Source organism: Enoplosus armatus, chromosome 4, assembly GCF_043641665.1.
Source record: "Enoplosus armatus isolate fEnoArm2 chromosome 4, fEnoArm2.hap1, whole genome shotgun sequence".
Lineage (NCBI taxonomy): Eukaryota > Metazoa > Chordata > Actinopteri > Centrarchiformes > Enoplosidae > Enoplosus > Enoplosus armatus.
This window is the reverse complement of record NC_092183.1, coordinates 4,627,728-4,744,134: the sequence shown is the minus strand read 5'-3', so window position 1 is coordinate 4,744,134 and position 116,407 is coordinate 4,627,728. Positions and strand designations below refer to the sequence as shown.

Sequence of the window (116,407 nt, the reverse complement as noted above, 5' to 3'; positions counted from 1 at the left end):
TGTAGGGCACGAGGGGGGGGGGGGGGGGGAGGTGAAGTTGACTGTGTCCTGACCGTGCCACAGTTTGTCGTCAGGGAGGGTGCAGCAGGGTGGCTGGTGGAGGAGCTGCTGCCGCTGCTGCTGACATTGTGTCGACATTTTGGTAGTTTGTTTGTTTTGGCCGACAGTTTTATGCTTGTTTGCTGGATGTTACACAATGCAGCATCCATGTTATGTGCTGGTTTGAATGAAATGCTTCGCAGTTATTGTTGGTAGTAATGATATTTGCCGAAGTGGTTTTGGGCATCCCTTCCTGGACACTAACAAATCAATCAACAGCAAATGAATCAACACTTAGATCTTAGATTAACAGTTTCACTAATAAGCAAAAAATGTCACAGATGGTTTCTGGTTCCAGTTTCACAAAACTGAGGATTTATTTGCTTGTTATTATATTTTTATCGCTTTGAATTGAACATGTAAAAGATTGTTGGGACAAAAGATGAATTATAAAGATACCATCTTGGTGTCTGGGAGCTTGTCATGGACGTTTTGTCTTTTACGGACTTTGACATTTTACAGACTAAGAGACTAGCAGGGAAAGCTAGCAGAGACTATAATAGATTAATCATACATTAAAATAACCATTAGTTGCAGCTGACTAATTATTTAACTGCAGGTTCTGTCTCTATTGTGGACTTTGAAGCAGTGACAGAGCCGCAAATTGTTCCTGTACCCTTTAAGAATATGTCAGATTATTACTCTGACTGTTCTACACTCACAATAGGCTGTTAACTGTATGTGTCACCGCTAGTTAATACACACTGGTGAAAACCTTTTGACATTTCTTTAATGGACTACATTTACAAAGGGTATTATATTTTTACACATTGCCAGATGGTGTGAATGTCTGCAGATGAACTGTGAGGCTTGATGTCGTGTTAGACTGTGGGTGTCCACTCCTATGTCCTCTCCTGGCCTGATGAAGCTCCCTTTTTTTTTCCCCGTCCAAAACAGGTCTGAGTGTTGTGATTATGTTATGAGGCTCTGAGAGACACCACAGGTCCCGGGGGAGACATGGGATCAGACAGACCCAGCCATCCCATCCCCACTGCCCTCAACACAACCGGCCGCCACCTCTGTTGGCAAGACTGGCGTGTTATTCCAGGAAGTTGACAATACCCCCCACCCCATAGAGAGGGAGGTTGAAGCCCAGTGCTGGGGAGGGGAAAGTGTTGGTGGAGGCCGCAGTGGGGAGGGGTGTTGGAGGAGGTCGGAGGGGTCGGCTGAATTAAAGGCCCGGGGAGGTGGGCGGGATGCTTCTTCACTGGGGTGAATAAGTTCGTGGCGAGCGGACGGTCAGTGAGAGATGCCACTGAGTTACCCCTCGGTCACCCATGATGTGTTTCAGGCTGCACACTAACCTCCACACACGCCTGTGCTCAAACAGTGAGATCCATAAACACATGCACAGCGCAGGGGAAGCAGGTGGGTGCGAGGACTGGCGCCGTGCCCGGGTTTTTTTTTTTTTTTTTCTCCTCTTCTACATTTTGTGTGCATGTGAAATAGGTGCCAGCTCTTCCTCCAAAATTCATAAAAGAAACCTATGAACAACAGATCTGTCTGGTTAATCATTTAACCAGCCTCCACAAAGAACATCTTGTAAAAACTGTCTGTGGCTGGCACACGCTTCAGACAACAAGGCAGCTTTGATTGTTACGACAGAAACTCATCCTCCGTGTGACCTGAATGCCATCGCATAAAGTGCTGGAGCTCGGTTCTGAGCGATTGACTGGTCTTGAGATTTCTAAAAAGATGTTTTAGAGTTGACGTTTCAAGGACATGCATGCAAGGGTCTATATCTGCATCCGTATAGATCAGCTTAGCTCAGGGACCGTTCTCCTCTCCAATCCGCCTACTTGCCTTTGATGTTTTGAGCTCCTGGTGTGTTGTAGCACTTGTTGTAATGCACAGCACATTCAGCAGGATTTTGTACCCTACGAGCATCATTTTTCCTCAAGTTCACGAGGCTCTCCTGGACGGTGGCGTGAAAAGCAAGAGAGAAGCGTAATCTTTTCAGTTTCAAAGTTGATTAAAGCAGAACAAACAAACTTGTAGATTATTACTTTTTGTATTTGACCAAACTTACTTTTCATGTTGAAGAAGAAGAAGTGCACGCGAGGATAGAATTTGTAAAAACGCACACACATACACAGCTGTGCCGGGGGGGGAAAAAGCTCTTTCATGCAAGGGCGATATAGCATGGTGAGGGCAGGGGAGGGTGACTGTTTTGGAGTTGGGGACGGATGAGGGGGTAATGGGGGTCTGTAACCAGGGCCACCAATAATTTAGAGGGAGAGAGGAAAAGGGGGTGTGGCAAGGGGAGGTGGGGGGCAGAAGAAGGGGTTGTTGTATGATCAAAGGCTCAGCGAATTGTGTCACAGACAGACGGAGAAGAATGGCGTTGGATGGTGTGACTTGCATTTTGATTTCCTTTGAGAGCGGGGGGTCGGGGGTGGTGGTGGGAGTTTTTAGAAGTAGGTCCCTGTTTTGATCCCATTACCAACTGTTATCAGGTCACTTGTTCTTGGAGGGGACAACCGTAAAGGACCGGGTGTGACAGAGTTGAAATAAAGTTTTGTGATTTATGTTTTTTCTTTCCGCAAAACCGGATCTTTTCTAATATAAAAGATATATATAATATATCAGTGTTGTGTCTGTCAAGTATTTGCAAAGTTTCAATGTGCTTTGCAGTTGCCTTTTGTATTTATATTAAAGTGTATAAAATGTTTCCAAAAAACATGAAATAGTGCCATGCAAACACTCAGCAACAAATATTATAAACTCAACTTAGAAATGAAACAGAAGAAGTCACGACTTAAGGAATAATAATCAGTCTTCATATTAAACTAAATATGTTATAGTACTAAGAAGATGGTGTCACATTAAAAAGCATCTCATGTGAGCAAGAACTTTCTCTACAGGTGGTTTTGCAGAAAGGGGTGGTGGTTGGCAGGGGGTGTGGCCAGCTTGAGTGACAGGTGGAGTTCAAATCCCCGCCAGGATTTCATTGAGAGTGTGGCCTCTGTAACGGGATATTCATGTGAAAGGCTGCCTCCCCCAGGGGCAGCACAGGCAGGGCAGAACAAGAGCCGCCCCCTTGTGGCACTTCGGGGGCGCCGGATGCCCTTCACCCAAAACCCTGGGTATGGAGGAGCGGAGCTAAGTGGAGCAAAGTGGAGCAACGGGGTGTTTCCAGTGGGCTGAGCTTGTGTGATTTGGGGCCTAGCAGGGAAAGCTAGCAGTTGGAACACAAGAGGGCACAGTCTCTGTCATTTTGTGTGTGTGTGTGTGTGAAGGCACGTTTGCATATGTGCTCGTTACTCCTTTTGTGTGCACGGCCAGTAGCTGTGACCCACTTCACTGGATCACCCTCTCGCATCCCAACCAAGCTCCTTTTCCTTCTGCTCCCCATCCCCACATCCATCAACGCCTACGTCAACATCTGACAAAAAAGAAAAATCCCTGTGGTGGAGATAATGGTGCAATGGCCAGCCTCTAAAATAACAACATGGTCCACAACAACAACACTGCCCCATTTGGAGTGCAAGAGCCCCCGCACAATGGCCCAGTGTTCAGGACCCAGGGGCGCAGGCGGGGCTCCCCACTGCCATCCAAGCTGTTAGCCAAGCAGGAGAGGGGTCATAATCACACAGCAAGCAGCGCTCCACTTCCTGGTCCTCCTTTTAGGATGACTGAGACACAGATTGAGCCTCTCTTTAGATCCCCTCCCCAACGGTCTGCTTACAGGGTATCTCAGCTGAAATTCAAAATGTTACCTCACTTGACTGGGATTCCTCGGAGAATAGTTACGTTTTGTAGAATGATGATATGTGGGAGGGGCAGGTCGGGATAAGCAGGCTGAATGGAAACCTGACTAGCTGACGCTGTTTTATCTTTGTCTTCCCCTTCAATTTTGGTGTCGTCCAAAGGCTGAGAGGGAGAGCGCGCTCTGAAATTATCATACCAAATGTGTATGTAATGTATAGCTGTGCTACCCCTCTGCTCCTGCCAGCCCTAGGCTAATACCTACCTTCCAAACAGTCACACAGAGCACGGTGGCTCTCTGCTCACCTATGTTTACAAGGCAAAAAGCAGCTTTGAAGAAATGTGCAGTGAGTCTGTGAAATGCAGGCGGACAAGGTAACTGCATGCTGTGGATTTGTGAAAAGGTGTCTTGCGTCAGAGTAGCTTTGATTCATGATGACCTCCACTTTCTTCTCTTTAGAGAACGATCCATTTTGTTTTCCAAGGAAAAATATTGTGATGGAAAATTGGAGTTTTAATCTTTCGTGTTTCGTCATACTCACATTTGTCTGTGTGTGGGAGGCCTGAGGATGAGGAGGAGGAGGAGGATGAGGAGGAGGATTCAAGCAGTCTTTCTTCTAAAGGTGCAATTCAGAATCTAAGAGAAAGTGTGTGTCTGCTAGTGTATGTGTCTTCAGTCTTAAATGTTCTTCCATCTTAGATTAGGTTTTAAGGGCTTGTGATTTCTCCATTTCAGCATCAGCTGTTCGTACCTGTTACTCCACTATTAAAACTGATGCCAGTCTCTTCATCTGATTTCATCCCCAGAAAGAAAAGATCCTCCATAACGGCACACGTTGTCCACATTCCTTCCCTATGACTCTTGCATAGTCCACCTGATTTGCATTTGACCCCCTTACTCTCAGCTAAGTCTTCCCCAAAAATCCTTTAGGTCAGGGGCTTGACCCCTCTGCCTTGTGGCACTGAAGTGACGAGGCGCCTTCTGAATATCTCTCCAATTGGCCTGCTGCACGACTAACCTGCTCCCAATGTGATGAAGTGGGGTTCAAAGGTCAGGGGTCACCAGAGGGAGAAGGGTATCTCGGGTCATCAGCAGTGGCCCGGGGGCCAGAGTGGCCAAGGGCTCGGCGCCACAGCGCTGGCTGATTGGGGTGCTGTGGTCATTGGGTTAATAGGATAAGTGGCCTGCAGGTCAGTTTGGCCCAGTTCTAATGCTAATACAGGAGCTTGTCTTTGCACTGTTGCCAGGGTGGGGAACGGATCCAGGATTTTGGGACTCCATTTGGTTACAGTTTTAATCCAACCTTGTTTGAGCAGATCATTATTTAGTCGCAGTGAATAGCTGACAGCCGTAGTTGTCCTCTACTTTTTGCTTTTGTTTAGTTTTTTTGGTTTGTGTGTTTCACGTCTTTTTTTTTTTTATTGCACCGTTCAGTTCAACTGATGGCCTGCTGAGATTGTTGCCGTTATCTGGTAACTTCCCTCATGATACAGACGCCTCTTGGGAGTGCATACTAGCACATATGCAAGATTGATGATTAGATAACAGTCTCCAGCGGTCTCTTTTGGGTTTTATAAATTGTCATTCTTTGACAACCCGTCTTACACTTCACCATCTTCTCACAGTCGAGACAACTCAAGCTAAGTAACGGAAATGCTTTGAGATAAATGCTTCTGTTAGTTTGCAATTAAGGACGCTGCCACCTCTCTTTCTTTTTTGGGCTCAGTGAGTGAGTCAGTGTTTGTAATGTCTGCCATCCTTTAGCTTTAATCTTCTCTAAAGACATCGTCTAGGCGCTTGTTCTGCTAGAGCTTTTTTGGCACCGAGAACTGGGCCAATTTACTGGCCTTAAGTGTAATGAGAGGACAGCTCGAGATACTCCGATAACCACTGATCAGACTGTGTGCGCGTTGGTGTGAAATGTCTGCATCCAGTTTTTAACTAAATAAGAGAAGATAAAATGGATCCAGTCATTGTGCATGGAGCGCCATTAGTCATTTGCAGCAGTAAGAGTGGAAGTAGACTCGTTCTTTATGCAGAAATTCAGTTAGAATCTGCCTCATCAGCGGATACATGCAAGCACATAAATCCCCGTTTTGCGTATCTGCTGCTATTCTTTGAGGTCTGGTAGAAGGCTGCACTGTATGTTTAGATCCTGCATGATTTTGTCCGCACACAGCGAATACTTCAGAGACGTTTAATGCTCTTAAGCTCTTATGTTTCATCGTGGAAAATAGGTGACAAGTGGATTATAAATTGTTGTACTCCTTCAAACGAGGGGGCGGGGGAGCAAATCTTTAAGCCAGTGATGCCAGGACCCTCTGTGGGGCAGCTTTGCATGTTCTCTTTAAACACTGCACATGCTAGTTTTTTTGTTTTTGGCTTCATGTTGAACTCGAGACACAAATTACATGTCTTTTCAAAAGTTTTATCCGGTTTTTGTTGCATCAGTTGAAATGTTTACACTGAAGTTTACATGACAAGGTTGCCCAAGGCTCGCCTTTGAGATTAACAGTAACTCTGTACCTTTTTGATGTAAATACTTATCTATCCCTTCTGTCTTCTTTGCAGATGCATCCTTTGGGACTATGTAATAATAATGATGAAGAGGACCTATATGAGTATGGCTGGGTCGGAGTGGTGAAGCTGGAGCAACCAGAGCTGGACCCCAGTTGTCTCACTGTGCTGGGAAAGGTAAAGAACTGGTTGTTTTACGCATACAAGTTTCTGTGTAGTGTCAGTATATCAGTGACTGCATTTGCCCACATGACTTGCACAGGTCATTTTATTTGCCGCCGATGTACAAGAATTAATCTCCAGAAAGAAAAGTGATAAAACAACAGCTTAAACTCTTTACAAGAGAAATAGACCATCACTTTGCATTCACGTGAAAAGGTATACAATGTGTATTCAGCATGACGTGCATTACAGTGCCACTGTAGGTGAGTTGACTCATGCAATGTAATGAAAAACCATCTTAGCTTTGTCATAAACATATTGCAGTTAGGACATTTTTACACCGTTTTAAGGCTGTTATTTTAGGTGTAGCGTACTGCTTGATTCATTCCATATTGGAAGATTGTCTCGGCCATATTCAGGGTAAAAATACTGATGTCGGAACACCAAGAGTTTAATATTTTTGACAGCCTCTGTCTACAGCCAATTTCCACACACTTTGGTACTCTGAAAGAAAGATAATTGGATTACTATTTGCTTGTAAACACAATCTTTGAAAATCTTAAGGGTACAGATCAAAATAGACAACAGCGCTATCAGGAGTATTGAATGTTTGGGCACGAGATTTTTGGCTCCACGAGCAGAAACAGCATGGTGGTTTGTGTATATAGACGGTCCCCTTTGCTACACTCAAGTTAGGAAAAGTGTTTCCAGTTTATCAATTTGTCTTTGATCTCTTGTAGCCATAGAGACAATTCACAGAAGGATGATTTTGTTGTATTTTGTTTCTTACTTCCCATTGCTTGGAGAATGAGGGTGAACTGAATCCCTCCCTTGTCCCCCCCATCCTCCCTCCCTCCTCCAGTGCTCCCAGACCCCTCTGGAGTCCTCCGAGTGGTATTTTATCATGCTTTAATTAAGTGTTCCTCTTAATGGAATGTACCAACATTCCCCGGAGGATGGGGGTGGGGGGGCTGGCTATAGTCTCATTTATCCTGTGCATGCCCGGTGACAGAAAGAGAGCAGCCATTCATAATTTAAGGAGCCCTTGTGCCGTATAGACATGCTAATGGTGCACTTTCTTTGGTGATGGTTGCTGCTACCTCGCCGATGCATACTTGCGCCGAGACCTGAAAGCTGACCTAATGTTCAGCACTCAAACTCCTCTTCGACTGTGGCTAAGAATATGTCACTGTCACGGTTGGCTTCACTCGCTAGTAAAAAGTCTTCATTGAGGTGATGCATCCATGTTTGAGGAGCAGTTAACAGTTCCAGAGGGAATCCAAGGAAACTGGTAACTTGTTTAAATTGTTGTTTACCCCTAGGACGGTAAGACTGACATGGTTTCAGTCTGTAAGAGAAGAAGTGATGTCACTTAAGCCAGCGTTGGTTGGGGCTACAAGTTTGAAGTGAAAAAATATTTAAATATGGGGGTGTGGAGTTAGGAAGAAGTGAGGTTACTGGACCCACTCCTCATCTCTGCTTGAAGGCTTAGAGGCTTGAGGCAACATTAGCTGCTTGTAACGTAAGACACTCGAATCTCTGACTGAGTCCGACAATGTTGAAGTGACTGCAATGCTAAATCAGTGGAGTACTCCTTTAAGTAATCGTACCAATATATGAACCTGATCTGTCTAGTTACAGGCATTTAACACCGGCACATACCTTTTGATAGGATGCTAAGTCAGATTGAGAACCAGGTTGTCAGTTTTGATCAGTTGTTACGAGATTACCGTTTTATATGGGACTGTCGCAGAGAGACCAGAAAGTTTGGAGAGATGGGGTGGACGGGCCAGATTCAGATCCAGAATCTAGTGGCTACATGGCATGTGCCTTAGCCAACTGAGCCACGAGGACACCCGAGTACCAGAAACCCACACCTTCCGCTCATTGGAACCAGTCAAAGCATAGTGCTAATGAGCTGGCCATTTTTATACATTCTGGGTTTGGTGTTTTGCTAAGAGACACCAGTGAGGATGGCAGGAACCTTCGTCTGTGACCTTTTGGCCTCCAGCCAGCCTCCCTAACCTCTAGACCACTCTGTTTCCTCTGTTTTTATTCAGCCAGGACTATAATTAGAGAAGGGAAAGCCCATTGTTGCATCTTGACAAACCCTCGCCCGGGGCCCGAACACAGCTGGGTGCTTTGCGTTGGCACCGCCGCTTTTGCCAGACCAGACAGCGCAGTGTTTACCCCCTGCCAGTCCGCTTACTCTGCCCAGCCAGCCAGCCAAGCCACCGTGCCCGGCCCCAGTCCGGATACTATGCCCACTCTTACACACTCACCCGCCTGGTCTGGCCTCATGCTCGGCAGCCCCCGCTCCCCTCCCGCCCTACCCGACTGGCCCCTGACTGAACCCAAGAGCCCACTCCACTTTGCTGCCACTTTGCCACCAACAGTGTTGGGGTCTCGTCTGGTCCGTTTAGATTCCATTCAATTACAGAATCCCAGTGAACGCAAAACACAGAACGAAATTGTAGGACAAAAAATGCTGTTTGGGCCAATCCATGTCTAAATATAGAGCGTCTGTGAACACAAGGCCCCCAGCTGTGCTCAGGAGCTGGTCAACATGTAGCAACGGGCATTCCCTCCTCCATTTAGACTTGGCTGAATACATGGGAGGGGCTTTCCTTTTATTTTAAGTGTCCAGGCCTAATTGGCTGATGCATTTCATCCAGATAGCGTTTAAAGCAAAACACGAAGAAGCATTTCTAGACGAAAAGGGATGACCTCACACTGTCCCAAGACTTTCCACAGTAGGAAGATTTCGAAGATGTGTAGATTCGCTGTCCAAGTTCCTGCAGCTCTTTCTATAACGTCAGAGCGGCTGAAGCTACGCTGAGCACCCAGCTGTTAATGTTTGCTCCTGTACAGTCTCTTTTTGGGTTTAGACTTTTGTCTTTTGAATATTTCCTTACTTAGAGCTTTTTGGTTTGAGCTTTAAAGAAGTTCTACGGAGGACATGCCTTTTTAATGCGGCTGTTGTCAATATTGTATTAATGTAATTTTAGCTTTTGCTAAATTATTCAGCTTAGTGACTCAAAGATTTCAGACTGCTCCAACTGTCGCAGGGAGATGCTCTGAGCTAAGCAAATATTAGCAGCAGAGGAAGAGGAGGAAAGGAGGTCGGTCATGCCGGCCTCTGAAGTCCATGTGCAAACCTTACCAAAGTGCTGGTGTGTCATATATATGTACACAGTTTTTTCCTGCACTTCCTGCCTGGTTCCTGTGAGAGCTGCAGGGCCGTTAAACCCCTGACTTCTGTGTGCCACAGCAGTAGCCCCTCCCCCAAAAGCAGGAAAACCATGAGCAAATCGGTTCCTACTGTAGCTAACTGTGTTTGAGACACTCTTTGAAGTGGTTTAGTTGTCTTGAGTTATGGTGTCATATGAGGATGACGCTGCAAGGTGCCCTGGTGCTACTAGAACACAGTTGCAAGTAGTTGCTTCTCTTAAGTTACAGTTTATCAAGGCTCTGCTTTCTTTGAGGTGTTTGTAAATGTCGTAAATCATGCTTACAGCTCTGCACACATGTATCCTTTCTCAAGCTGAACTATTTATGTCAGTCAATAAAATACTGTAGGTTGTCATTTCCTTCCTGGTGCCTGACTTTCTCCGATCTGGCCTCCCTCCCTTCTTCTCTACACTGTCTTTCACACACATACACTGCGATTTTTGGCAGCTCCTCTGGAACATGAAATCATGCCACTGGCTTTCATTGGTGGCCCGGGCCGGTTGGGGTCTTTGTCGCTGTTCCAGTGAGATATCTCTTCTTTCAAGTACCGCGGTGTCAGTCCAATGGCCTCACAGGGCCTTAGCCGGCTTTTCCCCTTTCATCCTCCACGGGCTCTCATGACATCAGCCCCCTACCCGGGCAACCGGGGGAGGAAAGGCAGAGAAGTGGAGTGGTGGTGGATAGAACGAGGAGTGGGAGTTGGAAGACAGAGGGAAGGGAAAGAGGTTGGGGGTTTGGCTTCTCAAGCAGATGACGAAGGCAACTGTGTCTGGTTTGGTAAGTGGGTGGCTGGGACTTGTGTCTGGCTTGGTACAAGTTTTTTTTTTTTTTTTTTTTTTTTTGCACACACATAAGCAGAAAAATGCGCCCCATCCTCCCACACAGCCCTGCAGCTTGTGTAAAGCAAGCTCCTTGGCTGGCATAGCATGTAAAACTCCCTGGTATGTGCTTGTTGTGTGTGGCCTGGCGCTGCCCTTAACCAGCTCGTCTCTGAACCACGATCAGTTCCACCTTAAACACCAGCCAAAGACAACATTTCATCGCAGCAGAGCGCAACTGGCCCGAGACCGGCCGCTACAAAGCACTTAAAAATAACTGGAGCAACAAGAAAAGTATCAAGGTCTTTATTGACATATCCTCCCAGAAATAAAGCTAGCTGCTTTAAAGTTTTTGCCAGAGGCACACAACCATAAAAAGTGTATCCTGTGTGGGAAGCTCTGTCTTTGACACACATACAAACACAATCCCAAAACCACAGTTGCCATGGAACAATGTGAGGGGGCAGAGGAGTGTGTCTCTGTCTTTTTCTACCGTGGCCCTCACGTTGGCACTATAAGACAGCAGGCCAGAGCAAACAGCTGCTGCGTCTTAGTGCTAAGTGGCTTTTGGACTCTAACCGTGTCTGGCATCTCGGCCAGAGCTGCAGAGAGGGTGGAGAGTGTGTGTGTGTGTGTGTGTGTGTGAGAGAGAGAGAGAGAGGAATGATGGGGATATAGAAAGCACACGAGTGCTACAAGGACGGTGAGTGTGTACGTCTTGAAGAAGAGAGAGACCTGCATTAAAAGAAAGAAATGGCAACAGACAGATGAGTGTGATATTGCGGGCAACTGGCTCCGAGCCTGCGGCCAGGTTAGCTGTCCTACACACTCAGGTGTGTGCTAGAGGTCTTCCCGAGGCCACGGCAATGCCAGTAGGGTGTCAAGCCGCAGAGCTTGTTGTAAAGAAGCTTCAATGCTGGATTGAACTGGCTGCATTTTGGCCTTGTTTTCGGACCACTTCTAATACAAGATGCTGGCCTTCATGGACAGGAATACTGTCTGATCAGTGGGTGTATTTGCTCGTATTTGTGCGCACATTAGCTCATCCACTGTTTATCGGTCTGGATAAGAACTAGAAGGCTGGCAGATCGGCTTGTGTTTTGATGCAGACGGCTGAATGACTCACGGTGTCTCTCTCATCACTTTCTTCTCACTCCTTTTCCTTTTTCATGCCTTTTCCGTCTCTCTGCAAAGACCTTAGTGAGGCGACGAGAGCCTCGATAACAGAAAGAAAGAAAGAAAATTGCTGTAGTTTTACACTCTGCAGTCTCCAGAGTGTTTTGTTAAATTGCAGTGAAGCCACAATAGTGATTGATTTACAACAGCGGCTTTTGTCCGATACAGATGAAGCTTTTTCTTTTCTCAGAGTTTTTAAAAGAAATCTGTTCATAACGGAGCCATTAAGATGCAGGATATTGATAAGACAATTTCTCCCTATGATTGTGCTAAAAATGCTAGGGATGCTTCCTTTCAGTTGAGTGCGGCAAATTGAAAGTCAATTTTGGGTTGTTTGAATCAAGGCGGCGAACACTGGCCGCTGTACCATGAAGTATAATTGAGGCTAATGTTGTAGTAACTTCATAAACTTCTCTGCGTTGTCAGATAGAGCAAGTTGAAGGAGTTTTCACAGAACTTTTACTTCAGGTCCATTCCTATAGGAATGTGCTTTCCTGCCATTGAAATATATGTTTTTGTCAAATTCAGGGGTTCTAGAAAATATTCCCAAGAGTGTTTCCCTCTTTTTGTTTTTACCACTAAAGCATTTGAAAAGTTTGAGGCGCTTCCAGCTCTCAGAGATTTCATATGATTTTTAAATTGCATCCACACAGTCAATCACAGAGCACTCAATACAGTGCCAAATATTGCATTCACAACTTTTTTTTGGTGGTGAAAAAAGTTACAGGACTGAAACAAACTTGCAGTTAAGGGGTAAAATGCGCCAGCTAACTCTTTAGCTTCCTCTCCACCTGCCCCTTGCCCTGAACAAACACTTTCAAACACAGCAGCATGGAGGGAGGGATAGAAAGAGAAATTGAAAAAGAGAGGAGGAGGAGGAGTAGCAGGGAGAGAAGAAGAAAAAAAAAAAAGGGAGAAAAAAGCTTGTGAAGCACGGAGAACTCAGGGGCCTGCCTCTTGGGCTCTCCTTTCATGTTTGTGTACGCCTCAACTTGCTGATATTATCTTGGCCGCTCTTCCTGGCGGGGTGTCGGGAGAGGTTTCCACTGTGGCCAGGCAGGGGCCTCGCTCTCTCTCTCTCTCTCTCTCTCTGGCTCTCTCTCTCCCACCTTCCCACTTCAACCCCCCCTCCAAAAAAAGTCCCTCTCCTAAATCACCGCTTCACCACGTTTCACGGCGCTTGGAGGCGCCCGGGATCCCACTGCGCTCGTTTCCATGGTCACTGGGAAGCTCCTTGTGTCATGTGGCTCAAAGTGAGCCGTCCCTGGGCCGAATTACCCAGCTTTCAATGGGAGGCCAAATGACCATTATTAGACTTCACAGCTCAGGCCCCTATTTAAAGAGAGAAGAAAGGAGCCCTGGGGACTTAAGATGAGAGAGGGATGGAGGGAGAGAGAGATAGGGTGAAGGAAGAAAGTGGAGAAAGAGAGGGAAGAGAAGAAAGTAGACTTAGCACCACTGTGGAGTTCTTTTTAATTTTTCCCCACCCTTAACATAGATTTTTGTTCTTAATCACAATTGGTATTTGAAAGTCAGACGCCAGCCACAACTAAAGCTCTCCTGTCTGTCAAACGGCACCCGGAGAAGACGGGGCGGCGCTGGATCAAAAGATGAGCCGTGGAAAAAGTAAATCTTAGAAAAGATAGGACCAGACATCCACCCACGTCAACCAAAGCCCTGTCTTTTCTCTCTTCATCTCTGTCTAAGCCTGTTGCTTTGTAGGGAATGTGCTTGTGTGCGTGAGAATCCTCGTGTCCTGCGCCCCGCTGTGTATGTCAGGGCCATGTTGTCTTTAAGGCTCGGGCCCACGGCCTGGCACGGAAGCTGGAAACTGAAGCCCCCTGGTCCCCACACAGCTAATCTGATGCCTCTTCCCACTATAGATGATTCCTCTACCGGAGGGTTAGCGGGGGTGAAAATGTCATCCTGCTCTTGTGGTTTAAACTTTCTTTTATGCTCCGCCAGGGAGGCAAGGTTGGGCCCAGCACAAGGAGATGGAGAAGAAGTGGTGTGTGTGTGTGTGTGTGTGTGTGTGTGTGTGTGTGTGTGTGTGTGTGTGAGGGCGACATTGGAGCTGCCCGTGCTCTGAGACAGTGAGGTAATGGAAGAAGAGAAAGAGAAACATGGAGATAGAGAGGGGGTGAAGAATGGCAACACACCTGGCAGAAACAGGGAGAGACATTAACATCGTTTATTGGAGTCCAATATAACGATAAAAATGTGATTAGTCATCTGGACGGCAGCTGTCCAGGGTTAAGTTTCTTTTTACTTCTTTACGTGACAGAAATGTTTATTAAAGTAGTACAGCACCTTTTACCCAGAGGTAAAATCTAGTCATGAGAAAAAAGATTAGAATAAGCTTTGAGGTTTTAAAGCATTGTCCTACATTACTTAAAGGGGAACTCGATTTTACCCATCAAAGTTCGTCTACGGGTCTTGGGAAGTACTACTAGATATGTGAAAAAAGTAGTAAAAAGCCGTTTGTGTCTCCAGAGAGAGCTGTGTGAAGTTGGGGCTGAAGAATTTGAAGAAGTTTGAAAATGAAAAGAAATCTGGAGATGTGGAGTTAGAAAGAAGTGAGCTCACCAAACCTCTGTAGCCTGCCCCTCGTCTACATTAGCCACTACTAATGTAACGCACGGGTTGCATTGTGGGTAATGTAGGCACCAGGTTTTGACAAGGGAGAAGAATGCGTGGAATAAATAATTTTCTTTTTTAACTGTCCAAACTGCGATGCTAAATCTGTCCTCTTTTAATGCGGTACATACCTTTTTTTTCTTAGACTACTACTTTTGCTCCACGCTCATTCTGTCATCAGAAGGCAAAGAATTTGCTGTCCCCTTTTCAACTTTGTCACAGTCTGTCGGTGTCTGAAGAAAGTTCCTCCTCCTTTCAAAGAGATCATGTACCCAGTCAGCGTCTTCTTCAGCACTTTCTGAGATGAAATGAGCAACCAAAGGTTCAGTCGGTCTCCTCTGCTGGCCCACTGCTAGGAAGACTGCACAGCGGGAGACGAGAGGCAGAGTGGGGGGTTATAGGGCCGAGGTCTGACCTGCTCTGCCTTGTTTGCCCAGGGAAAGAAGACAGCAGGCAGCAGCAACACCCCTCCACCAGCAGCAGGACGGAGTATTACAAGAGAGAGAAGCAGCAACAGCAACTTCTCTTTCATGCAAGCAGGGACATGGTCTCCTAAAGCAGCTTCAAGGCAGAGAGAGATTAGAGGAAAACTGTATGACTACAGACGAATTAAGGGAAGGAGAGAAGCGGCCGTGTCGGGACGCCTGAACTCGACTGAAATCTCTACATTTGGATTATAGAGCATGTTCACACTAAAGCATCCTGGGTAGAGGGAAGCACAAATACTGCTGTGTTGCAGTTTTGTTTTGTCAGATTCAGAAATGTGGGTTCAAGCACTTATGGCTTTCTTCACAGGAGGCGTTTCAGCTGCGTATATATGCGTATACAGTGGGTGTATATATATACACGCCCGTGACCTACACTCAGTACTGTGCCTGAATGATCCTGTGTGGACACAGACGGGACAGGACTGAAGTTGCTGCTCCTGTTTGCTTTAACTACACAGCCTGTGTAGGCATTGTGTAGTGTATACATGCAGTCTATCCCTGAAATGTTCAGGAACTTTTCCTGCATGGGGTCACATGTGAGTGGGAGCAGGGATCGATATTCAGGGAAATCTGTACCGGCAATTTCCCACCTCAAGACCCGGTAACATTAACATATTTGAATCCACAACTTGTTTAACGTGGCCTTGCCTATGCTTTTGCATGTGATACGTTGAATATCAAATTCATTACGAGACCGGACAAAAACAGCCCCTCGCTCGCCATGTTCCTGAAAATAATAAGGGACGTCTTCCGCTGCGTACACCTACATCTGGCCTTGCCCCATCTTCTTCTTCTTTCGTTGAGTTTTATGGCAGTTGGCATCCATAAGTGGGTTAGGGTTACTACATTACTGCCATCTGCTGGACTGTCCCTTGCCCCGTCTATTTCGGCGACGTCATGGCATGTGTGAAAATGCGCAAGACGGAAATGTTCTGTGGCTGCATGTGTGAACAGTGAAAATCACTAGTGGTGCCTGAAAGCTTATCCCAGTAACTTAGTGGGAGCTATGTGTGAAAGAGGCTTTAGTTGTCAGCTAGCTCTACCGAGTTGGAGATAAAAGCATGTGTGCCACAGAGGAAAAAAACTGAAACTCCCAGTAAAATATTAAAAATATAGCAGACTGTAGGATTCAAAATAACACAGCGTTGGTTTGATTCTCTCTCAAACCGCTCCATCACTTAAACCCGTCTGACGTACTGTTTTCATATCCAAGACTGTCAGCAGAGGCGTCTATATCCTCGAAAGTTGAATAAAAATACTTAACATTTGATCTATTATGTGCCAGGAGACTTCCAGCAGGCAGGCATAAATCTAGCCTTGCACTTGTCTTTGCTTGCTCCCGACTTTATCGACTTCTCTCCCTCCGTCTGACAGCTCCCGTCTCCTGAAGAATATGGTGATTCAGAATTTTAATACCAAGAAAAGTTTCTTCTACCTTCGGGTGCTCCTTTGAGAGCTGAGAGGCAAAAAAATGTAATATCAAAATTTCTTCCTTAACACAAGTTATCTCCTACCTAGTGTATGAAAAATCCGACATGCATGCGTTAGTATTGCTTAACTTAGTCCTGCCCTTTGTGACAGATTAAAACTTTAATATTCCCAGAGAAAACATCAAGGGCTTTTTGACTGATCACTACAGATAATCTAATTGATACATTTCTAACCAAGATTTCCCGTCGCTTTCATCCAAACAACGCCTGTTTAGACACCAGGAGGAGAAGAAGCACTTAAAAAGTAGTATTCTTGTCCCTAGCCGGAAAGCTTGTTTATTTTCCTGTGAATCACAAAGGGCCAGAGCCCAAAACCGGTAAGAAAACAACATGGGAGGGACAGAGAGGAAAAGTGGAGGAAATTTAATTAGCGGTTGTCCATTTCTCTGGCCCCAGCGTTTGGTCTCGGCAGGGCAGAGCAGCGGGCAGGAGGAGAGAAGACTGAAAGGCTTCTTGATAAGCAGCGGGCCTGAGTATCGTGTTTGTGTAAGTGTGTGGAGAGAGACAGGAAGTGCGGCCTGCGGTGTACAACAAGCAAGACAAACATGTATATTTAGAAAGAAAGATGTTTAGGTGCTCAGTTATTTCACAGGAGAACCTCGAGTCCAGCGCATGAGCCTCATGCAGCATTTATTATTTATCATATCATCACAACGCACGGAAGAAAAATTAATGCGTTTCATTTTTATCACCAAATTTCATGCTGGAACAGGACGAGGAAGGTTGAAAGGACGGACGAATTCGACTCGGAGCTTGATGAAACTTCTAAAAGAGTCTGTTATTTCATAAAAACCACAAAGTTTCCTCAGAAATCCTTCTTCATGGCCACATGATGACAAGCGTTTAAATGTTTCCAAACAATTATCTCTTTGTTTTGTAACCCTGATGAAGACTTTCTTTTTTCTTTTTTTTTGTACCAAAAATAGTGTTGGTGTTGTTTCAAAAACAGACTCAGTACTCAAATTCAAAAAAAAATTTCTCCAGGAAATCTCAACATATTTTGCTATAAAACATTTTTTATTTAACAAAACAAAGCCACAGTAGTAGTAGTGTATGCACTTCCCAATCTTGTATCCGGTTCATTGGCAAGAAGGCAATAACAGTATCAAGAGAAAGGCACCCGGGCAACAAATTGATGGATTTATTATTTTTTATCATATCACTACGTTTAGAGCATTTGATGAAGTATTTGATCACATCTTATCAATTGAATGTAACGGATATCTTCAAGTTTACAACAGAATACCTCCCCCCACGCCATAACTCAATACATGGACCATTTTGATCACATGTTAAGTATTATCCAATGAAGTGCCAATGTCATATCATTGTAGCTATACTCATACTACACTGAGCATCAATGCATCAGTTCAGTTTGCCCTTTTCTCAATACTATTTAACAAAATAAGTTGTCGTAAGCGGCTCTTTTGTGAAGGACCTCGCCTAAATGAAACACAGTTTAAAATTGGGGAAAATATGAATTAACTCTGGAACAATCTCATCAAAGATTGAGATAAGAAGAGTATGAACTTCATCAGGTCTTCGGTGGAAACCTTCGGTACTTGACGGTTTTCAATGCGTGGTACATTTGGCACTAATAGAGATTTGAGGTTTGATGCGCAGCCTTCTATGTGAACATTGATCGATGATGGACTGTATATGCCATGAGTTTGCAGTTTAAGCCCTTTTCTGTGTTTTCGCAGAAGTTTGCAGAAGTAAATATCAGGGTCAGGATTCAGTGCAGTGCAGGAAGAGGATAAAAGGGAGTTTCAAAGAGAGACACTATATATGGATCTTCTGATGAGGTAGAGTGCTCTCTCTCTCTCTCTCTCTCTCTCTCTCGACTCTTTAATGGCGCCGGCTCTTTGCCAAGTACCACTGGCAGGCCCCCTCAGAGGTGCCCCCTCTCACACACACACACACACACATTTTGATAGCACAATTCACTTGTATAATTCTGGTTATGCAATGGTGAGTGAATGGCCACCCCACATTGTGCGCTGAGGCAGAGACAGAAATGGGGGGGGGGGGGTTACTGGTTGGGAAAGATGAGGTGAAGAAGAGGAAAAGAATAATCGGAGAAGGAAAACAAAGTAGGCAGATTTGTCAGAAATACATGGAGAGATTGAGAGATGTTTAGCTTCAAAGGGACGTTGATTTGGTGGATGATGATGATGATGATGCTACTGCAGGAGCATCATTGTAGAAAACCACAGGCTCTTTCTCTGATGTGTTGTTTTTGTCCCCCAGAGAGCTCTGGTTTACCACCTTTTTTAAAAGATGCTTTTCACACCCATCCAGAAGATGGCGTCTCGGTGAAAAACCTCTCCCATCTCAAGGACATAGACTCAAAGGGACCACGCTACGGGCTTCTCGTCTTCTCGTCTTCTTCTGCGTTTGTTCCACAACTCTGTCTCAGATTTAACAGGGTTTTTTTAACCAGTCGAAAAAAAGAGACTTCACCCATGGGAACTGATTTGTCCCTCAGGGGATGGCGACACGGTGAGACAGATAGTCATTACATCCTGTATCTGTGTGTGTGTGTGTGTGTGTGTGTGCATGATGTACACCACAGAGGCAGGGTCGGGGATCAGTGTACCTGGGGCGGGCCTTGTTCTTGTCTGATGGTGAGGTCATTACATCTGCCCCAAATCACTCTCTGTCTGTCTCTCTCTGGACTGGTGTGCAGTTTACCCACAAACCCCTCTGTTTCCCCATATTGAGTCACCGTCGGCCCATCTGTGAACACACCACAGACACCAAAACTAAACTCATTTTTAGTATATACCTGAGAAATATAAACACGTCTTTCTACAGAAGCAGAAACAAAAACAAGTCAAACATGTTAAATGTATGAGGCAGCAGTATGAGAACCTTGACTAAATAAAAAAGCCTAAAATTGACACATAAAGAAGCTTACTAATGTGACCGCTGACAGTTTTTGAATACAGTTTTCAGTACAAATAGTCTGCAGTCTGCAGTGTGTAACAGAGGCCACCATTTTCATTCACAACTTGTTACAAGGACACTTGTCAACGGTGTCTTGCTTGTTACTTAAGGACTTTGATATTCAGACAGGGTGGAAAAAAGGGAAGATAAATTGTAATAATGCAGTATTAGAATATCCATGTTGACAGACTAGCAGTGACAGGAGCAGCAGCAGCAAACTGAATTAGAGAAAAGAGCTATTTTTATGTGGTAATGTCTCCTGCATTGTTGATTCACGTTATCATAAAATAATAATAATAATCGTCTCACTTTGTCTTCTCACTCATCAGCCTCATTTAGCTCGTTGTCTTTGGTTTACGGCCCACACATTTACTGTCAGTCTCAGCTGCTCTCGCTGCGTCTGTCTCCACGGACGAAGTTAGCAAGTTAGCATCTACCTGATTTACAGTAGCAGCTACAGAGACACATGCTTCCCTCAGGAGTCGGAGACCAAAACAGAGCTGAAAGGAGAAAATAGTCCGCTGTTAGCTGCTAGCTGCTAGCTGCTAACACGGTGGCCATACCAACTTTATGAGCCTGTGATTTGTGGTGGTCCTGTATCTGTTAGCCTGTTCTGATGTTCTTTCTTGAATGCAGCTTTAAGCTAAAGATGACCGTCTCCTCGAACAAATTCTGTCTCTTGAACTGAACTTGGATCAGCACTGTTACTCGATGAACAGTTCTGCGTCCACGTCCTGACCTAACGTCTCATCTGCGGTTTGATATTAATGGCAGTCGCTGAGCTCATTGAGAGCTTCAAGTGATTCTTTCCCCTGAGTGTTTACGCTAAGTAAACTGTCCGTTTAAATGAAGCCGGCCGAACGGAGAGGAGCTGGAGGAGGCTTGCCGGCCCCTGTCCTCCGCCGGTGTGACACACAAGTGGATTTTTATGTGCTTCGTAAACATTTTTATGCAGCCCCAGAAATGGTGCCTCAGATGTCCCGGGACTCGTGTAAAATGCTCCTGCCGGGGGCTTAACAGCCTTCAAATTAATATTAAACAGGAATATGGGAGAGTTCAAAAGTTTGGGAAGGTGCAGGGAGAAAATGAACAATGACTTGCAGTCACCAGAGAGTGTTTGTACTTATTTTTACCTCTTTTTAATCTGCAATTTCAGGGTGAAATTTCATGGCCGTGAGTCAAAACCTTAAATATGAGTGGAAGGGGATTCATGACGATAAGTTATTGGCAGGATTAAGCTCCACAAGGTTATTTGAGGATAGTGTTTACGTGGGAACAGGAAGGTCCTTATTTGCAGGTGTCGTGACACAGCAGATAGCAGATCCAGCACGGCGGGAGTGTCACGCCGGTTGATTACATGTCACGCAGCCAACACGATTATGTCAAGTATCTGTAAACATAATAAAATGTTAAGACAGATTAACAGTCTGTCAGTGAGGTGTTAACATCAAACCGGAGGAGATCAGGAAGATGGTGAGTAATGTGCTTCGTGAACAGGGGGGAATGACTAAATCCTGTTGTCAACAAGTACAATATGTACAGGAGAGTAAACCAGGGAGAGGTGCTTCAGACATTCTGCACGAGCTTCCAATCAGATGACGCCACAGCCACGTTGAAAACTTTATTTTATTTTAGCTGAATGTAAATAACGTCTTGGCACACGTGTCTGCTGTGAGAGGGAGTGAGGAAGAGGGGGGAGTGACCACATATAAGAAAATCCATGGGAGAAAAGTATGCCTTTATCTTTTAATAAACCGTAAAGCCAGGAGGCAACATGAAATTACAGCATAATAGCAGTGGAGAGTCTTCTGAAGACTTAATTGCCTTAATTATAGCAGTAGAGAGAGAGAGGTTAGGGTGATGTGATAGAGGAACTCGTGCGTGAGCCAGATGTTGCAGGTGTAATCCAGGTGTGTATGTTTGCATGTGAGCACATAACCTCCTGTTTCACATGCTTATTTACACATATGTGTGTGTGCGTGCGCACATATTGCACATGCATTGTTTTGTAACTGTGTGTTAATATGAGAATCCTCGGTCCACGTGAATGATGAAGTGAGCGCTACGCTGAGAAGAGCCTCTTTCCAGACGAGTGAAACTGTCTCTCCCTCAGATCTTACAAGCTGGCAGGCTTACTTAGGGATGCTAAACATAGCTTTCGTTTTCCTCTGTGTCTAGACTGGCTTCTCAGTACTTTCTGCTGCGGTTTTTTGTTCACTCGGGGAAGATTGTACCCTAATTCTCATACCTCTGAGCCAGCGGGAAGTTTGTTTAGCCAGCAGTATTGTGAAGTACCTGTGAAGCCCCTCCACCCCCCCACCCCCACCCCCAGCGCGCAGTTCAGGTTGACAGTTTAGCTGATTTTTGAACATGGATGACTGATCAAGCACTCATGTCGGCGACCAGAGATCATGTTTCAGCTTTGAGAAAAATTAGCAGTGCAAGGGGGAGACGGTTCTTGATTACTTGCCTTCTTCCTAATCGCCCGCCCCTCCTATTTGTCTCTGTCTTGTACTTTTGAGTTATTGTCAGAGGAATGTTGTAGAAAGTTCAAATCTTTATAAACTGCTGCTGGCCAAACACATCTTTGTGCTCTAATGGCTGAAAAAGGAACAATGGCAATTGTTGTGACAACAATTTTTGAACATGGATGACTAATCAAGCACAACGGATGGGGACCAGTGATCATGTTTCAGCTGTGAGAAAAATATTATCATTGCACTTTTTGTAAAACTTCTCAAGTTTTTGATTACCTGTCTTCTTCGTATTCGTCTCCAGTGGTGGAAGAAGCACTCGGATCCTTTTCCTGAGTAGAAGTACAAGAATGCGGAAATACTCCATGTAAAAGTAAAAGTACTATCAGCAAAATGTACATAAAGTATCAAACGTACTTATTCTGCTGTGAGTGATGTATTGTTATAAATGATATTATGAGATAGAAGGTGCATGAATTCACATGTGGCATTTTATTGTTGTCGCTGGTTGAGGAGGAGCTAGTTTCTACTACTTTCATATTAAGTTTAGTAGCTTAGTCCAGTGGTTAGAGATAAATCTGTGTAGAAAATAACAAAAAAACAAAGTTCTGCTACAAAATTCACTTTTTGGACATTTCTCAAACCTTTGCGTTTTTGTGAAATATTTTATTATTTGAATTTTTTGACCCTAAACAAGTTGTGAGAAGTTTAGTGCGGAAATGTCTCTTTGGTGCCCTAATTAGACACTTTATTTTTTCATATTTCATACTTCATCACATATCTTATCATGTTTTTCTTTCTTAATCTGTAAAGTAACCAGTAACCACAGCTGTCAGGTAGATTTAGTGGAGTAAAAAGGACTATATTAGTGTGGCATAAAATGGAAATACTCAAAGACAAAGTACGTCAAAATTGCTCAGTACCACTACAGGAAGTGTGCTTAGTTACTTTCCACCACTGTTCGTCTGTATAAAGCTCAAATCTTATAAAGCTCAACTCCTCTTTGCAATCTAATGGCTGAAAAAGGACCATTTGAACTTCCTTAACAATTCCTCTGAGTTGGTTCTTTATTGCAGCATTCATCCTTGAAATATTGGATTCCTAAAACGATAACGTCTTTTGTGTCTTGAGCTCATCTTTTAATCACGAATGAGAAGATCAAAATGTCGCCTCGCATCGACTTCACCCCGATGAGCTTAACGAAGAGGACGCTCTTGAACTTCCTGTTCGATCCCCACGAAGGTGGTATGAATGAAAGCTTACGTTTCCAGCGTGTTATTCATCTTTTTGTTGAAATGTTTTGCAGCAGAGGACTGAATGCTGTCTCACATTGCTTGCACAATATCTCCTTACGCGGGAGCTCTGCCACTTGAAATTCTATCGCCGGTTTGAGTCAGTGAAGTAAACAGCGTTTCCTCACTGAAGTGTTTAGTTTTTAGCAACAACAGTCACCAAGCAAGAAGCATTCATCCTTCCTTTGGTGTCCGAGGTTGTAGTCTTTGAAAGGGTTGGGAAGGAGATGTGTCATGTACTTTAAGAGAGCCAGTTTGCCTGTGGGTGCATTTTTGTTGTCGTCAGGCAAGTCCCTGCACTGCAGTGCAGGCCTGCCCGAGTGGAGATTCTTTAGGAGGGAGATCTCTTTCTTCTCAAAGCGTCTTACCAAGAGCTATTAATTATTAACTGGGAGAGCTAACATCAAAGGAGCAGACTTGTGCTGAATTAAATGGGGGCTGGAGCCTGGCAGTGTGGAGCTGAGAGAAAAACTGGGTGAGAGGGAAAAGCCGAGCGAGATTCTCGCTTTTGAACTTTCCAAGTACAAAAAGTGAAAGAAGACAGAAAAGAGAGCGATGTTAGTTTATGTAAAGGAGGCAGGACGAAAGAGAAAGTTGGAAGAGCTCGCGTTTGTAGCGCGTCGCTGTTTTTATGTTTCAGTGTTTGACAAGGCTTTCGTACACTGCCTGGAAAGATCGAATCAGTTTGCAGGGTTAATTAGTCTTTAATAGACTATGAAAGGCAGATTCATAAACATCTTATCTGTGGATTAAACCAAGGGGAAATCTAATTGAGACGTAGCTCAAACACTTCAGAGTCATGATGTGTTTACATTTTCCTGAAGCTGATACACTCAGAGTTGTGTTCACAGAGTGTGGTACATATGCTGCCCCTTATATTAAAGGCCTTTTGTTAGTTTGGCTCTATTTTCCTCCTGCCGTGACTTGTCCATGCAGCAGTAGTCCCACCAAAGGATTCTGCAGTGAAGAAGAACCAGGCTGGCCCACGCACGTGTGTTGCCAGTTCTAATATATTCTATATATTCTAATATGTTTTATATTTAGTGTCATTATTGACTCAGTTATTGATTCTGGAGAATGCAAATACCTCCGGTTCTCTTTCTTGCTTTGGAGGAAAAAGAAGTAGACTGCTTTAAACAATAGAAGGCTGCCATGTCTATAGAGTAGACACGTTGGTAAAGTTGAATCCAAACTTACATTAGCTACGCATGCTACTTCTTGGAAAGCTATATTTAATCATTAACCTCTTTCTAAAGACTCTTAGTACACACAGGGAGTTGCAAATAATGTAACAACCCCGTGGAAAAGGAAATCTAAGATAATATGGATCATATTAGATGCTTCTTAGCTTCATCAGCTGCACAAGAGTTTAGGAAATCAACGCTTTGATGTTTAAAGCAGCAGGAAATAACTAACAGGGGTGCAAAGATTTGTGCCCGAACTGCAGGTGAATGAGTCAGAAACCTCACAACAGTCTTTTAAAATCCTGCCAAACAAACTGCTTCTACAAAGAGGAATAGTGGTTACGTGAAGTGCTGAAATGATTAGGACAAATTAAAGGAAAAACTTGAATAATAAGTAGAGAAACATAAAGGAATCCAGATGCTTTCATAAAGCAGTCGTATGCTGCTGCCGTCACACTCGCCAGACCCAACAGGGGAAACTTTTTGAGCTAACAAAGTCTGGACTGACGCGTTCATCAAAACACCAAATGAGGTTAAAATGCTTGTTCATCCCTCCAGTCGAGTTCCTCAGACTTGGAGAAGGAGCAGTGAAGCTGTTCTGTGGTCTAATGGTGGACCGACACCCTACTAAGACCTTCTCTGTATATATATATATATCACAGATTAATAAGTGTTGGCGCCGGTGGCTCGGTCAGTTGAAAGTGCCGTCTTCTTTCCTCTGTGGGCGAAAGATGCAGAAACGTAAGTGTTGTCATATCAGAAATCAATATGATGTGTTGTGAAAAGAGCGCCTCCCCCGCACATACCGCCTCTCCCCGTCTCGCTGTCCCCTGTAAGTGCCTGCTGACTGCAGCGGTGACACAGAGTGCAGCCACTCTGCAGCAGAGTCACAGCGCTGTACATTGTCACTTTGATCTTCACCCCCCTCTTCCCTCCAGTTATGAAGAGCGCTGGCAAGTACCCAAGGGCACTTGATAATACCAGGATATGATCCCAGTCGCGCTATTTTAGATCATGTAGTGCAGACATCAAAACGTTGTCTAAATAGGGCGCCGTGAATCAAGCGGGGTGAGAACGGGTTGTAGGGGAAAACAGGAGTTAAGATAAAGGAGCTTTTTTTTTTTTTTTTTCTCCCTTTCCAGACGAGGGGAAACCAATTTGGATTCTGCGAGGAGATACTTGGGGTTCTGCAGATCCAAGCATTTCCTTTATCTCTTGCCTTTAGCAGAAGTCTTCAAAAGACCTCTGTGCTGTGACTTTCCCTTCTCTCAGATGAAAGCAGCTCACATTTTTAGCAGTTGGAAATCCTTGATAACTTTTATTCAACTTTTTTTCTGAGCGTGTACAGCAGAATTCAATTCACATTCAGCTCCATGTCATGCAGAGTTGCATGACATGGAGCTACGCGTGCATTAGATCCCGACGGTGGGATGAAACTGTCTTGGTTTCCGTCACATTATTAGCATAATGTTGTGCAGATTCACTCAGAATGACATCATGAGGACTTCATGGAGACATAGACCACATGTGCATCCTAACAAACGTTATCAGTGGCTTGTTTACTTCTCGTCTCTTTTCTTTCTCATTTGCTCATTCCAGATGATCTGCACGGGGTCACACTTGGGCAGAGTACTCCCTCTAGTGGCCTGAATTTGACTGTGAAAACGTAATCTTAGGAAGTTGAGAGTGCAGTTGTCGATGTGACGAGACATTCCCTGCCTTATTCTGTGCGCTGTTGTTGATTATACAGTATACTAATGATTGCTTTGTTCTGCGTTTGCAGGCGAAGAGAGCAGTGCAGCGGGGAGCCACGGCCGTCATCTTCGACGTGTCGGAGAATCCAGATGCCATCGACCAGGTTTGTACACACCTAAAATTACCCAGGCGTTCACACACTCACGTTTCAACACCACTGAAACGCTCTAATCTGTCTCGGTGTTCACTTCTGAAGAAAGCTCAGCAGCGTGCCCTGCCCTTCTGACTGGCAGTGTGTGTGTGTGTGTGTGTTCTGTTTGTCCAAACAATGATCTTTCTATCTTTAGTTCTGTTCAAAAGCATGTGGATCAGCCTCGCTCATTCAAGCATTCTGGGCCTTTTTGAGCTCTCTAACTTGTGTTTTGGAGGAGTGCGCTGCGCTCCGAGAGGACTGAAAATGGATATCCAGGTTCAGCTTTCACTAGACCATGACCAAACTCTGTTGAGCTCATAATTGCACAGGTAGCGCACATTACCTCATCCCCTGAGACTATGGATCTGTCTTTGAGTGCACATTTGGGTGAGCACACATTAGGCTACAGTAAGAACAAGGTGTATTTCTTGCCTCACACACCCAGACACTCGCATTCCTCCTTCTTTCTTGCTCCTGTGCGTCTGCTGTTAAGAGGTATAATACACGAGATACTCCTCTGAGCGCCTTTGTCGCAAGAATTCTCCTGTGGTATTCATCCTCGCCACACCAGGCCTGGACTTGCAGGTTTTTTTGTTTTTTTTTTCTCCCTCCCTCCTCTGCCGCTGGGTCGTAAAGCGTAGCTGAGAGATAAAAGGGATTGCGCGGAGACCACATGAAAGGCAGCGCCGGGCGGCTGTGTTAAATTCCCCCGAGAGGCTTTTCCAGTCAGAGCGGCCCGATCAGCAGAGACAGGACCCACAAGGCCGAGGGGCAGGGAGGAGGAGCTTAAGGAGAATTAAGGTCCCGAGGCCAAAATTAGGAGAGAAGCATTATGAAGTTAATGTACTTGACCTCCTTTTTATCTCAATTAATGCTGTGTGTGAGGCCAAGCGCTGCTCGCGGCTGAAACACAAGAGTTAAGTTTGTGTTTAACTTTCTTTAAACAGTAAAACATTTTAAAAAAGTTTATTGTAGGACTTATAGGTACACTTTTTTTTTAATGGTGTATTGTTTGTCCGAGGCCAAGGTGGAGCCTTGGCGGAGTCATTTCCCAAAGCGGGAGCAACTCACCAGATTCAAGCGAGACATCAAAAGTTTCAGAGTCTATACTTTTTAAACCAGAACATACAGTATTTCACTGGGGAACATGACGACAGCCGAAGAAATAGAAATGCGAATATCCTCGGTATTTCCCTTGGGCTTTTTAAATTACAGATTCCAACCAGCAGACGAGAGGGGAGAGTAAAGGAGGATGTCAACCGACTTGAAAGCCAGAACATACTATTCATTGACTACCCCCCCCCCCCCGCTCCCTCTGGGAAACTGCAACCACAGTTTCCATGTCTTGAGCCTATAGGTCATTTTCCCTAGTTGCTAGAAGAAGAGCTCATGCCTTTTTACATTCAGACAGTTCACTCGCATCAGGACAGAAGTCCACAAACCTTTTGCTTAATGTGAAGCGATGTCTGCTCGTGACCCCTCGTCACACGTTGCATTTCTCAGTTGGAGGCAGTTAAACCACGGAGTGATGTTCACACTGTTTCATTTGCAACATCAACTTGCTCTCTCAGTCCTGTGTATAATTACCACTGCATGATTGACACCATCGCGTTTTGGATGAAAGTGTTCAGCCTTTGATACCCAGATGAAGGCAGCGCGTTGGTGTCAACCATGCAGTATTAAAAACTTTTTATTATAACCAGAACCGCATTTGATTTTTCTTTCTCGTTTGCATTTGTTGTCGCCCTTGACTCCAACTCTATTCATTGAGTGTGACTTTAGAATGAAAAATGTTTAACCTTTTGTCTTTTTTGCCTTACATTTGAATACTTAAAGCTTTAAGAGGTAAAACTGTCTATATCTATATTTCACAAGAAAGAATCAGAAAATATATATATACACTTATCCTTTCAGTCATCTCACGACTGCTCAGGTTGATCTTGTGAGGTTGGGTACCACTGCATTACGTTGTGATTTTGACCATAACGTAGTAGGATTCAATTGATCTGACCTTTTGAAAACTGATCTGTGCTTGAAGCTTGAATCCTACATTTCCCATAATGCCACAGAAGACCTTTCCACAGGCTGGCTCCTCATGACGAGTAAACTGAACTTCATGCGTAAAATCAGAGAGACACTTTAACGAAAGGCCATTATTGACCAGATGAATAAGTTTAATATTGTTTTATGTATCACTTCATCTGTGTTTGATGCATTCTCCTCTCTCCTCTCCTTCAGCTCAACCAGGTCGCGGAGGATCCTCTGAAGCGGCCGGTGGTTTACGTGAAGGGCAATGACGCTGTCAAGTTGATGAACATCGTCAACAAGCAGAAAGTGGCTCGCGCTCGGATACAACACAGACCACCGAGGGTAAGAGCTCATGCCAAAACCCCAAAACCACTCAGTGTAGATGACGTGCGTGTGTGTGTGTGTGTGTGTGAGACTAATCTAAGGCACATGTGAGGAACACGAGGAAGAGGTGAACATGTTTGTGAGGCCCACGCACCAAACAGTTTGTAGACGTGAAGACAAACGAAAAAATTCCAGCTGTGAAATCGGACCCTCTCCCTTTCTTCTCTGCTCTCCGCTGCCCCGGGGGCCGAGGACTTTTTCGCAGCACTGTGAGAGATTAATATCAGCCGTTCAAAGAGCTGTTTGTTTGCTTGGAATATTTGATAAGAGCCCAGCACACTTTGAGGTCAAATAACTTGACATAATGAAAGCCCGAGAGAAAGGACTGTCTGATGAGAGACATTTTTCTGACGAAGAATAAAACACTCTGGCCATTCTCAGTGAGCCTTAAACAGGACCTTTATTGATACAGAATTTATTGGAAATGATCAGAAGTTAGTCGACGTCTACCGATAAAGAAAAAGGGAAGATGTTAAATCTGCTCTTTTTCTCGTCTTGAACTCTTGTTTTCATCATCAGTTAATCTGCTGCTTATTTTCTTGATTAATTGTTTAGTTTGTGAAATGTCAAAAAGTCGTGAAAAAAAAAATGCTCGTAAAGTTCTTCCGTTACCCAAAGCGGTGTATTTAAATTGCTTGTTTTTTTTTTTCCAACCAACAGCCCAAAACCCAAAGATATTCAACTTACAATGACATAAAACAGAGAAAAACAGCAAATCCTCACATTTGGGAAACTGGAGCCGCATAATGTTTGACATGTGTGCTTGAAAAATGACTAAAACGATTAATCAACCACCAACTACTCGGTTTACTCAGCAGAATGCTCTCATTCTTGTGAGAGATGTAGCGCTTACCTGAGTTAATTACTGACACACCGTCACCAACTGACACAATGAGAACAAAACGATTCTGAGATGGAAATGAATTGACTTGCATGAATAATCAACCGTGTATTTATTCTAGAAAGCATCGCCGGATTATGTGTGAAGGTCCCATTTTTCCTTTTATTTGCATAATGAGGAGTCGGATGAGTCACATCATTGAGTGCTCTGGTCCGCTGAGCTGCTAACAAACCTATAATCAAATATCCTCAACCGTCGCTGAATGGAAACGATAAATGCTTGGGTTTTAGAGTAACCCCTTTAACCAGCTGCATGTGAAGATAATTTGACAAATTTGTGTTTCTGTTGCCCTCCTTTTCCACAGCAGCCCACGGAATATTTTGACATGGGCATCTTCCTGGCCTTCTTCGTCGTCGTGTCGCTGGTTTGCCTCATTCTGCTCATCAAGATCAAACTCAAACAAAGGAGAAGCCAGGTTAGTGCCTGAATACACACCCATCACCACTAGAACTAGAAGAGTAAAGGACAAACACACTTTGTTATCTCAGTGTGAGTCACAGAGGACCAAACTTTTGTTATGTGTGCCTCTTACACAACGCCATGCCTTGATTTTCCCGTCAACACGACTTCACTTGGAGTCGCAGGCGTTGAGTCAGGCGACAGTAGCACTGCTGTTGATTGACTCCTCTCGTGTGTTGACAAAAGGCCCTCGGTGGAGGCTTACGTCGGGCGCATGAATCAGGATAAGCATTTAATTAACGCTGATGAGAGGATGGCTGCTGGAGCAGAAAACCTGTAGAGGCACCCGTTAAGACAGGTGTAATCCTGCCAGCACACGTGTGTGTGGGTGTATAATGGGTGTGTGTGTGTGTGTGTGTGTGCGTGTCACAGCAGCGGATGACTTGGTCGTGACTTCCTTTGGTGGTTAATTAACAACTCACACCGGGGGCAACTTTGTCACATTTAACAACCTTTCCTTCCCGAAATGTGAAAAATTAATGAACTGCTTGTGGAGTAAATATTGTTTCTACAGTATTAACATTTTCTATCCTGTTTGAGTTTGCCCTCACAAGACTGCAGTTAATTACACACTGAAAATACAGATTTTAATGTCCTCATGTTTGTCAACCCTGTCATGAGAATGACTTTCATACCAAAGTTCATCGCTCTCTTGCAGACCAGGGTGTCTACATGTCCTTAAAAAGTCTACAGTTATCTAGTTGTGAGGCAACATAGAAGAAACACTCTCCGGAGACCCTAGTTTAATTCACCCTGAGCATAAATAACTTTTTACGCAAGTGATGCACCAGCAATTCAGCCAGTGACTGCTATAAATCCCAACGTCTGCTACACGTGTGAATCATTTAGTTTAATCCGAATAAGTAGTTCTGTATGTGTCAACTTATCAGTCACCATTTTTTAATAAGCAACATTTTTAAGGCAACATGAAGCAAATTAGAGATGAAAAGAGACCAGAGAGTCGGAGCCAGAGAGAGTTGCTAATGCATCAGTCAAACATTGCAAAATGATGTACTGTGTCAAGGGGAACAGTCTCAAATCATGGCAACATCAGCGCTCTCACATTAACATCAGCAAAGAGGAACACAGTTCAAAAGAAGACACTTGCCAACACTGACGTGTATACATTTAACAGGATGTTTGCTTAGAAACATCATCACTGAGTTCAAGTCTTGTGACAGTTTCTAATGTCTTACTTAAGCTCCCATTCTGCAAGAGCTTTAAAGGGGTCTTTTCAAAAGTTGAATGTGGCTCATCAATCATGCAGCTGTTCCCGCTGACCCCGTCCCACCTTCCTCCCCACCACAGAGCTCCATGAACAGAATGGCCATCCAAGCCTTGGAGAAGATGGAGACAAGAAAGTTCAAGGCCAAAGGAAAGGGCCAGCGCGAGAGCAGCTGTGGAGCCTCTGATTCACTGAGCAGCAGCTCCACCTCCGACTGCGCCATCTGTCTGGAGAAGTACATCGATGGGGAGGTAAGAAAAGACCCTTAAAGTTTGAATTCATGACTTTAGATATGAAAACGATAAAGCCATAAACTGTGGCCTGCTGTTACGCTGCAGCTCTTGCATACAAAGGTAGACTTTTCTTGTTCTGATGGTCATACGTATGCACACTATTTTGAAATCAACTTTCAGGTCAGTCCACATGTATTGGTAGCTAATTGTGTGAAGTATCATTGCTATGCTTACCCATATTACATCAGTCGGGCTCATTGAGATTTTATGAGGAAAAAAAAGGATTTTTTTATTTTTAATCTACAATATTTGTTAAAAATTATCATTATAAAGACAAAATAAGAAAAAGTCGTGATACAAATGGGTGACCAGGGGAGCACTTTGAGTAACAATTTATCTGACACATGAAAGTTCAACACAGACACAGAAGTAACGTGCATCATCTCGTGCTGGCGAATGCTTGCCATCCAAAGTGACTTGTCGTGTACAGTGTGTGCAAAAGTGGACGATGTGGGAGCCAAACCTCTTGTCTCTGGCAGTGTTAGTGTGGTCATCTACCCACTGAGCTTGTTTTCTTTTCATTACATATTCTGTAGACATGAAACATAATGCAGTTTTGTGGACAATAGAATGGAAGTTCCCCTGATGTGCTCGGGGACCGCAGTGCTGCGATCTTTGGTGACGTTCTTTCCGGCGCCTTTTTAGATGTTTAGTTCAGCCTTTCAGAGCACCTGGAGAGATAACGGTACCCAGAGTGCATTGGCTTGTGATTATGCTTCCTGTTTTCCCAGTGTGGCCTTCTTTAATCCTTAAAAGGAGTCATTGTCAAAATATGCATCCTAATCTTGGACTTACTGTAACAGCATTGCTCATCCTCAACACGGACGCTGGAGGGACAAACCCCAAAGCCCAGGGGTACATAGTTGGTGTATGTGTTTTTTTTTGTTGTTTCTTTTGTGGTTATGTGTCTCTTCGGTAAGGAGGAGAAGAAAACACAACAAAGCATGGCGCCAGGATTGCACAGAGGAAGTGGCGATATAAAAGGCTGAATGGCATCAAAGCCGTTTTTGAGCAGTGAACCAAGCAACAAAAGCTTGGGTGGAAAAGAGCCCAAAGATGAGTCACATTAAGCCATAGAGTAAAGTATTTATGGCAGCGAAAGAGCTCTCACTGGAAAAGAATAGTATAATTCATATTCAGAGTGCTCCTGCTTTTGTGTCTTGCAATTCCTCCATGCCAATTCTCCATCTGAATACAAAGTGTTGCACTCTTATCATATCAATCCTCAAGTGGAAGCCTCTTGTTTGTTTTGTTCCAGAAAGTGGTGACATTGAGCATCAAAGTTGTGTTTGTACTGTGGTGTGGCATCTAGTTAAGAGGTTTGTTTGTGGCATGATGTAAAGTCGCCTCCTCCGAGTTAAAACCCCCGATTAGACTCATAACCATCGCCACAGTTGACAGTTCTGTGTAGATTTGCTGCCACCTTCTGGACATTCACCGGCTCTCACCCACACATTTATTCACCCTCTGAGAAATTAAACCCTGCTGCAGTTTGTCATGTACATAATTTAAGTGGCAACTTTCTTTTGTTGCCTTGAAAATGTACTTAAAAAACAACTTAAAATAACTGACGACCTCTATTTAAGTTGACCCATTCCACTAATTCACCTACGTGACGTTCAGCTACCTGTGTAATTGTGATTTACAGTAGTTTACGCCTGAATTGGTGGTGCAAGCCCTGAAAAATAGCTGAACCTTATCACAAAAAAACAATGCAGGGCTACTGTGCTGCATTTGGTGTTTCAAAGAAATGAACAGACTCTTCTTAACGCCTTCATATTAAATATATACAAGTCCATTACGGTGCTACCAGGCAGAATCACAGATCCTTGTATTCACAAATAAGTAAGGTGAGCACAAGTCTTGAATTAAATGAACAGCAGTTCACTTTGGACATTTCACTCACACCCCAGTGTGCACGCTGGACTGTTGCCATTAATTTAATTAAAGAAAAATGCTGGAAGGAACCCTTTTGAGTGCTTGCCCTACTTGTTTGGGTATCAGATGTTTTTGTTCTCCTGCTGTAAGGAGACATTGTGGACCTCTTTTTTAATGTTTTTAATTAAGTTATATAGCCACAAATTACCAATATTAATTGGAAACACTTTTAAAGGTTCTAATATGATAATCAATGTAATTAAAAAAACAACAACAGGGCTCAATAGTTTGATATGTGCATCTTATTCTATTAGCTGTGACTGTATTTGCTGCTATTTGTACAGATGACAGTACAGGTCATGTCTGACTATTAAATCTTGTATTTTCCCTCCACAGGAGCTGCGAGTGATCCCCTGTGCTCACAGATTTCATAAGAAATGTGTCGACCCCTGGCTGCTTCAGCATCACACCTGTCCCCACTGTAGACACAACATCATCGGTGAGTTGGTGCACAACCTCTCTGATTTCGCTTTGATGTTGAGATGAAATGCTCCTTGTCAGCAGCAGAAACACTTATTTCATTGAAGGAAGGGATTATGAGAGATTCTAAATGTTACATTATTTCTTTGCACAGAGCAAAAGAAGGGAAATCCAGGACCAGCATGCATGGACCCTGGAAACCCAGTTCACGGTCGCCAGCGGGTGGTGCTGCCAGTCCATTATCCCGGCAGGGTGCACCGTGCTGGCCAGGTGACAGCCTACCCAACCAGAACCAGCATGGACCCCCACGGCAACCCCATCACGGTGCTCACTGTGGACCAGCACCCGGATCCTCAAGGTCTGTACCCACCCCAATCAACATCTGCCTTTCTCCGGAGCTACCACCCCACCCTTCATCTGGACCACTCACTCAACCCCCACCACTGCGGATTAGAGCACCGAGGACCCCCCGCCTACCCAGCACAGCCGCACCATGCTGCTTTTAAACGACCCAAGTTCCATGGTCGCAACTTTTCCAGAGCAGCCTGCTTCTCGCAGTACGAGACTATGTACCAGCACTACTATTTTCAGGGGTTGACTTTCCCTCAACAGCCTGAGGGCGGCCAGGGTCCTGCTATGGCAGGGCAGCTTGGTGGCGGAGGAGGGGCCCACAAGGGCCACCACAGCAGGGCCTTTCAGCAGGGGCTGTTATACCCCACAGTGGTACACATGGCACCTGCCTCTTCTTCAAGGATAGGCGATACCGGCAGCACTTCTGGCCTGAGCTGTTACCACGGCCACCGCTCAGTGTGCAGCGGTTACCTTGCTGACTGCCCTGGTAGTGACAGCAGCAGCAGCAGCTCAGGCCAGTGCCACTGTTCCTCCAGTGACTCCATGTTGGACTGTACTGAGGTCAGCAACCAGGGGGTGTACGGTAGCTGCTCTACCTTCCGCAGCTCGCTGAGCAGTGACTACGATCCTTACGTCTACCGGAGTAAGAGCCCGTGTAGGGGCTCCACGGGGGAAGCAGGGGCCGCGGCTTGCACCGCAGTTCCTGCCGAGGACTCATCATCCCCTGCTCCCTTGGGACATGACTGCCTCCAGCTCCCTCCTGGAGCTTCGGGATATAACTCGGGGGACCACCTCTCCAACTGTAGTTTGGAGCCCAACTACAGCAGTCGCTCATCACTGGAACCCAGGGAGAACAGCAACACTAGCACTACCTCAGCCGGGGCTCCAGAGGCTACCGGAGCAGACAGGGGAAAAGGAGCGCAGGAGGAGTCAGGGGAGTTTGGTGCTGCAGCTTGTAGTTGCTGCTTTGAGGTGCTTCCTCCAAACGTGGAGTGCAAAGGGCAGGACTCGGACCAAGCTGGGCATCCGGCTACAGGACGCTTTCACAGGGGGGTGGACTTTCAGAACTCGACCCCCAAGAACTACTTTGCGCCTGAGCACATGTGCCCTTCCTCAGAGCAGGTGAGCTACGAAGGGCTGCCTTGCTGCTTCTACAAAGAGATGAAGGTCCACAGGGCCACAGCAGGGCGTTACACCGAGGACTACGCTGTCAATGTGCAGTATGCCCATGCAGACTCGGATGCCTGCTCTGGACAGGGCTGCTGCGAACTCAACCAGAGAATACCCATAATTCCTGAGGACACAGATTGTGAATTGGGCACAGGGGCAGAGACCCAGACCAGTTTATTGCCCATCAGTATCACAGTGGAGGCAGAGGTGCGGACAGGGGAGCGACATGAGCCCAGGGAGGGGTACTTCACCTCAGGACAGTATAGAGGTCAGCCATACCCTCAGGAGGAGGAGACCAGGGCTTTGTTCCACTCTCAGCCCACTGCATTGGGAAGCAGTACTTCAACAAATGATGGAGGTCTGAGTGTATGAACTTGAGCCCAGAGAGAAGGGTCGAAAGTATGTATTTGGTACCGTATCAGTCAGTCAGTCAATCATTGAAACCCTCAGCTGCCTTGTTCTAACCTTGCTCTCTGAGCGCTGAATGTTATCATCTTAGATTGTGTGGATTTCTACTGAAATGGCCCGTCATTTCTAGACATACAGAGTATCAAGTTCATTCCTGTGGCCACAAAACGTCTCAGCACCAAACTATGTTACCATAGCACTGAGACAAAGTGATACTACAAATATGGATGGCGGTTGTTAACTAAAACTAGAAGTAGGTTGGTACTGGCACCTATTTGCAGACTGTCTGCTGCCATCAAGGGTTAGGCCCCTTCAGAGCTATAAGTAATCCGGGTCCATGTCTTGTGAGATTTTTTTTCAGATTTTGTCAAGAAGAAGATATCTAGACTCCACCTTTTTGTGCAAGATCTAGGAATCTGAGATTTTTCCTTTACAAAAAAAGAAAGTACACTCTTAATTCACAAACATCTGCATCTACATGTATATGTGCACACATGAACACTGACTGCCTATAAAGCTTCAACCACCAACTCAAATAGGTTGTACGGACATAGCTATACCAAAACAGAAAGACATGATTGTTTTTTTGTTGTTGTTGTTGTTTTGTTTTGTTTTTTTAAACTTTTTTCAAGAGCAGGGAAATGGGTCTTTCTAAGTGTCTGTGACCCACACATTTCTCTGAGGAGAAGAAGCTATATATTACAGAAAAATGCATAGAAATGTGAATGCAAGGCTGACACTGGTCTCTATTCAATTTAATACAGAATTTGTTTTATGCATTGCATTTCTGTCCAGTAGTGGCCTACCTGTATGAGATGTGCCAGAGCAACATGAAAGCCTTACGCTGGTAAGCTATTTGTAGCAATATCTAAAGACACTGCACCACTTTTAGTCGAACTCCAAACTAGAGTGACAGTGTCTCGGGGTCAGTAGATTTCTTCAAAAGTAGAGTGTAGCACTCTACCTCTTGTTTGGAAGCCCTTAAAAGTGTATTTTTGCTGTCACTTACCCAATTTCCTCAATGAGGCATGCTCTAGTAAATATCTATAAAAACGGTTCTAGCATGTATCAAAAGGCCAAAGGAAAGTAGCTGGAAAAGACTCATATTTCATAAGGGTTCCTTATTGTACTGTGACTTTTTTTTTTTTTTTTTTTTAAACGATGCAGTTATACATACCACAGTATCCGTTTGAATCATATCGTGCCATGCATAATACATACTCGCGATATCAATGCTTGTCATTCATGCCTTTCTGTTTGTCCTGCAGACTGTTTTTATACTGTTTCTATGAAATATACACATTCTCTACACAGAGGAAAACCTTCTGAAATAACCCTATTTATAAGTTAACCCAGTGCTGTAATCAAGTGAGAATCTAATCTTGCCTTTTGCATAGAGATATGTACCTACTGCAAATATAACATTTTGGGGTACTTGAGTCACTATTTAATTTTTTTTTTTTTTGTTATTATTTCTAGCACTTAAGAAGATTAAAATGTGTACAAAAATTAATATTTTTTAATTTTTTAAGAATATAATTATTTTCTGTCATTACCATTACAAATGTTTAAAAAAGGCTAGAAATCAATCTGTGTATATTTCTGTACCTGTATAGCAAACACATTTCATAAATGGAAATATGTTCTCTGAATATTTATTTACTAATATATTTATCTTTAAGCCATGTCTTATGTTCAGAGTGTATGAACGTTTGAGTTATTTGGTTGCTTTTTATTTTGAGAAAAATCACTAACATGAGACTTTGTATATACATGGTAATTGCACACAAGACGATTAAATCTTCTCTGACCAAAAAACTGATTTTAAAACTTTAGTACCATACAGTTTTGTAATTAAAGTGTACAAAGATCTGTAAAATATACAGTTTTATTCAAGTAAGTCATATTGTTGTGTCCTCTTTTCCATTATCTGCTTTCCACATTGAGATTTTTACCTTTTTAAATTTAGCAGTGGTAGTAATTGTGTCATCATTAGTAGTAGTAATGAGTTTGCCTTCCGTAGCTTTGAGAATAATTCATTCAGAGACTGAGATCAACTTTTGCAAGTTTTATTATTCTTTGCCAAAACACAGTTGTTACAAAAAAATATTCAAATGTTTTAACTCACTCGCCAGTTGTCTTAACACTGATACAGGTGTTAAGTACAGTTTTCAGTACAGTTTAATCAACAGGAAAAAGAAATACAGTCAATAAATATGCCCACTGTCCTGTCATTGTGCAGCTCTGGGGCAGAAAAGCCTAAAGCACTGAGCCAGTCTTTTTAGAGGAGGTGTCTGGAGAGCATCTCACAGCTTGAAACCGGAGTGAAGAGCCACAACTCCGCCAGTGAGGTTGTAGTACTGCACACAGTAGAAACCCGCGTCCTCGATCATCCGTTTAAACTCCTCCTGCAGAAGAAAAAGAGCAAAAGGAAATGACTCAACACTGAATCCACAAAGTGACACTACTGCACATAGTCAGCATCAAATAACTGGAGAAATGTAAGCTCAGTTTAGGAACACACAGTGGCAAATAGTTCAGAAAGAACTAGTTAATCCATAGATTAATCGGCTAAATATTTGATTGATTAATTATGTAATTTATCACGTAAAAAAATGGTTCCAGTTCTAAAACTGCAAATCAGTTAGAAATATCTGCTGGTAAGACAAATCGATTATTGGAAAAAACAGTCGATAGAATAAATAAGTTAGTCGTTAGTTTAAGTCTCAGTAGCAAAAGTTATAATAAAACATCTGTGAAAGTAAAAGCGCTCAATAAAGGAAAACTATGACGAGAAAAAACATCGGAACTCCTTAAATGATAATAATAAGATCTAAGAAAAGGGAAATAAAAAAATATTTAAATGGAAAGATTATAGAAATAGTGAGACAGAAATATAACAATCAAATTTTTTCTCACCTGGTCCGGGAACTTGCGGATGCTTTCTACCAGATACTGGTACGACTTCCAGTCTCCCGCAATCACCTCTCCCAAAACTGGGATCATCTGGAAACTGTATGCGTCATAAAGCCTGAAAAATGGAACGGGACACAAGTTAACAGGCAGAAATATGCTTTCTCAGAGCCGTTTTCCGCAAATCTTTCACACATGAACTGAAGTCTGTGTTTGTAACGTGCTCTTACACAACAAAGGATTGTTGATGAGTGCTTATTTTTCATCAAGTCAAACCTTCAATCACATAATGTAAAAACATCTGCCCTGACTATTGGCCCTCCGTGGCACAAGCTTGGCCACGCATGCTCTCTATAGTACGACACAGCCAGCTCACATAGAACAGGAGATCTGCTGCACAGCTTCGAGGTACAAAACCAGAAGAGGGCAGTGTTCACCCAAACCTCACGAAGCAAATTTGCAGATTATGGAAGGACACAAAAGCCATTCAGATAACAAAAAGAAATATATCACTAAATATCTTTCAACATCAGCGTTTAGTAAATCTGAGGAGGAGCATTTGTGGGAAATGTTTCAATTCAGCAGGATCTCCTTTCAGGACAATTAAGTGAATTGCTTTTCAGTAGGTAACGAAAAATGTACCACATCTAACAAAAATAATAATCACTGCTCCTGGATGATATGGTGAGGATTAAAAACTCAAACTTGTTCTGTTACATATTCGTTTTCCCACAGATTTCCCTGGTTTCTACAACAGCTTGAATAAACTCTGCACAGCTTGTCCACGAGCACACAACAACCTCCAGGAGCAAAACAAGCTGCAGCTGTTCAAATGTGTTGTTGGATTTGTCGATGGCAGTAATAAATCTACGGAGACCGAGATTCAGAAGGTTGATTCACATTCACACCGAGTCATCGCTCCTCCTCACCTTGCCAACACGGGATTTGTCACTTTGCTGAACTCTAAGCACATGAACCTGCCACCAGGCTTCAGGACCCGCAGAGCCTCCTGCAGTGCCTAAAAGAGAAGGAATCAGTGCACACGTGATAAATCAAACGACACGAAATAATGAATTAATCATTTAAGTCATTTATCAAGCAAAATATGTGTTGGTTACAGCTTCATAAATGAGAGGATTTGCTGCTTTTTCATGTTCAATGTCCTTGTACATTCAGTATCATTGGATTTAGGACAATTTGCAGACATCACCTTGGACTTTGCAAAAAGTGTGATGGCGTTTTTTCATTTTTCACACTTTATGCACCGGAAAATGAATCAGTTAAACACCTGAGAACACCTTTAAATACCTGATCTATATGGGTGACGTTTCGAATGCCAAAGGCGATGGTATAAATATCAAACTGGTCATCATCAAAGGGCAGCTCCTCTGCGTCCCCCACCACCCACGACAGACCTGATACACATCGACACACACACACAGACACTCGAGTCAAAAATGACAAACTGTCTACTTGTATCTTGATTTCAAAGACCGACTTGGCTTCCTACTGCTGTTGATGCAGTTTGTAAACAGCTTTACACCAACAGCTCTGTTTCGTAATCCAGCAACAACAGTTATTATGTACTCTGTTCAGGTCGTGCATGGCTGCACAGAAATCTCACACACTTATAATTAAATTGTTCTGTATCTGCACTTCAAGTCTGTGTGCTGTCCTCGGGAGTGGGATTTGAATGTTTGGAGCTGAATGTCTGCACAAATGTAATTTATATTCACGCATAAAATGATCTAAGAATGTTGACAAAAAGCCAAATCACAGCAGTAGAGTTCTCAGTGACAAAGAGTTCAAGTAAAGCTTATTTACATTTAAATGTTATGGGCTCCGTTTCCCCCAACTTATTACCGTCTTCTCCAGTCTGACTGGTGTCAGGGTGTCACTCTGATGTTTACATCATAGAGCTCGTTTTTATGACAAACTGACCACATTACCAAATGCTTCTTCCCACATCGACGACAGATATCTTTTTCAACATTGGCGTTTCATTACTGACACCGAAACAATACTTTTTTTCACAAGTTTTTTTTACAAAACCGTTTTTTACATTTAACAAAATAAGCTTATTTTCTTCTGAAAATCAGCCTCAGTGTTATTTTGTCTCCATACGAAACAGTTTCATGAGAACTTTGGCCAAATAATTTACGGTCTAAAATTAGCAAAATTATGATTTAAATCTGAATGTGTCTGATCAAAGACAAACTAAACAAGACCAAGACAATGCCAGCTTTCAACACTGGACAGTTTTCTATACTCTGTGTTTTTACGGACACATTTCGGTGAGTTCTCACAAAGGGTTTGAGGTTTGATACGCAGCCCTGCAGACAAACTGGATAAGATATTTAAATGCTACAGTATCTCAGTTTCTTTCAGAACAACTCAACCAAAATATCTGGCTTTCTTAAAGCAAGGATACGGGTTTAACCAGGCTCCGGTAACAATAGGGTCTTTATATGCACAGTAACGTGAATGGGATATCCCAAAAACCTGATCTGTGTACATGTAAACATGCTCACTAAAACCTCCCAGTTGAGGGAAAACGCAGGGATCCGATGTCTGGCTCGAGGACACTTGAAGCAGTTGTAGAGTCAAAAACTTACCAGCACTGACGCCCATGCTGTCGGCTTTCTGCTTGCCCACTTTCAGCATCTCCTTGTTGATGTCACAGACCACGGCCCTGGACTCCTGGGAACCGTCCTCGTCCTCTGTGGAGTAGTTGTTGGAAATGTCCTGCCACGAAGGCGTCTGCATGGACCGCACTGCCCTCCGTTTCTGCCGCTCCTGCTGATAACGAACGTATTCCAGGAAACGGAAGGCAATGTCACCTGCAGGGGAGGGTCATCACAAACAAAACACAAGTGTGACACCGGTGGGGGTTTCAGTTTGATGGGTTTATGAGGAGGTGACACACAAACTGCTTTACCTGTTCCGCCTGCCACATCCAGGAGTCGTGTCCCGGGCTGAGGGTGCATGACGTGCAGCAGCATGTCCTTCCACACCCGATGAATCCCCAGACTCATGGCATCGTTCATAATGTCGTACTTCTGCGCCACATTCTCAAACACCTTATACACTGAAAAAGCAAAGAGCAAGAGAGAGCGTCTGTCTCACTGGGAGCTGTTTATAGTGTATTTCACTTTATTTGAACATACTCAGATATTCTACAGATATTCGATTTCCATAAATTTAAGATGCTTTTATGTTTTGTGTGACGTTTTGTCAGTTTTATAAAAATGTTATTTTGTTTTTTAGTTTCATGTCAATAAAGATGGTGTTGAGACGCGTTCAGTTCACTGCACCCCTCTCTGTACCAGATTGCCCTTCATGTTCATACATGCATAATCTGTGTTGTAATACTGTAAAGCACTACAAAACCTTTATTTAGTAATCTATATAAAATGTAGTAGTATAAATGTCATATCTACATGGTCAAATAAAATAACTACTACACTTAATTTGTGCATGTTTTATAGAGGTAATGGTCTAAAGTACAGGAAATCATTTTATATTCCAACCATTAAATTATGACACGCACCACTTTGAAGAGGGAATGTGTCTGCATGTTCATGACTATAACAAAATGCTACACGTTCAGCAAATATCCAATAACCAACACACACACAAGGAAACAACAGATATCTGAAATTCCAGAAGACATCAGTCTGATAATAATACCCAAAATATGCTGCATGCATATTGTAGCCCCAACACACTTTTTTTTCTTCCTACAGATTCGGTTAAAAAAAAGTCAAATTATACTCCATTGCTTATCCATGAAAACAACACTGCTTGTACAATATGGTTTAAAACGTTATACTAATCACTGCCTACCACTTTTAAATTCGGCATACATAGAAAATACCAAACACCACCAAGTTTGGTAGAATTCCCACCTAAATACACATTGCAAAGAGAAAAGAATCCCATTTAAGACGTTTAGAGGTTTTATTGAACAGATGTGTCACTTCATGGATCAATTGTATGCCGAATTGTCACGCAAATCCTCACGATTCCAAAAACATCTCATATCCCTTCACTCAATGCGTGTTCATTTACCGAGAGGCAACGAACTTATAAAACATCAAGATTTCTGAACGAAGTTTGTTAGCGTATTCCGCTCGCACGTCAGAACTGAAGGCACCTGAGAAGAGCTATGCTGTAACTCACCTCTCCTCGCCTTCTCCGTCTCTGGAACCGTTTCGAAACCAAAATGTGTACTTCTGTCTCCGGCTTCATCGCTAAAACAACGGCACGACGACGGTTCCCGACAGCAACCGGACCGACCAGAAACTCCAGCAGCGGCAACGTTAATATTTCCATGAGAGAGACGGATCACCCTCCGGACCAACAGTCTCATGGACGCCGCCATGTTGTCTGATTATTCAACAATGCGACACTTTGTCGTCATTCACAGGCGACGGCAACATTTGTTTCAAATACTTTTCAGATACTTTTCAGGAGGGGTTGTACAATATTATTTGTAATTTCCTACCGAAAACATTGACTATCAAATACATTTTAAACACAGCCACAATAGAAAAAACACTGAATATGCTGCTTTTTAGTTATGTTCTGTATATTTTGGTAAATCCTACCTTCCTGAAGGTTATAATGTTTAGTTTTTTATTGATACTGTTAAATTAACTCTATGGTCGTTTTTTCATTACAGTTTGTAATACTTTATTGTTTTATACTTTTAAAAAATGACTATGTTATGTTTTTGTCCATGTGTAGACTTTTTGAAACGTGTTTTATACTTTTATACTATAGGATATCATTGGACTAAAAGCACACAATTCATTTACTCTGACATGTAGTATCATAACAGTAATAGACGTAGATGTATTACCTGAGTCAGATCATCATCATGTTAACTGTTATTCTTATAGCCAATTGGATAATCGTTAATTAAAAAATTACTTTTTTTTTGATTGATTGATACATATATTTTAAAGAATTTCAAACAATGGTGGAAATTCTCACATTTTTTTTCAGAACCCAAATATATTGATTATGTTACATTTATTTTTTTGCACAAATACATACATTTGGGGAGCAATTTGGGGTTCAGTGCTTTACTCAAGGGAACTCTGACATGTGGACAGCAGGCTCAGGGGATTCAAATCACCAACTGTACAATTAATACAACCAGCTCCACCACCTGAGCTACAGTTTATCCAGTGTACAATAATATAAACCAGAGGAAAAACTGCAAATCCTCTAGATCTAAATGATTCTTGATTATTTTCAGCCAGGGGTGAAAGAGTAGTGTATATAAACAGCTTTCAGCAACATAAAGCTACAATAATAGATGGAAAATCTTAAGAATTAAACAGGCCAATGCATGTACTGAAAACCACTGAAGGGCATGAGAGCACTTTAATTGCACCAGGGTCATAGACAATATTGCAGAGCGAGGCGGATCAAAACAGACAAGTTCGTGCACAGCCGGTAAACCTCTTTCACACACTTCTTTTTCAAAGCTATGAAGGGAGTACAGTACCTCTCTCCTAATCTACCTGACTTCAGTACCCTGAGTGCAGAAAGTGGCAGGTATTGTCTTCCATTCTTCTCACTTTCTCATTCTGACAGTAACCAGAGCCTGCGATGTATTGTCCCATTGTTGCCTCAATTACTGGTCGACTCGGGTTCAGAGGGATCAGCTTGCGTCGCTCTCTTTTCCTTGGCTATGGGAAGGCTGACCGGAGGGGGGTCTGCAGGCCAAGGCTTTTTCACAGGGACCCAGAGGAGTGGTGATAAGGCTCCGAGTGTAGTTGAGGATTAATGTCACAGCTGCACAATTGCTATTGAGAAACGAAAAACAATTTTGGTGTCAATGGGAGGGTGTGTAGAAGATTTGATATCTTACTGTGGTTGTATGGATGACGGAGGCCCTACCAAACCTCAGCTAAGAAATCTTATTTTGTTTTATTTAAAGCATTCATTCAACATAATTAGTACCATCTCTGGTTGTTTGGGGCTAATAAAGATTATTTTATTACCCTAAACAAAAAACAGATGCCAAGCATCATTATTGGGGTACTTTTGAGGAAAACGTGGTCAGACATCATTACACCAGTAGAGGGAGTAAGAGTATAATTTGCTGTTTCTAGTTTTCTGTGCTGGAATATGTGTCTCTGATAGAAGATGAAAGAATTTAATCACTGTTTTTTTTACTAATTTAAAACACTCACTTCTGAATTCTGTAAGGCGGAAAATATATTTAAAAAATCATATTTTGACAGTGTTGTCTGCCTGCCTGGTACCCCTTGACCTTTGTTTTGCTTTGCTGTTTTGGTGGACCTGGTAATTTAGTCTTTTAAATTCATTTTGAGTGTTTTATAATTCATTTAGTTAGCTAAATGGGGGAAAGACACTTTAAGGTGGGGAAGCTTCTTTTTTGCAAAGTTTTCAGACTCATTGGCAGGTTAGTATGAAACTGGAGGACATACTTAGTTTGATTGGAGGTAACTGAGTAATTCATTATCTTGGGGGGGCGAACTTTGGTAAGTTAAAAAAAAATGTTTGTGTGTACGTTTCTCCATGTTTTTGAGAGTGCAGTGGATGGATTCGTGGCTGCAAAACTGAATACTGTAGTCAAATTGTTGACAGTGAGGTTGGTATTTTAAGTTGCTGATTTTACAGAGTAAGATCCTGTTCATTGATAAATGCAGACCAGGGGCGTGCGCTCTCCTTGGTACTGAAGCGATGCTGATGTTGGCAGATTATTGTGTGGATTATTGCCTTGCAAGGCCTCTTGTTTCTCACCCGGCTGGCTGACTCTGTTCAGCTTTGGCTGCTGACTCTGGACAGGATGCACTGACTGTCAGTCCCCATCATAGAATAATATACTGATATCATATGAGAGAAAAATCATAAACTCACTTTGGAGTCGCCATAAACTGTTATTATATGATCTGATAAATTATAGTTAACCTCGATGTGGTTGAATGTGGTCATTTAAGTGTTACAGTATTTTCAGTTCATTTACTAAACTGTACCAGAGTCCAGACAGAGATATTATATGAATATCGTAGTAAATATTAGAAATGGCAATTTCTGTTCTGTGTTTATGAACAGAATTACTGATTATATTATTCAGTGACCGGGAAGAGGGAAGAGGAAGTGTTATTGTACATCCAAGACATTTTTCGGGAGACCGTTTTTTTGATAAATTGTGAGCCCTCATTATTTCAAATGCACTGCCTGTTTGGAAGCACTAGTAAACATTTTAGAGGATTATTTTGCTTCTCCATGGAGTCGCAGTTGTCTTGCCAATAAATAGCGAGCACACGCTGCTGCTGAGTTTCTCATAAACGAAACCAGCCTTTAAACAGTTTCAGAGTGAGAACTAGATGAAAGAAACACAGAAACACCTTTCACGAATTAAGAAGTCACTGTTGCATACATCCCAAGTGTTCCAGCTTATTACACGTCCTTCCATGTTTGTTTTTTTTTCATGGTGTTCCAGTTGTAAAGCTGAACTCCTGCTGTTTCCCCCTAAAATGTGCAGGTTGCATGCTTGACCTCATCCCAGAGGGGAACCAATAGGTTACACATGGCACTCCAAATCCTCCCTCCATGTGTGTGTGCACCTCCAAACAGTCTGGGAGTCATTTCACATATCTGATAAGTATTTAGCTCCATGTGGCCCATATGCCTCTCAGCCTCCTGGATACATAATATTGTGGTGTTTTATTAAGAGGACAGAATAAAACAAAAGAACAAGCGCAACACAAGCTTAAGAAACATGCATACAGTGTTTAATTTGCAACCAGGACACATTAAATAAAACTACAAAGGTACTTCACTTATACAAAAGATAGATTATATCCCATTCACATACAAAATAACAATAATTTACTGTATAAATTAAACATTTCACTATTGCTATTTACAATTTCATGAAAACAATGTTTTGGCCCCTCCAGATCATTTCCCACAGGGCTCCTGGTGTTGTTTTCACGCCATCGAGCACTACAGGACATTCACATCAACTACAGTTTGGGAAAAAGACAGTTTCCAACCGCTCAGGAGATAGCGCGGAAGTTTCCGATTGAATGGAGGACGGGACAGAAAATGGGAGTTTGCATAATTCACCAGGCTATCCAAACAAATATGCCCTTGTTAGATTTTGACTGTCAGATTTTGTTAGCTTGTGTTTGATTTGAACGCACATTAATTTCCCATCGCTCTCACATATAGGCTCCCTTTCCCCACTCTCTCTACGCATGGTCTGCTCTGAACATCACAGACCCAGGGGCATGTGCTCTTGTCTTGCAATAATTAACATGAGTTACAGTTGAGCAGACAGGCAGAATATAGCACATTTTTACAAACGTCTGATTGGGAAAGAAAAGTTCTTCATCTTTTTTTTTTTTTTTTGTGGGCCTCAAATTCTGTCTGATTCCTGGAAAACTATAAATCTTTTGAGTTGAATGTCACTGTGAGGCTGCATCACGTGTAAAATATAACCTTTTGTGTCAAGTGCTCAGGCTTTCTTTTCACTGAAACTGAATGCGAAAGTGAATAAGTACTGTTTCGTCTTGGAAGCGAATTTAAGTGCATTGACGTTCTTAGAAGTACATTGACGTGATTAGAAGATTTCTGCGGTGACCATCTGCAGAAACTCCCGCTAACATTCACTCCCACGACAGGAAAGGCCAATTACTATGCCAATGGCAAACTGGTAGATTTTGACCTTTCACAAGTAGTTTAAATGTCACAGCAATGCACAGAAAACCGTCACAGCTGCAAACCCGCTGTCAGCTTGTGCATAATACCATTGAGTGCTTTTGGTTATATTTCTGTCTGGGTATATTGTTTGCGCTCAACCTTTTGGCCTGAAATCAAGGTGACAAGTAAAAGCTTCCAGGTCTGCAGCGTCTTGTAGAATTTTAGGCAATTTACTGCTTTAGAGAAAAAGACGCATTCCACTTTTGAGCTAAGTTGATGAGTAAGTACGAAAAGCACTTTGACAGGTCTCTCAAATGCTTTGCCGAGACACAAAATGAAAGAGCGGACATAAATATCATCATTCCCACAGTGAATTACATAATATACAACAATATTCATCCCCCCCGTAATCAAAAGACAACTTAATGTGAACAATATGTTCAGTAAATGTCCAAGACTACACATAAGAGCACAGAAATGAAAAACAAACATTTCTTTTAAAGCCTTGTCCGTTACTACATGAAGAGTTCCACAAGGCTATGTGTTCATTTTGGGAAAAAAAACAAAAAAAACATCATCTAATGTCCATCATGTAACAAAAATGTAAAAGATCCAGTCTGGAGAGGTGTTCAGTTGAGTGTACTATGTTTAAAAAGACTAATATTTAATGCTTTCGCTGTACAAGATGCGGCATCATTTTTTTACTTTACATTTAAGTGGTGGAAATCCTATTTTGGACTGAAACTCTTCACATCCACGCTGATTTTAAAGAAGTGCAGACTCTTGTGAGGGACCCCGGTCTGCTTCGTGAAAGAAACAGATGTGAGGGATCTGAGACAAGGGAAGAGGAGATCCTTAAGGCACTTGAACACCATCAAACCGGAAAGACTCCCACCCACAACCGAGCAGAAAAAGCCCTCAGATCTTCCCAAGCCTCCCTAAATGGCAGTTTGACTGCAAACTGCACCCCCCCCCCCAGTGAACGACGCTGTTTTTTGCCTCCACCCAAATCCACATGAGCGCTGAGTGAACGAGTGGGCGAGCGCGTGCTCTTTCTCTCTGATCTTTTCAATTTATGGCGAGTGATTCATCTCCAAAGTGCTGTGATATCTACCTTCCGTGTGACGTCTCCATGTCCTTTTCCCCTCTCCTCAGAAAGCTAGTTGTCATGTAAAACACATCAAAAAGAAACTTTGCATATGGAATCAAATAGACAAATAAATACACAACTCTTTGGATGGGAGGATTCTGGTTTTTGGCTGCACATGTTCATCGTCCATATGAGGCAGTTAGAGGAGTTATATAAAACGGTTAAGCTGTTAAGAGTTGCAGCATGTGTGTATGTGTTTCTTCATCCTCTCCTTGATACTCGTGAAGATTTCCACTGTGACTCTGAAGCACCAGGAAGGAGTAAACCTCCCTGTTTCCTAAACCGAACACACAGTGAAGTTAGCCGTTATTCGGTGTCCGGCTGTGTTGTGTTTTTCACTGGTGAGCCTGCAGTCTGGAAGGGTTTTATTTTTTTGGAGGTATGTTGATCGTTAGGGACGTCCGTGGGTGATGGAAATGGAGCCTCGCTGAACCAGAGAAGCTTCCCGCATGTTAAAAGCGTCCTTGAGTCTTTGAGTCAGAGCTGCAGATCTTCTTCCATCCAGTCCTTCGCTCTCCTCTCCCACACTGAGGTCACTGACAGCCCTGCCTGTCCCTCTCCTCTTTGGTGCTGAGAGCAGGATGGGAGGGCCCAGCCACTTCGGCCCACGGGCCATTTAGTAGCAGTCACTCAGTCAGTTGTCATTAGCCACTCGGTTGTTGGCTTGTTAGCGTAGCGCCTCATAGAGTTTCATTGTCTGAGGGCCTGGCATCTGACGGCACTTGTACAGAGTTGTTATGGATGGCGGTGGCGTTTTTTTGGCGATGGAGCGCAGCAGTGGCGCTAGTTGCCCACCAGGGGGCTGAGGTCGCCGTGGTGGTTCTTTAGCTTCTTCTTGAAGAGGGAGATGGTGGAGGGTCGGTACAGGATGATCCAGGGCTCAGAGGACGCCGTGCTCTGGCTGCAGCTGTCTGAACCGCTGACCGTCGGGATGTTCGGGGACCTGAGAGGGAAAATGAGGAGGAGAGGAAAAGTGACAGTAAAGAAGATGGAGAGAGAGAAGAGCAGAAAGGAGTTAACGAAAGAAGGTGGCCTTCCATGCTAATGGCACTTACAGCGTTTATCGCACTCCGTCTACCACTATTGATGGTCGAAATCTAAATACTTTGTTTTATTCAACCTAAAATCAGCAACTTTACCTATAGATTGTTTTTAGATGATTTCACTTTACAATCATGAAAGAATGATTCAATATTGTGCCTATTGTGTATTTTAGGAATGAAAAATAAAGAAAGGGGTTTTCTGTGCACCATAAACTTGGCTTTGGACCAACTTAAAACCTCTTTGTATTTGTATTATCAATTTTGAGGCACATAAGAAACATTGAAAGACAAAGAAAGAAGAGGATTTATGAACTTTTTCACTTAAATAAAAGGAATGTTCTACTTGAAGAAAATGTTTAAACAAATGCAAAGAATTTCAAGTTGGTCAACAGACGAGTTTTCTCTCTCACTGTTTTATTCCTTTGCAGTGCCTGTGTGGCAGCTATGAGGGGAATCTCTGGATTTACACATTTCTGGCTTTGGCGACTTCTAGTGGTAGGATCAAAAAAGACACAGTGGCCGACAGGTACGCAGGCCAATCATGAACTGACTGAGCACAACTTCAAGACAACTGGATTGTCCCCGATGTTTGATGCTATAATCAGCACATTGGGATTTTAAACATGTCCTCTTTCATCTTTTTCCAATATGACATGACCAGTGCACAACAACACACATGAGTGCTTTGACATTTGATGCATGGTTGACCGCGCACACCTCGAACATCCTCATACTTACTTGACTGTGATATGCAGCAGCAGCTTTGCCACCATGGCTATGACCGTCAGTATGAGGAGAGCAGCCAGAGCGTAAATGGTCCACACTACAGAGAGGGAGCAACACAGTAACAAGACATCAAACACAGAATCACTGTAATGAAAACAAACTGAAGCAGACTGAAAGGATTAGCAAGAGAAAGACTTATTCAAGCTCCGCCGGCACACCTGTTAGCAGTGTTCAGCCAGCAAATTGTCAAGAAATGGTGATGCATTATCACTGCACATCTGTTTTCTTCTGGTTGAGAAATACATCAGATAGCCCTTTGAGACTAAAGAGTGCTCAGAGTTTGGAAAGAGTAACATTTGAAGGAAGCAAAAAAAAGCACAGAATGCGTCAGTCCACCCTGCGTAGCTTTGACAAGAGGGCTGATTGTGATCAGCAGGGAGACCCAAAGTAACTTCAGTTATGAATCACTGAGAGGAAAAAACAAGCGTCATGTAGCATTACTTCTACGTGTGATCATAGGAAGTCACTCTGGGCCGAAGCTTCCAGAAGCCTCTCATCAAACTGAGATGCTTTTTCAGAGAAACCAGGTCACGCTAAACGGGAGCTCTAGCCAAGAAACCTCCCACAACATCCCTGCAGAGGTAGAGAGAGGTGCAGTAGGTGCAGTGTGTCATGGGTGTTAACATACTAGCGCTGTGTCCGGTGGTCTCGCCGCGTCCAGCCCACTGACCTGGCATGTTGTGCTCCGGTTTACCGGGGCTGGACGTGATCACGTAGAGGATCTGGGAGGAGCGTCCTTTAGAGGTGCTGTTGGATCTCTCTGTGACGCCGCCAGCTAGCTGGGGCCCCGCCGTGCTGGAGACGTCCTCTCCTTCGTCGTCGTCATCTCCTTCAGCCTCCATCGTTCTGGTGTCTTGGCTTCTCAGTGCTGGGGAGACAAAAACTGATTTAGATTCAGGTTCATAGACAGTTGGGTGTTGTTCCTTACACTATCAAGGCGCAGACATTAGATCAGATCCAAATCTACGAAACTTTAAAACCGATAAGTCAGGGTCTTTACTCCCCAGGGGTTGCTGATCGACTCAAAGACTACTTAGTCAGGTGCTGAGATTTCAAAATGTCTCTCGTCAGTTATTTACTTGCATTCCTGAACAGAAAATTTTGTTTTGTGGTTGCAAGAATGAAAGCTGTTATCAGGGCCAAAGGAGGTCGTACAAAATTACAAAAAGATTTTTGGTTAATATATGTGAATAAGGACTATTTAGTTGTTCCAGTTTGTTATTTGCCTAATAAATAACAATACAATTTATAGTTTGAAACAAGTTTTTGACAGATTTCTAAAATATTTGTGTTTTCTCATTTTTATGACAGGTGGTCTAATAAATTTGTTAAGCACTGTATATATATATATATATATATATATACTTAAACCTGCAATAACTGATTTTTTGGCCACTTGTGGACAGCAGGAAGAAGTTGTGAACACCATGTCGACATAAAGTACTTTCACCTCATAAAGTTGAAACACGTTAGCACACAGTTGCTTATTTACACATTCAGCAGGTGCAGAGCAACATTATCATTCATTTGGAGTCGTGTTTCTGGCCACCTAGCAAATGTAAGTCCAATGTTTACTCTCATCTTTGGTCTGTATTCAGTCTCCACCACCTCCTGGGGGAAATATCGTGCATTTGATGCTGGGCAGGTAGCGAACGGTGAGCTTTTTCGCTGAAAACAGCTGCCTGCTTTGGCCAAAAACAACGCAGATGAGAGTAGACAAAACAGTAAAGTTGCGGGCTGGAAAACCAAAACATCGAGCTAAAGGGAAACGCAGAGTGAGAGAGTGAGAGTGACTCCATTCACACACAAGTACAGTAGTCATGTGATCCACTGTTAATAATATAATATTGATTATAGCTGCCTTAAAATGTACTTTTATGTTTGTCAATAACAAGAAAACAAACGACAGCACTGTTACTGAGTGCCATCACATTCATCACATTACAATCACTGAAAATTGTCTTTATATAGCTCTACGTAATTTGCATATAATTATCCATCAATAGTAAAGAATACAACAAAAGGAAAAGAGTGTAAACAAGTTCAGAGAAGATGGAAGAGGCAAACCAACTGCCATTTTCATTATTCAAACAAATATATAATTCATTTTGTACATGTTGCAAAGTATAAATCATTTCTCAGTCGGTAAAGTTATTCTTCCGATCTTTTTTTATTAATCTTGTTAATATTACTTTCTTTAAGCCCTAATTGGAAAACTGTTACAGTTCTGCAATATGACATATCGCCTCTTGAAAATGTGACTATTTCCATGTATTAAAGGCTTTCATAGCTCCCAGGGAGAGGAGTGGTGAGTGGTGTGTCCTGTGCCAGAGACACAGAAGAGGAAAAGCTCTGCCATCTTGTTGTAATTTCTACAAGTTAAGGACATCACTTAACGCCCCTTTAATTACTCCCGTGGGTAAACTGGGCCGTGGCAGCAAGCACGCAGTAATAGGATACATCATGTTGATCACGTTGTTGAAAGTATATACAGCGGAATCACCAGTGAATATTTAATACTAACAGCATTCGACGAAACAAATACATTTTGCAAGAATACTCAAGCATGCTGTAAACACGTGGTGTTGAGAGACTTTCTGTCCACTGCAGACATGATTCAAAAAGTGTTTGCAATAAATTCTGTTTGTTTTAACCTGCTTACAGCACCAGATGGGCAGAGTTTGCTCCATAAAACAACAGTGCCAGAGAGCGTGGACTATTTCAACTCGTTTATGTGTTCCCAGAGGAAAGCAATATCCTAAATAACATCTCCTCTGCCTTTCATTTACTTCTCCTAAAACATGTGATCCATTTAAAATCACTGTGTGACTTTGCAAATTTCCCTCTTCCTACTTTTACTTTTTTAACTCTGCTTCTGAGAAACAAACCGTGGAATGTCTCATGCTGATATTTATGTGTCTCTTGACTCTTTCATTATTTTTCCTACATCTTAATTTGCAGTAAGGTTTGGTGAAGCGAAACATCTATCAACAATCTGTGATTGCAGTCACATAGGATATGCTTTTCTTATTTGCCTCAGACACGTCTTACAAACAACGCAGATGCTCATGTCCCTTTCAATTGCTCGCAAGTGGGTGGGAAGCAGAAATAATTAAGTTATTGGTGATCCCAAATTAATACAATTATAATTGGGGACATATTCACAAAATATCCTAAGGCTAAAATGAGCTCCTAATTAGCCTAGTTAGGAGAGACTCCTAAAAATAAGGTGCACATCTGTCCTAACTTTAAGACTTTTGAGAGTAATTGTTCACTAAAAGCCTTTTAGTGCTAAAACTTGCCCTTAAGTCTGGCAGAAGTTGGAGGACCTGCTCACAATCATGTCATGTCAACACCGGAGATGATGGTTTACACAACTTTCCACTACTTGGACATCAGAAAAATGCAGTTTGCAGCTCTGATCAACTATCTCAGCTGCCTGTCAGAATCATTCATCAAACCAGAAATATGTAGGAAGTAGATCAGGGACCAATGCCCCCCCCCACACACACACACTTTTGTTATGTTAGCATGTAGGCGTGGAGTACTCATGTAATAATGTAGTAATGACTACTGAGTACTCATGGGTCTGAACGTAGGTTAAATCAAACACCCAGAGCTACTTCTAAAACACTATTTGATCCAGGCCTGTTCCACTCTTCTGTGAATGGTGGTTGGATGTTAAAGCAGCGTGGAATTTTTTTCATTCTTCTTTTCATATAAATAGCTCAACCTGACTGTGATGTTGCCAGAATTTCCCGCATGTTCCTCATTTGCAAACAAAATACCATGCTTCAAACCCGGGCTCAGCTGAAACGCTCCATCGTCATCTGAGAGCGTTTATCCCGAAATTACCGTTTCGACCGATCAGCGCGTCACCGAGATGTATTTAGAGTTGATACTCAGTTTAACTGTTGTCTTTCTGTTTCTGTTTTTTTTTCTCTGTACCTGAGTTGACGTGTATTTTTCTCTCTATCTGTCTGTAAAAAAAAAAAAAGCTATTACTTCAGGGGGTGACCTTTTCTCATATCATGTCTCAGATTGCATTTCTTGGCTACATGATGCCTCACGCAAAAACGAGAGCCAAGACATGAGCAGAAAGGATCGCGCCCGTCCAGAGGTCAGAGGATTTTGACCTTCGTATATTGTTTTTACTGTGACGCCACCGGGCAAGAAAAAAATGACAAATGGAGGCAGAGAGGGAGGAGCGGCGACAGATTGCCTCCCAGTGTAGCGAGCTTGAATGTCACCTACACTGAATTATTTCAGGGTGTGCTTCTCTCATGCTTCCAGAAATGAGTCTATTAAATCATTTTTGGTGCATTCAGACTTTTCACGCAGACTCATTTTGAGAGAACATAATGTGGAGAGATAGAAATAATTTGCTGTGATGTCTTTTAACTTTCTAGTTCTCCATCTACATGTCTGCTCCACAGTGAAATCACGCTATCAGAAGGCGCGATGCATAGTATCGCACTATTTTGTATGTAGGTGGCATAAAAACTCGCTGTGCAGTTCACGAAGGAACACACTCTGGAGAAGCAAAGCAGCCTGCCGCAGCTTGATAAGAGAGTGAGTTCCTAGAAAAACAAAACATTATTTAAATATGCAGAGTCACCCGGGGCTGTGAGACATTGACTAGCAAATGAAAAGAGAAAAGGGCCTGCCAGTGGCGTGACAACTGCTTCACCACAGCTAACAGTCTACAAAACACGGGACTGCTGTGCAAAACTCCATCACGGAGCGAGCAAATGTGGCCCTAGGTGGGTTTGAGAGGGTACTGTGGTTCAGGATGTTTGCTAGAACTCTAGAAACATTACATGTGATACTGCTGAAACCTTTCTCTGGCATGTTGAAATCCTACCTTGGTAAAGCAGAGCAAATCCCTGGGCCTGGTTGGTGCGGTCTGAGTAGAAGTACAGAATGACAAAGTCGCCCGTGACGTTCACCAGCTCCCGTGGACGGCTGCGCCAGTCGAAGCGGGCCAACACCTGGTTGGTGTAGCCGTCCAGTAGCTCCACCATGTCCGTCTGGTCAGAGATGTCAAAGAAGGTGAAGTTGAAGAGAATGGCGGAGGATCCGGGAACCTGTATAGTCCAGTAGCAAACACGGCCAGCCCCGTACTTGTCGGGGAAGTCAGGGGAGTAGATCACTCCCGATGGAGAGGAATAGTTCCCACCGCAGGCCCCCACTCGGGCTGGAAGAAAGAGGAGAGAATAGTCAGCGATATCTGCTACCAGAGTTTAGAAGATGTTGAGATTAGTAAGATTGTTGAGTCTTTTCAGTCAGTTATTTTGAGGAGAGGACGGGTGTTGGTGTCAAGGGGATGCACTACTGTGCTTTCTGGAGGTGAACTAGAGCCTAATTCCACTAAATTCAACAAAACAAATGACAGACCTGTTCCCACCTTGGGTTTATACAAGCTGCAGGCACCAACATTAAGAGCACTAAGGGGTATTACCACAGATACAGACGTGTAAAAGTCAGACCCAGTTAATAACACTCACTGTCGAAGATGATGACCCAGCCGTCTCCACCACAGGGCTGGGTGTGGTCGCCAAAGCAAACGTGGTTACACTCCATGCTAGGCGACTCGCCGTGGTCGTGCGGGTCCACCTCGTTGCCACAGAAACAGGCATATCCTGACTCCATTCCGGCGAGCTGCAAAACACAAAAGGAGTTATGCAAATCAATGCATCAGCAATTCAAAACAAACTTTGGGTAACGCTTCCCATAATGCTATTCATTATAAATCCATTTGGCATGGGTGCCGACGAGGAAAACACTGTGGGAGTCATTCCAACAAACTTCAGGGAGGAAACATCGAGATTTTGGTTATTTTTTTCTACGATATTCAAAATGGCTACTTTTTCTATAAAATTATGCAGGGTTACAGAGCAACTTTGCAAAGAAAATACAATAAAAATAGTTTTGTAGGTTGTGTTTCTCATACCAGCTTTATGTGAAATTGTGTTAACACTTAGTTGAGTTCACTGCATGGAGCTCCTTCTCTCTTTGAAATTAAAGCGACTTGAGTCTAAAGTGCCCTAATTACTCTTTCTCTCATGATTACAAGATGCTGTAATCTAAGTCTGGACAACCACAACCTCTCAGCTGATTAGAAGCCTCCTTTCAAACACACAGCTGCACACAGGGTGCAGAGAATAAACCTTGCAGAAATAGCACCTATCTGTCTTTCAAATCCAAACTGTTAGTAAACTGTTCCTGAAAGCGTCGGAGCAGGAATGCGAAACGTCTTCACACATCGTGACCTCGCCACCACTGGCTGCTTGTTCTCAAAAGAGCTATTGTCCTTCATTCAAAAGGACACCATTGTCCAATTTTCAGGCCCTAAATGAATTCACACAACTGAAGGTACTGCATCATTTCCCACTCTGAGTCTTTTCTCATGGAATAGGAATTTATCAAGCCTCTGCTCTCACCAAGCTACGTCCTTGTTGCATTATTCTATGTGATGAAGTAACACCAACGTGAATACTTCTGGCGGAGCAAACAAGCGATGGATCGCTGTCTAACTCATCAGGCATGCTCTTTGTCAAAAAGTCACATGGGATCCGTACTTCCAAGCACTGATGTTTCACATGCCCATTAAGGACAGTGACAGTCCAAGGGTAGGCAGACGATGCCAATCTTCCGCCACATCCTGTAACATCTGCTGAATTGAGAGGGGAGGGGGGAGCTGTCAGTATCTGTCAATGCAGACGGAGCTGAACTGGATCTGCTGAGACAGAAAATGAACACCTGGCACAGTTTAAAGCTGGGACAATGGCATGCCAGACTCAGAGATGAGGAAAACTCATCGAAGAGGAGGTGCCCATCGGGCTAATAACCGTTCATTTCCAGCTGTCAGCCTTGATTGCTGTGATGATTTGTCATCCGCTGGTTGGTTTGAAACAGGAGGTTTGATGGCTGAATAAAGAGGGTATAGACCGCACTGGGCATCATGGTAATAACTGTCAGGAAACTGCCCGTGAATGCAGATCATTTACATAAAAGCTTGACTACTGCAAGAGACAGCTTGTGTCCATTTTAGACATGGCACAGGCAATTGACTGGACACAGGGCGGGGGCACATTCGGGCCAGAATAAAAGAGACACTATCTACATTTGAGTACTTTTTCTCTTTTAAGTTTTTGATGTTTTGAACATTTTCTCCTACAGAAGCTGCCAGCTTTAATCTGTGTTAAAGTATATTCTCTTGAGTTACAGGTTTTCTTTGTATTTAATACGTTTCTACGTTTGAATCTTACCTTGTATCTCTGCTTTCTGCAGAAGCTAATACAGTTCTGGATGGTGAGCTTGTTGGAGGTCTCGCTGGTGCCGGACAGAGTAGGCGGGTCACCGCTATCTTTGAAGCAGCCCAAGTTCCCAGGCACTGTAGGGAGAGAAGAAAAGGGTGAAAAAACGATCAGTTACACACAACTTAGATGCAATCTGTATCACATGCTAACTATTAGCATTTCCTGTACAAATATCATGGGCGTTTTTTGTCTTTTAGATCGCTTCACCCAGGTTTCCTTCTAGATCCATTGCAGGGATCAGCCCCTGGTTTGTATTTTATGAAACATGCATTGAACCCTTATGTGTCTCATGGCTTCCTCTAAGTTGTTCAAGTTTAATAATCATGTTTGTGATTAACACTTTGCCTCATAGACCCGCCCCCCAAAGAGCAACCTATGGTGACACACTCAATAAGTATTCAGGCCTCTGTTTGAATGTTTTGGTGTGAATTGCCAACAGGCAAGCCAACAATTTGGCCTCTGAAGAAAAGAGAAGGGGAGGAGGAGGCGAGAAGTAATGGAGGGCGAGGAGGAGGTGGAGGGAGGGGAGAGGGGTGAAGGGGACAGGGATGTTTGAATCATAGCGAGAGGGAGCTGGAATCTAGAAAATGTACCCTGTCAGATGTGAGAGCAAGTCGCATCAGATTAGGTTTGTAACGTTTTCTACATGTGTGACTGTGTGTGTGGTGAGGGAGCGAACTCTCTAAGTTTGATGTGCCAAGAAAAGGAAAAAATAGTTATGTAGCGCCTTTCCAGATGATATTTGTAACGTCTGGAAGGAGGCCAAGTCCAACACCTTAGGTCTACAAATATGTTTTGTTCGAGATTCTACATCTCAGTATTCCTTTCACTTTTTTATACCCTCTAGGTTTGGACTGTTGTTGCAGCCCATCATATGAATAACTACTATTTGTTAGGTGAGACCTGGGGATGTGTGACACAAATAGGCCAACAATCTCATGATGGATCACAGACAGATGGATGTTGACACCTTTCCAGATCACATTCAAGTCAGACAAATCAGCCCGCCTACCTTAATCCACTGTGTATTCATCAAATACTATGCAATCTTTCAGAATCCAGTATAATGATTAAACACTCCAAATCCTTTAAATTCAATGTAATAGCTCAGGAAGTGCCAACAAAGCCTCCAGCAGTCTATATCCCACTTGTGATTTGTTCGTCCATGTTCGGAGGTGAAGCGAATTGACTAAACAGCGTAAATGCGCAATATGAAAGCAATTTACATTGCAAGTATGAAAAATCCCCCCGCAAAGCTCTTCTGTCTAATTGGAATTTGTGTCATCTGACTGTAGGGTACAAACAAGCTCATTAGGACAAGACAGAAAAGACAAGAGCAAAGACTGTGTCCAAAATAGCTGTCAATGCTGCTCTGAGACACAAAAAATCAAAAGCATGTGACATTACAAAACATTCTTGTTCTTCATCAAGCATCTGCGATTTTCAAATTCATTTCAATCTCCAAGTACAAGTCAAATGGGGCTGAAACCGTGTTTAATACGGAGCTCAAAGTGTGACTGACACTTCCTGACTCTACAATATTGGAATGACGTTGAATTCAGAACATACAGCAATAAAAGATAGTTCATCATAGTCGTGTTGAGTTATTTGGCTAAACTCAAATGTGAATGCAAATGCAGTTTAGCAGAAAACTCTGTAATGCAGTTTCCCCACATACTGATAAAAGAGAGCAAGGCATTTACTTGGTCATAAGTTAGCAAGATATTGCGCAGGAGCATGTCCTGTCTATTTGTGAGTCTTGCTTTGTGGATGCTGCTAAGTCTGACAAGCTCAGAGACTGTGGAGCAGTTTGTCCCCTGATTCTGTATACAAACACTGTCCTAGAACTGAATATCTCCGGAGCTTTTCAGTTGTTGTGTCTCTTCTCTTCTAAAACATTTGCATGTCGAAAGCTGCCTGCTCGTCTGATGACAGCGATTTCCACCAGCGAACAGCGAGCACCCAGTTGTTGGCAGTAAGAAACCAAACAACACTTGATCCATTTTTACGAGCCTGTTATGATTCAATTTTGGAATATATTAGTATGCTGCAAAGAAAAAGAAAGTATGCAATTCAATTTTGAATATTTATAACATCATGGCAGAGGGGCATCACTCAAAACATGAACCGAAGTAACCCTTGATAAAGACCACACACGTGCATTGTCTTTGGGATGCCAGTTGTTGCCAATGTTAACTTTTTGGCTGGCACGAAAGCTCCTCTACATGCACAACAGATGCTGCAGATTCTTTCTGTTTATGTAAGAATGAGGCACAAAGGCTTTTGGGGGGAAAAGGGTGACATGTTTCAGATTCCACGCAAATTGTTGTCCACAAGAATGTCCAGCATAGACTGGAAAAGTGAAGGAGGGGGTGGGGGGGCAGAGACTGGCAGAGAGAGGCCCGCTCCCTGCGTTTCACCCACGTTTGCTGACCGTAAAGTGACCGGCGAGATTTTGGCTGCAGCCATGATTCGCTGCCGTGCAGAACTGTGTTTGACAGATGACTCAACACTTGAAGACAAAGTCCTCAGACAAGCAATAAATCATGTGCAATATTCCCTTTTCAGCCACAACCACTTCAAAGCTTTATAAACGGATTAATATGGTTGTTTGAATCATTTAGCAAGACTCCACGGTGCACACTGGCAGAATTATGTGCTGGATTATATGACAGGTTAAAGGCAAACATGACAGTAATAAGAATGTTTGAGGTACTTAATATTTTCAGGGTGAGACAGGACACTGCTGTAGCAGCAGTTTCTTTTTTAGTATACACTGAATTAACCCCAGTGAAGTGTGCAGGAGGGGAGATGAGAAGAGAAGAGAGATAAACACCTGGTTGGGAACCAGCAACCTCCCTCCGAGCAAGGCAGGCAGGTACCACTTCAATGGAGCTTTTGAAAAGCGGAGCAGAAAATGCTACTGCAGGGCTCAACAGCCAGATTAAAGGCAGCAGTGCTCCTTTTTCATTTTGCTTTGACAAGAAGATTGCAGACTACAGTCAATTTATCTGTCTTTGTCCTGTTCTCGTCCCAGGGGCTGTGAAGCAGGTGGTGGGATCGTATCACATGGAGACGAAGAAAGCGCCAGCCACTGCACCGCATCCTCCATGCATGCACAGCATTTACGCCCCCCCCCCCAAAAAAAAAAAGTGTAAAATTTCCCTTGCATGAAAACTCTTGAGCAAAGCATTGTTCTTTAAAAACATCTGCTTTGCAGGCGCAACAAGTGCAAATATCTCCACGTACAATAAAAGAAAAAACACAAACACATTCAACACACTTCAAAGCTGTCGGTGGAATTTAGACTTTAACGAGCAAGAGGGGAGAAATGGAGGAAACACAAGGTGCATAAATGCTTCAGTCAGCCCAGGCCAGACCTCTGACAACCTCAGGAGATCACAGCGGGAGGGGGACTCCCACAAAGTCAAAAAAAAAAAGTGAAAAAAACAGACAGAGAGAGCCAAACAAGGCCTGACTGCAGCCAGATCCATCGCAACCTGGCAGCCTGCTGCCTTAGCTCGGAAGAGAGCAGTTAGTTAGCCTTCCCACAATGCAACACAGTGTAATGCAGAGAGGAGGAAACAGGCAAAACAACAAAGTTCATGGGTGTCTGTCTAGCAGGGAAAAGGAGACACCTCTGTTGATGCAGTAGACACAACAACAGCGCCGACCCAACACACATCAGAGAGAAAGAGAAAAGAACGACTCAGAGGGACACAACAAACAACATCAGACATGTGCAGCAGGCTTTGGCAAGTGCACTTGGCAGGGAGCATGCAAGCAGGTTGATGAGGTGGGGGGGGGGCAAACATGTTATTAAGGAAACATAATTACAGTCATACATTTCTATGCCATCTGGAGGGTAAAGAGCAAAAGAAACATAGAGAGCGAGAGGGAGCTAAAGGAGTGCTTTGTTGTTAATGGGACTGGTGTCTTTTCAACCCAGTACAACGTGCCAGATATTTTCACTTAAAAGATGAGGTAAGAAACATAGAGAGAGAGAGAGAGAGAGAGAGAGAGAGAATATGAAGCCTAAAGAAACAACGGCCCTTTAAAGTCTCTGCTTTATAATCACGGTTGAAACACTGGAGGATTTCAGCAGAAAAGCTATTCTCACTCTGTCCAAATCCTATAATCTACAAGAGAAGCCATGATGGCACTGAAAAAATGTAGATACGAGAGCCTGCAATACAACTGAAAATACATTTAATAAAGCACCAAAGTTAAGGCTGGGCATGAAACCTCAACACCTTCCCTGTACTGACTGAAATGTGTAAACAGCTGGCGTCGAATGTCCGACATTCAACATTTGAGAACTTTGGCTTTTTATATTCCTAAGGTAAAGTATCGAAAAAAGTGTCCTTGATACCAAATCAGAATCAGGTTACTTCCATGGACACACATTTTACAAACAACACAGACAACAGACACACATCGTCGAGGTGCTCAAGGCTCAAGTAAGCAGGATTTAAAAAGATAAAAACAATAAAAAGACCACTAAAATAAATAACCAATAGCAATGCTGCTATCATTACCGACACTAGCATAAAAAACTTGCAGTATAAAACATGAGAATCTATTAGGCTGCGTCTCTAAACCTTTCTTCCTCCTTTTCTCTCTACACCTACGTACATCTGAACAAATTCGTATTCATTATTTGGGCTGGTATTTTCGGGTCAGGTGATTTTATTTGATTTAGTTGCTCGTTGGTTTCAGTCTGTTGCCTCCTGAAGAATTCTGGATGTGGGAACATGAAAGGTCAGTTTGACGGGGCTGACTGATAGCGCCCACACAGATCAGAAACGATATCGCCACTGTGGATTCACTGTGTCGGTGACGGCGTGGGGTTTCTATAATGAATGGTGACATTTATGCCCGTTCGCAGTATAATTTCTAACGTCTCCTTTACATTCCCAATTGTTTTCTTTGTCGTATATCAAATCATTTTACATTTCAGCTATATTTCCCCATTTGTTTGTCTTTATATATGCTGATCCATTTCATGTAGAGCGGCAATGCAACTATTTTGATAATTGATTAATCGTTTGCCAAACATTTGCTGGATCTATCTTCTGGTTTTCGTCGTCATGTATGACAGTATAATACCTTTGGCTTTTGGACTGTTGGTAGAATAAAACTATCACAATAGATCACTTTGGGCCGTGGGGAATGTTCTTATAGACAAAATGATAAATCGAGAACATTATCAGCAGATTAACTGATAATGATAATTATCGCAAACTGCAGCCCTAATTTCATGCAGAGTACATTCAGGCAGTTGAGAGGCTCAACGTGAGGCAGACTGTAACACCTGAAGACGTTGGCAAGAGACCTTCTGTCAAAGGTGTAACTTCCAGTAATGACAAAATGTAAGCACAGACCAGCTGAGCTGCATCCACACCAAGAAAACAGATTCTCTTTCCACATCATTATGCAGAGAGTCATGCATCAGTCCCGAAGTGCAGCTATGCTGAACCTTTCTCTTCTTTCAGTGTTTACATTTTTGTCTAATATCACATGCTTTGTACTGAGACAGTTTTGAATGCATAAACATTTAAATGTTTTTCTTTTTATGCCTCATTAGCCTTGAAACATTTTTGTAGGCAGAGATTTCTTTCATGGATTTGTTTTCTTACATTGAGTTTGACATCTCAGAGATTTAGTTTTGATATTACTCAAGAGGAAATCTCTTATCCCTGATAAGTATCTCTGGTAGAAGCATGAAAGAAATCGAATTGTTTGAGGAAACACTGAAAAAAAAAATGAGCCTTAACATTCACCGTGTCCCAAAATCATCCTTTACCGCTGCTTCATTAACATCCAATTACACTGTAACCAGAGACAAAAAAAAGTCATTAGCGTTTCCACATTAGAGGAGGGATGTTAAAGCCGTGAGGTCAGAAGAGAAGAAGCAGGATTTTAAAAGCACATTCCTCAAGTGCTAAAAGCTTTGATGCAAGTAATTCAACACAGGTATGTTGAAGCCTTGGCAACATTCCCAACAACCAAACAATGCACCACCAGCAGATTAACAATTCAAATCTGATGCACACACACCTCCTGGAACACACACTGCCTTCCCAGGGATGCCAAGTGCAACAAAGCAAGGAAACAACGCTTATCACAGTCGGTGTTTATGTGACCCCCCCCGTCCCATTCTGTCTCTCTGCCTTTATTCCTCGCTCTGTCTCCCTTTCATTGTGTCTCAGCCCCATTTATTACCCCGTACAGTATATTCAATACATAAACAAATACAGCTGCTGCGTTTCATCTAGCCTGTGATTAGTCTCATCGACTCCACCGCAGCCTGCGAGAACACAAGAGAAACTGAGAAATATGCCACAAACTCCCCCAGGACGACCATTTCTGGAAACTCCTTATTATTTGTAAGGAGGTGGGAGTTGCTGTTATGTGTTTCTGTTGAGTTTATGCTTTGCTTTTCTATGGAGATCATAAATTCTCCAGCCTGTAAATGGGAACAGTTTACAGTTAGATTATAAAGGACTTATTATTGGACACAATAATTGAAGTGTTTGTATCTGACTTTTCTAGTGTGATGTTCAAAACACACTGCTGGGCTGTGTGTGTGTGTGTGTGTGTGTGTGTGTGTGTGTGTGTGTGTGTGTGTGATAGTGGGAGAGAGTAAGAAAGAGAGAAAGAACCTCCACTGTATGTTGTGTCAGTATATCTCGTGCATGTTTACTGTATCTGTATGGCCTGTATATCCCATTTAAACGTTTCTGTGTGTGTGTGAATGTCTGTGTGGGTGTGGGTGTGTGTGTGGTGGAGGCTGAGTTATAACATGATTGAGATGGAGGAGATCAATGCCCCAGCCCGGGGCCCTGGGAGAGTGACTAACCATCTAATTAGAGGGAAGAGGGAAGAGCCAGAGCTTTAAATGAATAATTAGTGCCTTCTCAGAGACCGGGCCGAACAATGCAGGGAAGAGATGAAAAATGGCCGCCACGCTGCATCACTCTGCCTTCCCTAACAAACCAAATAGCCTGTGTCACGAGGAGTCCCAGGGGACTTGATAACGGGGGCGACTGGGAAATGATAAGATGAGCAGACACTTTGTGACCACCTCGGGCGTTAGATAAGCACAGCGTCGCACTTCCATTCACCATCATTCACTCTCAAACAGATCGACTTCTTGTTTGTCTACTGTGGCAGGTTGTCCTGGTTATCTGGACGTCAATAGCGGCGGTGAAGTCCCCAGGAATGTGCAAAAAAAAAAGTTTGCCAAATATAGAAGATGTGTTACGATTAACAATTTAAAAAGTTTCACTTTCCATCACATGAAGTTTTCTAATCAGTGTGAACAGAAGAAAATGTTTTATTCCTAATTCCAATCAGCTAATGAATGAATCCCAAACCATACAACAAACACACAACTTTCAATTGATCGTTTCAAAGTAAACGTGCATAATTCTTACATCTTACAACTGGCATAAAACTACTTTTCTGAGGCAGGACACTGAGAAACTACAATGGAAAGCTAGAAAAAAGCATCGTTCCAGACATTTGAAACAATCGTGAGTGTAGGTGACACAAGACTAACAGCTACAAGCACCAGTAATGACAATGAAGGTAATGACCACCACAACAGCATGCTGATTTCTTAAAGCCTAAAAGTCCTGAATCTAAGCATGAAACTTTTTGTTCTGAGGATGGAACAAGAGAAACAGCCGACTACTCATTTAAGTCCAGCCGGCTACTTTATTATATTCATTTTTGTTTTAAGTTGTGATTCGCTATGTGTGTATATTTTGCGATCACTGGCCTCTGCTTCAAAACAATGACAGCATGATGATAGAGACAAATATTAGCAAAATAATAACAGAACACACGAAGAAAAGCTTTGATTTTGTCATGAAATCTGGGACACACATTCATGCCCCCTTCAGGATAAATTGGATAAACTTGCATGTAGCTCAGCTGTACTTTGTGTTAAACCTATTTAGCAAGTTTTGCGGGCTAGTATGTTGTAAACATTATGACAGCTAAAACATATGTTGGCATTGTCACTGTGAGCATGCAGCATGCTGATGTTAGCATTTAGCACAGTGCACAGCCTAACAGAGCCACTAGCATGAAGTATCTCTGTCCACAATTAAAAATCTTATAGACTATGCTAATACATTTTCATGAAATTTGGCTGACAACAGGCAAAATGGCAAAACACACACTACTGTGAGCTGCAATTACACTAGCTGAACAATATCCAATAATAAAATTACATTTAGTGCACCGACGCAGAACCATGCTGATACACATTTGGCTGTGAGCCCTTATTCCTGAGAGCTGAATTGGTTGACCCGCTATTCATCTCTTTCTCTTTCCAAAGACAAGCACTAAACAATGGCCATCTACTCGTTCTCATTAGCAAACATTCTACACAACCGGCTCTCCTCGTAATCAATACCTTTAATCCCCTAATGGCCCAGGCTGATTTAACCCCAGCCATGTTGAGAGAGGGAGAGAGCCAGAGAGAGAGAGAGGCTGAGAGATTAAATCTACCTGATGTCCTCTGGCTTGTTTTTGTGAGAGTATCTACTCTCTAGTTTCTGTCTTAGAGTTTCCTCACAACACTGCAGGCAGGTATTTCCCCTGAGGGCAGGTGTGGGCGGAGCTATGAGGCGGTCAGAGGTCAGAGTAAGATAACAATGAGCGTGTTCAAAGCTCCACAACCCTCTTTAAGGATGGGCCTAATGCAGGTGAAAGGGGACACGTCAGACTGACAGTCGTCTGTGCCACAAACCATCCTCAATTAGCACCCGTCAAGCACCAAATACCAGTAAATGTCTCATCTCAGTCATGCATGGCCTTTATTTTATGATGAATGAAACTGTATGTATAAACATGGCTGTGTATTATATTATAATACATTACAATATTCGCTGATCTAAATGCCTAAACATCCCTCCTGTTTCTCCAGTGTGTGGATGGTTAACAAGTCTCATGTTAGCAGAAAGTTAACTTCATCCCCATGAGGAGGCCAACGGCAAGAAAAACATGACAGACAAAAACTTTCATTGTATGAGGGTGCAGGTTATAAATGAAACCTCTAAATCTACTCACACATCACCTGCGGTACTTAACATACATGAAATGGCTCTAAAAAGAAGGAGGTTGGCATATGTATATGAAAAATGTATAATAATTAATTTGGTTGGCAGAAAATAATCTTGGCAGGTAATTTTATAATTTACAAGCCTGGAGCGGTGAGGCCAAAAAGCTAATTTTGGACATTAGTTGCACGCACACACACATTTATTAGCTCTTCATGATGAATGTGCTCTTTTAAGGGGAACCACATGATAAGCCTCTTAGCTTTTCCACTGGATCAATCTTTCTTTGTGTTTCAACAAGTCATAATTTTACTTCTTTTTCTATTTTTGATATGTGTGAAAACAAATAAACAGACAGTAAGATCTCCTTGCCAAAACTTAACCATCAGCACAGCATGACTGCCCTTAACCTTAATTAACATAATTTGAACCTCCAGCAGCCTTTTAACGAGTTAAGGAATGGCCAAAATGAGCTCACTTCACAAAAATGTCCTCCCTTTGAAGGTCTAAATCTCTGACCGGGTGTTACACTGTCTACTACAACTACAGGAACAAACACATACACCGTAGCACACAGACACACACACCCTTCTCCACTCCAGTGATGCCTGAACCTGCCTCAGTATGCTGGTTGGGATGTTTGGTTGTGGTGAAAGCTGGTACATAGACCACCTAGGGGAAATATTCTGCCTCTGAAAACAATGACAGAGAGGGGGTTGAACACTGCAAAAACAGAACCTGAAAGCATCCCTTAGGCCACCGCCACAGCCACGAGGCAGGGCTGTGGTGCTTCAGTCTGGGCTCGGTTTCCAGACCACATGTCCGACATGTTCGACTTCGGCCTCTTGCTTATTTTGACTCGCATTTGTTCTCGTCTCAGGCATTCACTCAGCCATTTGACTTTTCCTGCCTATTTTAAAATCTTCAAAGATGCCTTTTTTTCCCCCTCAACCTCATCCACATTCTGTAATTTTCTCCACAGCAACGCAATTTAAGGAATAACACCTGTGTGTATTATATAATTATTGAGTGTATTCATCGGTTGGTGCAGAGACAGGTACACCTCTTCATCTTTAAGAGGCTCATAAATAAATCTTGAATAGTGAAGTTTTCTCTGGTTCTGTCTGGTCTTGACTTGACACCTCTCTGACCTGTTCTTGTCTTCAACTCCACCATGCCTGACCCTGGAACTGATTTGGACTGGGATATCATGGTCTTGACTTGGTGCAGACACAATTAATCAATTAGTCAATTGAAAGAAAATGAATCAACAACAATTTTGATAATCAATTAATAATTTAAGACCTTTATCAAGAATAAATGCAGAGAATTAAATCCCTCTGGACATACCTTTGGGGCCTGGGAACTTTTTTTACAGTCTTTTTTTTGACTGAACAATCAAACAACAGCATTTAACATGAAGTACAGCAGAGCAATTGTTGACATTAGATGAAAAGTCAGGGGATCAGCAATCTCATTAGGATGCATCCTCTGGGCACCATGAACAACCTGCACAAAATGTTCAGCCAATCCATCCAGTGGATGCAGAGAAATATCACTGCATAAATGACAACTTTGACCTGCTGGTGGAGCTAGAGGAAAAGTCACAGGATCACCAAAGTCGTTAGGATTCATCCTCTGGGGACCATGAATGTTTGTGCCAAATTGCTTGGCAATACATTCAATAGTTGTGGAGACATTTCACTGAAATTAAAAATTAAAAATGTCAACCTTAAGGTGGCGCTGCAGGAAAAGTCAATCACCAAAGTCAATACTGAGTGACCAACATTTCCATCCACGGAAATAATCCATATATTAACTGATAAAGAAAATTATCCTTAATTGCAGCCCTATTTTGACTACAGCCCTGCTATCTGGTATGTTCCAGGTTTTCTTTATGGAGGAGAGCTCGCTTCAGCAGGAGTTTTGTTCCCATTGCAGCATAGAGCAAACTGCCTCTCGCCTCTCTGACAATGTTGTGTGCTTGGATCTATGAATGTTATCTGTATGCTGCTGCGCTATCTGTGTTTCTGCGTTGAACTGGCTGTGAAAACAAATCTCCCTCTGGGACAACAAAGTCTAAATCTAAATCCTCTGTTTCAGGTATTCATTCTTTCATCCAGCAGGAATCTCCACACTGCAAAGAAGTGGTGATATCTATTCATAAAACTGTAAATTTAACAGCTTGTGTTTGAGGAGAGAAGATGGACATTTACAGCAATTGAGGCAGAGTGAGTTAGAAAAAAAAGACTTGTGTGAAACCTTTTAAACCCCTGACCCATGGACAGCTCAGTTTCATCCCAAATGTTTGAACAAGAGCAACTTGGCTTTCAACTTAGCTGGAGGTGAACTCAGGTGTCCCACAACTTCAAAGCGCCATTTAGCAGCTTTATAAATCACTCTTAATGAAGGCGATATCTCATCACTGCATATTTTTTGTCAATGTTCAGTAATAAAACCTTGGGCCAAACGCATACTTTGTTTTAATGTCTTCAAGGTGTGGCTGGTTAGCGTGCCAGATGGACGTGGTGCCTCTGGTACTGAGTATTGTTGCATGGTGACAGACAAGGTTAATCAGACATTCCCTCAATTGTTAAAATAGATGACAGTATAGCCTACTGTAAGTGAGGCGTTCAAGTCATACATCAAGTCGCTTAAATGTTCAGGTGCAAACACACTGACTCTATAACAAAGGAACATCTTAAAGCATCACAAAGTAGCTTACAGGAATTCTGTAATGAGTCTCAATACTGAACACAGCAGGTGTTATCAGCCACAATAACAATGTGTAAAATAAAAAAGATACTGTAAACATACAGTATCACACTCTATTAATAAAAAAAATATTAATCCATAAAAATCGATGTTGAAAAGGTAAAAAGTGGGAGATGTGGGAGTTTAATCGCCCACTATTATTCCTGGGTTTTACTTAACAATTCTTATCATTATCCTCCACATGAAAAATATTCCAAATTAGCATTTTCCTAAAAAGGGATTGTCCCATGAGGAGAGCACCTCACAGCTGCTGCATGTCTCTTTACTGCAGGGAAGAACAGTGGCACAACAAGTTTTTCTTGGTTATATGCCGTTAAGAGATGAGCTCAGAACGCGCAGATCAAAGACAGTCTTTGTCTTGGCAAGCGCTTGAGGACTTCACCCTGACAGTTTCACTCTGTGTCAATCAAATTCAGTCGGGGCATATCGTCAAGCGAACGCGTGTCAGCTTGAAGGAGCCTCACCAAAACAGAATGTCCTTCCAGTATGGAACACTCTGGGAAAGGAAACGCTCAACATCAACCATCACACTGTCAACGGTCAAGTAAACAAGTATTTTAACATCTGCAGAAGTTCAAACACTAAAACATGCATGAAAGTCTGACTCGCGGGAAGTAGGCTGTGCGTATAAGCCTGCCATTGGTTGACTATTTCAGTCTGAACTCTTCGACACCGTCGCTGCATCCTGGGTTTAGCGCCACCCAGGACGACTGTGACTGGTTTAAAGAAATACAAACAAGCCAGAGCGTTTATTTTCCCCTTTGCCAGAATGATAATGGCTTCAGCCAGACCTTTCTCCAGTGCTGACACAGCACTAAAACAAAGCGCAGAGATAGGTCTGCCTATGCGAGACTAATCAACACTCAACTCAATCAGTAGTGTGAGTGGATGTAAAATTTACTTTAAAATTGAGTTTGAGGAAACAAGAAACCAGAAAACTGATTTCCAAGACCTCCCAAGAATCTGAGCTTGAGTGAAACTAAAACTAAAGTCCCTTAATAATGGATTGAGCTGTCAACTCTAGTTTTAATCTGGCAAAGCCACTGGTTTGGCCAGAGGCTCCACTGGTATTTTATTCACACCTCATTAGAATCAGCATTGCTCAGTCAGACAACATTAAGCCTTCTCTGCCCTGTGCACTGGGGCTTGACGTAAATAAATCAGTATTGAACTGAATTTCACAATGAACTTTCAAAATAGCTCAAATTAATTCGTTGAATGCAGCAAAATCGAGATTTTTGAAATGTTATTTTCAGAAGAGGAAGGCTGGTCTGCTAGATGGGAACTGGACTTCAATAAATAACAAACTTGTGACAAGGTTATGCTTAGCTGAGCATTTAGTGGCCTGGGAATGAAAAGGGCCTCAAAACCAGCGTCCACCGTGACACACCGTGGAAATGTCAATTTGTACAGTAGTCGATGTGCCTTGACAGCGCGCCTTTTTGAAATGTTTAGATAATTCCACCACATGATAACTGCTGCCATGAGGGATTACTAGGATCAACAAATGTCGTGGCCTACACTATAATCCACCCTGTCAGACTTTATGTTTCTGGCCTCACGTGACCTGAATGGCAGTGTGCGCTCCAGCAGGGTGTGTCACCCTCACCAGGGTGGCATGACCCTAGATGACAGGGAACCCAGCTGGATAACAGACCGTTGGCAGGCTCCAGGTGCCTCAGCGAGTGGCCACCAACTACCAACCACGCGACATCAAACGTAAGCAAAAAAGTAGACAGGACGAAGGCACAGACAAAACAAAATCCAGACAAAATGAAAACAAAGACCACTGTTGCCCTTACTCTGGCACACCACAGTGTTTTTCAGCCTTTTGTTGCCAGCCGCAGACTGAGAGCACTGACACTGAGAGAGCATCAGCATTCTCCCACTTGGCAGCTGAAGCTTTCAAACGCAGCAGATTGAGAACAGGCACCGCCAGAAGGTGAGGCACCACGTGGCGATTGTGGTTTCACAATAGATGAGACGGAGCATTCGTGTCTGAAAGCTCCCTGGTATCCCTGCAGGGAGAAACCGTCTCCACTGAACAGGCATGTTTTCATGACACTGGATGCCTGGCTCACAGCAAACCTCTTCTCCTTTTCTTACATTACATGGCTCTGTGTAACTTTAAATGCCCCGACAGAAAGAGGAACGTTCATGTAAGACAGCATTTGATACGGGCGAAGCTCTCAGCCGTTAGAAATGGGCCACATTTCGCGAGGATGGGTTACACGCTGCACAGTACTGGATCCTAGACAAAAACAAGGCTGAACCAGCACATGGCAAACCCATCTGGAACAAAAGCTGGCCTAATTTCACCAAAGATAAGGGACGAGCCCGACGCCAAACAGAGACGGTTTGGGCTGCTCTCCTCTTTCCCTCCCAAACCACAAAGGTTTGGAATATCGGCCTAGAATATGTGAGCTAAATGGACAGTTGTCTGAAATAGGTCAGTCAAAAGTCTAATGGGATACACACAAGCTCCTATACACATAAACACGCAAAAACACCATGGACGAATAAATGGATACACACAGGCCATGCTGCCAACAGGCATTATTAGATGGGTTAATGGATCCTGAGCCATTCAAACAGCAGGCTTTAGTCAAGCATGCTACTCAGTGTGATAGCTAGAGGGGTTGGGAGGTTCTTGAGGCCTGGTGGTACCTACTGCAGAGAAAAGTCACAACATCTCAAAGTCTCAGCTTTTCCCTTGCACTGTCTGATTACCTCTGTCTACCAGTTTACCCCAAGTTCAAGCATTTTGTCTTTCAGGCTTTTAGGCGAGGCTTGTATCTGTTGTTGCAAGGATTTCAAAAGTAGAGTATTAAAACTAAATTCCTATAACACAAAAAACAATATGGAGTGCAAGGGTCAGACGGCGAGATAACAGTAAAGTACAAAAGATAGATAAGTGTTTGGAAAAGATAGATGAAGAAGGAGGAGGAATGTTTAACTAAAATAGCAAAAAAAAGCAGAGGTTGATTACATAAGAAAGAGGAATGTAATTCATGATGGAAATGGTAAATGAAATATTTATTTTAGTTTAAGAGAATATTTGAGTTCTGCTTGGCTTAATTTCAGCGGCCGCCTTTATCTTCCACATTGTGTTCAGTCACCAGATTCCTTTAGTTACTGAAAGTATGCAATAACACTTCTGACTTAATCTGCCTTGCAAAGTGAAGAACACCAGGAAAATGTTGAAATAACATTAAGTCAATAGTTAGAAATATCTAATTACCTTAACCGAAATATAAGCTATATCTGAGCCTCCTCTGCAGAAATTGTGATCTTTGGCATCAAAAACAGTGTAGTTGATCCACCTAAGTCTGTTTTCGACGGCAGTGATTAAAAAAGTGGAAAGAATGAAAGTAATGGAATTAAAGGCGGGCAGCTCTTTGTAAATGAGTGCCAAACCGGAAGAGAAGACACACAGAAGCACAAAATCTCAGTCCGTCACACACATTCATCCATTCATTCAGGAATTACTGGACAGGGACACTCTCACACCCACATTTGAACAAATAATACAAATACATCATGTAACAGGTAGATGCACATAATCACTCACATCGAAAAAACGTGTCAAAACAAGCTACCAAGCCAAAGGGGAAACTAATGAACACACATACAAAAACACACACACATACACAGAGGCAGTGATTGACAGCTCGCATTAAAGTAAAGGCAGGCTCAGGCATGGCAGGAGGAGGGGTGACGGGAGGCAATTAGAGGCATTTTTTAGATGATAATAGCTGTGTACAAGTCATACAGTCTATAAAAGCTATTCATAGCAGGCGAGCAGATGAGCATAGCAATGAAAACGACTGGTCCTTGTGCCCATGATGTGGCCCAGGGGGCATGGAAGGGCCGAGCAGAGAGAGAGAGGCAGAAAGAAAAGATAAAGGAGTGGCAATACTCTCTTACTCTGGCATGTAGGGATGTCGCAGTATCTCCAGTAGATCCCGTCTTCGTGATCTGCAATGTAGCACCACGGCTGAACGTCCCCATCGGGATTCCTGCAGACACGGAGGGGTAAAGGTTACACCATGCCCACGCTCGGCTGGTTAAAGCTGAATAATGCATCTTTTTCCCTCCACACTTTCTCCAGAGTGGATTTTAGTGCGGACGGGCGTCAGGGTTAGACAGAGGTTGTGGAGAAAGATGCTCTGCCACGGTCAACTTTCTATCATCTCTTACCCACTCTGTGATCACTCAATATAACCAAACACACAATACAGGAGTTAACCTGCTCAGAGCCGATTAGTCAATCGGCCGATCAATTAATACAAAATGAATTGGCAACTCATTTCATGATCGAATCGTTTTTTAAGCGAAAATGGAAAACAGTTGCTGGTTCCAGCTTCTCAAATGTAAGGATATGATGCTGAGGACAAGATAGTAAAACAAGACGTGAGGACGTCACCACGGGCATTTTCGACTATTATCTGACAATTAACAGTTAATAGATTAATCGAGAAAATAATCGACTGATTACTTGATAACGAAGATAATCGTTAGTTGTTAACAAGTAGCATTTATAAGCCACAATCGAATCATTCCTTTTTGCTTGTTCAGCTGTCTGAAGTACAGAAATATATGTAAGTGAGAGCAAACAAACTCATGAAATCGGATGTATTTAAACTTTTCCACGACCATGACAGCAGGTTCAACCAGCTGAGACTCAGCACAGTGACCGGGTTTTGTCTGTCCCACCTTTTACCATGTTGGCTGTGATGACCAAAAGCTAAAAGGATGAGATTTAGCCATTGTTCAGTTGTTTTGGGGTGTCAGAGTGGACAGAGACCCTTACAAAAATGGAAAAAAAACATTTTCACTGCATTATCAGATAGGTAAAGAAGAAGTTAAAGGGGGAAAGAAGGGGTGATGGCAGCGATGTGAGGGCAAAACAGCTACACAAAGACGGGCTATCAACTGAAAACCCAGCTGCAGAGGGCTGGACACTCAATAATGTTTCAGAGGGAGATTATCTTAGCTATGTCAATCATCCCCTGTAGCACCCCTTGGCGCTTGTTGGTTTTGCCTCTTCCTCTGCACTCTGGAGGCTTGACCATGCATGTCAGTCAAGGACCAGACCAATGGGTCTTTGATGGGTGGAGGAGGTTGGAGGTCGGGAGGGGGGGTGGGCTCTTTGTTCCGGGCCAGACACAGACCTGAAAAAAGGGATGGGTGATGGGGCAAAGCTTTTGTCGGAAGCTGGGCCTCTTTTGAACCTCATCAAGGCACTCTTAACCCATCATATTAGGGCTGACAGGCCCCTCGGTGCTTTTGCTTTTCAGTTTCACTTACAAAAGCAAATGAGAATTGGGATTGAAGATAGAAATACAAAGCTCTTTGCAGCCTCCATATCTCCTGGGGGGATCATGCGACTTTGTAAATTATGACCCTCATGGCAACTTTAAATTGCTGATAAATGAAATCAAAGCAGCTAATATGCAGTTGGAGCTCATCTAGGTGCAGTTTCAGCTCTTTAAGCTCTATTTCAGGATAATACACACCCTGTCAACTAAAACAGCCTTCTAAGATGACATCGCTATTTTTTTTTTCATACCTGACTGTAATTGCCGGAGACCTTTTCTCTTCTCTTTTGACACACCTCATTGTAGCATCTTGAAAAAGCCCTGAGGCACTGCACTATCCCGTTTCGCCTTTTGTGAGCAAAGTTGTGAAGGGCGTTTCCATTTCTTTTCTTCTCCTATCAAAAACACTATCCCGAGTTTCCTCCTCTCTTTTCACACACAGAATGAGGTATTGACAAAGATGTCGTTGTAAAGACTTTTTCGGGTTGAACTCAAGTTTAAGTGCCTTAAAGCTTTTCACTCTCAATATCTGGCAAACAGTTATCGCTCTATTTCTTGCAGCCTGTCGGCAACAAGAATGCGTTTGAAGAAAGAGCTCATCTAGTCACATTTTTATTTATTCTTTCTGCTACCATTCTGCCATCAAAACAACCCAGAACTTGTCTCAACCTCAAATCTTTCACAGGAAACCAGCCTTGTTTTTCAGTACATTTTGACACCGTATCGTGAGCCCGGATCTGTTTGTTGCTCCACCCAGATTGGAAGCAGACACCTGTTTGTTTAGCCTGAGGCTACTGCTGAAACAAAAAGAGCAAAAACTGGGTCCAACCATCAAAACACTGGATTATATACCCTTTCTCTACTTCTCTTATTCATGCCTGTCAACGTGTAATAGCCCTATTTGAAATAAGACTCCCAATAGTTCATCTACAGCCACTTATGTAATTTACTGCACTTTCTTACTCACCCCCTAAGGAGGCAGACATGAATTACAACCATCAGCATTAAAAAAAAAAAACATCCTCAGTAGACCTCCCCTCCCATGTCTGACCCGCTGGCATTTTTAATCAGTGAATAGTGTGGTGTGTCCCTCCAAGCTCTCTCTCTCTCCCAAACCCATGGTCCCCAAATAGTGTTTCATCCCTCTCTTTCACACACACACACACACACACACACACACACCTGTACACACACTTGTAGCAGAAGCATGGGAACATCATCCACAGGGCTGAGGTGAATAGGCCAGACCACCTGACAGAGAAACATAATCAATCCTGCCCCGAGGTGCCAGTGTATTTGTGTGTGTTATGGGAGCGAGGGTGGAACGGAAGTTGGAAAGCAGACAGTCTCAGATTAGCCGAGGTGCCACAGTGCAGATAAGAGCCGACCTCGATAGACAGAAATCCATTCGTTTAACCTGGAAGCAGTCGTTGCCCTTGTGGAGACACTCTGATAAAAGTTGCTGCCAGTGTGTACATATGTGTATATATGTGTATGTGTGTTTAGGTTTTTTTTTGGGGGGGGTGGGGGTTACATTCACATCCATGTGCGTCAGACATGGCCCGCTTGGCTCTGAGTAGAAGAGCTTGTTGAAACACTCCCATACCCAGAGGTGGATCACAGAAGATGTTTGGACACTTAATTGGCACAATTACACTGATTGACTCATTTTGCTCGGAGTGAGCCACACACTTTGGTACAGAGCCAATTATAGCCACATTGCGTTTTGCCTCACAGGCTCTCCAGTCCTGCATTTGAAGGCAAGAGGGGCTTACATCTGAAACACAGAGGAAAAACAGCTGTTCGTGGCTAGCTGCTGTTCAAAAGGTTTCCCTTAATAACCATTTTCCAGGTACCTTAATCAGGAAATTTATGATCATCTTTAAAATGCCTGGCACTGTGGCACTGCATATAAAAATCTCAAAATAATTTACACCAAACTATGTGTGCAAATACTGGCAATAACATGCTTCTATTCATTTTTAGAAGTTAAACTTTTAAGATTCTGGAGGAACTTTTGTTTAGTTAAACTAGTAGACGTGTAAAAAAAAAAAAAAAAAAAAAAAAAAAAAAAGATGAAAGCTACACGTCCCTCATTTTGCAGAACTGGGAGAAAAGATAAATGCTGATTGGAAAGTGGTGGTGAGAGGGCTGTCTGGATTGAGATTTGAGGTCAACAGCAGATCAGAGTCTGGCAATTTACTGCCCGAGAGAAGACTCTTTAATTGACTTGGATGATTTAGCATGCAAACTGCTGCCTGCTGCTGTGCTTCATGAATGCATGTATTGAAGAAGAGGGCTTGTTGGTTGTGGGTCGATATGTATAGTCTACTGTCTATTGTTGTTCTCTCACGGTCCACTTGTGCTAAACACGAGGTCGTGATGTTACTGTGTCGTGATGTGGCTGGTAAACACGCCACTGTGTTCCTTGTTTTTAAAGGAAGTCTTTTCACCTACCTCCATTGGTGTCTAGCCGTGTAGGTCAATTTGGTTTTATTTGCTCAGGATTTAATCTGTTTCTGAGATTTCTGCCTCCACCACAATACATTGAGAAATTATCCAACAGCAACTGTGTCTTTCCAGAAAAACAACCCGTTACTTTGGATAATCTACAGACCTCATTGTCAATTTTAAACTACTTTTTCATCAGAAAGTAGGTCCAATGAAAACTGCTGTGGGCCTGAGGATTATCCACAGTAACCAGGACACTGTGTTTATGGAAAGAAGAGATGATATTGACTTCTTGGAGAACCACAAACAAAAAGGGATGAGCTTTTTTGGGATCACCTGGTAAAAGACCCATTCATTTTTCCCATGGAAAATGTTATGCGGCTCACAGTTGGAGCACTTCTACGGCTTGAATCGGCATTAAACCCTCCCGGTTAAACCATCAGTACAAAAGATTAACAACTACGTCAAAAAATATCTGGTTCTTTGAGAACGAATCGAATGTACAAGCCTGAGTACATAAGGACTTGGAGGTAGAAGTGAACTACAACTCCCAAGTTGCATTTTGGCAAGAAACATCCAATCACAGAGCTTAAACTTTGGAGACGTGTGCCGCTAGCAGCAGATGAAAGCTAAAGATTAGCTGTTGAAAAAACTGACAATGGAATCAGCACCATAACTCAATTTACTTTTGGATTCTGGATTTCAATTCATTCAGCAACTATGGTGCTTTGTTCACAACTTCAACAACAAAACTATCTGCATTGCTAAAAAACTAATTTCAAAACACAATTGTTTGTAATTTGGGTGTACCGACCCTTGAAAGACAAATGTAAAAACATATATGGGGTATATTTTATTGCATGAAATTTGTTCCTACTCCGATTGTGAGATCACTATAATGTCGATGGCTGATGTTTTAGCGTCACACAGTACATCTTCCCACAGGACACTTCTATTAACTTCTCCAATTTAACAAAGCAGCACACTGGGACCGTAATGTTGTCATACAAACGGCGGACAACTTGGCTGCAGTTGGCCTGACCTCAGATTTGCACCTGACATCATGGAGATTCAATTACAATCAACTTGGGGAACACTATTCACTCTGGCATTTCCATTATCTCATCTGTGTAAGGGAAAAGCATTAGAAGCCATAGTGGACACTCATAAATTGTACAGTACACACACACACCTGCATATAAATAGCCAGGAAATGGCTGGCAAACCTATTCAACCACCCACTGGACTGTCATGCACTTCACACCCTCATACTAATGCACCAGGGGGAGAGTCCAATAACAGCCTGTAGGAACCGTAGATTGGAGGGAACAATAAACAAAATATAAATCAGGACTTTGATTTGTGTGATGTTCTTCTGATGAATGTCATGAAGTATTCAGAAAAGGTCAAAGAAGTACTTAAGAAGTGAAAAAAGTGTCTCGTTTAAGTATAAAATTGCGGAATTACGTCAAAGCAACGTTCAAGCTTAATACCAGACTTAAGAGTGGATCATTTACTCCTACTCCATGATATGAAATGAATTCTGAATCGAATTCCGCTGATGATCAGTAACGTGATATCTGCTGTTTAAATGAGTCTTGCTAAGTCTCAGCTTAGACACGAGAGCTGTTGTCCTTTTCCTGAGGCTTTGTGCTCCTTTTTTTGCAATGTGACATTTCCCCTCTTCCCAGTTTCTCCCTGTTTTCACTGGGATATTTTATAGCAGGCTATAAAGATGAAATGTGGGGGCTGTTAGGGCTCTTTCTCCAGCACCACTGTGCCCTCTCGACTAAATCACCACGGGGAAAACGCCAGTGATGCGACGAGAAGTGAATCTGTAATCCTCTAGTTCTCTGCTTCTCAACATCTGATACATACTTAGAGCCGTGTGTTAAAGTTAAGACATGTAGTGATTCTGGGCTTTGCATTATCCACCTGTGCCTTGGCCTCAGCTCTCGTCTCATAAAACCAGAATTGGCCTCAGGGTCAGACATGCCAAAAATGCCCTGGCTCTCTCTTTTTTTTTTTTTTACCCCTCCTTCTCGCTTTCATTCTGCTACCTCCCCCTTTAGTCGAAGAATTACCACCTATTGTGGAGTTCTAGCCAGAAACATCCGCAAAAATGTAAGCCTCAGACGAAAGACAGAGAGAGTCAGGGTAGGGAGATGAGAAAGAGTTTGAAGGTTGAAGGGGGTTGAAGAAATATGGAAAACAGAATTTGAATTGCAAGTGGTACTTCATGTAAATAAGGAGATTTGCAATCCAAATTGAGCAACAATATCCAAGACATCTCATGAGCCAGCTTTCTGTGATCAATCAAACATGTGCAGTGGGATAACCCTCTCCTTATGCATGTACACAAAGACACACAAACACGTGCGTCGACGCATGCGCAAATACTTGACCCTGTGCAGACATGCCATAAATACCATCCCTCGTCTTTTCACAATGAAGTGGCCACTTTGGACCCCATTGCGCTGCTGATGGGTGACTCTTTACAAGGAGGGTGTCTGAGAGCGACTGAGAGTAGTCAGCTGTAGCTACAGCCCCGAGTGAAAGAAATCCCTCTGTCAGGAAGAAACAAAGCTATGAGCTGTCACCGTGTTGGAAAACCTGCTAACTGCATCGGTGGCCAAGAAAACAACTAAATCCAAACAATGAAGATGTCCATTTTGAATCGCTCGTTGGACATAATACACCCCTAATGTGCAAGGAAAGCCTTGCTCGATCCTCTGCATGTATCCTACTCATAAATCTTCCGAATTCCCATCCAGTTCAAGTAAAAACAAATCTGTCCAGTGCCACTTCAAAGCATTGCTGCGTTATGAGTTTACAACCATGACTTAGAAAAATGTTTCAGAGGCTTTGGGCTGAGGAGGGGTGGTGGTGGTGGGGGGGGTGTTCTGTTTCTTATGGCTTGGCAATCTGGGCCAAGCCACTGTTCTGGACGTCTCTGTGAATCTGAACTGATGCACTCGTGCCTACAATGCTGACAGTCGAACTTGGAGTGCGACTCACGGATAGAAAGGAAGGGTTTTCTAGACACCCAAAGCCACCGTGTCCCTTCACATTCCAGGGATAAGGGATGGAGATTTTGCTTACACAAACTCTTCAAGCGTGTTTGCATCCTTGTGATGACAAGGCTAAACGTTCTGTTTGGGTACCACCAATAAAATATTCAGGGGCGAATGTCTGAGTAGGACAACCCTTTGCAAAACGCCAACGACCTGGTTCTAAATTATTAAGAGAGTCAAACGCTTTGTCTGGGAGGTTCAAAGCTCTGTCAAACATCAGTATCGGCCTGTCTTAGAAAGATGAGTTTTAAAGGTGCTACTCAAAGCATTTTAATATCAGTAACGTAAATTATGATTATCATAAACAAACAACATAACCGCTAAAAAGATTGGCGGCCTTACACTGTGAGCTTACAATTATGTGGTAAATCTGCTGGACTTCGAGCACAAAAGGAGATTACTTTACAATAAAAAACAATAGGGAACACTTGTTATTCTTCCAGTGCAGAAATGCTGGGTTACAGAATAAACTAAACTTTTACCCATAGCTCTATCTGTAGGAATAACCAATTAATAATAAATACAACAGATGTTTAAAATGCTATATGTAACTCTTTGAGATGAGTGCGACCTTTGAGGAAAAGTAATCTGATGCTGCATTTCAAATATTATCACTGACATTTCCAAAAGGTTTTGGACTATTTTGTGTTCAGGACCCGTTGCCCGGCAACCAGCTGAGACTCCAGGAAGTTACTGGTCCAGAACAGTTCGGGTTTTGTATGAATTAAACAAACAAGACACAACGTGTGAATTAGTGAGCTTTTTGTTACTTTTAGAGAAAGCTAGGCTAGCTGTTTACCCCTGTTTCCAGTCTCGTGCTAAGCTAAGTTAGCCAGCTGCTGGCGGTAGCTTCATATTTAGCAAACAGACACACTCGTCTAACTCTCTGCAAGAAAGCGAACAAGTGTATTTCTCCAAATTTTAAACTTTTCCAAGATGTCTCAGAGACCTCCAAAACGTTGGCACCACTTTACATTAAGGGGTCACAAACAGAAAAGATTGGGAGCCTCTTTTAAGGTTAATTATTTGCATTATATTTGATGCCATATGCCATGCCATTTTGATGCCACATAACTTATTTAGGTGATTTAAAATGGCCATAAAAAGTCAATCTGGCCTTGATTTAACCTTTCACCTAGAGACAGTGAATTCATCCTATACTGTTAACTTCTTGTATCATCATTTTAAACGAGTTAACCCTTTGCGTGGGTTACACTATCAGTAAACGTCCAGATCAAGAAAAGGGATTCACCTGCAGTAGTTGTGTCTGCCCAAACCACCCTCTCCATTGGGGTATTTGAGGGTGTTGTAAGGGTGCTGAAAGGTCTCATTCCAGAAGAGGCAGGGTTTACCACCATGCAGGCTGGTCTGGTTCTGGAAGCCCCTGTAGTCCTCTCCGTTGGCAGTGTAACACTCTGAAAAGAGAGAAATCAGATGGAGAAAGTGAGAGAATTTACTGGTGTCTGCAATGAGCGATTAGACGTCCATTAAGATCAAGATTTTTAAGAATCAAAAGCTTGGCGATAACTTTTAAACAGGCATGTAAAAGGCAGCCACATATGTGACCTTCTTTATTGAAAATCTGGATTCAGTGAAACACTCTCGTGCTATTAAAATGTTTTAATGTGTTTGGAATGATCACAGACGATACGTTTGGAATAATTGTATTCTTTGCCCGGGCTCAATTCATTTCAGCTCCGGCCAAACGTGTTAAAGTAAGATCAATCAAAGTATTGTTTCAATTAATGTCAACGCAGAAGCACAGGAGAAAAAAAAATACCCCACAGATATACAACAAAAGCAAACATGGCTTGAATTTCCAGGAAGTGTATGACAACCATATGGCCAAGTCAGAGTGAGGGAGTGAGAAAGAGAGAGAGCTGGGTTCCCAAGGCAAAACAATGGTTGGAGGAAGGCTTTTCTTCCCTGAAAGAGGGAATTCAAATAAACAATGGCTGATGGGAGCATGATGAGCCATCACCGCTCATCGCTCTGGGCCCCGGGGGGGCTCCCGTCAAGAGAGTTTTAACAGCTACAACTGGATTCCTCTTTTGATTGCATTACGGTGGAAAATATTAATTTATTATGTGACTGTTATGATTACTCATACTGCAGGTGCTCATAATTGCTACGACTGTTGACAGCGCAAGATACCCTTCAGTGTAACCAGCGGGGATAAAACCAGGCTTTTCACTGTCTATACATCACGTTAACTTGCAAACGATGCCACAAGGGCAACAAGTTGGAAACAAGTTGGTCTGATATACATTATAGGCATTTTCCATTAAAACATGTACAAATAACACTTTCCAGTGTTAACTTATCTGCTTGTCAAAATGTCAAGCCAGAGCACAAGGAAGTATAACAACAATTTCACATCATGCCTGTCAATCAAGCATTAATTAGAAAAAAACAATACTCGCTTGTTTGGCTCGTCTCCATGGGGTTTTGTTGCTATGTACGCGGTTAGCCAATGACCGGCCCCTTTCATCAAGTCAAGCTGTCTGGGCTGAGTATGAGCTAATGCATTGCAATATGACAGTCATTATACCCCTTGGTGAGCCAGCTGTGCTCCAAGCCTCTCTCTCATTCTCTTTCGAGTCCACGGTTTCCCAACTTCCTCTCCCTCTCTTGCATCTTATCGTCGGCTCTCCTCTCTAACCATCCTCTACTCTTTTCTCCTCTGCTGCTGTTGCCTTTTCTGTCATCCCCTTTCAACTCGTATACAGACAAACATTTCTTTGGGGATCGCTTGGCCTCACAGCCTCGTAATGCAACTCCTGTAGTCTGTAGTCTGCCAGGTTCATGCAGCTACCTGGCTCCTCTACTGTTTCACCAGTCTAGAGGAGCCAGGAAGCATCAACAATGAAAATCGAAAGACATAAAAACGTTTAATTTTAAATCATAAATCATAAATGTATGTCGATTATATTAGAAGATGCTTAGAAAGTGAATAAATGTAGAATTGTGGGGCGAAAGTTTCATCTGTTTAATAATCAGTTTCCCATACTTTCTACCATACGTTGCAATATTTACAGCAGTTAGCTTGCACGCAAACACGCATTCCAGCCTCTTGAATCTCCCACAAAAGTATTGCTAACACTTAATTTTAGAGTAAATCAGGCTGTTCTCAGTGTGTCAGCCAAAGTTGCTTTTAATTAAAGTTGTTTCGACTGTGTTGTTCAGTCAGGCTTATCAGCCATCCGTCGTCTGGCTGACAGGAGCTCAACAGCAGCAAGGAGCTCCGGGGTGTCAGGTTCCTGCAATTATGATGCCACTCTATTGTCTGTAAATGGTTCCCCTCTCTCTTAGCAAATGAATATTGCCTCGGCATGCGAGGATATCAACCACCGGATCGTAAATCCACTCGAGAGTGACTGAGGCAGAACACGACTCCATAAAATTAGAAAAACAGCTTAATGGTGTTACAACAGGGGTCATGCTCTTGCTACCCTCACACGAGGGAGCGATGAGAGGGGTGGAGGAAAGTTATCGCCAGGCTGACACCCAGAGGACAGGCGAGGCCTGTTAAGTAACGCACATTTGGAAGGTCTCAATTATTGCATGTGCAAAGGATGCAGATAATCACCACGGAGCAGCGTTTAATGTGTAGAGGAGATAAGGGGGTGTTCTGATCCCAACATTGGTTTATATGATATGATATGCGTTGTATAATTTGATATATACTTTGGGAAGACAGGAATCAAATGATGAATTTTTATTGCATTTCCATTTTTCTGACTGCCGGCAGCCGCTGCAACGGAAGAGAAGGAAACACTGCTATTGAGAGTTTGGCAGCGGCACAAGCACAATCATGAGTCACTGCTCCCCAAAAGCAATCACCACTGTTACTGCCCCAGTCACAGAGGATAACATCAGGCAGGGACAGGGCAGCCGACTGCATCCCAAATGAGCTCACGTCCTTCAAATATCTTCTCCTCGAAAAGAGCGGGTATTAAAATGACTGAACTTGGCTGCATGCAGCGCTGCTCAATGCACTGTATCAAAAAGAAAGAGCCAAATGACTTTGTAAATGTCTCCTCTCCTCCTTCAGGAAACTTTACTCTGGAGTTTCGGGATGAAGGAGAGCTCGTCTGCATATGGTCCGCTTGGAACGAGCCGCTGCTGGCAATCATTCCGCCCTGCTGTGGCCAAGTTAGCTTTCCAGGACGAGATGGTAAATATGGCAGCGTTTTGCCACCGGGAGGGAGATGGTGGTGTGTGGGGGGGGTTCCATGTGGTTTCAAGGCACCATTTGCTTGCGGTGGGAATGGGAAGTAGTAGATCTGCAAGGACTCAGAGATAAGTGAGGCCATCGTAAAGATGAATGGTCCATTTAAGAGCCCTGCGGACGGCCACACATCTATCAAAGCTAAAGAGAGAAGGCCAATTTTACGTTGGAGCGGTGTGGATATGAGCATTTTATCCTTGTCCTGGACGAAATGAAGAGCTCATCTGCTGATTGGACCGTCACCACTTCAGGCCAACTCCCCTCCGAACACGCCCAGCCCCCATCTCACACCCCTTGCCTTGTCACCAAGCAACTGTTGCGCTCTCGTCACATGGGACTGGGCTTTCTTGTGGTTTCATCATAGGCCGTGATGGGAAACAGAACCACCACCGCATGAAAGACGGCGAGAAGGGGGGGAAAAAAGCCTCCTATAAAATACATGCAGATCTACAAATAGAAAAAGTCCGGGAAAGGGAAGAGGAAGACTCGCCCTTGACCAAACCCTGCGCTCACAGAATACTGCACCACCCCGGCAACAAGAGAGAGAGAGAAAAAAAAAAGAAAAACAGCAGAGGATCACTGAGAGAGAGCTAATCGCCCTGTTATTATATTTGTTGGGATTTGTGGCTAATGACTTCCACATTGCAACTTCAAATGCACTTGATGCTCCGAGAAAAGAAGGAGGGGAGAGAGAGAGAGAGAGAGAGAGAGAGAGAGAGAGAGAGAGAGAGAGAGAGAGAGAAAGAGTATGGGGCTTTGGTCATGTGATCTCAAGAACAAAAACAAACAAGCTTACAAACAAATGGTTTCTCTGTAACGGGTTGCCAGGTCACACAAGAGCACTTATTTGTTGTGTTTGCTACGAGGGATGAAAAGCAGCGATAATTACAGACGACTGCTTCCTCACAGAGGGCTGACATAAAGAGCTTCCTTCCATCTTTATTATATGCTTCGAGCTCTGAGGACAGCGAAACCAGCTTAGTGCATGAGCAATATTTCCACTATAATAACATTACACAGAATGAGTCTACGATAGAAACATGCATGTACAGTGTTATGCACAAAAAAAGCTAATTTGCAGAGGCACTGACACCACCAAAACCTGCAGGCTGCACACTGAGTGCATACAAGGTTTCAGAGACCTTCCGAAGGTGACAGAAAGGATTAGAGAGAATATTAATACGCGATTTGCCTCAACATGTTTCCCCTCATCTGCGTCGTGGTAGCCATAAGTGTAGTAAGAACAGAGGCCAGGGAAAAGGCCAAACCAGGCCAGATGCAGGGGGCACACAGCTGGTTTCAACACAAATCTGGTTCCCCTTCTCCCCAACAGCACCCATTTCCACATCAAAACCACATCAGACTTCAGAGTTTCGCAGTAAGATTGCTTCACATTTATTATCCAGGTTTCACAGATAGCCACAGATTCAGTGAGGCTCTTTTAATAAAGTTGGATGTTGCTGAGGAGAAGTCAGCGATTTTGCAGAGCTGGGGGGCGGGGGGGGGCTCTGCAGTTAATGGACCACACCTACCCTCCCTGCTTCTCTGATCTCTCCTCTCCTGTAAGAGGTTTTTCAAAAGTGCCCTCATGCAAGAGGGTCAATGAAAGTGCAAAAAAAAAAGCCCCTCCCAAGTGATGAGAACAGATGCCTCTAACTAGTTTAAATCTGCAGACAATGACTTCTCAATGGGATTTTACAGACCTTCTTTTCATTTCATGCTTTTGTCGTAGGTTGTAGCCCCAGATAACCAGGCCATAAACCTCATTCAGTCCCAAAATAGCCTCCATCACCACCATTCTTCCTGCAAAAAACCCTCCGCTGCACCACCTCCCGAGTTCACTACCACAGTAGCCACAGACCCACAGGACTCCCTGCCAAAGTTACTGGGTAGCACCTATAAAACATGGCCCCATCTCTTTCTAGTGTGGCCCCTATTATTTAGCTCAGTAATGGAAAGAGCCTAATCTGCTGGAGCCAGCGGTGGGCTAAACGCGCTGCCAAAAAAACCCTGTGTTTGAAGTTGCTTGTCGCAAAAATGGAAAGCATAAAAGGTTTTCTGCCACAAGCCGCTCTCTGGCCCTTAATTTAAGTGTAAAGTAACGTCGAGCGCTTTTGAAAAATCAATCAGCAAAACATAACGAAGCAGATAAAACATCCACCTTTGCAGGATTTCCCATAGTGGCCAGGGTGATATCTGACAAAAGCACAGATGGACCAAGGGTAGTTTTGACTCCGTGAGTGGACAAGGATGGAACAAGGTGGGACGATTTTGAGTTTTGCTTGGCAAGCGTTCAAGGGGTGACTGATGGGCTGCAGACTCTGACAATGACGTAAAGGACATTCAGGGACTTGCTGAGGCCCTGGGGAAAAAGACTGCTGGCAAAATGTCGACATCAGAGACCCGCCAGCCAACCTGACATGAGGGCGGATGAGGTGTCGCGTTCAATTACCTCCCTCTGGCACCTCCTTACTGTTTCCTCAGGTCATAATCAACAGCTGCCAAAAAAGAGGCCATATTTCCAAACATGATTAAAAGCTTCTTCACCTCTAATGCTGTCTTTGTTTTCCATAGTTTCTCACACACTAACACACATCCACACAATCACACCCCTCTCCATACAATAAGAAGACTGGGGTTACAGGGTTAAACAAATAGAAGGGAAATCTCCCGCATACTCAACACATGCCACTGAACCTGCTCTAAAACAACTCTGACACCAGAGTAAACAAAACGTGTGCAGCCAGGAGAAAGCAGGGACTATAAGTGAGGGTAGAGCATAGATGGGCTGAGGGTGTTCGGTTCAGAGCTTTCTAAAGGTGCACAATTAGTGTGTCTGGGATCGATCCATCCTAAATTAAACCAAACTGCAAATTAGAGCAGAGCATTGAGACTGAAGGAAGGATTGTGAAAGACAGAGTGATGGCAGAGGAACCAAAATGATGTACCAAAAAAAAAGGTAGAAGAGAGGAAAACACAGTGAGTCAGGGTGGGACAAAGACTGTTTTTATGATCCTGCAGATTGTTAACCCAGGCTCTAATTGTCTCCTTCTTGTGCATAGCACCAATGAAGTGAACGCTGGGTTTATTTCACATTTCCCCACGTTATAGACAAGGCAGACAAAAACCAGGCTTGTAAAATTAACAGCAAACACCGAGTTAGCGTCTCCAACGCCAGGGGGTCTGAGTTTGAAGGTATAAATCTCATTCCAGAGGAGCTCTGTGGCGCAGCTGCGTGCTGGGGCCTTTTACCAGCAAACAAACAACCGACGCAGGGCTTAAGAAAGAGAAAATATGTCTTGTGCATGTCCTCTGTGAAGAAAATAACAACCCCATATGGGTTCCCTATCGCATGCAGCCTTTGATAGAGGATCTATGGCTTTTGATACAAGCCATGATGGCTCACTGTCGCTAATGGCCTTGCGTGCCTCACATGGGGGTGTTTTAAGCTTGCTCTCTTCTTTTTTGTTTTGCCAATAAATGGATGTAAAATGATCTCTCAGTCGACTTGCACTGTCAGATGCCCTGATAAACATATGCAGTGACAAAACACGCTTCAATCTGCACCTCTACCCACATCATTCCAGCTCCTCTCCTTCTCCTCCTCATGCCTATACCCCCCCCAGATGCACTTACAGTAAGAATGAAAGGGAGCAATTTTCATCAGTAGACCAGCCGCAGTATTTTAAAATGAATCCGATGATGAAGGGAAGGGAGGACACACACACTGAAATATGCACACAGGCTCCTTTTGTTCCTGCGGTGGTAGGGTCAGTGTCATTGTGGTGATGCCATTTTCACCCACTCATCACAGTACCGTAGCTATCACCCACTGAGTGTGTGTGTGTGAGCTTACATGTGTGGGTTTCAGTGCACACGTCTGTCAATTACCCAACTCCTCTCCTCACACTGGGCCGGCGTCTCAAAGGCATTCATCTATTTGCGATAACATTATATAAGCTGTGTGCGGCCCGCGTGGCTTCGGCTCGCCTCCCGTCCGCTCTCTCGCAGGATGATTTCAACGTTTCATGTTGCTCCAGTGATAATAGTTTGATCCATGCTCAGCGAGCCACACTCAGATCCATATGTAGGCCCTTCGCCTTGTACATTAAGCCACTTTAAGCAACAACATGAAAGCCAGATAGCACCTCAAAGAGAGGTGAACCGTGAAAGGGTTGTCGCTGAACACACCTGTTTTCGTTCGTCCTGTTTGTGCTCAGGTTAGCTGGTATCTGAGGAATGTAAATTATATGTGGTTTGGTTTGGACTGAAGCTCTGTCAGTGCTGTTGCAGGGGATTGTGTGCAACCATTACAGAACTCCCCCCACACAAACACACACACACACACACACACACACACACACATCACCTCCTCTGTCTCTTCTGTCTCTCTCAGAGGTCCTGTGTGATTACAGGGTCCAGGGAAGATGAGGTCTGACTTGGATAAATAAAGGTCTCGGGTCGAGGGGAGGGGAGGGCGGGTGGGGGTTGGGGGGGGGGGGTGAGACCTGCCCTGCTAATGCAAAAAAACAAAAAAACACACTGCTGCACCAGATCAAAAGCTTGGCCTCTTTTTCCTGTTTATTCTTAACAGACATCATTATTAAAACAGAATGACGCCTCGTCCCTTTTAGAGTGAATCATAACAAGACTTGAGGCGAGATTTAAACGATGTGATAATCAAAGCAGATGGCAGTTTGTCCGGTTTTGAGAATATGAACATTATGTGCAATTCTTCGCTTTAGTAGCTGATGAGGGTGCAGGTGTTGCTCTTTAGAGGAACTTTCAAACACTATCCAGCTTTCTCCTTACGGAGCATTCCTTTGCTGCTGTTTGGAAGAGAGTTTTATATTTTGCTCTACAGTTTTGATTAGTTATTTCCTGTTGTGGAGATTTCCTGCCAGCAGTCATACATGACACCAAAATGAAATTTGGAGAATGAGAAAATCAGTGGCATTTCATCTGGGAGGAGGGGCTCCTCTCTGTTTCAGCCCCAGTTGATCGTTCTGATTGGTGAGACAGGCGATTTTTGTTGTTTATGTCGATTCTTCTACCCATCAAAACGTGTTCCACTTGGCTCCTTCAGGTGATAGAGTTTATAAGCTCCTCCTGTTTTTATCTCATTCGCACAACTTTGTCATTCATTCATTCCAAGACATCCTCAGTTTACATTGATATAAAACAAGAGAGCAGAAAATCCTCATATTGGAGAAGAAATTAGTTGACTATTAAAATAGTTGCTGATTCATTTTAAGGTGTACCGTGATTTTTACACCTTAATGTTTATATGTTTATGTACTCAATCTGTCTGGATATTCTCCAGAATCCGACCGCCAAGGCCAAGTGTCACGTCAGCCGGGGAATCCTGAGCTTTATGGGCAGCTTTGAAGCTCCTTTTCAGAAACGGAACAACGTGGTTACTGGAAATTGGGCTTAAGTTGATCAAATGTCTGAGCGAGGCTTAGAGCCATGTGTTGTTATTAAATGTAACTAAAGCAGACCAACAGTGGATTTCATTCACCCCTCTCGGACATCTGGGCCAGACATCGAAAGAACGGTAATAGATGTATACTGAATACTGAGGCTTAATCAACGTTTACTGCTTGCTTGCTTGAACAGACCAAATGTGTGGAGCACAAACACGCTCCCATCTGCATCCAATGAATCTCCGGCGTGCTCGTTTGGAGAGAGTGGCAAACACATCAAACACATTTGTTTTGTCTATCCTCCCTGTTGCCTCACTTCCCTTATTTGGCATGTTGGTGATTTTTTTTTTTTACACTTTAAATCCATGTGGAGAAAATCTCCTTTGTGTCAAGACATTTTGCCTTAATCTCTCGCTACACTGAATCGTCTTATGCCGGTTGTTGGCTTTCCAACAATCCGCGATCGTTATCAACAGTGCACATTCATCTCATTTTGCGGATTGTACTTGTGTTATTTCCTAACGTGTTTAAATCTTCCTTTTTTAATTATCTTGCCTGAGTGACCTGGTCAGAGCAGGAACAGAGCACACATTTCCACTGTATCAAATCACAAAAGGTTGTCAGATGCACCGCAGCAGAGTGCACTTCCAAGGACACAATAACAACAACACAATAGGCTGCTGCAGAGGGGACCACAGCGCTCCACATTCAGACCCCTTTTAACCAGTCGTCTCCAGTTCCTGATCTTGATTGTGAAAGCGATCCTTTTTCACTGTGGTTTGTGCGGCTGTGGGAAGAGCAGCAGTACTGGGAACCAGATGGCTCTGGTAAAAGACAGGGGGCATCTCACCGGCCTCCCCGAGAAGGGGATCCATTACGGAGGATCCATTGAGGGCCAGCAGATTCTGTTTCATGGCATCGGCCGAGCGTGACCACCCCTCGGTTGGCGTTGGTCGTGGGCTGGTGCCACGTAGGCTGCTGCGGACCCAACCCTTTTTGTATTCACCTCGGGGAGCTGTATTCACCTTCGATGCAGGACAGACAACTAAATCGGGGCCTCTTGGCGACTTGGGTTTCATCCCTTTTGAGTTCAAGTCTCTTTCAAAGGGCCTCGCATCGCAATGGGATATCACTGGCTCCGCGGCTTGAGGGACAATGGTTGTTTGTGAAAACGGCTGACTGAGATGTTCCTGTGCATTTCAAAAGTAGGGTCCATGAACTGTTAAAACTCAGTTAACTATCGCTGGGGTATCGCAGCGTGAGTTAATGGACGTTTATTTCCATATTCTTTCAAAACGACCACACTGACACATGTTGTCCAACCTCCGTTCTGCGCTCTCTGATCCACTGCACATTTCCCTGTCACGGCTTCTTAGCTCTGCCCGCTACTGGCTTTGTTCCTTTGTTTGCTGTCCACTTAGCTACGTCTGCTCCCTTCACTTGTCCAAATGTTTGCTCTGTCCACTTAGCCATGTCCACTTGCTTGGCCTTGTCAAATCAGTGCTGTCGGTGGGCGTTTCCTGGGACAATTCGCCTCTTTGGCCACAAACTGCTGCAGCTGGACACTAACCAGACCCCGGAGCTCAGCAGCGAAATTACTCTCCATTTATTTAAAGTGGTTGCCATTACTCTACCGCAGTAGAGCACAGACCTCAGTGGCCCTGGCCCAACCATAACTGCAGTATAAAAAGAACTAGGTTCGCCGGACAGGTCATGTCTCACACAGTAGCAATTCAATATCCTCCCGTTATGTTCTTGGTTACGCTTCTCAAAACTCAGAATTGCATGTGACACCACAAAAATACATGGTTGCTTTGAAACTCAGTCTGTGGAGATTTTTGCAAAAACACCCAACCAATCACTGGCGAGATGTTTGGAACATGTTACATGTTTGAATCAAAGAAAGAATAACAGCTAATTTACCTTAATCATACTATGTCAAAAGCTTTATTAATAGTATGTTCAAAAAGAGAAATACGGAGACAGGAAGCCAGAATGGTTTTGGACTTGTACCAAAACAAATCAAACCTCAAAGTCTAATCGTTTTTTCCTGTCCTCCTTGAAATGCAGAAACAATACACCAGCCAATGAGCAGTGTTAGGGAATAGCAAAGCTGCACTTCCTATTATCAACACGCCCAGAGCTGATAACACTCTATTGTGATTTCACGCCAGTGAGGAAGAAAGTTATATTTTGTGTACTGTTTTCGAGCATCAGCCACTTCCTCCCCGGGGCCTTAAAACCTCCTTTAAAATTCCATTCTCTGCCAGTTAAATTGAGTTTTGATAATGAAAACAATTGTTTGTCTGAGAGTTAATAGAATTCAAAGAAGAACATGAGGCTCTATGGTATTTCATTACTGTTCTCGGACTATTTGATTTACCCCCTTGCCCTGGAGTGTGTTCCAGCTGATGGGCTCTGACTGCTGCAGAGAGCACCAGCAAAGCTGAGAGAGAATGTCATTCGGCATTGACTGGAGTGGGTCTCCTCATGCATACGCAAATGTCAAGGTACACGGAGAGGCCAGGGAACACAGCTCATGCATAATAGTATTAAAATGTGCAAAAGGGGGGAAAGGGAAGAGAGAGGTGAACCGGTTACAAGAGAGGGAGGAAGAAAACTTGCAGAACAATCCAGATGAGATGGAGAGAGTTGTGAAAGAATAAGCAAAGACGTCGCATTGCTCTACAGAACTCCATCCAAAAACAACATGTCACAGCTCTTTCAGAAAAGTACTGACTGGTCTTGACTGACCTTTGAGCAACAAAACCTCACAAACCACTATTCTGGCCACATGCGTGCACTCTCCCACCTAAACATTGTTTATCTCTTTCAAGCCTGACAGTTGTGTACAGCCAGCAGCGGCTTGACAGCTTAATTTCATGTTGTCTCACAGGACCGCCCCCGTGGATCAGGGACCGGAGTGACAAACTCAACCTCGCTCTACTTTGTTTGGGGACGCCTCTCTCTCTCTCACCGCTCTGTGCTTTACATGACTATCGCATCCGTCATGCCTCGTCACCTCTGAGAGGGGCTACCCATGCACCACCATCGCCATCAAGGATCCTGAAGCTGGAATCTGCCTGGCTGCTTTGCATGCTGGGTCGCCCGACCAACCGCCTGAGCAGGTGGTGATTTGCACAAGGTGAGAGAAAGAAATTGAAAGAGTTGCACTCAGCGGAAGTTCAAAAAGAGAAATGGAAAGAGCGGCGAACGACACACAAAGAGGTACTTTGATAAAAACAAATGTAAGTCTTTGAACACGACAGGACGAGAATCGCAGTGGCATGATAATAAGCATGATTGTGTTTATAATAACTAGGTCTGTTTCTCCGTCTTAGCGGTTGGTGGTTTTATGGGCAGTCCAATCCCCTGGCATGGAAGAACAAGGGCGTTGCCCGCAACTTGACCTTCGCAGGGCACCACCCAGAGGTCAACAGGAAGTAAATGGGCAGCAGCTTGACACAGAAGCACACATTTCTGACCTAGAGTCTTTTTTTTCTCTTCTTCTGTTACCAACTGTGAGCCAGATTCAACTTACTTTCGGCCAAGTAAATGAGGGAATTCTTCAAAACTTTGGCCTGTCTTCACAAGTCAAGACATGCTGAGTATCATGAGTGTTGGGATATGCAAAAAGGAAAATGCTGTGGTCTATTTTCTTCCACTTAAGACTTTCTACTTTCTATGTCTATGACTTCTCAATGAGTGCAACTCTCTAATCATGTATCACTGCTGGATACTGCGAGCTGGAGGTACTGTCACTGGAGCACTACGTGTGGAGGTTTGTATAATCAGCTATGGCTCAGTTTTTAATCTACCTTATTGCCAATAAAGTACCATACAAATGTTGGGTGATGCTTAGAGGAAGAGCCTCTTCCTTGCTTGAACCTGGCAGCTTACTTTTTTGTGGATATTTATAGGAAAGCTGCAACTTACGTTTTTTTTAATGATCGAATAATCTGTTGGTTATTTTTCAGATTTTACTTGATGTTCAAATGTTAAAAACAAAAGTGAAAAATAGCTTGTTTTGTCCAACCAACAGTCCTAAACCCAAACATATTCAATTTACAATGATAGAAAGCAGCGGAAAGCAGCAGAGAAGCTGGAAACAGCAAATGCTTTTTGACAATCAACTGTCTCAGCACCCATATTTTGAGGACACTTTCAAATAATTTAATCTTGAATTTCTTTCTTTCGGGTAACACTGTTAGCAAGGTGAGCCAGCTGCCTACTTTAGCGCTTGTGTTACTCCCTCAGAAAGGACAGCTGAGAGCAAAGTAGCATTTTAGCATCTCTCCACTATAACTCTGGTCTGTTGTCGGTCACCTTACAGTCTCAGTGTTGAAGTCGATATGCATAATTTTTGGTTTTGGTTGGTGTGTTTTAAACTTAACCTCTAGGGGCATTCCATTGAAGATTCATGAGGGCTCCATATGGGCTGGTGTGGAGCTGATTATGCATGGACACAAAGAGGAGACAGACTGACTGGGTTTACTGTGAAAACAACCAGGACAGACTGACTGAACCTGCGCGCAACTTCCAGGACATTTAAAGGAGTATAACGTTTGTACGAGTGTACGAAAGTTTTAGGGGAGATCCGTCTATTTGTCAACTTACTCCACGACTCCAATGAGCGATGAGAAAATAGGCAGTAAAAGCAACCATGTGTCCCCGATAGATTGTTCTGTCCTGTGATTGATGCCGACACTTTTGCATGCCCTTGAGTGAAAGGCACGGAACTCCCATTATCTCCAAAGTCAGAAAAAGAAAACGGCTGCTTCGAAACGGATCTCTTCATCCAGATGTGACATGCTGAGGTATGAAGATATTGGCCAATGACCAAAGCTCCAACCAGTAGAATGGGAATAAATGTCCCATTGCATGAGGCACTCAAAGGGCCAAAAATCTGCATTTGAAAAATCTCAGCCGCAGCTTCTCTATAAATAAAACGACTCATGATAGCCCTCAAACTAATCCACATCTTGTGAACAGTTTTTCTCTCCACGCTCAGTGTAGATCACACTGATCACAAAAAGCCCTTGGAGAGATTAACCACTTAATTTAATTTGGTTTTGAGGGCAGATTTAGTCACTTTGTGCACTACAATGCTATTGGTCACATGGTATTGGGTGGGGGGCTACATAGATGGACAGTTCAAATTAAAACAGTGAGTCAGTGAGTGACAAAGCAATCATTGACATATTAACACCATATAAAGATGCTATGGTAATCTTGTTAGCAAACAGGTGCCTATTTACACATCCAGTAGAAACAGAGCAACATTAGCATTCATTCTGCTTTATATCACCTGACAAATGTAAGCCCAATATTCACTCTTCGGTTAGCTCTGGTTTGGTCTCTGGCAGCTCCTGAGGGAAAAATTTTGCTCTTTAGCAGCTAAATGCTCCACTGTGTCCACCAGCTAGTTGCCAACTTTGTCTGCTGTTTGGTGCTAAGCAGTTAGCATATGCTGATGGGACACTGAGAGCCAACCAAAACAGTAAAGTTGTGAGCTGGAAGATGCTAAAGCGGTACGTTGAGCTGAGGGGAACTGCAAATCAGCTGACTACGAGCGAGAAAGGTCCACTTACTACCATTTCTTCAGAGTTTTTTAGGGCACTTTACCGTCTTACCTTCATGCTTAATGTTTGAATGTTTTTGTTTTTTTAAATAAGGCCGATTTTTGTTTACAAACGCTTTCCTTGTTATGTTCACTCAGAAAGGGTAAGAAGTCAGGACCAAAGTTACTACTCTGCAAAAGTGTCTTCACTCTCGAGAGTCTAAAACCTCCACTGGTTTCTACACACGGTCACATCTTTAATCATGAACACATTACTTAGCTGTGTAGATCAGCACACACACACACACACACACACACACACAGTACACTAATCGACCCCAGTGGTTTGTCTGAACTTGTGTCTGCAGCACAGAAGCTCACCAGGGAGGAGAGGTTTCCATCTCCATCTCTGAACCGGAAAAGCAGGGGGGACCACACAGCCCACATCTGAGGCCCAGACCCCATGCACCCTCTTCCCATAATGCCCTCTGACACTCCCCACACTGAGCACAGAGGGTTTACCCGCACACCAAAAGCCCTGATGTTAAACTCTTTAAGAACCCGCTGTCTCTCCTCAAACCAACGCTCCATCGCGATCACCTCTGCCAACACAAGCTCGTGTTTCTTCGGCTGACGATGGTCTGTTATTATCATCCGAGGCAGACGATTCAGAGTATCTCTCCCTCTCTCTCTCTCTCACACACACACACACACACTCACAAAGATCCCTCTGTCTCACGGGTTACAAAGGTTGATGGAGGCCAGTCATAAACTGCACTGTATGGACTGCGTTTACAAGTTGAGAGTGGATTAAGTCGAGAAAGATATGGTGATTGGCTGTGTGAGGGAGAGTTGTGAATTGGGAAAAGACAGACAGTGGTGTGTGTGTGTGTGTGTGTGTGTGTGTGTGGGTAGGGTTTACATGAGAGGAGGGGCATCTGATAGAGGATGTGAGACCTCTTGACACTTGACGTGGCCCCTTTAAAATCACGAGCAGGAACGTTGGAAGTTTATAGAAGCTCCAGATGGCCACAGCTGCCTCACATTTGAACTTTACTCACACACATGTAGTGCTGAAATTATTGGCTGATTAATTGATTAGTTGAGTGACAGAAAATTTTAAAAGGCAAAATGTCACAACGTTTGCTGTTTTCAGCTTCGTGAATGTGAGAACTTGCTGCTTTTCTTTGTTTTATATTGAACGTCTTTGGGTTTTGAACTGAAAACAAGCAATTTGAAGATGTTACCTCGGGCTCTGGCCAGCTGTGATGGTCATTTTTAGACTTATTCATTGATTTATCATAACAATAATCAACAGAATCAACTTTGAACCTCAGTTTTTAATACAACGCGGACAAGAAGTCTGTAAAGTCTTCATGACAACTGGGCAAACTCTGCTGATGAAGTTGGTCATGTGATATGATGAAAAGCTCCAGAGGACCCTCTAAATGGACCTTGCGGAGGGAAGTACAGTCACTGATAATAAAAACAATTGTTAGTTGCAGCCCTACACATGTAGGAAGGCAGAGAAGCAGAAATACGCAATAATTCTGGACTTGCAAACTAGGAAATGTTGAAAAAGCTTCTGGCATCCTTTCCCCTGCTTTTCACAAACAGGTGAGCAAAAACACACACAGTCAACGCACTCTGACTTGACGTAAAGCCAAACATCCGAAAACGCACTGTAGACTCCTATCCATCACACGTCAACCCAGTGAACACAGAAGCTGCACGACTGTTGCCAGAATCGAAAGCTACAACCCAAACCTCTGTGTGAGCTACTGTTCAGGAGTCCGCGCAGTGTTTCAAACCACGCTCTGGCCACCTCGACTCGCCTACTGCGCCGCACAGCGACGCCCAGTTCCGTCTGCGGCCGGGTGCAATGAATCTGACAGAGTCCAGGCCAACATCATGCCCTGCTGGACAGCGATCAGACGGGGAGCAGGAAAGAGAGCGGGCTGCCAGATGAAACAGAGAGTTGCCAGTTTTACGCAGCAGCTTATATGCATGTCAGGCAACAAAGAAAAATCACAACACATGCCGTCATTCATCCCCCCATCACTACTTGGTGCCTCGCGGAGGAAAGAAGAGTGCCCGCGTTGAATGAGAGGAAAAAGCCTAAAAATCTCTGGTTTGGTCTGGAAATAATCGAGCTGATTCACCTGCGGCAAGTTAGTTTGATAAGACACGTCACTGCACAGAAATCAGCCTTTGCAAATCTTCCCAGTGTGGCCTTACAAGTTATTTCATGCATGTCTAGTTAAGTAGAGACTTGGCAAAGACTGCAGATGAAAAGAAAGCCCATAAGGCAACTCTTGCCTCCTCCGATCAGTCCAAGATTCAGTTGGTCGACCACAGCCTGATATTAACCTGATGCTTTCTTCATCGGGCCTTATTTCTGACAGCCCTGTCTTCTGTGAGCATATAATGAGAGTGCATTCCATATTGTCAAAATGTCACAGCCTGCCCTTTTCAAGCCTCAGCTCGACACAACCAAAGCTAACTGTTTTTCCTTTAAAGGTAACAGAAAGAACGTCCAGCGATACACAGGTTGTGACTCCACTTGTTTCACGTTGCTCTTGTTGGAGATCTCGCTGTTATTCATGACTGCGAGAAGTGGGATCAGATCAGATCAGTTGTTGCCGACCTTTTTGCCAATGCTGATTCTTACAATCCCTTGTCACAGGTTGCATGGGACTATGAGCAACAAAAGAGTGATTTCACTTTTTAGATTCTTTCATTTGAATAGTTACTACAGGCCTGAATAGGTAAAATGATCCAGAATGTCACAAGAAAATACTGAGGAGAGATTTGAAAGATTCACTCGCTTTCTGGCAGAGAGTTAGATGAGAAGATTGATACCACTCTCATGTCTGTCAATTAAATACGAAGCTACAGCCAGCAGCTGGTTAGCTTAGCTTAGCACAAAGACTGGGAGGACAGGGAGAAACAGCTAGCCTGGATCTGTCCGTGGTGACAAAAGGTGAAAAAAAAACTACCAGCAGCTCCAAAACCAATGTGGACTGGACTATTTCTTTGCCCCGAAATTGACGTTTTTACACTTCAGTTTTTGTACAGATTAAACAAATGCGATATGACAGTGCGATGGTAAGCTAATCAGCTGCTGGCTGCAGCCTCATATTTAACAGACAGCTATGAGAGATATTGATCTTCTCATCTAGCTCTCTGCCAGAAAGCCAATAAGCGTATTTCCCAATATGTCAAACTATTCCTTTAATCATCCTCCAACCACTTGGTGGGGAGCCACTAAGACAGATTATAGGCTATCCCTGCATGTACTAACAGGAGAACAGCTTGCTCAACCTGCCACTGAATTTAAAAAGGAGTCACTGTAAAGGTGAGCCGCCTTACTGTAACAGCAACTTCAGCTTCGTGAAAAAGCGGCCTCAACCTCTGTTTCATTGAGATGATGCATCATTTACATAAAGAAAAGACACACATGTGGGTGCACGGTGCACTGTGGGACTCTCACCACCGCTTCCCCCAACGTCAACCTGCATGTAAGACCGGTCACGGACACCAAGAACAAAATAATTCCCCCCCTGATTAACCAGCACGAGCTTGTTCGCGACACCAACACCATCAGCTACATCATTACCGGCTTACAGAGCAACTCAATTACGCCTCATCTTGACAGCTCTGACAGGATTCAGCTTCCACTTGTGTGTATATATTTGTATGAAGGGTCTAAGCAGCTGCCAAGTGAGCAGCGGCAGGCCGCAGTCAGACAAAGCAGCGTGTGGGAGTCTGGATGAGTTTCTTTATAAAGCCTCGGAGTTCAGGTGGAAGAGAAATCATATACGTTAATGATAAGAGTGTGTGGCGAACTGACACTCTATACTGGGAGTGAAGGGTGCTGTATGGGAGAAGAGCCCATTCTCATATTATAATTTGCATAAAGGCACTGCTCCAACTGAACAACCAACACATGTAACTCTAAGCTACATTTTCACTCTTTTCCTCTTTGCATATGTGTGTGTGCATTTCACCGAGCGCATGATTATCCTTATTCTGCTTCATGCGATGCTGCAGTCTACCAGGACAGTGAAAGCACTCTAGTGTAGTTGTTTTAGACGCTCTGTCACAAAAGCAACAGCGGCTGCTCGTCTGCAGAGCATCAATAAGCTGCTGCCTGACCTAGCTTTAGCAGTTAAAGGAAAAGTCAGCTGTTTTAAGAATTCACATTTGCACATGCACCTGATTTTACTTCTTAATGCCATCACAGACGTGCCCGGGATCCTTCTGACAGAGATGTTCACGCCACAAGAATAACACGGGACATATTCAAGTAGCACACTTATAATGTCCACATCAATAGTTCAGTGCAATCCGGGAGTTATTTTGCAGCTCTGCTCCTTCCAGTGTGTCCACTTTCGGTCAGTCAACCTGCCTCATCTATTTCCCCCCGAGGTTCCTACATTTACCAGAAAGCCTTTCACCAGATTCCAGAGCAGGAATATTTTGCATCACCCATAAATGAATGGATTTCTCCGAGCACAAAACTGTACATCTGGAGAGACAGCCTTATTCTTTCATTCTGAGGGCCTGACACTAAAAATCTGATGTTTCCACTCACATCTAACACACAAGGCCAGTTTTCTTCTACTAAACTCTACAGTAGCTCCACACATTTAGCAAATAATCTGGCTTTAAGAAAAATACACCACTAAACAAGCTGAACTAACTAGCTGTGTCTTTACTGTAAGTGCAGGAGGGTTTTATGGTGGATTTTTTCCTTTTGGTGTTGTTTCACATTCAGTTCCAAACGCATTAAGGGGAAACAGCAAAGACAGCCTGAAACATGAAATCACTCTTTGCATTTACAACAAGAGACTGACTTCTTGGCATGAAATGATTGTTTTACTGTACAGTAAATATGGCACAGCTGACTTCAACTAAACATAAACTTGGCCCTTTTTTTCTCCCCAGTGTTATGAGGGGGAATACCATTGCTTTAAATACTTTGTTAATACATAGGTACACATGGGAGTACTTACGCACTAGCCCAGATGGTGGACCCTCTAATTTGAAATCCAAGGGTATAATTAAGAGACAAAAAAATTAAAAAGGAAAGCACGAGGATTTGCTGCTTCGACATGAAACGCGGCACAAATTACAGCAAGGAGAAGCTCGGTTTGTGTGGTCATCGTTATTAGATATTTACATTAAAACAAAATATTCTCCGGGAAGGCAGCTCTGAATGGGGGATCCGGCTGCAACTTTGAAGTTCCGCAGATAGACGCGAGCATGTCCCTGCGCATTAGTCTGAACTTGATGGCGCATTAAATGCATGATATCAGATGACTGAGCTGAGGGTTTCGAGGTCATTTCAGGGGGAACTGATGTTTGTGTGATTCAACTTACCCAGCAATGCAGTGCAGCGGTGATATCATGATGGAGATTAAAAACACCATACAGATGCTCTGCCATAACCGCTGGAAACGCGATCAATCACTACAGACTACAATGCGATTGATCCGCTCCAAGCAGCTGATGCAGAGCAGGTAAACACATCAGGACTTGAGGCGCAGGATGCGGATGGGGAGTCGAGTGCGTAAAAGCTGCTGGTTTTGGGTTACAAGTTCGTCGTTTTCCCTCATTAAATCGAAACGTAGCCTTCAGAAACACACAACAGGGGTTCCCGATGATTTTTAAGCCTATTCCAGATTTACTTGGACCCCCATATGGTAGGAGTTTGTCGCAGGGACTCTACAGGTCTGAGGACACCTTTGGATACGGTTTGGACCGCAAGTATTTACCCTGTAGGTGTGGAGGTAGTGTAATCAGACTCGTCACTCCGCTCACATTACTCCACTCTCTCTTCAGACTAATAGAACAACAACAAACCCGTTTCCCTTTCTGCTTTGGCTGCAGACTGTGGGAGAAACATCCCAAACACATCATGCAGTTTGGGAAACAGCGTCGTAGTGGGACCCGGACCGAGGCGATGAACTATGAATGAAGTTACTGCGACTGCAAACTGTCACATGTTCGATACAAAACAGGAAAATAAGACTAAAACATTGAAAGTAACGTACTTTCGCGTGTGTGTTGTAGACTTTCTGACAGGATAACAGCGTGTCCGGCGCGCTAAAGAGCAACTTTGGAGACGCTTCCGACGACGCAGATATTTCTCGGAATGTGTCCTCAGAAAAGCCGAGTAGAAAAGTTTGACTTACCGGTGTCGAAATGACTAAAAGCCGCGGAGGAAATAACCCCAGCGAGAAGAAGTGCAGAGGTGACTGTCCAGGAATCCATCGTGTGATTAAAGAGTCTGAGCTGGCTCTCAGGTGAAGAAGTGCAGCCTGACGGACAGATGCGCAGACCGGCGGGCTGCTGGACTGACTGACTGACTGACTGGTTGGTTGGCTGTCCGGGTCTGTGCAGGAGTCTCTCTTTGGCCCGGCGTTAAAAGTCCCTGAACTTCAAGGCAGGTCCTTCAGCTACTACTACACTGACACCACAAAGACGGGAACAGATAGTAGAAAGCAGGGATCCTATTTCCAACCCATGTGACAGGAAATAGGGGCAATAGATTCAACCTGCAGCGCTGTGGAAGCAGCAGAAAGAAAAGAGGAGGAGGTGGAGGGAGGGAGGGAGGGAGGGTGGCGGTGCTGGGGTTGGAGGGTGGACTCAGTGGTGCAATGAACAGCAGGTTAGTAAAGTAAAAACTGATTTTCCCTCTTTTCAGACTGGATTTGTAGCACATTCAAATAGAAACAACCTGATAATAAGTTTAATATTACAACAAAACTAAAAAGAAAACACACACACATGAACATCACAGGAAAACTATTCCAGATGGCAAAACATGTCTTTATCATGCATTTACTATTAGGTCCCTATAGTAAAGTTATAGGCATAGAAGCGATGCCACAAGAGTTCAAGACTGCCATAAAGTATGACAGTTCACCGTAAACATGTTCTGCAGTACCAGAGACACACAATAAGCTCCTTTCTGGAATATTATGGGAGTATTGTCTAGGTTTTCATGTTGGGGTCTAAATCTAATTGGGGGTCCATTAGGTTTGGAAACCCCTGGGCTACAACATACTCAATACTAAACTGCACACAAAGGCAAGTCAGGACCTCAGCAATACATCATTTTAATAGCTACAGTATATAAAATGGGGAACGTGAGTGAGAAGGATTTGCACATGATCCTGGTAGAGCAGTGGAAGCCACTGCAGCTTCATACAATGGAGATTCATTAAGATGTGGATGAGGCTACAGGGAAATGATGATTACGTAAATTCAAGTTTTGTTCCTGCTGCTGCTGATCATAAAAATCATTTATTTGCCTGCCTGTTTGTTAACATTCAACACGCAGACGCAATTCCTTTGGTGGAAATAACTGGAAGTCCCTGGGCACGATTTGGGGAATCACAGACTTCTTTCTTGGTGTGAGTTTTAGTTGTTCATGTCCAGTAAGTTTAGAAAAAAAGATTATGTTTGAATTCATATATGTATAAAGCCGGTGATATGTGGGCATAAATGTAAAAGAAGCTCAGCAGATTAGATTATAAAATCAGGATGTGAAAAAATACTAATTGTACTCTTTGAATGACCTCCCCTTCACATGTCTCACCTGCAGCTAGAAACAGGTGCAGTGTCAGTGTCCGTGCCCCTCACCTCTCTCTGCAGCTTCAGACCGGCAGACTCAGGTTAAGTGTGAAACAGCACCCTCGTGTGTTTCATCAGGCGGCACTGTGAAGAAGCGTCCGAGCCAAGAAGCAGCCTAAAAATAGAAAATCCAGTATGATCTCATCACTCTTGAGGAAAAAAGGCCCAACATTTATTTTGCCAAAACCGACGGGGTTGAGATGGGGAGCACAGGGAAAGTAATCTAGCATGACGTGTGCCCTTTTGAGAAATGTAACTGTGTGGCCTTAAGATACTGGCTGGTAAAAACTGCACTTATATTACACTGAAAGATGGAGAGTTTTTTATAATTTAACCATGCCGACAGTTTACTAAGGCTATGACTGAGATGTCTAACCTTTTCTGAAACTGCACGACAGATAGACATTACATCCATTAAATGTCTGATCAGCGGTGGAAAATAACTAAGTACATTTACTTTAGTACAATTTTGAGGTACTTGAGTATTTTCATTTTCTGGAAATATTGTATTTTTACACACAAAACGCATGATACGTTTAGAAAATATGATGGATTTTTTATAGATTAAAGTAGTTTAAATGAGCTCAACCTCAATCAGCTACATCATTAACATGTTTCTCACACATCTATGCATCAATACGCCGTGGCACTGTTAATGATCGAAGTAGTACATTTGGCTGATAATACTTGTGAGGGGCTGCGACTAACAATTGCTTTCCTTATCAATCAATTAATCTACAATCACGTTCTCGATTAAGTTCCCAGAGCCGATAGTGATGTTTTCATGTGTCTTGTTTTGTCAGAACAACAGTCTGAAACCCAAATAGGCTCATTTTTTCTATCCTAGAAGAAAAACCAGAAAATATTCACATTTGAGAAGCTGGAACCAGTGAACTTTTCCATTTTTGCTTAAAAACTGCTCAATAAATCGACTAGTCATTGCAGGACTATACTCATGTACTTTTACTTTCTGAATGCTACTTCTAGGATTCTAAAGAACTACTTGTGATTGAGTATTTTTTTTTACATTGACAAGGACCTGAATACTTCTCCCACCACTGTATGCTGTATATTGTTGTCATTATTTAGTGTGTGTGTTATGAGTATGTAGTCTCAGTGTCCTCAGACAGTGTCCATATGAAAATTAACCTGAATTGGAGTCCTGTCATTATCTCCCATCTTCCCTGCTATCAGTCTGTGATGCTGTGGAGTTATGGTAGCAAGGCTTCCTTTGTCTTCTTTGTCTCTCTCTCTTTCTGAGTGTGTGTGTGTGTGTGTGTGTGTGTGATCACATGTTGGGCTTGTCTGTACACGCTGCCTGGCCACATTCCTTGTGGTCTGCTGGAGTTACAGTAATTCTGTTCTGTCTTTTTGCTCTCTCCAGATAAAACTTGACACTTCCAAACATGACATTCACACTTTATTCTTTTGTCATTTTGCCTTTTTCGACATGTTCCACTGTTTTTCATTAGGTTGAGGACATCAGATAACGAGTATCCAAAGTTCCTCACAGTACCGCTGTGTGTACGTTTTTAGCATGGGTGGCCGCGGTGAGAGCTGAGCCCTTCACCCTTCGCCGGTGTGTTCTGCCTGCTGAGTTATGCAAGACGGAGGCTGGAGGTCACAGGAAGAATAATCCGCTGAGATGTATTAGAAAGTACTCCGGCATCCCTGACCTGCCTCTCAATGGGAAGTTATGCATAGTTGAATTAGAAGTTGGCCCAGATGCTTTGAATTCACAAATTCAGAAGCCAAGACTATGTCCTTGTTTCCTCTTAGGGAAACATGAGTGCCTGGCCCTGAATCCTAATGCCACATTTCTCTCCTTTGTGATCAAAACTGTTTCTCTGTCTATGCTTTTGTTCTTGGCATCCGGGAGAATCGGTGGCTGCATTGTACCTGAGGCTCTCGAGAGTCTTTAAGCATGAAAAACGCTTTTTTGATATGCCATTTTGTTTCATCTGAGAGAAAAACATTTAAAGGGTCAGTTCACTCAGATTACTTATTTCCCCTGATATCAAACCATGCAGATAGGTTTTGAGTTTATTATTCCAGGTTTTGAGTCTTTGACATTTCTGCCACCACTTCAATACAATATAGGTGAATGAAAATTCTTTTGCATTGTTCACAGCATTAAAAATGACATTTAAATACTTTCCAGAAGCAGTTTCCTGGTTATTCTGGACAATTCACAGACTCCCTGTGAGCTGGTTCATGGGAAATTAATCCGCGAACCATTTTATAATCAATTAATTGTTTGAATTACACACTAGAGTACTCAAGTGAACTTTCCTTTCTTAGGTGATAGTATACTAAATATATATTTTGGTCTTTGACTGTTGGTTGGACAAAACAAGCAATGTGAGTAACTGTGAGTCAATGTGGACTGCAGGATATTGTGATTGGCATTTTTCACTACATTCTGACATCTTGCAGACAAAACAATTACTTGATTGATTAAGAAAATAATTGGCAGAATTATCAGTAATGAAACCATTGCTTGCAGGCTTAGTAGGTTTAAGTTCCAATGAAAACGGACCACAATCCATCGTTCCGTGTGTTATCCGGAGAAACCCGGATATTGTTTCTGGAAAGACGTTGGGAAGGAAGCAGAAATCTCTGATATCTAACCTGAGCACATAAAAGCAACACTAATTGATAAAATATGCTCTTTGGTAAACTGATCCTTTAAAACTACCATGTTCCTGTGAGTACACACATTTAGGGGATTGGATAAGTGTGTCTTGCACCCTGATGAAGATTGTTCTGGGGTTTTTTTATCACCGTTTTTGGCAGCAATGTGACAAGAAGGTGGATGACGATGATCTCCCTCTTTGACACCACCCCTGAGTCATTGTTTGCTGTCGGGATCGTTCTCCTCAGTGCCAAAACAATCTCTGCCATCGCTTGGCTCATTACATTAATTAAAAACAAAACACGCTGGCACACACGCTGACGCACATCTTCATGCGTCTCCTCCTATGGGGGACACAGTGAGTCAATACGATTACTCAACCAAAGCATCTGGTTGTTGTCTGAAGTCTGCGCGACCCGGCCAACAACCCCCACACGGCCACATCAGTGTCTATATGATCCACATCATTAGTGGTTGCACACACAACACAACACACATTATGGTGTCACTCTCTGACCCCAGCAAAGCTCTGATGAAGTGGGCTCCCCTTGACAAATGACTGCCTCTGGCCCTATCTGTACCAGTAACAGCCCCCAAACCACCATCTTCTCTCAACTCCTATAACACACACACACACACACCTGCACAGGCCCCTGAGCTTACCTGTGTTCAAAGCCAAGATGAAAGCTCACGTTTACATCCAGCCACCTGCACGTAAACCAGAAGCCACTGTAGCAGAACAGCCCCCCCTCCTCCTCCTCCTCCTCCTCCTCCTCCACCTCTCTCCGCTGACACACACAGCCATCATCCATCTTGCTAGGCCTCCCGGGTCTCTAATTAGGCTCCGGGTGGGTGACACCCTCTGGAATGTTTATTGTAACTCAGCTTTATCTCCTTTTAAAAGAGAGACCAAAAGAGAAAGAGAAATAATGGAAAACATGTTTCTGTACACACCAAGATATTTATCAGGACTAAATTCATGTAAATTATTACAGATTGTTATATATACATATTACCTTGGGTCTCTTCTATCAGTGATGATGGCATTGTACTGAATAAGTAATTACAGAGATCTGGGAACACGATGACAACGCGACGACAAAATCCAGTGGCAAAGAAACACAAGCAGTGCGACAATCAGACAGATCAGTCTGTATAGATTATCTAAACCACTTAGTGGTAAAACAAAAAAGGAGCTGTCTATCTGTCCATAATAATCCATAACTGCACAGAAAAACTCTGTTTACAACGGACAGTTTGGGTAGTAAGTTTAACATTCGTTTCTGTTTTCTAATGTCTGCTTCTAAAACATGTCAGATTTCTTTTTAGCAATGTCACTGTGCTCCGAGATCTTAGCAGTTAACTTGGTGAGTACAATCTCATTATTACAAATAGCAATGATGGCCAAACCTATAAAAATAAGATCCAAACGGTAATAAATTGTCCTTTTATACCAGCGCAGATGAGGCCATAACATGTCGAAAAGTAATAAAAATGTAAACTAGAATTATTCTTTAAGGTGACAGCCTTCGTGGGTTGATGTGATTAATTTCCATTTGGACATTTTCATTGGTTGTTTTGTTCGTCCAGTTTGAACAGAAGGGAGAGTGGCTGGTACAACATCAACCCAGTAGCCATCTTTTAACCACCGTGGACGCCAGCCATTCATGTTTCTTGCGCCTTGTCCATCAGCCTCAAAGGGGCAAAAATACTGAGGGCCTCAAAAGTTTCAAAACCAAACCAAAAACCAAACCTAAAGCATCTCGGTCCTTGTAAACTAGAGTCTGGTTCCTGCATAAGTCATCATTCCATTTTTGGGAAATCCTATAAAAGTGACTGATTCATTGGGTGATACAGTAAACTTTATTGAAACAGGGTGGCAGCAGTAGCAGCAGTGCTGAGATATTGTAGAAATGATGATAAAAAATGATAAAGATGATTTATTGGTTGTGATTTAATCAATTAGATTCATTCTGAATATATTTAAGCCCCGATGGGATATTAGAAGCCATAAGTCTTTATCACATATGAAAACTACAAAAAAAATCATGTGTATACAAATTCAAATGTAGTTACACAAACCAACACAACAATGTTAGCTGATGCAAAAAGATTACTGGATAAATATACATGTTGATTACCTTTTACAGATATGGCTTTAAAGCACTAATAATTGATTGATTGGCCACTTGGGGGCAGTAGAACAAGCTGTAAACACAACACTAACATATTATCAGCTTATAAAGTTGTTGTAGCAAAAGTGTTAGCAAACAGTAGCCCCATTACTAGCAGACACAGAGCAACATTAGCATTCATTTGGAGTCATGTGTCTGGCCACCTGATGAAGTCCAATATTCACTCTCCCTTTAGCTCTGTTTACCAACTCCTGAGGGAAATAAAGTGTCTGGCTCTCAAGCTACTAAACGCTTCACTATGTTCACCAGTTCAAAGGGTTCATGAGAGTGAACCACAACAGTAAAGTTGCGGGCAGTAAAACCAAAACAATAAGCTGAAAGAGGCTAAAATCACTGGTCACTACTTTGTGACTAACCTACAGAGTAGCCCCCCTTGAATTACATGTAGTCATTGTATCTACTGTAAATATAAAAATAGTGGTAGCTTTAAGCTACCTTTAGATGACCGGCTGACTGATGAGGGTGACACATTTATAAATCTACCACTTAACATCGGGCCTATCAGACTAAGAAAATGTCTTTTTAACTCTTTCCTTATTGTGGGAGCCAAGTTACGTTTATATATGTTTTAGTAAGCGCAGTCTGTACTTTTGTTTAATAGTATATGTAAATTGAGGTAAATAAGTGATTTCATTGACTAAGTTAATTAATAGTAATTTGTTAAAAGTCAGTTAATAATCATTTGATTTCATTCGTGTTGATGTAAGCATGATATTTTATAAAAGGCAACACTGTGTAAGCTTTCGCCGTAGGTTACCGTCACTTTAAGAGAAATAGGTCCCTTGTGCTCATTGAAGTGAATTTGTAAAAATGTGTAAAAAATATGGTCTTGCTTCACCCCCCCCCCCCCCAACACACACACACACATTTTCTTTCACTGATTTAACCATTTCCTGCCAACGAATATAACGACATCATGGCTAACATCATTCTTCATAGTCAGAAATATCTTATTTATCAGAGCCAGAAGCCAGGAAGTTGCTGGCCGGCGATGTCGCACTTCCCGCTATGAAACAATGTCCCCACCCAGTGCGCCGAGATGGATCTCAGTTGTGGGCTGACAATGACAGCACATATGACTCACACTCAAAAAGAGCTGCCAATGGTAAAGGAGCATCAGAGCTATTTCATATCTACTTGGAGGACCATATGGCGCACAGAGGACCAAAGCTCAGACGAGGCCTCTAAACAAACGACAATACGGGTTTTCTCTACTGGGCTGGAATGACACTGATGATGCAGAATATCTACATGGGAATAGCTGGCACTGGAACAATCTAGCAAACCTTGTTTGGCTGAAACAGAACAAATAAAATGATCTGAATGTTTTCTTTACATTTGGAAATGGTGCGTTTTCTTTGTTGTCTCAGCCTGGTCTTCAAGGGATTGTAGAAAGTGGTCACTACATTAAATCAACTTCAATTCAAATGCTTTTTCTGAGCACAAACAACTCTGGGGATTTTAGCTTTGTGGGGTATATTGAGACCAGACTTGTTTTTACACTGTATCTCTTTTTTTTTTCTTCCATGTCAAACTCAACAACATTGCAAACATCCTCTGATGGCTCTTTTTTCGTTTCATCCACTCAGGGAATGCAATGTGAGAACCACAATCCACCATATGCAAAGTGTAAACTGCTGATTAGAAACACGCTTTGAGGATGCAAACTTTGGTATGGCAATATTGTTTACAAGAGTTGAACAAAAAGAAGATGAAAAGCGTCTTGACGTCATGTTTCATTTCAGCAGCTAAACATTTTGTGGCCAAGTGAAAACAGAAACACAGTTCTATGGTGTCACATATCTACAGTGACACAATCCGTGAGCCGGCTTTCAGGCCACAGAACGCAGGAACAAATGTACGTTTAGCAGGTTTATGGTTTCAAGCTGTAAACAAGGCGATCCCCGGCACAGTCGCTGCTAATACACTATGTTGTGCTGATGTTTGGCAGGTCCCCCACTACATCTCAGTCCCAATAATGAAATCAAACTAGTCAGGGGAAACTGTGTCATCCATGCAATCTTATAAACACTCAATTCAGAAAGCATGACAAATCCCTGCCTGCAAATTATACTGAAACTGAAGCAAAAGCAAGTTGGAAGAGTTCAGTCTGTATCCAGAGAATTACATTGTGCTGCACAGTCCAACACTACGCGGGAGTAGCAGCAAGAGATTACTGCAGTTTGTATTTGAAATGCATAAATTAGAATTTGTTACATTCGTAGTGTGTCAGTGTGAACTAAGAAAACGATATGCTGTATGCTTACAAAAACAAACTTGTAAGGTACAATCTTAAATCTAAAAAAGTGGCTATAATTACAGAATTATTATGAAACAGCTCTTTTAAATGAATCACAGGGTCACAGACCTGCACACTTGGCCAAGGAGATGAACAGGGTACAGTGCCACATGGCTTGTGGTGGGCTAACATCCCTAACCTTAGGGAATAAATGTTGCAGAGGCGTATGTGTGGGGGCTTAATCTGAAAGGACAGTCAAAAGTAAAATGCAGCATTGATCACTTAAACTTCCAGCTATATATTAACAATATGCCATATAACTTGTATGGGTGACACAGGGTAAAACAATTATAGCCATTGAGCTGCCAATTATTTTCTTAATTAATCAATTGTCTACAAAATATTTAAAAAAAAATGAAAAAAATGCCCTTTGCAGTTCCTTAGAGCCCAAAGGGATGTCTTCAAATTCCTTGTTTTGTCTGCCCAAAAGTCTAAAATCCAAAGATGTTCAATTTAAATTTGATATAAAACAGAGAAAAGCATCAAATCCTCGGTTCTTATTCCTATTATCATATATTATAATTACATTAATTGCATGTAAAGGTTTAGTGTGAGCAAAGAAAAAATGCATTTTAAATATCTGCATAGTGTACTGGACTGTCATCACGTGGATTGCCCGAGTATAGTGATGTACGTATAGCATGTTGATATTTCCTGCTTAAACACTGTGACCAGTGACTGTTCAGCAGCTCAGAGTGACAGGAATACGAATAACAAGAAATTAACCTGACGATGCCACGGCTGCTGTGTCTCCTGAATTAGCGCAGGGCTGAGCGAGGATGGGGATATGAATACTTATGAGATCTTTGACCTTGTGGATTCAGACACGCTGAGGAAGAGACAAGAAACACATGAAACACAGCGGTGAGAATTCATAATAACACTGACTGAGAAAAATAAAGGACCTTCAATATCACACAAGCAGGCAGGTATACACACACACACACACACACACACACACACACACAGATACCACAAGCAAGTGTGTCTAGACAGTAAACAATACCTGCCTCTAGGGCCTAAGAATGTGGGCTAACTAGATACAAAACTGAGCCTTGAAAGTGAGCAAAGGTCTACATAAACAATTGTGAGTTTATCATCAATAGGTCATAAAGTCCGCAGACTAACACCCAACTTGCACCAGATTAAATGATCCTGAAAAAGCACCGCATGTGGCAATCACTCAATATTAATTAAGGAACTAATGTCAGTATATGTAAAAGATGAGACAGAGGCGAGTCTGGGCTAGTATCAACTGATGTGGTTTCATTTGAAAGATATGTACGCTGTGTGTGTGTGTGTGGTGTCTATGTACTACTACTGATGGGGCTTCAGACTGTATGCACACCCACACACAGACACACACAAACAAATCCTTAGATGAAAGTCCACGTACACAGAGCAAAGATGTAATTCCTTCTTTATCGTATCTGTGCATCGGACAAGTTCCACAGTGCATGATAAGGAGAACAAGGGGGAAAACACAAACCAAGCGTGGAGGAATATGTGCCTTTTGAAGTTGTCTTTCTTCTTGGAACGAGCTTTGGCGTAACGCGGCTGGTTAAGCAGATCATTAAGCGTAATGGCTGGGGAGGATTGCAAAGCTTTATCTCTGATGGCAAGAACAAAGTTCTTGATGATCTGGGGGATTCTGGAGCTGGATTTTGATGGGAATTCCCATGCCTGCTGGAACAGTTTGCTTGCGCTAACAGACAGGTGCTATCATAAATCTAGAGTCAAGGAATTACTCACTCACTGAGATTTAAGGTATATGGGGATAAAGTTATCCTTTGACAGATTACATCTAGCGATTGAAGCTTCTCCCTCGGATAGACGCCATTATTGTTAATGTCTGGCAGGGACATGTGACAATAAATTAATGACATCAAGAAGTACATTTCAAATTATGGGAAAGAAACCTTTTTTTTTTTTTGTAAAACCTGCTGCTTAAAGTGTAAGAGACCCAAAACCCTTTAAGATCTATTGCCTTGGCCAGCTCACTATTGAGCAAATAAAAGACCACACCACAATAAAACATGTGGCTGTAAATGGGATCTGATTGAAGCAGACGAAACCAAATCACAAGGGCTGCAGGTTGCGGTCAGCTTTGGTAAAGAAAACAGAGATATGGAGAGAAGTGAAGCAGGGTCATATGAATTTGTGTCTGTAAGGAATGAACTTCTTCAAAGGCAAACATACCAGAACAGAGCACAACGTCAACTGTGCTTGCCGTAAAGAATCTTTATTCATGAGAACGGTTGATCCCTGCATAAAAGATTTTGAGAATGGTTTGTATTCCTTTCAGTTGAGAAATCAGAGGGGAATGTTGTTTGAGGATTATCACCACTAAAATTATTTCACGGAATGAGAATGAGCTTTGAAAATATTTCCCCTCTAGGCAAATAAAAGGCGAGCGCTAACAATTCTTTATTTATTTTCTCCTCTCACTTCTCTTTTGTCAGTGCCCTCCACTGTTTTGCATTTGAATCACTCCAAATCGGGAAATCGCTTCCACCCAGTTCTCGTGTTTATGAAAACAGAAGTTTCCAAGAGCCTGCAATGAATTTATATTTGGTTCAAGCTGCGTAGTGCATCTCACTCTACTGGCAATGTGCCCCTCCACAAGCTTTCCATGGAGGTTTGTCCCCCCGGTTTCCACAGTGCCGACTGATTGATTTGCTCTTTAATGGCTTCCTGTGTTGGGCATGGTTTAGGACGAACATCTGTAAGGGTGTATTGGGCATACTGGGTCTGTTTTGCTCTGCTACGCTCATCTGTGGTGTAGTAAAGTGAGGTATCTGCCTTTTCTGTGGCCTGGGAGAATGACGTGCTCCATTATAAAAAGAACTGACTCCAATGAAAAACGAGCCTTGGGTCCTAACGGCCGCTGGTCGCTGAGTGGATTACATTGCCTCAGGGGAAGAAGTTCAGCCTCTGATGTTGATGACTGAGAAGGGGGAACACTAGTAGCTGGCCTGTGAGTGATAAAGTTATACTGAGTGTTAATGTCAAGAGCAGTTTGTGTTTCAAGAGCCACTTCTATGAGTCCTCACAGAAGCTGAGGTTCAGCTTTGAGTCGTACAGTGGACTTCAGTGGGAGCTCTGCATGCTTGGCGTGCCAATAGTTACAGCTCTGAAAAGATTGGTAACACTGCTTAAGATCCGAGTAAATGAAGCAGATGAATATTTATTCAGAAGCTTTAGAATCACAGCACTGAAGCAAATCACAGGATATTGGAAAAGGACAACATGCCAAGACTAAATTAGTTGAAAAATACAATTCAGGAACTTCAGTAATGGAGAAATCAACTCATAAAATGCATAACATTGAGGGTATATTAGAAAAAAGGTGACGTGAAATTAGAATATTGTGTACAGAAAGGCACAGAAAGTTTTTTTTTTTAGATAAATACCTAATTAACATGCATTTACACTGGGGTCCAAAAGTCTAAGACCACTAGTCAAGATGCTTCTATTTTGCATTTGTTTTGAATGTAATACTATGTTTGTTTTTATTAAGTGTTAATATCAGCTTAACAGTTTTAGTGAAAAGTTGAATATTGGAAAAATGAAAATCTTAGTATTTGGTACGTCCCCCTTTTGTTTTAATGATAGCATGCACTCCAGCTGACATGGACTCCACAAGTTTGTGCTAAAGCTGATGACCCATGTTATCCCAGCATGATTTGACACTGTTCCAAAGGGCTTCTTGTGAGTCTTCAAGTGCCCCCATGAATGTTCAATAGGGTTGAGGTCAGGTGATGGAAAGTCCATGACAGTCAGGACTCCTTGGTCTTCTTTGGTCTTCAAGTAGTTCTTGCAAAGCTTTGAGGTGTGTTTGGGGTCCTTATCCGGCTGCAGTATGAATCCCTCTCCACAAAGATGCAAAACAGAGGGTACAGCATGTCTCTGAAGAATGGAGTGGTACTTCTCCTTGGTTGAGGTGTAGTCGATTCGCTGCGGGTGTCCAACTCCAGAGGAGACAAAACACCCCCAGACTGGTGTTTCACTGTTGGTTGGATACACTGCGGTGTCATTCTCTCTCCTGCTCGTTCTGTTACTGCCATGAATCTCAAACTTGGATCCATCAGTAAATAGGACTTTTTTCCAGTCATCCACAGTAAAATGCTGGTATTTCTTAGTCCACCCCTAGCATTTGGCCTTGTTTCCCCTTCTGAGAAGTGGTTTAGAAACTGCTACTCGTCCTCTGAGACCACTACAAGACAGCCTTCTTTTGACAGGACTTTGGCTGATTGGAGTCTTGCGTTCTTTGTTCAGCAGATTCTGTATCTGTGATTAAGTTGCTTTTTTGTCACTGTATCAGGAAACTGAGCTTGATGTATTGATCTTCTGATGCTCTGTGGTCACTTTTGGTTTGCCTGATCGTGCTTTGCATACAACTGACCCCGTTTCTGCAAAGCGTTTTAGAGTTCCATGCACTGCCCCCTTAGAAACCTTTAGTCTGGCCGTGATTTGACACTGAGAAAGCCCCTCTTTGCTCAGAATAACAATATTTCTGACACGTACAATCTGACCTTTTGTACGAAAGGAGTTAAGTTGGTCAATGCCACAAATTTGCTTAAATTTGATTGCTGACCTAAAAATAGTGCAGAATCAAAATATTTCTTCTTCTTTTTACGTCATAACTTTAAATGTTTCAGAATCCTCAAACTTTTACGTGAAAATATTTGAGATTTTCAATGTGGTCTCTGACTTTTGGACCCCACTGTATATGAATGTATTTATGTGTGTATATGTGTATATGTGTATATGTATGCTGTATATTGATATGTGCAAGAGATTTTTCTTTGGTTATCTGTCTTTCATTGGATTTTGACTTTACGTCACTGTGACTAACTATGAAAGATGATTATTGTTTTTTTTTCTAATTGCTCATTTGTTTTACGATTGTCCTATGTTTGGGAAAAATGATTGAAAAATAAACAATAACAAAAAAGAAAATCAAGTTTGTGTTTTTTTTTTATCTACCTTATTAGCAGACTTTGCAACCCCCCCTTCCCCCCCTGAACTTTAAGTGTTTACGTTGCCAGTGACAAACTCAAACACAAAACTCTGTTTGGGCAAACACCGTAATCCTGAAATCCATTTATTTCAACCTACGCCTTAAAATTAGGAGTTAACATCAGAAGGCGCTGCTCAACCATGAGGTATTAGGAGTTAAGGGACAAAGCACACCTGCAAAGCTGGAGTTGACATGAAACAAAAAGACACCCCCAAAACAAAAGCCTCATCCAAAAGCCACTTCTGAAGCCTTTCTTCATAATCCAGGGATGCAGAGCAGATCTGAGAAATGGGAAAAGTCCCACGTGAAAGCAACAGGCTTCCACAGAGCATATTAGCATTTACTTGTGTCTGAATGTGATTGAACTAATTACACTGGGTTGTTGGGATGATGAGCGAGCGTAAACATTCGGGGTTAGAACAGGCCCCCACAGAGATGAAAACCCTCTACTTTCATCCATACGCAATTAATCAGCATCTGACTCTGCAAACAGACGCAGCAGCTTGCTCCATTGCCTCTCTTGTAAGCGCTGACTGACACATGAAAGCAGGGAAATTTGCACCCAGTTAGGAGATTATACAGTGAGTGAGTCAAATCTGAGCCGATACTGTGGAAAGACCTCAGACAGCAGCACACAGAGAGGCTTACTTCTCCTTTGTGAGGGTATCAGGACCTTTTTTATTATCAGGTAACCACACATGTGAAGTGGGTGCATGTGTACTTATTTATGCTCGTAAAGGACATTAATGCGTTTTTATGAGAAAAACAATAGGGTCCCAAGAGTCCCTGAGGCAAGACAGAGCAGCAACAACACTCTGTCTGCAGGAGCTGGTAATGGATAGCGCATTGCACAACTGCTAGTTAGGAAACAGTGTTCACATGCGGCAAAAAACTTCAAAGCCTTCCATGTCCAGCAGCCCAGGTTATTTCAATTAGTCTCCAACAAGAACCCTTCTTCTTCCCCAGCTGGACCCCCACCTATCACTCCCAGGGATCAGCCACACGGGACCCTGTCACTCTGTTTCCTTTTACCCCCCAAAGGCTTTGTTTTGGAAAAGGAGAAGTGAGTCAGGTTCAAAGCAGAGGAGAAGACCGCGGGGTAA

At 43.0% G+C, this 116,407-nt stretch overlaps 3 protein-coding genes across 3 annotated transcripts; 1 reads left to right on the top strand and 2 right to left on the bottom strand.

Annotated features, from left to right (window-relative positions):
* The first annotated feature begins 6,379 nt into the window (after positions 1-6,379).
* znrf3 (zinc and ring finger 3) lies at positions 6,380-35,655 on the top strand. Its single transcript, XM_070905021.1, has 7 exons — positions 6,380-6,502; positions 26,010-26,084; positions 28,353-28,484; positions 29,732-29,842; positions 31,195-31,362; positions 33,679-33,781; positions 33,917-35,655. Exons 1-7 carry the CDS (start codon positions 6,380-6,382, stop codon positions 35,653-35,655), a joined length of 2,451 nt encoding a protein of 816 aa, XP_070761122.1.
* A 2,089-nt stretch (positions 35,656-37,744) lies between these two features.
* On the bottom strand, positions 37,745-43,000 carry coq5 (coenzyme Q5, methyltransferase). The gene is made up of 7 exons (XM_070904883.1): positions 42,787-43,000; positions 41,543-41,692; positions 41,220-41,444; positions 39,913-40,019; positions 39,534-39,622; positions 38,611-38,722; positions 37,745-38,099 (listed from the first exon to the last, which is right to left on the bottom strand). Exons 1-7 carry the CDS (start codon positions 42,986-42,988, stop codon positions 37,998-38,000), a joined length of 987 nt encoding a protein of 328 aa, XP_070760984.1. The 5' UTR covers positions 42,989-43,000; the 3' UTR covers positions 37,745-37,997.
* Positions 43,001-49,228: 6,228 nt separating this feature from the next.
* On the bottom strand, positions 49,229-101,787 carry kremen1 (kringle containing transmembrane protein 1). Its single transcript, XM_070904960.1, has 9 exons — positions 101,709-101,787; positions 81,544-81,706; positions 73,373-73,464; positions 57,546-57,670; positions 55,782-55,935; positions 55,139-55,471; positions 50,903-51,142; positions 50,227-50,311; positions 49,229-49,388 (listed from the first exon to the last, which is right to left on the bottom strand). The coding sequence occupies exons 1-9, from the start codon at positions 101,785-101,787 to the stop codon at positions 49,229-49,231; spliced, it is 1,431 nt and encodes a 476-aa protein (XP_070761061.1).
* Between the last annotated feature and the right edge of the window lie 14,620 nt (positions 101,788-116,407).

What these genes read in the sequence shown, in the direction of transcription:
- kremen1 (XM_070904960.1), bottom strand. Translation starts at nt 101,787, where the DNA reads ATGGATTCCTGGACAGTCACCTCTGCACTTCTTCTCGCTGGGGTTATT. An exon ending in GGCAGACACAACTACTGCAG is followed by an intron (nt 73,465 to 81,543) that starts GTGAATCCCTTT and finishes CCGTGTCTGCAG; the next exon opens with GAATCCCGATGGGGACGTTC. An exon ending in GCAGAAAGCAGAGATACAAG is followed by an intron (nt 55,936 to 57,545) that starts GTAAGATTCAAA and finishes TGTGTTTTGCAG; the next exon opens with CTCGCCGGAATGGAGTCAGG.
- znrf3 (XM_070905021.1), top strand. Translation starts at nt 6,380, where the DNA reads ATGCATCCTTTGGGACTATGTAATAATAATGATGAAGAGGACCTATAT. An exon ending in GTCTCACTGTGCTGGGAAAG is followed by an intron (nt 6,503 to 26,009) that starts GTAAAGAACTGG and finishes CTGCGTTTGCAG; the next exon opens with GCGAAGAGAGCAGTGCAGCG. An exon ending in AGAAGTACATCGATGGGGAG is followed by an intron (nt 31,363 to 33,678) that starts GTAAGAAAAGAC and finishes TTCCCTCCACAG; the next exon opens with GAGCTGCGAGTGATCCCCTG.
- coq5 (XM_070904883.1), bottom strand. Translation starts at nt 42,988, where the DNA reads ATGGCGGCGTCCATGAGACTGTTGGTCCGGAGGGTGATCCGTCTCTCT. An exon ending in GGATGTGGCAGGCGGAACAG is followed by an intron (nt 41,445 to 41,542) that starts GTAAAGCAGTTT and finishes CCTCCCCTGCAG; the next exon opens with GTGACATTGCCTTCCGTTTC. An exon ending in ACGTCACCCATATAGATCAG is followed by an intron (nt 39,623 to 39,912) that starts GTATTTAAAGGT and finishes CTTCTCTTTTAG; the next exon opens with GCACTGCAGGAGGCTCTGCG.